The 144,179-nt window shown below is 38.0% G+C and overlaps 7 protein-coding genes and 1 pseudogene across 7 annotated transcripts; 3 read left to right on the top strand and 5 right to left on the bottom strand.

The window, feature by feature from the left end:
* Positions 1-23,845: 23,845 nt before the first annotated feature.
* On the top strand, positions 23,846-26,140 carry LOC136229687 (cytochrome P450 71B36-like). The gene is made up of 3 exons (XM_066018596.1): positions 23,846-24,107; positions 24,801-25,423; positions 25,520-26,140. The coding sequence occupies exons 1-3, from the start codon at positions 23,846-23,848 to the stop codon at positions 26,138-26,140; spliced, it is 1,506 nt and encodes a 501-aa protein (XP_065874668.1).
* A 4,500-nt stretch (positions 26,141-30,640) lies between these two features.
* On the top strand, positions 30,641-37,690 carry LOC136229686 (cytochrome P450 71B10-like; annotated as a pseudogene).
* Positions 37,691-39,075: 1,385 nt separating this feature from the next.
* Positions 39,076-41,665, bottom strand: LOC136230780 (cytochrome P450 71B10-like). The gene is made up of 2 exons (XM_066019962.1): positions 40,127-41,665; positions 39,076-39,693 (listed from the first exon to the last, which is right to left on the bottom strand). The coding sequence occupies exons 1-2, from the start codon at positions 40,631-40,633 to the stop codon at positions 39,076-39,078; spliced, it is 1,125 nt and encodes a 374-aa protein (XP_065876034.1). The 5' UTR covers positions 40,634-41,665.
* A 9,276-nt stretch (positions 41,666-50,941) lies between these two features.
* Positions 50,942-54,694, top strand: LOC136230772 (uncharacterized). Its single transcript, XM_066019949.1, has 4 exons — positions 50,942-52,551; positions 52,697-52,840; positions 52,991-53,104; positions 54,248-54,694. The coding sequence occupies exons 1-4, from the start codon at positions 52,534-52,536 to the stop codon at positions 54,254-54,256; spliced, it is 285 nt and encodes a 94-aa protein (XP_065876021.1). The 5' UTR covers positions 50,942-52,533; the 3' UTR covers positions 54,257-54,694.
* Positions 54,695-64,486: 9,792 nt separating this feature from the next.
* Positions 64,487-66,517, bottom strand: LOC136228907 (cytochrome P450 71B34-like). Its single transcript, XM_066017406.1, has 2 exons — positions 65,581-66,517; positions 64,487-65,281 (listed from the first exon to the last, which is right to left on the bottom strand). Exons 1-2 carry the CDS (start codon positions 66,463-66,465, stop codon positions 64,664-64,666), a joined length of 1,503 nt encoding a protein of 500 aa, XP_065873478.1. The 5' UTR covers positions 66,466-66,517; the 3' UTR covers positions 64,487-64,663.
* Positions 66,518-76,357: 9,840 nt separating this feature from the next.
* Positions 76,358-78,687, bottom strand: LOC136228875 (cytochrome P450 71B37-like). Its single transcript, XM_066017365.1, has 2 exons — positions 77,798-78,687; positions 76,358-77,585 (listed from the first exon to the last, which is right to left on the bottom strand). The coding sequence occupies exons 1-2, from the start codon at positions 78,680-78,682 to the stop codon at positions 76,968-76,970; spliced, it is 1,503 nt and encodes a 500-aa protein (XP_065873437.1). The 5' UTR covers positions 78,683-78,687; the 3' UTR covers positions 76,358-76,967.
* A 17,073-nt stretch (positions 78,688-95,760) lies between these two features.
* On the bottom strand, positions 95,761-97,719 carry LOC136230658 (cytochrome P450 71B37-like). Its single transcript, XM_066019802.1, has 2 exons — positions 96,756-97,719; positions 95,761-96,667 (listed from the first exon to the last, which is right to left on the bottom strand). Exons 1-2 carry the CDS (start codon positions 97,626-97,628, stop codon positions 96,050-96,052), a joined length of 1,491 nt encoding a protein of 496 aa, XP_065875874.1. The 5' UTR covers positions 97,629-97,719; the 3' UTR covers positions 95,761-96,049.
* Positions 97,720-106,525: 8,806 nt separating this feature from the next.
* Positions 106,526-108,324, bottom strand: LOC136230619 (cytochrome P450 71B34-like). The gene is made up of 2 exons (XM_066019747.1): positions 107,410-108,324; positions 106,526-107,324 (listed from the first exon to the last, which is right to left on the bottom strand). The coding sequence occupies exons 1-2, from the start codon at positions 108,292-108,294 to the stop codon at positions 106,707-106,709; spliced, it is 1,503 nt and encodes a 500-aa protein (XP_065875819.1). The 5' UTR covers positions 108,295-108,324; the 3' UTR covers positions 106,526-106,706.
* Positions 108,325-144,179: the final 35,855 nt, after the last annotated feature.

Raw genomic sequence — 144,179 nt, 5'->3', positions numbered from 1 at the left:
AATATGCATGGCCACTCATATACGTGGGAAGTGGGGAGAAACACGAATCACTGGATTAAGGAGCGACTTGATCAGGCTTTAGTTAATCCGGCTTGGAAGGAACGATTTGCAGATTCAAAATTACACAATCTGAGAACAGTAGCATTAGATCATTCAGCTCTATTTATTGAAATACGAACATGGATACCAATCAAAGGAACTAAACGTTTTCGTTTTGAAAACAGTTGGTTACGTGAGCAGCATTGTGGCGAGGTAATTAAATCGACATGGGAAAGACTGGGAACTGCTGAATTACAGACCAAAATCAATGCCTGTCAGGAAGCGCTACAAACATGGAGTCAAAAACTGGCATTGAATTTTCGAACTGAGATTGACAGATGGCGACGTCAAATGGAATGGTATCGGGGAAGCAGGGATCGATATGGGGTTGAACAATACAGAATTGCATCAAAGGAATATGATAGAGTGATTCAACAACAGGCTGACTTCTGGCAACAGAGAGAAAAGTTATTTTGGTTACAGGGAGGAGATACAAATTCCAAATATTTTCATTTATATTCTTCATCAAGACAGAAACAAAATAACTTCACTCAACTACGTGATGATAATGGTGAATGGCGAGGATGGAACACCGGAATGCCGCAAATGCTCATCGATTATTACAGTGATATTTTCACCTCTCGGGCCTATTCAGACACCTCAATTCTTCCGTTAATTTCGTGTAAGGTTACTCGAATGGATAATAAAGCTCTTACTACAATAATTACTGAAAAGGAGATTAAAGCAGCATGTTTTTCCATGCATCCAGACAAAAGTCCAGGGCCCGATGGGTTGAATCCGGCCTTCTACCAACACTTTTGGGGGATAATTGGAAATGATGTAGTCAAAACTTGCCGGCTGATACTACAAGATACACACATGCCAATGTCGATGAATGATACGTTAATTGTTCTAATACCAAAAAAAGTGGCAATTGACAAGGTAACTGATTTACGCCCTATTGCTCTCTGTAATGTTGCTGTTCGGATTCTTTCTAAAGTTCTTGCAAATCGTTTCAAACAAGTTTTGCCTAATCTAATTTTAGAATTTCAAAGCGCTTTTTTATCTAATCGGTTGATTACTGATAATGTCATTGTGGCATATGAAATAATACATAAGTTGAAAGGCATGAGACAAGGAAAGAATGGTATTGATGCCCTTAAATTAGATATGAGTAAGGCTTATGACAGGATTGAATGGCAATTCTTACAGAATATGTTGGAAAAAATGGGTTTTTGTACGAAGTGGATTATGATGTGTGTCAGCTCAGTTAGATATACCATTACTCATAGTGGTAATGAGATTGGGCCAATTATTCCTTCAAAAGGTATACGCCAAGGGGACCCTTTATCTCATTTTCTATTCTTGGTTTGCACTGAGGGTTGATCCGCACTTATCCAGGAAAAAGAAAACCTAGGCAAGCTTCATGGATGTCGAATTGCTTGCAATGCACCGTCAATATCTCACTTATTCTTTGGTGATGATAGTTATTTTTTCTTCCGTGCAAATTCTCAGGAAGCCTCTGTTATACAAGAAATTCTCCAAGTCTATGAATCTGCATCGGGTCAAAAGATTAATTTTGATAAATCTACACTCTTTTTTAGTCAGAATTCGAGTTCTGCAGATAGAGGAATAGTATCTTCAATTCTTGGAGTATAGGAAGTAACAGATATGGGTTGCTACCTGGGTGCACCAATATCTGTTGGCAAAGGCAAACTACGAGTCTTTAAATACTTGACAGAACGGATATGGAACATAATCAATGGATGGAAAGAAAAATTTCTTTCTCGTGCAGGCAAAGAAGTCTTAATTAAATCCGTCCTGCAATCTATTCCTGCAATCTATTCGAAAACTTAATATCCTCTCTCCCGAGCCAAAAAGTGGATTTATGAAAAATGAACCCGACAACATCAATTTTTGGCTCGGGAGAGAGGATATTAAGTTTTCGAATGGAAAAATGAAAAGGACAAAAATGTCCAAGAGGGGGTGGTGATAAGTAATTTGAGAGTGGTGAATAATCAAACCTAAGAAATTCACTTTGTGATGTGAAAGTGGATTAATGGCTCAACAAAGTCTAAAAACATCACTATAATTTCAAAAAATGCAAGGTATCTTCTTCTTCTATATCCAAGACCGTCTCCAGCATTTTGGAGGCCCTAGGCGTATTGTGCATTTTTTTTCATATCTAAATCTAATACTATTTTAGAAATAATAAATAATAAATATTAAATTGTAAAATCAATAAATTATTAACTACAATTCAAGTCATATAATATAATAACATAAAGTTAAGAAATTATTATTCTTCTTGCTTTTGTATATGTAAAATCGAGTTTTCTTTTATATATTTAAAATCAAGTTTCTTCTCACTAGTCATGCGAGAAGCAAGCAGACGATAAAATATTAATTTCTGTAAATTAATCTTGGACGGCTGAACTCGAACCTAATCGCAAGATTCTATGGAAAGAAAGAGAATAATTTATCTTTGAGATTAAAAATTGGTTGAGTCGCGTATTTATTATGAATTACAGGCTTAAATCACTATTTGGACATCGATTGATCCAAGGAATCTTGTCATTTGGCGCTTGATCTATCCAAAATTTTATCATTTGACCACTGAACTATCCCAATTGGTGAAATTTCAATCCAATTTGGATGGAAACTTAATAGAATTATTGACATATGATGATATTTTGATAACTAGACTTGATACATTTTAGTTTAGAGATTTGTTTTTTGTTTTTGTTTTAATCTCATTAATTATTTGGGTAAATCAACTTTAAAACGTACGACATGTCAAGCCCATATGTCAAAATATCACCACATATCATAAGGAAACAATTTTATCAAGACTTCATTAAAATTAAATAGAATTTCATCAATTTGAATAGTTTATGGTCCAAATGTGACCAAATAATAAATTAGTGGCCAAATATTAAAATTTTAAATAAATCAGAGTCTAAATAATATTTTATACCAAATTACAAATTATAATTTATAAGTGCATTTCGTCTTGTAATTATAAATACAAGCTAGTTAAATTTTAAAATTTGAAATTTAATATATCAAGGTTGATAAACCTTATCATCAGATGTAGCCTAAACCTAGCAGCACCTTCTTCTCCTTTCTCCTCTGCTATTCCCTTTCATTCTTCGATCTTTTTTTCCTTTCTCCTCTGCGTCATATAAAAGTTTTTTTGTCTCTCCTTCATGGGGTGGGTATTGTCTTCTCTATGTGAGATGTAGCCTAAACCTAGAATTAATTCATAATCACAATTTATCCCTAAATTTCCTGTTTCAATCGCCATAGCCGCACATCATCTATCGATCTGATCTGAACCTTATTCCTTCTTTATCGCCGCTTACCACCCATCGCCGCATATCACCTATCACTGACATCAACCGTCGCCGCTTATCCCTAAATACTCCTGCTTCAGTCACCGTTTATCATCCATCGCCGTACATCTTCCGTCGCTGCACCATCTCATCGATTATATAGAAAAAATCGAAACGTATCCCTTTGATTGAAACTTATCCCTTTGATCAAAACTTAAATATTCTGATTATACCGACAAAATCGAAACCTAATATTCTGATTATACAGATAAATTCAAAATCCATCCTTTTGATTGCCGCACATCAGTCCATTGAAACCACATTCAGATTTATAGTAAACCCAAAACACATATTGAAAATTTGTTATGGAGACAGCCAAGGAACTCACAGCCACGTATGCCAGATTACAAATTAATCTGTCTGAAACCGATGAATTGGAGGTTGGGGATGACGATGTAATTAATGAGGAAAGATAATCCTGGTTTGTGGTGGGAAGGTTTCTGACTGCACGAACAATTCACTTTGAATCTATGAAAAATACATTGGCTTCAATCTGGAGACCAGTAAAAGGAGTTACCATTACTGAAACTGATGAGGAATGACGATATCTTTTTCAGTTCTATCATGAACGTGATGTTGCCAGGGTGTTGAATGATGGACCATGGACTTTTAACCAAAATGTACTGATCATCATCAGAGCCTTGGACATACATGAACAAGCAACACAAGTGGATCTATCAGAATTGATAATATGGGTGCAAGTATCAGACTTGCCTATTGGCTTCCAAACTCCGATGATATGTACTATACTGGGGAATAAGTTAGGTACTTTTATAGAAGCAGACCCAAGAAACTTCACAGGCCAGCGGAGAAGCTATCTTCGAATCAAAGTAGCTATTGATATTACTTTGCCTATCCGTATAAGTCAGAAGATGAAGAGAAGTGGAGGAACCTGTTTTTGGGTGGACTTTTGATATGAAAGATTACCACAGTTCTGTTTTTACTGTGGAGTTATTGGACATACTGACAAATTTTGTAGCTTGTTGTTCGATAACCCTGACAATGCTACAGAAAGAATGTATGGCACTCACTTACGAGCACAATTGAGGAAAACAGGAATGCAAGTGGGTCGGGAATGGTTGAGAGAGCAACCTTTAGATGGAGACATGCACTCTGAAACTGATGGAGAGACACGAAGTCGGCACCAAAGTGATAAAGAGATGGAGGAGGCTATAGCTATTGATCCTAAATGAATTAGAAGAGATGGAAATACAAGTAACAACAACACAAACTGTACCGTACAGTTAAAACACAGTCAAGTAGCGGGTTCTGGTGATCAGACCCGTGAAACCTCACGAGTTGTTTAAGCTGGAACTGTCATGGAGTGGGCAATCCATGAACAGTAAATGTCCTCCGGGACTTGGTTCGAGCCCACAAACTGTTGATTCTATTTCTTATAGAAACAAAGGTTAAATCGGAAAAAATAAAAAGAGTATGCACTCAATTGGGATTTCAACAATATTTCAGTGTAGATAGTCAAGGAATTGGAGGGGGTTTAGCTCTGATATGGAAAGATTCAGTTTCAGTACAGATTTTATCCTTTACACAGAATTATATTGATACATTGGTCTCCACACCTCAATTGCAATCATGGAGGTTGACTGGTTTTTATGGTTTCCCTGAAAGAAACAGAAGGCGAGAATCATGGGATTTATTGAGATCTTTAAATTCCAATCCGAATCAAGCATGGTGCTGTATTGGAGATTTTAACGATCTTCTCTCATTTGATGACAAACGTGGAGGTAATCGGCATCCGAATTGGTTATTTGAAGGATTTCGCAATGCTGTTGCGGATTGTCAGCTATCAAGTTTGAATATGCATGGCCACTCATATACATGGGAAGTGGGGAGAAACACGAATCGCTGGATTGAGGAGCGACTTGATCGGGCTTTAGTTAATCCGGCTTGGAAGGAACGATTTGCAGATTCAAAATTACACAATCTGATAACAGTAGCATCAGATCATTCAGCTCTATTTATTGAAATACGAATATGGATACCAATCAAAGGAACTAAACATTTTCATTTTGAAAACGGTTGGTTACGTGAGCAGCATTGTGGCGAGGTAATTAAATCGACATGGGAAAGACTGGGAACTGCTGAATTACAGACCAAAATCAACGTCTGTCAGGAAGCGCTACAAACATGGAGTCGAAAACTGGCATTGAATTTTCGAACTGAGATTGACAAATGGCGACGTCAAATGGAATGGTATTGGGGCAGCAGGGATCGGTATAGGGTTGAACAATACAGAATCGCATCAAAGGAATATGATAGAGTGATTCAACAACAGGCGACTTTTGGGAACAGAGAGCAAAGTTATTTTGGTTACAGGGAGGAGATACAAATTCCAAATATTTTCATTTATATGCTTCATCAAGACAGAAACAAAATAACTTCACTCAACTACGCGATGATAATGGTGAATGGCGAGGATGGAACACCGAAATGCCGCAAATGCTCAGCGATTATTACAGTGATATTTTCACCTCTCGGGCCTATTCAGACACCTCAATTCTGCCGTTAATTTTGTGTAAGGTTACTCGAATGGGTAATGAAGCTCTTACTACAATAATTACTGAGGAGGAGATTAAAGCAGCATGTTTTTTCATGCATCCAGACAAAAGTCCAGGGCCCGATGGGTTGAATCCGGCCTTCTACCAACACTTTTGGGGGATAATTGGAAATGATGTAGTCAAAACTTGCCGGCTGATACTACAAGATACACACATGCCAATGTCGATGAATGATATGTTAATTGTTCTAATACCAAAAAAAGCGACAATTGACAAGGTAACTGATTTACGCCCTATTGCTCTCTGTAATGTTGTTGTTCGGATTCTTTCTAAGGTTCTTGCAAATCGTTTTAAACAAGTTTTGCCTAATCTAATTTTAGAATTTCAAAGCGTTTTTTTATTTAATCGGTTGATTACTGATAATGTCATTGTGGCATATGAAGTAATACATAAGTTGAAAGGCATGAGACGAGGAAAGAATGGTATTGCTGCCCTTAAATTAGATATGAGTAAGGCTTATGACAGGATTGAATGGCAATTCTTACAGAATATGTTGGAAAAAATGGGTTTTTGTACGAAGTGGATTAGTTGGATAATGATGTGTGTCAGCTCAGTTAGATATACCATTACTCATAGTGGTAATGAGATTGGGCCAATTATTCCTTCAAGAGGTATACGCCAAGGGGACCCTTTATCTCCTTTTCTATTCTTGGTTTGCACTAAGGGTTTATCCGCACTTATCCAGGCAAAAGAAAACCTAGGCGAGCTTTATGGATGTCAAATTGCTTGCAATGCACCGTCAATATCTCACTTATTCTTTGCTGATGATAGTTATTTGTTCTTCTATGCAAATTCTCAGGAAGCCTCTGTTATACAAGAAATTCTCCAAGTCTATGAATCTGCATCGGGTCAAAAGATTAATTTTGATAAATCTACACTCTGTTTTAGTCAGAATTCGAGTTCTGCAGACAGAGGAATAGTATCTTCAATTCTTGGAGTACAGGAAGTAACAAATATGGGTTGCTACCTGGGTGCACCAATATCTGTTGGCAAAGGCAAACTACGAGTCTTTAAATACTTGACAGAACGGATATGGAACAGAATCAATGGATGGAAAGAAAAATTTCTTTCTCGGGCAGGCAAATAAGTCTTAATTAAATCCGTCCTACAATCTATTCCGGCTTATATTATGAGTGTCTTCTTAATGCCAATAACAATATGCTCAGACATTAACCGTATGCTCAACAAATTCTGGTGGCAATCGTCGGGCACAACACAAGCTGGTATTCACTGGCAGCAGTGGGAAGTACTTTGTCGGCCTAAATGCAATGGTGGAATGGGTTTCAGGAATTTACACACGTTTAATCTAGCCTTGTTAGCCAAACAGGGTTGGCGAATATTACAGTACCCACATTCCTTGGCTGCACGACTATTACAGGCTAGGTATTACCCTAACGCTTCATTTTTATCTGCAGACTATGGTCATAATCCATCATATATATGGCGAAGCATCATCACAGGCCGCGAATTGCTCCGTAAGGGAATCCAATATAAGGTCGGGAATGGTAGATCAATAAATGTATGGATGGACCCATGGTTACTGGATCCAACGCACCCAACTCCAACAAGTTTAATCCCCATTTCCGATCCACCAGAAACGGTACATAGTTTATTGCTCAATTCTGGACATTGGAATCAAATGCTTCTTAATCGGCATTTTAATAAATGCGACAGGCAATTGATTAAATCTATTCCGCAAAGAAGTATGGCCCATTTAGATGGTTGGTACTGGATGTTTAATAAAAACGAAATGTACATGGTTAGTAGTGGTTATCATATCAGTAATCCTTCACTCACTACTACCCCACAGCCAGTAGATTGGAATGTATGTTGGGCATTGACAGTACCTCCACGGGTAAGAAACTGTATATGGCGTTTTTTCACTAATAAGCTTCCTACGGTTTCTAATCTGAATCGCAGGCATTGTGCAATTGATAACATCTGTAATCGATGTCAATCAATTGGTGAAGACGACGAACATGTATTCCTCCATTGTCCAATTGCATCGGATACATGGAGGTTATTCTTTGGTGATGATCGTATGAACAGAGTGGGATCAATACGGATCTGGCTGGCCACAGAAGTGAATAGATCACAGCCCCAAGTCGTATCATAAACGAAGCTCGACAGGAATTGGAAAGTTGGCGGAATGCGCAAACCAATCGAACAGTATCAGTGAGTTGTCCAACTGTAGCAAATACGTCCTGGCAACGACCACCTGAGAATCAATGGTACTGTAATGTCGATGCAGGTGTCAGTAAAGAGAGGGATTTTTGTTCATTTGGTTTCTTAATCAGAAATCATCAGGGGCAATGTGAATATGCAACACATGGTGCAATTGAGGGGCATTTTGAACCAATTTTAGCCGAGGCTATGGCAGTACGTGAAGCATTGTCTTGGTTGAAATCAAATCCGCAGAGATAAGTTACAATACAAACTGACTGTTTATCAATTGTTTTGGCAATCACACAACCATCGGTCCAATTTTCTTATTTATCTGATATTATTCATGATTGTCTTTCTATTATGCAAGATTTAGATTTTTATAGCTATCTCTTTTGTTAGACGTTCAGCGAACCAGGCCGCTCATACATTAGCTAGGGCAGTCAGGTCTAAGTCTGTACGTAGTGTTGAAACACATTTCCACAAGATTTTGATTTGACAAAATCATCCATGATTAAGAGGCAATTAAATTTAAATGCTTTGATTTAATTGTACTAATGTCTTTGTTCAATATTGAGTGCAAGAATATATATATAAAGTAAGACAGGACAGAAGTCAGCATAAGCAAAGCTGAGTGGAACAGAACTCAGCATGACAGAATGGAAGCCGAATGGAGTAGAACTCCGTATCAGAAGTTTTAGTCTAAGATGCCAGAACGAAGCTGACTAAAACAAAAGACTTCTTCAGCTGCGTATAAACAGAACGAAGCTAACCACGAAGCAACTCAGTATAGAAGTTGAACATTCGAGGATAACGAATGAAGCTGAGTCACAGTCAGGACAACATGAAGGATCCGTTCACTAAAGGACAAAGTCTGCCAATCTTCTGCACCAATAATTGGAACCTCGAAGACACACAAAAGACTAATTCCAAGAGACATGGGTCATTGGATTATTGGTAAAAGACAACTGGCACAAAAAGATAAGCCAGACGCAAGAAGACAAACCTGACGCCTGAAGAAAACAGAGAAAGGGAATGGCGGAACAGTCTGAAGCTGACCAGAAATTGTTCCCCAAAAGAGCCGTTTTGGTATTAACGGTAACAACAATTCAAATGATCCAAATCTGCAATTTCCTTCTATAAAAGGACAATGAAGAACCTTGGATCATTACTGAAGCATCAAGAGAAAAATACAAAGAGAGAAAATCTTGAAAACACTCAAATACAAAAAGATCTTACACCAATTTTTTCTATTCTCTGTGTAAATGCTAGATTGATTGCTGTGTAATCATCTAAAGTGTTCTTTAGTTTAAAAAGAACAAGTTCGTGATCAATAGGAATATTGAGAGTGTTAAGCTGAGTGACTTGGTTGTAAGCATTCAGTAATAGAGAAATCTAGGTGCTGGGTTGTAGCACTTAGTAGGAGTTGAGTAGACGAATAGAGGAAGGTACTCTTGCATATTCAACTGCCTTGTAATTGGTTTGTGCTCTACCGTTAAAGAGCTCAATATTGGATTCAAAAAGCCCGGAGGACTCTGGGGACTGGACGTAGGCAGAGAGGCCGAACCAGGATAAGTGATACTGAGTAATCTCTAAACTCTCTCTCATATTGTATGTGTTGTTTGCTTTATTTACTCAGCATATAAATTGCCAAAGCTGACCTTGAGTAAATAAGTGGTGCTGAGTTAGAAGCTGACCTCCAAGAGTGTCAATTACTAACTTACAAGAAGATACCTTTAGTCAACATCTGACTAAAGCTGTCTTAAAACATATCTCACCAAGCTGACCAAAAGCTGAGATTAACAAACTCTCAAAATAACTTCCAGTCAGCTTAATTAAAACGCGAAAAAGTTATATTAGTTCCTAACCCCCCCTTTGAACTAATTACTAGGGACCAACAAGTGGTATCAGAGCCTAAGTTCACTACTCAAAGATTTAACAATTTTGAGCTGATCCCTAAAAATGGGTGAGAATAGCACTCGGTTTCTTCCAGGAAACCAAACAACACAAATACTCCCTGAGGGATTATCAATCACTAGACCTCCCCTATTCTTTGGGTCAAATTATACATTCTGGAAAAATAGGATGCAGAACTTTATTAAAGCCACAAACATGAGTGCATGGCTTGCAATTGTTCAAGGTCCACATGTGCCATACAAAACTGTTAACAATGAGAAAGTTGTTAAAAGTGAGGCTGAGTGGACAGAGGATGACCTCAGAAAATTACAAAATAATGCTTCGGCTATAAATATGCTTCACTGTGCGTTAGATGCTGCAGAATACAATAAGATTTCAGGTTGTGAGTCAGCACAGGAGATTTGGAAGAAGCTTGAAGTAACCTATGAAGGCACAAGCAAAGTTAAAGAGTCTAAAGTCAATCAACATATGAGACTCTACGAGATGTTTGAGATGAATGAGAATGAAGACATCTCAGAAATGAATGCAAGATTCACAAACATTATAAATGAGCTAAAAAGGCTTGGAAAGAACTTCACTGAAGAAGAACAGGTGAAGAAAATTCTGAGAAGTCTGCCCTGTTGGTCCCTTGTAAGGTTGCAAATATAGTTCCAAGGGGGGGTTAGGAACTATTTTACCTTTTTAAAATAATTTGGGCAGATTTCTTTTCTTTAAGAAAAGTTTATAAAACAGCGGCACTTAACACTCAGCAAGACACTGGCTTAGTCAACTAGTGACTAGGACAGCTTCGTTGCTTAGGTCAGGAAATAGCACTTAGAGTCTGTTCCTGAACCTGCTCGTTTGTAGCGCACAACTCAGCTTGACCTCTTTTACTTGGTCAGTTTTAGTTTGTTTTAAGCAAGCAATATAAATAAGGAGTTAAGGTTTAAGAAAACTTCACTCAGCAGATTTATCCAGGTTCGGCTTCTTCTAAGCCTACGTCCTGTCCCCGGAACACTTCTGAGATTTCAAATCCTCTACTGAGCTCTTTAAAGGTAGAGCCTCAAACCTTTTACAATATCAGCAATTGAGTATGACAAGAGTACCTTCCTCTATACTTCTACTCAATCCTAATCTCTCCGCTGAGTACTTAAAACCGAGTACTCAGCCTCTCCTTTCTACTTCTAGAAATGATAAAGATTTTTGTCCTAAACAACAATTGCTAGAACACCTTAGATGATTGAAAAACAACCACTCTAGACTTTTACACAGATATGAAAATGTAGTGTAAGAATTTTGCTTTGCTTCTTGCTTGCAGAACTTGTAGAGATTTGGACAGCGTAATGGCTTGATCAAGTTCTGTGCAGAATGTGGATTCTGAATGGACTATTTATAGAGAGCTGTGAGAGCTTCTGGTTATTTCGAATTTCGAAATAACCGTTGGAGACAAACGGCTACAGGTCGCTTTCACTGAGTCTGCCAGCAGTTCTCGTTAGCCAATCAGATTCCAGCGTCTTCTGTTCTTCGGTCAGTGAGTCAGTATGTTCCACCATTTTGGGTAATGTCAACCAGACAGCTTGTTGTGTCTTCTGACCTTTACCTAATGAGGAAATACTTTGTCTGGAAGCTGTCTTATGGTCAGTAGCTGTCCTGCACGTTTTGTCGAGACAGCTCAGCAGCTTCATACCGAAGTTGTCTACTTGGATCTTCTCGATCCTTCTTTACTCAGCATGCGTTTCATCACTTCAACGGCGACGTTTTGGAGATACGTGGGCTGAGTGGTCTTTGGCTTGTTTGACTTGGGCCTTGATTTCCATATAGGGCTTGAGCCTTATGATCTTTATGTCTTATGATAAATTATAAACTCAACATTGAACAAACACATTAGTAACACTAAATCAAAGAATTTAAACTTAGTGTGTTGTAGAATATTTACTTTCACTTAATTAATTTTGTCAAATCAAAATCTTGTGGAAAGGTGTTTCAACATGCCCAAGAGCTGGCAAGCAAAGAAAACAGCTGTAGAAGAAGCTCAAGACTTGACTACCTATAAATATGATGAGCTGATCAGATCCCTGCTGACCCATGAAATATCTATGAAAAACTTTGAAGCCAAAGAGAAAGAAAAATCAGAAGATAAGAAACAAAAGTCGCTTGTCATGAAAGCTGACTCAACTGAAGCAAAGTCAACTGACGATGAGGAACTGGCCATGTTCACCAGAAAGATGAAGAAGCTGTTCAGGAGAAATGATAGAAACGGCAAAAGGTCATTTAGAAGAAAGGATAAATACAAAGCTGAGTCAAGTGACAAGTACAAAAAGGACAGCTCGAAGTCTGTCACATGTTTTGAGTGTCATCAAACTGGGCACATCAAATCAAGCTGTCCCAACCTCAAGAAAGAAAAGATGGGAAGCAAAAAGGCTATGGTAGCCACATGGAGTGACAGTGATGAGTCAACATTATCTGAAGCTGAGCAAAATGAAACAACCAATATATGTTTCATGGCAGATGATGGAGCTGACCAATCCCAATCTGAGCAGGCTGACCTTTCTGATGAAACTGACCAGGAGGATCACAACAACGAGGTAACATCCTTACTTTTGCTTAGAAACGAAATGATAAATGCCCTGAGTGACTTATATACACTAACTAAGAAGTGTAACAAAAAGATTAAATCACTCAGCAGGCGCTGTGATGAGATTGAAGAGGTCAAGCTGAGTGACCTCCGATATCTTCTCCAGGACAACTCTGACTTGCATACCAACATGCAAATCTTACATAAGTTTGTCACGGAGGTTCAATCTGAGTCAAAGAAACTTAGAAAGGATATCACAACGTTACAGAGTCAAGGGAAGGGCTCAAATAGAAATAAACCCCATGCTGAGTACGCAAATACTAGTCAGCATAAGCAATTCACTCAATGTGAGTGTTGTGGAAAAAGGGGGCACACAAAGGATGTGTGTTGGCATAACAAGCGGGTTGTCCAATGTGACTTCTGCGGAAGAAAAGGGCATACCACAAAAGTATGTTGGCATGCCCAACACAATAATGCTGACCATACTCAGTTCAACCCACAAAGGGTACCTTTTTGTGATTTCTGTGGTAAGCCAGGCCACACCATAAAAGTATGCTGTCACAAGTTAAAATATGATTTTGCACCTGTTTATACTAACAAGAAAGGACCCAAAAGGAATTGGGTACCTAAAAATGAATAGTTTAAACTGCAGGCCAGCTTGACATGCGTGGAGAAGTCAAAACTATGGTATATAGACAGTGCATGCTCAAGGCATATGACAGGTGATGAAACTCAGTTCATCACACTAGAGCTTAAACGAGGTGGAAGTGTAAGCTTTGGAGACAACAAGAAGGGTAAGATAGTCGGCTCAGGTACTATCAGAGGTAACCCAACCATTGAGTCTGTCTCCTTAGTTAAAGGTCTCAAATACAATCTGCTGAGTGTAGCCCAGCTTTGCAAGAGCGGCAGAAAGGTTGTATTTGATGATACTAAGTGTCAAATACTCGAGGGGAATACAAATGAATTGATTTTAACTGCCCCTCGTATAGAAAATGTATACATGTTAAACTTAGAAAAACAGTTTTCTAAAAACATATGCTTGGTATCTAAAGAGGACAACTCCTGGCTATGGCATAGAAGACTTGGGCATGTCAGCATGGACCTTCTTGCCAAATTAGCTAGAAAGCAATTAGTTGAGGGATTACCCAAATTAAAGTTTGAAAAAGATCAACTGTGTAAAGCTTGTCAGCAAGGCAAACAAACTAAAAAGTCATTTCATAGCAAAAATATTGTCTCAACCAAAAGACCGTTGGAATTTCTACACTTGGATCTTTTCGGACCTATCCAGCCACTCAGCTTGGGAGGTAAGAAATTTTCCTTGGTTATTGTAGATGATTTCTCTCGGTTCACTTGGATCATCTTGCTGAGTAGCAAGGATGAAACTTTTGAGATGTTTACCACACTGATTAAAAAGCTTGAAAATGACAAAGACCTAAGAGTAGCTCACATTAGAAGCGACAATGGTGGAGAATTAAAAAACCAACAGTTTGATGAATTCTGTGAAACCAGTGGTATTGACCACAATTTCTCCGCTCCTAGAACACCTCAACAAAATGGGGTTGTTGAAAGGAAAAATAGAACTATTGTCGAAATAGCTAGGACAATGCTGAGTGAAAATAGGCTTCCAAAGTACTTCTGGGGTGAAGCTGTTCACACGGCATGTTACATACTGAATAGGGCTCTAGTTAGACCTATACTTAAGAAAACCCCATATGAGCTTTGGAAAGGACGAAAGCCCAACATTGGATACTTTCGTGCCTTTGGGTGTAAATGCTTTATACTAAATACAAAAGACAACCTTGCTAAATTTGATGCTAAAGCTGACGAAGCGATCTTTTTGGGGTACTCAACAAACAGTAAAGCATATAGAGTATTTAATAAAAGAACTCAAATTATAGAAGAGTCTGCACATGTTGAGTTCGATGAAACTGACCCCACAGGTAAGTCAGCTCAGCTTGAAGAAGATGAACCAAGCTTAGTTTCCGCTGATCAACCAGAAGCCTCTGTGTCATCTACACAGAAGCTGACCTCAGGTAAGCAAGAAATTGAAATATCATTTGCTGACCAATCTGTTCCTGTAGAGATCGTAGAAACACCTCTTCCAAACAACTCAACATTGCCCAAGGAAATAAAGATCCCAAGAGGACATACAGAACATGCCATTCTTGATGCTGCCAACAACAAATTGATGACCAGAGATCAGCTTAGAAAATACCTTAGCAATGTTGCCTTCGTCTCAATGCTTGAGCCAAAGAATTTTGCTGATGCTGAGCAAGATGAATATTGGATAAATGCCATGCAAGAAGAACTTGACCAATTCACCAGAAATGAGGTATGGGATCTAGTACCTAAACCTAGGAATCAAAAGCCCATAGGAACCAAGTGGGTTTTTAGAAATAAACTAGATGAGCATGGAAATGTGATTAGAAACAAAGCTCGACTCGTAGCCCAAGGCTATAGTCAGCAAGAAGGTATAGACTATGGAGAAACATTTGCACCTGTTGCTAGGCTAGAAGCTATACGTATATTGTGTGCCTATGCTAGTTTCATGAATTTTAAGCTATACCAAATGGATGTAAAAAGTGCATTTCTTAATGGCCTTATAAACGAAGAGGTATATGTTAATCAACCTCCTGGGTTTGAAGATTCAAAATTTCCAAACCACGTTTATAAACTCAAAAAGGCCTTGTACGGTCTAAAGCAAGCTCCAAGAGCTTGGTATGAGAGGTTGACCAATTTCCTGCTGACCAGGAACTATGTCAGGGGAAAAGCTGACACAACCTTGTTCATTAAGAAAAAGGGTAAGCATACCCTACTTGCACAGATATATGTAGATGATATAATATTTGGTGCTACTGACGAATCTTTCTGCAAAGAATTTAGCCAACAGATGCAAACTGAGTTTGAGATGTCTATGATGGGTGAACTCAACTTCTTCCTTGGACTTCAAATCAAGCAAGGTAAGAATGGCATCTTTATAAGTCAGTCTAAGTACACCAAGGAAATGTTAAAGAAATTCAGCATGGTAGATTGCAAACCAATATCAACCCCCATGGGTACTGATACTGTCCTATGCAAGGATGAGAAGAGTAAGTCAGTTGATAGTAAACTCTATCGAGGTATGATAGGTTCTTTACTCTATCTCACTGCTAGTCGACCTGATATTCAGTACTCAGTATGCTATTGTGCTAGATATCAAGCTGACCCCAGGGAATCTCATCTAACTGCTGTAAAAAGAATTTTTCGATACTTGCAAAGCTCAGTTGATGCAGGTCTATGGTATCCAACTTCAAATGACTTCACACTCATTGGATATACTGATGCTGACTATGGACGAGATAAGCTAGAACGGAAGAGTACTTCGGGAGGATGTCATTTCCTTGGAAGCTGTCTAGTATCTTGGTTCAGCAAAAAGCAATCATCCGTAGCCCTGTCTATAACAGAAGCTGAGTACGTGGCTGCTGGAAGCTGTGTTGCACAAGTCCTATGGATAAATCAACAACTCGAGGATTATGGAGTCAAAACAAAGACAATAGAGATCAAATGTGACAACAAAAGTGCCATTGATCTATCTAAGAATCTAGTCCAACACAGCAGGATGAAGCATGTTAGCATAAGGCATCACTTCATCAGAGACCATGTACTAAAAGATGAGATCAAGCTGACCTATGTGCCAACAAATGATCAGCTTGCAGATATCTTCACTAAGCCATTGGCACGAGAACAATTCAATATACTAAGGGAAGCCATTGGTATGTCAAATCCACTCTAAATAAATCTGTATAATTGAATGTTGAGTGATTGCAAATTTGAATGATTGTGCAAATGCCATAAATATCTACTCTTTATTAAGCTTAAAAATAGAAAAATAACCTCATGCTAAATTGACATAAACATTGAGTGGTTATACTGAGTAGATACAAATGTTGAGTAAATATCCTATGCTGAGTAGATAAACATATTGAGTAATCACCCTATGCTGAGTTGATGAACATGCTGAGTAATTGACGTATGTTGAGTTATTTAGAGATAGGAAATTCATGAAAGCCAGGCACTCAACATTGCGAATGTTTCGAATTCTAGCGAAATCCTGCAGAAACCCACTCGCGTAAAATAAATACCTACACGTGTAACCTCTGGCACCTTGGAAAGACGCACATTAATGACAAATCCCATGCGCCGAAGATGTCATAAATGACAGTATCTTTGTCGGTTGAACGTCCCTAGGCAAAACGGCTAGTTAAATGAATAGGGCCGCCATAAATCTACATAAAAAGTGGAAGGGTCCCCACTCATTACTCTTTACGCCTACGATTTTTTGAAATCAGACTCTTCTCTCCCTAAAACCTCAAAACCTTCAACAATGGCTTCCGGCAAAGACAAAACCCCTAAACTCACAACCCAAACCTCTGGCAAACCCACTCAGACTGACCCCGCGGGTCCTTCAACGCAAATAGAAAGAAAGATGATCAAAGTACACAAAAAGGTCAACAATCTAGAGGTTCTAAAATGCAGATGTTTCTCTCCAGGATTCGTCACCTCTGAGAAACCATTTTGTGACTGGATCGAGCAGAACAAGTGGACTGGTCTCTTCTCTCTCCCAAGAAAAATCTATCCTAGGTTAGTACGGGAATTCTATTCGAATCTACATGTTGATGAAGATGACTCTGATTATCTGGAGACCACAGTTAAAGGTCAGAAAATCATCGTAACCCCTGCTTATCTAGCAACCTTACTAGATTTACCAGACGAAGGAATTGAGTTTAGAACAAAAAAGGAGAAAGTGCCAAAAGACACGGCTGAGAAGATCAAGGGGTTCTGTAAACCCAAGGACCATAAAGGTGAAATACCCAGCACCTGTATGGGGAAAGAACAAAAAATGGTCCATTACATGCTGACCAACTTTATCTTTCCCAAACTCAGCTCAGCTTCATCCGCCTCTAACTTTGAGCAGTGCTTCATATGGCACATGCTGTCCTACACTCCGCTCAATCTCCCCGTCTTCCTAGTTGGAGCTCTTCAACGAGGTGGTAAGAAACTCCGCTTGGGGTCTCTAATCACAAAAATTCTCGAAGACAAGCAGATCGAGACGATAAATGAAACAAGTAGCTTGGGGAGTGAAATCACTGCAGTTTTGCTGGATGGATTGTTGTATAATCAACCTTTGAAAGGGTATGAAGATGTTAGAGATGGTGAAGAAGATGAAGAAGCTGAGCAACTAGAAGTTGAGCTTGAACTTGAGCCTGAAAAGGAAGTAGTGGCTCATGATGAGTCCCCTAAGATAGCATAGCCTGAGCAGAAGAAGAAGAAGAGGAAGGCTCTTGAAACCTGCTCTAAAGACATCCATACTGTCCCCAAAAAGGTGAGACTTGTGTCTCAGGAAAAAGCTAAAGTTGACAAGGCTAAAGAGCAAGCTGAGTTAGCAGAAAAGAGAAAAAGGCAAGAAGAGCCTAAGGATGAAAAGGAAACCCCTGAATCCCCTTTGATAAAAAGGAAGAAGGTTAACACCTTACAAATGGTTAAAACGGAACCCCTAGATGGGGCTATCTCTACAGGTCATGGAACTGACCTAGACAGAGCAGCTGAGAAAGGAACTGAGCAACAAGCTGCAGATGAAACTCATGCTGAGGAAGAATTTAATACTGAGCAGGAAGACCCTACCAATGTTGAGCAACCTCAGGATGAGGCTGAACAAAGAGTTGAAGGAGATGAAAATGTTGCTGTTGAGGATCATGCTGAGCAACTTGAAAATCCATATGTAGAAGAGGAGACAGGTGCTACTGAGTCCAGTGAAGGTATTCCAGCTGACCCCTCATCCCCAAAAGCTCCGACACGACGAAGACTTAAAAAAAAGGCGCAAAAGCAAATTGATCTTATGGACGACTTTCCTATTGATGAGCTTGAGACTGACCTCTCCAAAATCCAGTTCCAATACTTCTCGAATGATGTTGAGACTGAGTCACCACCAGAAAATCTTGTAGAAAAACAAGCCTCTATTACTCAGGATGAGGAACAGGCCAAAAACCCTGCAGATCCAATCAAGCTGCTCAAGGTGGCACACTTCCTGTCTCCACTTCACCTATTCAAGCTGAGTAGATTAACTTGTCTAATCAAACTCCACCTCCAACTCAACATGTTGATGACTCAGCTCATGAAATCAATCAAAGTCCAGGTACCAATCCAGGTACTCAATCTGGCAGAGAGCCAACTCCTCCACCACCATCAAACTCAATACCAGCCTCTGAGCCTAATGCTGCTCAATTCGCATACTTGAATGCTACTGAGTCAGGACGCCACGTCATTGCTTCTGCTCAGTCCTTGCTTCAAGATTTAAACACTCCTCAAGCTAATGCACACCAATCCACTCAAGCTGAGTCCTCTCAACTATCAGGTATTACTCAGCTTCTAAATAAACTCCGAGGCCTTAAGGATCTGGTCAGTATTATTACTACGGTTCAAACTCAGCAACCCAATCAAGGCCAGATAGCCAAACTGACTGAACTGATGCTGACAATGGCAACCCATATGAATTCACTTGAAGGCAAAATTCACCAACTGTCAGAAGTCAATCCAGGGTATGCCACTTCCACTGAGCTTCAAAGCTATTTTGCTAAGCTAACTGCGGAACTGACCACATCAAGTGCACCCGGCAATGCTGAGTTTGCCACCTCTGCCGAACTTCAACAATGCTTTACCAAGCTTCATGCTGAGCTGACCAGTACACGTGACCTAGTATCCTCCTCTTCTCAGTGTACTATAGACCAGCTGAGTGAAGCCGTAAGCATACTCAACATCAACAAGGCACAGATGGATGTTGATCCAGTTTCCAACAATGAACTCCTGAGCTTTTCCCAGGCCATTATGAAAGCCATGCGCATCAACAATGCCCAGCGGATGTTCTATGATTCTGCCTTGCTCAAAATGTACCATCAATCGTTTGGTCAGATCACCGCCTCGCTCACCTGGCTAAGCAAATCCCATTAATGCCTACTAAGCATGATCAGCAGCTCCCTCAGGGTTCCTCGGCATGTCCAGGATGACAGTGTTCCTGTTATTGATGGTTTGGGTGAAAGCACTAAGCGACTTCAGCGCTACTCCCATTACCTTTCCAATGCCGCACGAAATGAAACCTTCCTCTACAAACCCGATGATGGCAAAACGGGGGAGACAAGTCAAGGAGGAACTCAGCCTGCTGGTAATGTTTCTGGAAGTAAAGAGAAAGGCAAAGGAATTGCTCTTGCTGACCATCAAGCTCAGGTCAACTTGAAGAAAAAGAAGTAGAACTAGCTTAGTCAATATCTAGGACTTAGCTTTATATCCTGTCTTTGAATGTATGTGTTTTAAAAGGTCAATATATGATAAGTATTAATTTTCTTCCTGACCTGACTAATAAAATTTGAACAAACAAATCAAGAAGTTAAACACACTCAGTATGCATTAACACCAAAACAACTTATGCAATAAACTGAGAGACAACATACTTCTAATATTTTTGAAAAACTGACTTAAACCCAAACAAGCTCAAATCTAAAACTAAGTCAGTATACACAAATGTCTTAAGTCTAATTCAATTAGATCTTGGAAGGTTTAGAATTAAGTTAAGACAATATGTGCAACCCTTACGGGGGAGTAATTTTAAAAATAAATCAATCATGGGGCAACTTATAACTGAGTTCCGTAATTATGTATTTTGCCAACATCAAAATGGGGGAGTTTGTTGAAACACCTTTCCACAAGATTTTGATTTGACAAAATCATCCATGATTAAGAGGCAATTAAATTTAAATGCTTTGATTTAATTGTACTAATGTGTTTGTTCAATATTGAGTGCAAGAATATATATATAAAGTAAGACAGGACAGAAGTCAGCATAAGCAAAGCTGAGTGGAACGGAACTCAGCATGACAGAATGGAAGCCGAATGGAGTAGAACTCCGTATCAGAAGTTTTAGTCTAAGATGCCAGAACGAAGCTGACTAAAACAAAAGACTTCTTCAGCTGCGTATAAACAGAATGGAGCTAACCACGAAGCAACTCAGTATAGAAGTTGAACATTCGAGGATAACGAATGAAGCTGAGTCATAGTCAGGACAGCATGAAGGATCCGTTCACTAAAGGACAAAGCCTGCCAATCTTCTGCACCAATAATTGGAACCTCGAAGACACACAAAAGACTAATTCCAAGAGACATGGGTCATTGGATTATTGGTAAAAGACAACTGGCACAAAAAGACAAGCCAGACGCAAGAAGACAAACCTGACGCCTGAAGAAAACAGAGAAAGGGAATGGCGGAACAGTCTGAAGCTGACCAGAAATTGTTCTCCAAAAGAGCCGTTTTGGTATTAACGGTAACAACAATTCAAATGATCCAAATCTGCAATTTCCTTCTATAAAAGGACAATGAAGAACCTTGGATCATTACTGAAGCAAAGAGAGAAAATCTTGAAAGCACTCAAATACAAAAAGATCTTACACCAATTTTTTTCTATTCTCTGTGTAAATGCTAGATTGATTGCTGTGTAATCATCTAAAGTGTTCTTTAGTTTAAAAAGAACAAGTTCATGATCAATAGGAATATTGAGAGTGTTAAGCTGAGTGACTTGGTTGTAAGCATTCAGTAATAGAGAAATCTAGGTGCTGGGTTGTAGCACTTAGTAGGAGTTGAGTAGACGAATAGAGGAAGGTACTCTTGTATATTAAACTGCCTTGTAATTGGTTTGTGCTCTACCGTTAAAGAGCTCAGTGTTGGATTCAAAAAGCCCGGAGGACTCTGGGGACTGGACGTAGGCAGAGAGGCCGAACCAGGATAAGTGATACTGAGTAATCTCTAAACTCTCTCTCATATTGTATGTGTTGTTTGCTTTATTTACTCAGCATATAAATTGCCAAAGCTGACCTTGAGTAAATAAGTGGTGCTGAGTTAGAAGCTGACCTCCAAGAGTGTCAATTCCTAACTTACAAGAAGATACCTTTAGTCAACATCTGACTAAAGCTGTCTTAAAACATATCTCACCAAGCTGACCAAAAGCTGAGATTAACAAACTCTCAAAATAACTTCCAGTCAGCTTAATTAAAACGCGAAAAAGTTATATTAGTTCCTAACCCCCCCTTTGAACTAATTACTAGGGACCAACACGTAGTGAGTGGGACAGTCCTCCCGCTTTTCTGCCTGATGTTCTTTGTTCTGATTTAAGTTGATATAAAGTTCTTTAGTTTAAAAAAAAACAAAAAAACAAAAAACAAAATAATAGTTTATACATTGTTTCCAAATATGAAAAAAAGTTCAGAAAAAATCAGTACAGGTGTTGTCAAAAGAAAGAAAGAAAAAATAAGAGAAAAAATGAACCAACAAATGTTGATCCAATGAATCATCAAAATTGAGTGAAATTTCATCGATTTAAATAGTTTATGGTCTAAATGTGACCAAATAATAAATTAGTGGCTAAATATTAAAATTTTAAATAAATCAGGGTCTAAATAACATTTTGCACCAAATTACAAATTGTAATTCTTAAGTGAATTTCATCTTGTAATTTATAAAAAAATAAAAAATTTAAAAATAACTACAATGACAAAGTAATAATTTATACATTCGTGTTGTCAGATAAAGAAAGAAAAAATAAGAGAAAATGTGACAAAAAAATGCTAATCCAAGAAATTGAACTCTCTCCCTTATAAACATATTGAATATGTCTTTACCATTCAACCTAACAGTATTTTTTGTTATATATTTAAATCTATATACCTTTTAACCATAATTTTTTTAATAATTATCAAATTTTAAAAAAATTCCGATCGGAGACCGCCTGGACGGCCTCCCCCTAGAGCCGGCCCAGTCTATATCCAGCCACATTAGTCCATTCTGATGTCTTTCTTTCGGATACAAATGAAGAACTCATTTTACAAACTTAGCCTATGTTGCCAACTGAATCATAATCCGTAAGTGTTTTTTCAAATAAAAAGGTAATCATTTTTATTACCAAAATATGATAATCATAAGAAGTGTCCAAGTACAAGCATGCACAAAAGTGGTAGAGTTTCTTCCAAGATATATCTTTTAAGAGTATTTTAAATGAAATAATTTGCAAGAAAATAATATAAATACTAAGTGGATTACTAAACCTAGCCACAAATTCCTACACTTAGCCTCGTAAAAAGACGAAACTGCCCTTTTAACAAATTCACTAATCCTCTCAAATTCTCAAATCCTCTAAAAAACCCATAACTCTCTAAAATCTAATCCGGACTAATTTAGTAAAGAAAAAACATGGGAAAGGACTAATGATACGTAATTATGTTCGAAAATATGTTTTATTTACGGTTGTTTATAGTAAAATCGAATGATTTTTAAAAAATCAATTTTTCGACGTCGGGGCATATGAACAATATGCCTCACCACGTGGTGAGGCGTGTTGCTTATATGCCTCACCCTCACCATATGGTGAGGCATATCAGCCATACGCCTCACCACATGGTGAGGAATATAAGCCATACGCCTCACCACGTGGTGAGGCATGATGTTTACACGCCCGCGTTCCGTAGAGAAAAAAAAAAAAAGAATTTTGGTTCCCCAAAGTAAGAAAAGGCAGTTTTGTCATTTCTCTAGGCTAAATGTGGAAAATATAGGCTAAGTATAACAACACCCAATACTAATTAGGGTAATTAATTTATTAGTCCCTATATTTTGACAAAACGTGCTGTTTAGTCCTTGTATTTTAAAAAACACATGGTAAGGTCCCTAACATTTTTCTCAATGAACTGTTTAGTCATTCCGTCAGTTTGTTAGATTTTTTTACCGTTTATGACTTCAGAAATGACTAAATTACCCTTTACTATTTACCTTCAAACTTTAGAAGAGGAAATCCAATTTAGAAGAAGAAGCTATTTGTATGGAGAACAAGAAAAAAAGACCTACAACAACAACAACAACAACAACAAAGCCTTAGTCCCGAAATGATTCGGGGTCGGCTAACATGAACCATCATATAAAACCGTGAAAATCAAGTCGTGTCAGCGACACAGATTCGCTCCCTCCACTCCGTCCTATCCACTACCATATTTTCCTCAATTCCCAATAAACTCATATCACTCTCGATCACCCTCCTCCAAGTTTGCTTAGGTCTTCCCCTACCCCTCACCACTACATCCCTTTGCCACTCTTCGGTTCTCCTAACCGGCGCATCAAGCGCTCTACGTCTCACATGGCCAAACCACCTTATGCTCCGTTTATCTGGCTTTCTCTTCTTTTAATCCCGCCTCTATATCTCACCTTTAAAAAGAAAAAACAGAATAAGCAACTACCTCCAACCCCTTCCACGCTTCCAATCTTAGGAAATTGGCACCAACTTGGCCAATTGATTCACCAATCTTATTGTCAGCTTTCCAAGAAATATGGCCCTGTCATGCTCCTTCGACTAGGTCAAATCCCAGTTCTTGTTGTCTCCTCTGCTGAGGCTGCAAGCAGTGGCGGAGCTAGAGCTCAAGGTCCGGAGGGGCTCAATTGCATAAAGATTTTTTTTTTTAATAATGACTTAAGGCTTTGATTCATAGTAGTCAAATCGAAATTTTCAAATTTTTGATAATATAAGGGTAAATTTGATCATAATTGGAAAAATTAAGGTACAAAACAACTGAGATTCAATATGAAGTAAGAATAATTTTACCTCTAACGTATAAAATGGTGCAATTTTACCCTTAATATTGGCAGCCAAGAGCAATTTTATCCCTAACGTTGACAAGTTTGGTCAATTGGAGAAATTATTCATCAAATTGTTTTCTCGGTCATGAATTTTGTAACTAAAAAATATAATTAAAAATAATAAAGGAGAATGAGATTAATAATGATTAAAAATGATATTTAATATTTTTAAAGGAGAATGAGGTTTAAGGGAAAAAATTAAAATGAGATAAAAAGTGAAGAGAGAGATTTGAACACAAGACCACTTGGATATAGAGATACCTTTAATTATCACTACAACCAACTATGCAAACTTAGTTTCATGTTATATAATTACATTCTACATTACAAGTATTAATTTTAACTATTTTGGGGGGGCTTCTCGGGACTGGACCACTATTCGTCAAGGGTGTTCCGGAGGGTCGGAGGGTCGGGAGACCCTCCCTTACCCCCCCTAGATCCGCCCCTGGCTGCAAGAGATGTCTTAAAAGTTAATGATCTTTCTTGTTGCAGCAGACCTTATTTAGCCGGAGCTGACAGACTTTCTTACAATTTCTTGGATGTGGCTTTAGCGCCATACGGTGATCATTGGAGACACATGAAGAAACTGATTGTTTTAAACCTCTTTAGTCTTAAGAGGGTCCAATCTTTTCAGTTTCTTAGAGAAGAAGAAGTTGAATTGCTTGTCAATTCAATCTCCGCGACTGAAACTCCTATTGATCTTACTGAAAAGTTGTTTGCTCTTGTGGCGAATATCACATATAGGATGTCTTTCGGGGTCGATCGGGGGACTAACTTGGACAGAGACAAATTTCATCAAGTGGTTCACGAAACTCATGCTGTGGCAGGAAGCTTTTCCATGGCTGAATTATTCCCATTTGCAGGATGGATCATAGACCGGATAACCGGTAATCATGCCGAGACCATAAGAGCATTTCATGAATTAGACAGTTTCTTCGAACATGCAATAAATGATCACCTTAAACCTGGAAGGAAAAAGGAGCGCGATGACATAATCGATGTTCTACTACGAGTAAAGGAAGAGCAAGCTCAACTCGGAACTGCTGACTTTACTAAAAATAACATTAAAGCAGTCCTCATGGTATGCTACTAACTATCTTTCCACTTATGGTCACAGTTTTCATTCTGAAATGACTCTTAATTTGCTTCATTCATTCTGCAAATATTTTTCCATCAGAATTTACTTTCACCTGGCACAGATACTGCTGCAATTACTTTGAATTGGGCAATGGCAGAGCTTGTCAGGAATCCAAGAGTGTTGGGGAAAGTTCAAGATGAAGTTAGAAAGCACGTTGGAAACAAAGGAAAAGTAAGCGAAAGTGACCTTGACAAGCTTCAATATCTGAAAATGGTAATAAAAGAAACTTTCAGAATGCACCCTGTTGGCCCTCTTCTGCTGCCTAGAGAAACCATTTCTCATTGCAAAATCAATGGTTATGATGTTGATCCTAAGACAATGATCCAAGTCAATGTCTGGGCAATCGGACGAGATCCGACATACTGGAAGGAGCCGGAGAAGTTATATCCTGAAAGATTTGCTGATAGCTCTATTGACTATAGAGGACAGAATTTTGAGTTGTTGCCATTTGGGGCAGGCAGAAGAATGTGTCCGGGGATACATATGGCAACCATAACAATAGAATACGTACTCGCAAACCTTTTATACTTGTTTGATTGGAAATTTCCAGAGGGAATGAGGAAAGAAGACATGAACATGGAAGAGAAAGTTGGTGTTAGTCTTGCTATTATTGATAAAAAGACACCTCTCATCCTTGTTCCGATAAAGCATCTTCAGTAATTAAGGGAATAAGGTGTACATTTAGTCTTGTGGTTATTTGTAGAGAACATATTTGACCTCTACATAAAAAACAATGCAATCTTAAACCAACCTTTTATCAAACGCTGCAATTTCAAAGCTCACTAATGGAAGATGAGTTTTTTTCATTAACATAAGAATTGCAATTTCAAGTCTTATTGAGTGGCCATAACACTAGAGGAAGGTGACCAGAACATGAAATTGCAAATGAAAAAAACCTATCTTTCGTTAATAATTCTTTAAATTGTACCATCTAGTACAATATATTGCAGTGCTTTGTACGTGGAAGCTAAATCTTCTCTCCTCCACTAACCACATGGCTAACTTTGTACCTTATACAGTAATTAATTATGCCACCTTAATTTCTTTGGGGTTATGATCTTTAATAAATTTGAGATGAATTCTGTTAGCAGATTTCCAAAGGATCTTGTTCGTTTTCCAAGCTTATGATGCTTTAATCACATGTCATTACATAATATTAATAATGATAAGTTTTTTTCTTTGTAGTTTCCATATATGTAGATCTGGATAAGCTCCGAATTTGTTCCTAACATTTTTGGGAAGATAAAAAATTTGTCCTCAACGTTTCCAAAGTAGAGCAGTTTTATGCATAGGCAGTGGCAGAGCCTTTGAATGCTCGGAGAGTAAAAAATAAACCCAACCCATGGCTTAATTTTTTCCCCCTACCCAGGTAAAAAAGACGTCTTAGCCTGAACTGGGATAAAACAAAGCACAATCTTATCCCATTGGCAGGGGCGAAACGATGCCTATAAGAGGCGGAAACCGACGACCTTAGGTGCGGCGGCACCTGTGCCCCTACCTTCACCTCTAGACTTAGGTAAAAGTCCGAGTTGTGTTAAGTGGGTCAAATTTGAACCTTATCCCATGTGGGTCAATCATTGTCTGCTTGTAGTGTTATTGAGTTTTGAGCAATGGAACAATGTTTTTTTTCGACATTATGTAAGTTAGAAGACTGGAAATCTACAATTCCATCGATTATTCTTTCCGATTTTTATATTATCATGCATTTATTCATACATAACATTTGAGAATTCAGGAGCCTGGTGTAAATGTGCACATGCCTCATCTTTATCAACTCATACTAAGTTGTAACCACAAAATTGTGCTGTTAGCAGTTATCAATGACGTAGCAAGAAGTAATCCTAAGCCAAAAACATAAAACTAGAAGCAATTTATAGGTAAATTTGTTGGATGCCTAACTTGCAGAAACCTGATGCCTTACAATGCTTACTGGATCCCGAGTAGCACCATTTTCACCAGTTGGCTGCAAGACAGAAAATAGAAATAAAAAAGAGAAGAAATGGAATTATGTTTAATGGTAAACAGTTCACTTTCAGAGCTATTAAGACTAAATTAGATGTTGAATCCAACAGATTGTGGTCCTAATCCAACTCAACTTAACCTAACCTTGACAAAGCAACCCATTTAAAACTAATTACATGCATTGATTAATGCTGAATAAATTTGAGTTGAGTAGATTTCCGAGAACTCAAACAATTGAAGAAAACAAAGAAAAATGGAAGTAAAAACTGGAGTAGATAAAAACACCAGATTAGAGAAGAGATAAAGGAGGAGGCACATAGAAAATACCTAAGGAAGTGGAGCAGATTGGAGGAGGGACTTTGAAAATTCAATTCGATTTGGAAGAAATTGGGGAATTAGGAACAAACTTACTAGTGTGTTCATTCAGGGTTCAGCTTTCAAGTATTCTTTTTCGAAAATCCCCTCATCAAAATGACATGTTATTTGGGTTACTGCATATTCACATGTTATTGGCTTAAACTTGCCTATTGAACTTTTAAAATAACCTGCCAAATCCCCTCATTCACAATGAAGACCTCTTTTTACAAATTGAGCTTACCCTTGCCAACTGAATCATAACCCTTAGATACTGTGTTTGATACCCTGTAATGAACGTTGTAATGGAATGTTCATTACTATGTTTGCATTAGTATATTGTTTTTGTCGTAATGGAATTACAATTACATCACTCAATTTTTCTTTACACTTTATTATCTACAATTCTTATTAAACGGTAAAACATAAAATGAGAAAACATGAAAAATGCAAAGAACGGGGAAAATGTGAAAACGGAAAAACACCAAAATAGGACAAATAGAAAAAATGGAAAAATGTGAAAAAACATGAAACACATCAAACCAAAAAATTAGAAAAAACATGAAAGATGAGGAAAACGTGAAAAACACAAAAAAATGCAAAAAACAGAAAAATGTGAAAATGGAAAAACCAACAAAAAAAACTAACAAGTTTTTAATCGATCATATATGGGTGATGTTCCCATACATATGAAAATTTGAAAATAATTGAAGTTTCTAACTACATTTGGCACAACAAACATAAGTAATATAATAATAATTACATTCACTATTTTTTTTTAATTTGTTAACCAAACATTATAATGATAATATAAATACTAATTATCAGTTTAAACATTTTAACTCAATTGGTTTTTTTTGACAAAATAAAGTTGCCAATTATCCCAGAGAAAGGAGACGATGAAAACTGTTGAGAAAATTAGGCCTCACCCTATTCCAAGCTGTAGCTCAAAGAAAAAGGGGTGTGTGTCATAACAGAAACAAAATAAGCATATGCTTGCTATTGTTTTTTCATAGGCTGATCCAAGTTTTAGGCTTAGGCTGTCACACCCGACCCTAAACGACCTCAATCGGCATCGGACGTGAAATAGAAAGATCATAATATTTACCAAGGACCTCAACATATATTTACCAATTCCAATATATTACAATTGAAATACCAAAGTTCTAACCATAATTCTAACAATAAGCATCAAACTTCCAAACTTCGCCTAATCGGTCGGTAACCTTCTCTATATCCTATACTTTATCACCTAAAAACATTAAAAAATTTTAAAAAAACGTGAGACAAAAATCTCAATAAGAAACTATCAACTATAAAAACCAACTTTACTTAAAATAGCTACATATATACCTTTAGAAAGAGATTTAATTAAAACCTTATAAAATATACTCAAAACCAAAGTTCATATAATTTTATATATATAACGCATCTTGTCAAAATGAATCAAAACAAATAAACGTTTCATCAAACCAACTTGTAGTCAAATAAATATTTTGTAAATCATAACCGAAAACATAATCCAAATGAACTTAAAACATTGTATCCATCCTCGAATTTCTCCCCTTAAGTATCAATCCATAACCACATATATAGTCGAGACGTCTCTTAACATTGCCTATCTCATATGGTCTTCAGACTGTGTACACAGGCCATGTCCCTCACTGAACATGGTCTTCAAATATAAAACCACCGATCCGGATAACTCTCGATGGATATAAAATCATAAAATCATAACATGCTCAAATATCCTTTCACAATCAAATTCCAAACTATTTCATAACCAAAAATCATTTGGCTTCAATTAGCCATTTTGTATCATAAAAATCATATTTGGACTTCAATCTAAAATAATAACAACAATAACCGCAACAGATTTCTCAATCCAAAACAATTAGTAAGAAATCATCAAATTCATTTTATTCAATATATATATATATATATATATTTTGAAACCAAAAACATATATGTATATATGTAAATCAATCAAATTAAGCCTTAAATTAACATAATCAAGTAAAATCTGAAATTCACATAGAAGCATAATCAATAGCTTCATTTGAACCGTAATTTCACAATAAAAAGCAAAATCAGGAAAAACCTCAATTTTACAAAGTTCCTGCATAACTCTAAAATATCAATTTCTGAAACTTCTTTGATTATATATATATATATATATATATATATATATATATATATATATATATATAAAACTCAAAATATAGTTGATAGTTACTTACCTTGGCTATAAATTGAACAAAATACACCCGATCGATAAGCCGCTAAATTCTGTCTAAAACGTTTCCTTCCAAACACCACCGAAACTCAAAAATCCTTCAATTAGGACTTAGATCTATACATAAGGATGCTATGTTTTGAATTTCAAGTGATTCGGACGGTCGAATCTCCGTGAATCAAAGAAACGGTGGAGAAACGGCCGAAAAACGACGAAGAGGCAAATCAAAATCAGAAAAGAAAAAGAAAGAAGATGGTGGAAGTTGGCAGGAATTTGGGATTTATATTCCAAATTCGATAAATATCAGATTTGATCCTTCATCTTTCTATAATCTTTTAAAAATTACCCTAAACTTTTAATTTACATATAAAACCATCAAATTAACTTCAAACTTTTCCTATAACACCAAATTAACTTCACACATCCAATAATATATAATATCTACTAATATCAAAATATAAATTCTAGAAATTTAGACACGGATGTGACATAGGCTTTTTTATTTTTGGCTTTGAGTGAATAAGATTGAATTTATCATCACAACTTACTAATCAAAAGTAACACTATAAATCCAAACATCAATCAGAATATGCAAAGCAAACAATCAAATGGCTGCTTATGCTCCATTTATATGGCTTTCTCTTCTTTTACTCCTGCCTTTATATCTCATCTTTAAAAACAATAAACAGAATAAGAAACTCCCTCCAAGCCCTTCCACGCTTCCAATCTTAGGCAATTGGCACCAACTTAGCCAATTGCTTCACCAATCTTATTCTCATCTTTCCAAGAAATATGGTCCTGTTATGCTCGTTCGACTCGGTCAAATCCCGGTTCTTGTTGTCTTGATGCGGACATCCTAACTGATAGTACTGATCACGCGCGCTCTGGCGGATCCTTAAACACTAAACCCACGAAGGTTGTACCGAAGAGGGCGGATCCCCAGGACACACGAACATGGCGGATCTAGGCGTACGCCAGGAGGCGTATCAACAACTACCCTGGACGGATCTCTAGGTTACTTCCTCCCGAAGGAATTCCCCAACAACCCTGACGCTCCGTACCTGTACCTGTGTACCGCTTGTCGGGGCGTATTCCCCATTTTACCCTTTAGTTGTTAACCATATTATAACCCTAGTAAGGGTAGTCCTTGTCATTTACTTATCTTTAAGGGGAAGTATTTAAACCCTCATTTTGTAAGGATGAGGCAACTTTTATCAATCAAACATTATTCTCTTTGAGAGCCGAGGTTTATGTCTTGTTATTGGGATTCACTCCTTCTAGTTTAGCTAGAGAAGAAACTCTTTGTTGGTTTTACGATTAAAACCTCCATTTATCGTTTTCAATCTGTATCAGTTGGTATCAGAGCCAATCGTTTCCTGACCCGAAACTTCTTTTGGCAATGGTTCAACCCCGACAACTGCAAGATTCCATGGAAACCAGTGACCGGAGGTATGAGGAGCTGAGGGAGCACCTCGTGGAGCAGATCCAATCCAGCCATGAGCGGTAGAGGCAAACCGACCAACGGTTCCTAGAGCTAGCCACCTCCCTAGAAAACTTCAAACTGGAGGTTCTGGCTCTAATTCGACCAACCGCGGGAGGATCAACCCAGAGAAAGGAAGGAGTCCCTGAACAACAGCTTCCACAAATGGGTCCTAGGGATCCTGAGGTAAGAAGACCCAACTTTGTCCTTGTGCATAACGCTGATAGTGATAGTGATGACTTTGAGGGTATCGGGAATGATGATACCGTTAGAACTACGAGGGATGTTGGGCCTGTTGACAACCGACGTGTGGAGGTTGCTAGGGGATACCCAGGTTTAGGGAACTTTGATAGAGATGATGCCTTTAAGCTAAAAATAGACTTACCGTCTTTTGGAGGCGAGCTGGATATAGAGGGGTTCTTAGACTGGCTATCGGAAGTTGAACGTTTCTTTGAGTATGCTGGGATTCCTGATGAGAGGAAAGTAAGGCTGGTGGCGTATCGCCTGAAGGGTGGCGCATCAGTTTGGTGGGATCAGATGAGGGAAGAGAGAAGAAGAGGGGGCAGAGATCCGATTCGATCTTGGCTACGGATGAAGGCAATGTTAAGGGAGCGGTTCTTACCGCCGGATTATGAGTAGTATATTTACAGCTCCTACAGGGGCTGCTCTCAAGGGACACGAAGTGTCCATGAGTATACTTCTGAGTTCTTAAGGCTTTCGGCGAGAGCCAACTTGTCTAAAACTGAAAACCAGAAGACCTCTAGGTACCTAGAAGGGTTGAGATACAACATCCAGGATCGTATTGGCACACAGATGGTGGTTCGAGTACAAGATGCTAGGAATTTAGCCCTCAAGGCTGAATCCCAACTGACCGGGAGATCCAGGAGATCCGCCACTACTGAGTATACGCCTGGAGGAAGAGATAACGTGAGGTCTTATGACAAAGGTAAGCAGGTGGCGAGTGCCAGTGGGACCAAGGTTAACAGTATGGGAAGAGGATCTGTTGGAGATACTAGGCCATATAAGGAAGCACCTATACCACCTAAAAGCAACAACCCGTATGCGAGGCCAGCACCTTTCAAATGTTTTCGGTGCAATGAGCCAGGCCATAGATCCAACGAATGTCCTAGGAGGAAGAGCGCCAACATGGTGGAGAGGTATGAAGATGACTATGACGAAGGGGATGAAGTATTCTGTGAACCCTTGGGAGACGATGATGATGAGGCGGATGAAGAGAGATACGCCGTTCATGTGGTACGACGTTTGTTAGTCTCCAGCCGGGTAGAGGGAGATCAGAGGCACCGTCTATTCAGGAGCCGCTGTCTTGTGAAAGGTGGGCGATGCAATGTGATAATAGATAGTGGGAGCCAAGAGAACATTGTGAGCAGCAGCGCCGTTCAGAAGTTTGGGTTGTTGGCGGAGGCGCATCCTGACCCTTATAGAGTGGGATGGATCAAAAACGTGGGCGAGCTTAGGGTGACCCAGAGATGCAGGGTACCTATTGTGATTGGTGATTACAGTGATGAAGTCTGTTGTGATGTGGTCGATATGGATGCCTGCCACCTATTGTTGGGCCGACCCTGGCAGTTTGATAATGATGCCATCCATGCAGGAAGAGAGAACACTTACAGATTTATGAAGAATGGGGTGAAGTTCGTCCTTACGCCAATGATGAGAGAGCCAAGGGCCGATGAGAAATCTACTTTGGTAGTCTGTCCTACACACAAATCGTTTGTCAGCGAATGTGAAGAGAGCCAAATGGTGTATGTGGTAATGGTTAAGGCGAATCACGAATCCGCCCAAAGGGACGAAAGGGAGATGCCGAATGAAGTGACCCGCCTACTTGGCGAATATCAGGATCTGTTCCCTAACGAACTGCCAAGTGGGTTACCACCTTTGAGGGACATCCAACATCATATCGATCTTGTGCCTGGGGCTAGTTTACCAAGCCTCCCACACTATCAAATGAGCCCAAAGGAGAATGACATCATGAGACAGAAAGTGGAGGAACTCATCGAGATGGGATACGTTAGGGAGAGTATGAGTCCTTGCGCCGTTCCAGCTTTACTTACACCGAAGAAGGATGGGTCTTGGCGGATGTGTGTTGACAGTAGGGCTATTAACAAGATCACCATCAAGTACAAGTTCCCAATTCCAAGGTTGGATGACATGTTGGACCAACTTGGCGGATCGCGGGTCTTCTCCAAGATTGATCTCAGGAGTGGTTATCATCAGATACGAATCCGATCTGGGGATGAGTGGAAGACCGCCTTCAAGACGAGAGATGGGTTGTATGAATGGTTAGTTATGCCATTTGGGATGACCAACGCCCCCAGTACTTTTATGAGGTTGATGAATTAGGTGCTTCGCCCCGTGATTGGAAAATTTGTAGTTGTGTATTTTGATGACATCCTGATTCATAGCGAGATCTTGGTGGAGCATGTGGAGCACTTACGGATAGTGTTTGACCTATTAAGGAAACACCAGCTATATGCCAACACTAAGAAGTGTGATTTCGTCATGGAAAGTCTGGTTTTCCTCGGGTTTGTGGTTAGTGGCGATGGGGTCCAAGTTGATGGGGAGAAGGTAAGAGCCATCCGAGAATGGCCCACTCCGAGGAACGTGGGTGATATCAGGAGTTTTCATAGGCTAGCAACGTTTTATCGCAGATTCATTAAGAACTTCAGTTCCATAGTGGCCCCGTTGACAGAATGTTTGAAGAAAGGAAGGGGGTTCGAGTGGGCGGACGCCCAAGAAGAGAGCTTCGCCTTGATCAAGGAAAAGCTGAGTACAGCGCCAGTGCTGGCGTATCCCAATTTTGATAAACTGTTCGAAGTTGAGTGTGATGCCAGTGGAGTTGGGATTGGTGGTGTCTTGATGCAAGAAAAGAGGCCCATTGCATACTTCAGTGAGAAGCTCTGTGAGGCATGGCAAAAGTGGGCAACCTATGATCAAGAGTTTTATGCTGTAGTGAGGGCGTTGAAAGTATGGGAGCATTACTTGTTGGGAAAAGAATTCATCCTCTACACTGACCATCAAGCTCTCAAGTACCTGGGAAGTCAGAAACAACTTCGAAGCTCCATGCATGCCCGGTGGTCCGCCTTTATAGATAAGTTCCCTTATAAGCTTATCCATAAGGCTGGAAAACAGAACAAGGTGGCGGACGCCTTGAGTCGAAGGGTGTCACTAATCAAGACGGTAAACCTGGAGACCGATTGTTTTGAACACATCCGAGGCGAATACTTGGCGGATCCCGATTTTGGTAGTATCTAGGAAAAATGTAAGAACCAGCATGGAGATGGAGCGTATCACCTGATGGATGAGTATCTCATGAGGGTCAACCAGCTTTGCCTACCTTGCACTTCCATTCGCAAGAAGGTTGTTCGGGATCTACATGGCGGATCCCTGGGAGGGAATTTTGGGCGAGATAAGACATATGGAGCAGTGAGTTCCCGCTATTTCTGGCCTAAGATGAGGAGAGATGTTGCCTACTTAGTAGAGCGATGTTATGTTTGCCAGACCGCTAAGGGGTGCACTACAAATGTAGGCTTGCAGTTACCTTTGCCTGTGCCAGGGACCATATGGGAGGATCTGTCCATGGACTTCGTCCTAGGATTACCCAGAACTCAGAGGGGCATGGATTCCATCTTTGTCGTGGTTGATCGGTTTTCAAAGATGGCTCACTTCATACCATGTCGCAAGACCAATGATGCCTCAGCGACTGCTAAGCTATTCTTCAAAGAGATTGTCAGGCTACATGGCGTACCTAAGAGCATTGTCTCGGATCGTGATACGAAGTTCCTCAGTCACTTCTGGCGGACATTGTGGGCTTTGTTCGATACGTCCCTGAAGTTTAGTACCACCGCCCACCCTCAAACAGACGGACAAACAGAAGTGGTCAATAGAACCTTGGGAAACTTACTGCGCAGCAAGTGTAAGGATAAACCCAGGATGTGGGATGTGGTTCTAGCCCAAGCTGAGTTCGCCTACAATGGCTCTGTACATTCGGGAACCGGGAGATCTCCATTTGAAGTAGTATACACAAAGACCCCTAATCACGTCCTCGATATAGCCCATCTTCCTAAGGGAAATGTGACTGCCAACCAGCTGGCCAAAGATTATGTACAGATGCACCAAGAGGTGAGAGGGACCCTTGAAGAGAGAAACCAGAAATTAAAGGCGAAGGCGGATGAGCATTGCAGGGACCTACAGTTTGAAGTTGGGGATGAGGTTATGGTATATTTGGGCAAAGAGAGACTCGCCAGTGCCACCAGCAGTAAGCTTCAGCCTAGGAAATATGGACCATATAAGATCATCAAGAAGATAAATGCCAATGCCTACCATATAGCATTGCCGAATTGGCTCGGAAAAATCTCCCCAGCGTTCAACATCCGTGATCTTAGCCCGTGGAAGCCCGATGGTCCGCTGGAGTTCAATAAATACGAATCAGCGCCGAGATCTTTTAAAGAAGGAGAGAATGATGCGGACATCCTAACTGATAGTACTGATCACGCGCGCTCTGGCGGATCCTTAAACACTAAACCCACTAAGGTTGTACCGAAGAGGGCGGATCCCCAGGACACACGAACAGGGCGGATCTAGGCGTACGCCAGGAGGCGTATCAACAACTACCCTGGGCGGATCTCTAGGTTACTTCCTCCCGAAGGAATTCCCTAACAACCCTGACGCTCCGTACCTGTAGTTGTTAACCATATTGTAACCCTAGTAAGGGTAGTCCTTGTCCTTTACTTATCTTTAAGGGGAAGTATTTAAACCCTCATTTTGTAAGGATGAGGCAACTTTTATCAATCAAACATTATTCTCTTTGAGAGCCGAGGTTTATGCCTTGTTATTGGGATTCACTCCTTCTAGTTTAGCTAGAGAAGAAACTATTTGTTGGTTTTACGATTAAAACCTCCATTTATCGTTTTCAATCTGTATCATGTCTCCTCTGTTGAGGCTGTAAGAGATGTCTTAAAAGTTCATGATCTTGCTTGTTGCAGCAGACCTTGTTTAGCTGGAGCTGCCAGGTTTTCTTACAATTTCTTGGATGTGGCTTTAACACCATACGGTGATCACTGGAGATACATGAAAAAACTGATTGTTTTAAACCTCTTTAGCGTTAAGAGGGTCCAATCTTTTCAGTTTGTTAGAGAAGAAGAAGTTGAATTGCTTGTCAATTCAATCTCTGCTACTGAAACTCCTATTGACCTTAGTGCTATGTTTTCAGCTCTTTCTGCGAGTATCACATATAGGATATCTTTTGGGATCAATTCTCGGGGGACTAGCTTCGAGAGAGATATATTTTATCAAGTGGTTCACGAGGCTATTGCTGTGACAGGAAGTTTCTCCAATGCTGAATTGTTCCCATTTGCAGGATGGATCATAGACTGGATAACTAGTCATCATGCCAGGACCGAAAGAGTGTTTCATGAATTAGATAGTTTCTTTGAATATGTAATTGATGATCACCTTAAACCTGGAAGGAAAAAGGAGCACGATGACATTATCGATGTTCTACTACGAGTAAAGGAAGAACAAGCTCAACTCGGAAATTCTGAATTCACCAAGAATAACATTAAAGGAGTCCTCCTGGTATGTTTACTAACTTAATTTCCATTTATGATCAACATTATCATTCTGAAATGACTCTTAATTTGCTTCATCCATCAGAATTTATTTCTAGCTGGCACAGATACTATTGCAATTACTTTGAATTGGGCAATGGCAGAGCTTGTAAGGAATCCAAGAGTCTTGCAGAAAGTGCAAGAAGAAGTTAGAAACCATGTCGGAAACAAAGGAAGAGTAAGCGAAAATGATCTTGACAAGCTTCAATATCTGAAAATGGTAATAAAAGAAACTTTCAGAATGCACCCTGCAGTCCCTCTTTTGGTGACAAGAGAAACCATTTCTCGCTGTAAAATCAATGGTTCCGATATCGATCCTAAGACAACGATCCAAGTAAATGTCTGGGTAATAGGACGAGATCCGAAATACTGGCAGGAACCGGAGCAGTTTTATCCTGAAAGATTTGATGGTAGCTCTATTGACTATAAAGGACGGGAATTTCGAGCTCTTGCCATTTGGGGCTGGCAGAAGAATCTGTCCAGCCATTAGTATCCCACAGAGAGGTGCACAGAGGCAGAACCATTATTCGTGTTTTCAGAGAACATATTAAGTAACATTAATGGAAATTCAAGGGATTATTGTAAATTATTATCCATGCGGCACTAGTAATTCCTCTCCCATTACTAGTCAGCCTTCCCCCATTCACCTTAGCAATTGATAATTGCCTTAGCAAATAAATTTAGCAAAGTTAAATGCACAAGAGTGAGGAATAATTATTGTATTACAAAGGAATGTGTTACAATACAATTACAAGAATGCTTTGAGAGAGTTTGAGTGGCTTGTGATGCCTCTCCAAATGATCTTAACCTCTGTTTATAGGCTTCCAACCAATCTAGAAAGCTTCTAGAAAAATCTAGGGCAACCTAAGTTAGAGCTGTTGGGGGCACTACTGGAACTTGTTGGGCAGTTTCTGGGCGCTCTGGGGCATTCTGGCACCGTTCGGCCCCAAACTTGATTTGAAGCTCAACCGTAAACCCTAAACCTCGAACTCTTTTTCTATCAAAATTGCACCCAACACGTTCTCCTTCATATTTTCTCTTATTGTTTCTCGATCACACATCTCTTATTCTGGCTCTCACCCAAGATGTTCACCTTCATCTTTATGCTATGAAAGTTAGCATTTCTCGATCACATTCTATGATTCTTGGATGTGCCGTCGCGGCTCACTTTTTCTAATTCAATACCTCGTAGGTTATGGATTCATTAAAATCTCTTATCTCAATTAGTATTCTTAAGGTTTTGCAATTTATTTTTCTGTTGGTTATGTGAAATATATGATTTCTGATGCAGGCATATGCTACAATTTCATGGAACTATGATGATATTGATGTGCTTATCTTGTATTACATTAGTTGCAATTCCTAACCCGTTTAGTTCCTCAAGTGTATCTATGATCTTCCAAATTTCAGTTTGATGGGTTGTTTCTCATTCTCATTCTCCATTGCTAATTCAACAAAAGAAGAAGTAGCTGTTGTTTTGAAAGTGCAAGTTTGTTTATCCAGTAAAATTTCAACATCAATTGTGGTTTAGTGCACATTGTACTAATTTAAGGTATTGTTTTCCTTTTCCTGCTAATTTTGTCGGTTTTCTTCATTTTTTCTCTTATTTTTATTTTGTGGTGTTTCTTATTTACCTTTTGTTGGTGTTTTTAGACCTCCTTATGTCCTATTTTTTCACTAATTCAATCCTACAACATTACATTCCTTTCTAATGGTTGCCTTTCCCAAACAAATACAAAAAAAAAAAAAAAAAAAAAGCAAAGCAACTCAAGATTGGGAAATTTTGATAAACAAATACAGTTCATAATTTTTCTTTGCTACAGTATTAACTATTATGCCAATGAAAGGATTAAATACATTGTTGTCAAAGGATACAACTTAGCTTATTTGCAAGGAAATGTGATTAAACATTCAATTTGGTTTATCAGTGACATTATTACTGAATATGCTTTACAGGAAAAAGGATAAGAGGTGTCTTTTTAGTGGTACTAATACTATTACCAGGTTTCTCTTCCATGTTCATGTCTTCTTTCCTCATTCCCTCTGGCAATTTCCAATCAAACAAATACAAAAGATTTGCGAGTACGTATTCTATTGTTACAGTTGCCATATGTATTCCCGGACAAATTCTTCTGCCAGCCCCAAATGGTAAGAACTCGAAATTCTGTCCTTTATAGTCAATAGAGCTATCAGCAAATCTTTCAGGATAAAACTGCTCCAGTTCATTCCAGTATTTCGGATCTCGTCCGATTGCCCACGCATTTACTTGAATCATTGTCTCAGGATCGATATCGTAACCGTTGATTTTACAGTGAGAAATGGTTTCTCTTGGCAACAGAAGAGGGGCAGCAGGGTGCATTCTGAAAGTTTCTTTTATCACCATTTTCACATATTGAAGCTTGTCAAGATCATTTTCACTTACTCTTCTTTTGTTTCCGACATGATTTCTAACTTCATCTTGTACTTTATGCAACACTCTTGGATTCCTGACAAGCTCGGCCATTGCCCAATTTAAAGTAATTGCAGAAGTATCTGTGCCAGCTAGAAATAAATCCTGATAGACAAATATTAAGAGTCATTTCTGTAATGATAACTGTGATCATAAATGGAAGGCTTAATACATCATTTTTTTTGTTCTGAACTTGTACAAACAGCTTGATTGGTCTCCTAAACTTTTAAAGTGTCACAGATAGTCTCTTGAACTTGCATAAAATGTTCAGATAGCGGCCTGAACTTACATAAAATGTAATTTAATATGTTTTAATCTATTTTATGAAATATGTAATAATATTCTAAGGAATGTGCAATATATTTTCTGTATTTAACTTATTATTTCACGACCGAATGATTAATTGATTACATTTTATGCAAGTTCAGGAACTATCGAAAGACTTTGAAAGTTAGGGGACCAATCAAGCTTTTTGAACAAGTTTACATAGCACAAATGATGTATTAAGACTAAATAGAAATTAAGTTAGTAAACATACCATGAGGACTCCTTTAATGTTATTCTTGGTGAATTCAGAATTTCCGAGTTGAGCTTGTTCTTCCTTTACTCGTAGTAGAACATCAATTATGTCATTGTGATCCTTTTTCCTTCCAGGTTTAAGGTGATCATCGATTGCATATTCGAAGAAACTATCTAATTCATGAAACACTCTTTCAGTCCTGGCATGATGACCAGTTATCCAGTCTATGATCCATCCTACAAATGGGAACAATTCAGCCATGGAGAAACTGCCTGCCACAGCCATAGCCTCGTCAACCACTTGATGAAATCTGTCTCTATCCAAGTTAGTCTCCTTATAATTGATCCCAAAAGACATCCTATATTGTATATTCGCAGTAAGAGCAAGAAATTTATCAGTAAGATCAATAGGAGTTTCAGCAGCGGAGATTGAATCCACGAGCAATTCAACTTCTTCTTCTCGGACAAACCGGAAAGATTGGACCCTCTTAAGACTAAAGAGCTCTAAAACAATCAGTTTCTTCATGTATCTCCAGTGATGACCATATGGAGCTGCTGCCACTTCCAAAAAATTGTAAGAAAGTCTAGCAGCTCCGGCAAAAGAGGGTTTGCTGTGTAGTAATTAACATTTAGGAGTTTGGAACCAACACTAAAGAGTTTGGAACCAACACTAAACTTCTATTGAACTTCAGGAAATTTATACAGAATTACAAACATCAGTTACAACTGACTTCCAGAACTTCTCCTGAACATAAGCATATTTCCAATAACTTCTCTTAAATTCAAATAATTAAATGAAACATTATCTGCTAATAAATTAACTAAGGCATATTTCCAACAAACTCCTCCTTGCCTTAGTATTTACAAACACCCAACTTGTATCAAAGTTTGTTTTGATGATGTACTTTCCTATCACCATTCTAGAATTGGACCTCTTGATTCAAAATTTGTTTTGATGATGTACTTCCCATCACCATTCTAGAATTGGAGCACTTCTCTCCAAATGCTTCATATTTGAATTGGAGCATTTTCTCTCTAAATGCTTCATATTGGTGCACGTCTCACCAATTTCAAAACAATGTTTCTTCTTCTTCTTCGGCAACATGTGTCAACTTGACACTTTCTTCAGACTTGGTTCTACAATTCCTTTGAATATGCCCAAACCTTTTATTTATCACCGTTTATCAGAAAACTCTTGTAGAGTCTCCTTTTCTTCTTGTTCTATCATTGCCATGATAGAGACCCTTCAAAGTATCCCAAGCTTGCTAACTCTGGCCATCAAAAACTGGTGCAGCAACCTGATTAAAAGATACTGCATCTGCTTCCATTCTCACAGATCCCTCAAGATAATTTGCTCTGATACCAATTTGTAGTAATTAACATTTAGGAGTTTGGAACCAACCCTAAAGAGTTTGGAACCAACACTAAACTTCTACTGAACTTCAGGAAATTTATACAGAATTACAAATATCAGTTACAACTGACTTCCAGAACTTCTTCTGAACATAAGCATATTTTCAATAACTTCTCTTAAATTCAAATAATTAAATGAAACATTATCTGCTAATAAATTAACTAAGGCATATTTCCAACATGCTGCAACAAGCAAGATCATAAACTTTTAGGACATCTCTTGCAGCTTCAGCAGAGGAGACAACAAGAACTGGGATCCGACCGAGTCGAATGAGCATGACATGTCCATGTTTTTTGGAAAGGTGAAAATAAGATTGGTGAAGTAATTGGCTAAGTTGATGCCAATTGGCTAAGATTTCAAGCCTGGAAGGTGTTGGAGGAAGTTGTTTATTATGTTTGTTCTTTTTAAAGATGAGATATAATAGAGGCAGGACTAAAAGAAGAGAGAGCCAGATAAATTGAGCCATTTGATTTTGCATCTTTCCATTAATTGAATGGATTGATTTATAGGTACTTCTGACTAGTAATTAAGTTGTGGTGAACTCTAAAACTCATTTTGTTTTTGTTAGGGTTAGTTAAGAAGGTAACGCGTCCTGCACGTTTTTTTAAGGTAAATAATTTATTAGTCCATAGGTTTTACCTAACACATTGTTTAGTCCATCTATTTTGAAAAACACATTTTAAGGTCCATATCTTTTGCTAATATTAACCCTTTGGTCCTTTTGTCTAGTTTTTTTAGACTTGTAACCGTTATATTTTAACATAAATAGACATATATAAAATAACAGAGTAATATAGTCAACTTGTATTGTATTGTGGTTGTCCTAAAAGCTAAAATATGTTCAGTTAAAAATATAAAAAAAATAGATAAAAGGGCCACAGGGTTAATATTGGTAAAAGATAGAGACCTTAAAATGTGTTTTTCAAAATAAGAGGACTAAACAGTGTGTTAAGTAAAAATTAGGGGACTAATAAATTATTTACTGTTTTTTTTACGACATAACCCTATTTCATTGAGGTACTTGTAGGATTAATATAGGTCTAACTTTCTCACCTGTTTTCATCATCTGATTTCTCTCGGTTAATTGACAACTTTATATCATACAAAAATGGTAATTAATTTATTAGTTACTATATTTTGACAAAACAGACTATTTATTCTTTATATTTTAAAAAACACACGGTAAGATCCCTAATCTTTTTCTCGATAAACTGTTTAGTCCCTAATATTTTTTGGGTGAACTGTTTAGTCTCTGCCGTTAGACTCTCATAAATAGTCTGTTAGTCAATTTGGATTAGCAGAAACATCTTTCGTCATCACTGAAGCAGTTGGCAGTAAACATGAGTTGAGAATATGGAGGAAATTAAACTCATCATTGAAAGTAAGAGGATTTCCACCAATTCTAATAGAAAGAGTAAGCGAGAGAGATTTGAGTCGATTTCTACCTTCAATTCAAACAGGAAGAGTGAACATGAGTGATTCCATTATGGGTTAGGGATTCAATCCTAACAAACAGACGGAAGGACTAAACAGTTCACTGAGAAAAAGATTAGAGACCTTACCATATGTTTTTGAAAATATAGGGACTAAACAGTGTGTTTTGTCAAAATATAGGGAGTAATAAACTAATTACTCTAAAAAAACAAATTGGATTAAAAAGATGGGTTAATTACATATATAGATGTGTTGTGTTTTTGCGGATTTGCAGATTAGTATATGTGGGTTTTTTTTCAAACATAACCATGCAGTTTGCAAAATTTTCCATTTATGTTCATTTTGTGAGAATTTGAGTGATAACGATTTGGAAATGAGAGAGAAAATTAATTTTTATGAGAGAGAAAATTAATGTTTAGAGAGAGAAAACTCAAAAAATAATAATGATTTTGAAAAATTAAAAATATGGTTCCATGGTAAATATGATACTAAAAAACTTTAATTCTTGAAATTTTTCATTTTGAGGTTGTTATCAATCAAATTTGGCAAAGTAAAAAAAATGCAAAATTTTACAATCAAATAATTGTGTTTGCAAAGAAAAATACCATCTGCTCGATGAAACCACAAACTATCTATATATGGAATTAACCCTTATAAAATAAAAAGAAAATTGAAAAAATAAGAGTAAATAATGATAAAGTTCTTATGTTTTTGCTTAACATACTAGTAGGTCCATCCTATTATTATAAGGTTCTTAAGTTTTATTTTAATCAACTCTTTAGTCCTTCCATGTGTTTTTGTAGATGAAAGTCCAAATTGCCTGTAGTTATTTACATAAAAAAACTTATTTTAATTTCAAATTTAAACGAAATAGTTTTAATAAAGTTTATGAAGTATATATATACCAAAATTTATGTAATTTTATATACTAATCATTAAAAATGTATTTTTATTCCCTTAAATTTTTATTTTTTTAATATAATATCTTTAAACTAGCATTAAATATTAATAAATTTTTTTAAAAATCATATTTTTTTCATTTATAAAATTTATTAGAGATAAATAAATATTACTTTTTACAATTTATATAGTTTTGCTCTTATTTTGGTAATTTTTGAAATATTTTTCATTCGTTTTTTAGTCAATAAAATTTAGGCTACTAAATTAAATTTCTATAATTATATAAAATTTAATAAATTAATTACTCAATATTGTAGAGATTATGCAGGAAAAAAAATATTGTAAAGACTATGTAGGAAAAAAGGAGAAAAAAACATAAAATAAGAAAAATAGATGTTTTATTATTAAAATATAAAATAAAGGGTAATTTTGGTATTTTAAAATTTATTTGGTATAGTTTGACCATTGACTATAACATAAGGACTAAGGAGTTGATGAAACTAAAAACTAAGGGACTATATAATTATTTCTAAAAACAGAGGGACTAACAGCGTATTAGGTAAAAACTCAGGGACTTTATAATTATTTACCTAAAAAAAAATCTTGTGGTTTAGACCATTTTCAAACATAAAGTACGTGATTTAAAAGTTGCAATCAAATGACTGTGTTTGTAAAGAAAAATACCATTAGCAAATCGATGAAATCACAAAGCATCTATATATGGAATTAACCCTTATAAAATAAAAGGAAAAGTAAAAAAAAATAAATCTTGTGGTTTAGACCATTTTCAAACATAAAGTATGTGATTTAAAAGTTGACAAACAGATACACTGTGGTTGATTTCGTTAGCAAACACATTTCAAACCGACTAAGGATGTTAAGTAAAGTCAAATGACAGTCAAAGTTAAAAGGGTAAAAAGTTATTTGGTTCTTAAATTTATTTATTTTATAAATTAACACTATTATTATCTAATTATTACATAACCCAAAAATAAGAACCAAAATTCAAACCGATCATCCTCTCCTCCTCTCACATCTCTCTTCAACTACGTAATCTCTCCATTTTGGAATCGACGATCTCTTCCTCCAGGTCTTACGCCATGACACCTCATCGGAAACATTCTTCAATTGGAAAAGAAATTGCATATCTCAATAGTTATTGTATAAAATAAATAAATCTAAGGATCAAAATAACTATTTGACTTTGACTTTTTTAATACCGTTAATCAGTTTGGACTGTATTTGACTTTGAGTTTTTTAATACCGTTAATCAGTTTGGACTGTGTTTACTAACAGAATCAACCACAAAATACATGTTTGTTAACTTTTAAACCACATAATTTATATTTGAGAATAACCCAAACCACGAGGTATATTTTAGTACTTTTCCCTAAAATAAAACAGATAGGCCCATGAAATAGTATTTATATTATTTGTGACATATATAATCTAATTATCTTCTAGCTTTATCATCCAATTTGAATTTACTTCATTTAAAATAGGGTAAAGTTCAAATAAAACTCCTGTGATTTCACTAATTTTCAGATAAAGGATTGTGGTTTACTTTTTATCAAAACGAGGACTGAGGCTTTCAACTTTAGCAAAATAAAGACTTTTTCGATTGATACTATTAAAATCACTCTTAACAACTTCAAAAATTACATATTTTAGGAACTACTAATGTTCTAAACAACTTTAATTCTTCAACTTTTTTATTTCGAGATTATTTAGATGATGTTTGGTAAATAGAGAGAAAGTTAATGTTTAGAGAGAGAAAGTTCCAAAAAAGATGATTTTCTAAAATCGAAAATGTAGTTCCATAGAAAATATAACATTGAACAACTTTAATTCTTGAAAATTTTTATTTTCAGGTCGTTAAAGATAGTTTTAATAGCATTATTAAAAGTGCGAAACCCCAATTCTCGTTTTGACAAAAAATAAACTACAGTCCCTTATCTGAAAATTAATGAAACCACAGGGGTTTTATTTGAACTTTCCCCTTTAAAATACTCTTAGAAGAAATATCTTTATAAGAGGAGAGTGAGCAACTATTAGTAACCTTCGAACAGAACACGTGATTCACACCATTAAAATTGCTTTAGTTTGTCAAAAAAAAAAAAAAAAAACTTCGTCTTTTATTCTTTCTTTGTGGGGTTCAACCATGAGCAATTAGAGTGGCTGATGTTCTTAGAGTTTGTTGAGTTGAGCCATTAATTTTTCAATTCCTTTCCGGACCACAAAAAAGACTATCAACTGGGAGAGTTAAACCCCAATTAATGCGGAGAGACTATTTTTTAACCTTAGGTTAAAAACAACATCATATAAAAATAAGAGTTAATTACTGAACTATCCCATTTTTGAGAGAGTCCGTTAATATATTTGGTACACTTTTCTTCCATTTTAGACACATTCATCCATTTTGGACAAGAATACTCTTACTTCAATTCGCGCTTCTTCCTCACACTCTCAAACTTCTTCTTTGCCCTTTCTTCGTTTCATCTTCTCTCTTTCATTCTCTTCTCCATCTTTAAGTACGCAGTTGGTTAGTTGAATACTTTCTCGTTGAACCCGTCATTTCAGATTTACTCCATTTTTATCGATATGTCGCGTACGGTTGTTGCATTTGTGACAGGAGCGATGTTGTTGCAATGCAACAAAAGTTGTCACAAATGCAGCAAAAATTGCCGCAAATTTTGTTGCAAAAGCAACATTGTTTGCAAATTCGACAATGTTGTCGCAAATGCAACAACTGTATGCGACATATCGATAGAAATTGAGGAAATCGGAAATGACGGGTTCAACGAGAAAGCATTCAACTAACCAACTGCATACTTAAATAATGTGTACGTAAAATGAAGAAATAATACTTATATGAACTTAGTGTATGAATATGCTTAGATCTTGGGTTGGATTGTTGAATTGTATTGTAAGAATTGGAAAGAAATGAAAAGGAGGAGGAGGTTAGATTATATAGAACTAAGGGTATTTTTGTCCAGAATGGATAAAAGTGAATAATTTGGTAAAATAGAAGAAAAGCGTATCAAATATGTTAATAGATCTCTCCAAATGGACTAGATTAGTAATTAGCACGAAAAATAATTCATAGGTAGAGATTAGTAAAAACTTTGGGGTGAATTTTCAAATGGGTTGATTGAATGAGTGTATGATGTCATTAAAATTAGGGTAAATTAAAAAAAAAACCCTGTGGTTTCATGGATTTCGAAAAAAACCACTGTGGTTTGTTTTACAAAAAAAAGGAGCGTGTTATACGCCGTTACCCGGAAAACGGAAAATGGCTTAACACCGTTAGAATTGATGACGTGGCAAAGGGTAAAATTATCCGAATATTTTGGGGACTAAAATGGTAATTCTTCTTCCTCTTTTTCTTCTTCTACCGATCTTCTTCTTCTCTTTTTCTCTTCTTCCTCCTCCTCTTCTTCTACAGATCTTCTACAGATCTTACTACACCATAGATTGCCTACTGCAACCATTTATTAGAAAGTGTTGTCTGAAGACGTTGCCTTAGCAAAATTTATTTAACTACTACTGTTCATATATGTCTAATGCAACCATTCTTTAGAAAATGTTGCTTTTAATATTTTTTTGAGCTGTTTTATTTAACCAATAGTAACATTTACAACTAAGTGTTGTGTTTTTAACTTTACAATTAGAAAAAGCAACATTTCAACATGTAAAAAAACAATTGAAGTGTTGCATTTAATAAAAATAAAATAGATATACCTAATTTTATAAATCTAATTATACCTCCATACTATTGGAAAAACAAATAATAATGAAAGAATAATAACACTATAGTTATAATGGGAGTAAATAGAAACTAGAAATAATGTACCAAAATAGGTCTATTGTTTTTGGGAAAGTATCAATTTAGGTTCCACGTACAAAATAACACCAATATAGGCTTAACGTTTTAAAAAGGTACTAATTTAGGCTTCAATAACGGAACGAGACAAGTCATAAATATTACTCCGTTAAGTTCTGTCAATTGTACGTGGATGGAGAAATCAGAACTTAACGAAGTAATAGGAATGACGTGTCTAATCCGTTATCAAAGCCTAAATTAATACCATTTTTTAAACGTTAAACCTATATTGGTGCTATTTTGTACGTGGAGCCTAAATCGATACTTCTCAAAAAAAACATAGACCTATTTTGATATCTTATCCCTAAAAACTATAGTTAAAAATCTATCAAATAGTGATGGATATTTATGATGCAAATAAGAGTTCTCCAAAATTGTTAGTAAATAATAAAAAATTATACGTTGAACACTAAATATATTTAACAACTAAGTATAATGATAGTAATAAAAAAATTTAAACAAAATTAAATAACTAAACAATTAATATTAATATTTCTCAATATTTTCATTCCAAATATTTTCACTAACATAAAAATAAAACAACTAAAAAAACAATTTTTTATTATTACTTCCCAAAATTTTTGACTTCCAATATTTCCACCAAATAGAAATAAAACAATTTTGATAAAAAAATAAAAATAAAACAACTAAAATTAATAATATTGTTATTAAAGTTATCCAAAGTTTTGGATTCAAAATTCCAACTAAAATAAATGATTTATCCATTGTTTTTGTAAAACATTAAAATTTCACTAAAAAGTGTCTCTTACTAATTTATTTTGGCTCCAACATTTCACGCCAATTAATTTTCATTTCCCACCAACTTTATAACTCTAAAATTCCAGTAACCTTTTTGGCTCTAAAATTTCCCTCCAATTGATTTTTTCTTTTAAAAAAAAGGCCTTATGGAAAAACTCTCTCCTCCGCACGTTTCTTTCTATCACTCACAGATATTACTACTCTCTTAGGTTTTCTGCCCAACCCAAATTGGACCTCCACCTTCCACTCATCCCTCGTTTGAACGTCGACCTCCACTAACTGTTGAGGCTTCTGATTTTGCTGGTTCAGATTTGATTGAAAATAACAATATGATGGACGATTGTCCTTTCACCCTCCAATGGTCGATTCACGATTGCGATTCACCATTTCCGTCTTTCCTCATCGATAAATTAGTTCAGGTTAGTTTAGTTTAAATTCCTTTGTATTTTGCCTTTTTGTTTAGTCTTTCTTGTTTGATTATCTTGTGTTTGATTGTTTCAAAGGTGTCTGTTAGTGTCTGTATTTGATTGAGTTGTTGGAACTAGGGTTACATTTTCACAACTTAGGAATTCTAGTTTTTATAAAAGTATCTTTAGCATTTGGGGTTTTAGGATGTTGCTACTGTCATCAGTGAAATGTCAGTGTTCTTTAGTTTTGTGTTTACATTCTTATTTCTTGTCTTTGAATTGCAATTCATCTCTATATGTTTGGGGATTCTTGCTAATGAATGTTTGGATTATGCCTCTTGTTAATTTATATTTAAAGTTGTTCATAGGAGTCGTTTATTTGATATGGAGAAATGGCTGGATGTCGTAAGGGGTGGGGCAATAGGTTCAATGACGCTGGAATTGTTTGAGGAGAGAATGATTGACAGAGGCTTTCGGCCTGGTGAGTTTGCTGAGTATATGGTGAAGGATATGTGTACGGGTGTGGATGTAGTGGGTAGAGAGTGAAGCTGGGAGAGTCCATGTGTTGCCTAGAGCTGCTTTTGGTAAGCAGTTCTTTGTTGGGATGGTGGAAAATCGAGATGGGCATTTAGGAACGTAAGGTCTTATTTCTGTCATAGGGAAACTCAATGGAAAGTGAGTCTGTTATCTCTTAATAGAAATTATCAAATTAGTGTTTGAGTCATGAAGTGAGGGAGTTACAACTGTTTGTCTGACTAGGTTATATGAAACCTAAATGAATGGGGGAAGCAAGAAACTTATGGCCATTGAAATTGTTTTGCTTTTACTCTGGAAATCACGTGCCTTTACATTTTTATTACACTTGTTTTGACATATTATTCTTATTAGTACAGTTTTGACATTTTCTTTATGGCTTTTGTGATATCAGGATTGCTTGTGCAGATATTTACCATCATCACCACAAACTTCTCTAATTGGTAATATGTCTCCACCCAAAAAGTCTTTTTAATGGTTTACTCTAATATCAAAATTAGTCCCCAATTTTAAAGCAATATGTTTGTCCTGCTTTATTGTTTCAAATTTTGTTTTATCCTCTTTTGTACATTGCAATTATATATTATATATTAGAATTGAAGAACTATGTGGTGTTTCCATTAGTGAAATTGGACATTATCCTTTCAAATCTCAACATAGAACATAGTCATTATAATGTAAGTATGATTTCTTTTTCTTCTACCTTTTTCCTCTAAAATATTATTAACAGAAAACATGAACTTATGTTGGTTATTATATATGTATCACTATAGAATTTTCCAAGTAGAATACATTTATATAAAAAACATAGCAATTGTTCTGCAATAATAGCTTTCACTCCGAGAATTAAAATCTCTACAATCTTTCGATTTTATAGAATCGGGCTGGTAAAATATAAATGAGACGATTGTTTAATGTTGATATATTTATCAGGAGTATTATATTGTCATAAGTTATGATGCTACTGCTAGCTTCTTTTTTCATTAGTGAACTGAAAGTTTTGATGAGAACTTAGTTTTAACATGAGATCATTTATCTTTGCAGAATTTGAGACCCATTATCCTTGGGGACTGCCCTCCTTCTATAAGAGCTTTAATTGAGCAATGTTGGTCATTGCATCCTGATAAGGGGCCCGAGTTTTGGCAAATCATACAGGTCTTAGAGCAATTCAACTCTTCTTTCGCCTGTGATGGGACTCTGAATTGGGTACACAGCCCAGCTTGCCAAGATCATAAGAAAGGCCTTCTTCATTGGATTCAAAAGCTCGATCATGCACATCCTAACAGCAATCCCGTACCTAGACTGAAATTCAGTTGAGTCTCTCTCTCTCATTTGTGGTATGCTAGGTGAGTTGTAATTAGAAAGATTTGTTTCCTAAGCCTCTCAATTTGTACTCTTCATCTATGTCCATTGAAGTGAGATTGAATTGATAGATTGGCAGTGTTTGTTGAGGAGGAAGTATTTTTAGGTAAAGAAAAAGAAGGGGAGGGGCATTGGCTCAACTTCACGTAGCTCCTTGTCAGGAAATTGGTCCCTGAATTCTAAAATTACCCAATGATCGGGAAGATTTCCTTTCCCTGACACAATGATCTACCCCCAGCCGGACGGAATGGCCTTATGCGGTCTTCAGTTTTGGGGTGGGGTTTCGCCCTCCTTTCATTGTTGTTCGTGAAATCCAGACTAGTTGCTCTCTTTCTTTTCTTAATGAACCCAGCGGCGCTCTAGATTGAATCTGTCTTGGCACTGTTGGGCTTGAAGTGAAGATAGATTGGGAGCTATCTCGCAGGAGGTAATATGATGGCCAGAAGATCTTTCTCTAGCTAAGTAGAGGATCTTTAGACGAACTTCTCGTTCTTTACCTGTGATCTAGTGTTCAATGCAGCAGGTAAAGCTCCTGATCATTGAAAATGGAAAGCAGCTGATTCCGTCGCATGTTGGAGATCGTTTTGACTGGAATTCAATCGTGCAAGTTGAATGAAACACCATATTGGCTGTTAAACTCCGATGTGATTCTATAAGTTGCTCAAGTCTAATGATAGACAGAGAGGCGAGAAAGGTAGAAAGATAGGGGATAATAAAGTGGCTTGATAGTTCGATTTCTATGAAGCGAAGCAACTAGTTTACGGAGCAAACCGATATAAGAAAGGTTAAAACCGTTAGGACATAATAGTTAGGAAGTGTCGTAACATAACAGATTTGAAGTGCAGAAAGAAGATCGTCTTCTTATCCTTGCTTTAGCTATTAGTGGACTCCCCTCGACTCTGACTGTTAAGTCGAGTTGCTTCGCTCCAGCCCGAAGAGGAATACATCTGTCACCCTAGCCCTATGCCTTTGCGCCATGCTCCTAAGCCATAACACTAGAGTATGTCCAGCCCGTAAAACCACTAGCCCGTGATGGCGTACTTCCTTCTTCCATACTGTTTTGTTTAAACCTTGTTTTTGTCACTTTCGGATCTGACCTTGAACTCGAACTGCTTTTCGAACTACCCTAAACTCAAACTGCTGAAAACTCGAACTCGTTAACTCGGAACTGCGAACTTAGGAGCTCTAAACTCCAAGAACAGCTTTGAACTGCCCTAACTCTGTAGAAAAAGCATTAAAGACAAGTTGTATTAGAGAGTTCTAAAGCCGAAACTATACATACACAAGAAAAATTCAAACTTTAGGGTGCTTTGAACAATATAAGCATTTTAAGATGATGAAGAGAAAAAGTCATTACTGTTCTTTAGAAGTCTATATAAGATTTGGAGTGGACTTATCATTTTCTGGTTTCTCAATTTGGTCTAGTAAATCTAAAATCACATTTTCGGTTCACTTTACATGTTCAATGCTTATAACTCATTAGAGAGGGAAAGAAGAAAATGGTGGAAAGAAGAATTATAGGCCAACTTGAGCTGAAGTTTATTATTTTTATAAGATACTGTTTGCTGCTTCATTGCGTATCATGATTACAAATAAAATTTTCTTTCAATCTTCATTTGTTTGCTTTGAGAATGTTATCTTGTGTTTCTAATATATTTTCTTTCATGTTATTTTTTATTTGACAGGGGACATCCAGCACTCAGATATTCTCCTTAGCTGTTCTTTTATCTAGTATGTTCATTTACAATCAGGTTAGGACAACTTATGCCTTATTATCATTCTAAATATACTTCAACTTATCTTAATTAATTTGCTGTGTTCACCATTGCCAATGTCTCAGTGGGACATTTTTATGGAATTTCTCATTCATTTACCTGTTCATTTTCCACTGCCTAGATGGGTGGTATAGATGAAGCTGCACTTGATCGTCTTTCTCTTGTCACTCAAATGACAAAGCATATTCGAGTAAGAGCTTTTGGGGGAAAAAGCACAGCTTCTGAGCTTGGTCAATTCTCGCCAATATTTGTTTGGCTTCTAAGGGTATTTAATTCTGAAATTGTTCTTCCTCTTTGGTGAAATATTTTCCTTTTATCTTGCTAAATCGGTTTTCTTTTTTTTTTTCATAACTTCACGTGATAATAAATAAAATACTGCTGTTTGTTGAGTTTTTTTCCTCTTCTATTCTTGCAGGACTTCTATCTAGATTTAGTGGAGGATAATAAGAGAATAACTCCTCGTGACTATCTTGAGATTGCTTTAAGACCAGTTCAGGGTTGTGTAAAAGATATAGCTGCCAAAAATGAGGTAATATCACTGACTTCAGTAATCTTTGATTTGTATAGACATATCTTTTGTCCAACTTGTTGGACTTTGTTAGAGTATAAGTCAATGTAACTAATGAATAAGGCTGCTGTAGGGCTGCTAGAGCTGCTGTTTGTCTCCTTGATCGAAGGAGAACCTTGTATATATATGCGTATTGCTCTTAAATAAAACATATTCACGTAGGCTCTTAATCTACATGGTATCCCATGTATTCTAGTGTATTACATGGTCTGTTACATACTTGATTGATTGATTCTACTTTCAATCTTCGTTGCTATATGTTTTATAATTGGGATATCTGTTTCATTCTCTATGTTAGTGTAATTGTATGTTTATTGGTAGATTCTATCACATGGCCATTAATTCGTGGTTTTTGAGCCTAGGGATAGAGTAGTTGCTTTCTTATGTTGTTGAACTTGGATTAAGTTGGTTTTTTTAGTGAATTTAGAGTTTTTGAAACTAATTTAACCGGGGGCTAAGATATCCAAGTGCCTGAAAATAAATGAAAACTTGTTTAGCTTTTTTGTGTTTGGAGATGGAGAAGCTTCATTCATGCATTGACAATATTTGTTGGATAAGTATTATTAATTTGTATTGTATATCATTTCTGGTAAATTTTCTTATGAGGTATGCTCATTTAATATTTCATAGGTTTCTTGATCAGAAGTTGCATACTTGCTATTTACTATGAAGAATATATTTCTACATTCTTACTTTAGGTTGTTTGATCAGAAGTTGCATCTTCGATATTTCCTTTTAACTATGAAGAATATATTTCTACATTCTTACTTGGAACCAGACGCACTTTTTTCATAGAGTTGATGGAAATTTTCCTGTCAATCAGAGAAGATAATGCAACGAAAAGAATCGATAAATGATGCAATAACATGTCTTTGTTCTACTTCTCATTATTGAAGAGTTGAGATCTTTATGTTAAAATAAAAATTAGTCAAAGATGATTTCCTTCTTTTTGTAATTCATGTTAAAAATTAGTCAACTGGTTGTTTGGAGTTCATAATTTAGCTATCAATTCAATTGTGGTTTTCAATGTCAATTATATGGCTTCTTTTCTTCTTCTCTCTCTATGTTTAGTATTTTTGCTGATATACAGAATCATGAATGTAGGTTAATTGAGCATTAGATGGTGAGGCTTCTCATCCATTCAACTAATATTCATGCCTTAGCTCATGGTCTAAAGAATGGTCAGTCTCAAGAATTGGAAACTTTAAAGAAAGACTGTTGCCAAAATGATGTGTAGATCGCATCCAACCACATTGACTAAGAGGGTTCTTAGGTCTACAAAGTGCAGACTATTTAGATTCACTGCTAAGGTTAGGGCAAGATTTCCATTCCAGGGTTGCATTCTTTATGTCACATAGGCAACAAAAGGCTAAGGGATTTGTACCTATGGCTTTGTTTGAAAGCTTCACAGAAAAGGCAATTAAGGTAATTATGCTTGCCCAAGAGGAAGCAAGGCTGCTTTGTCCTAATTTTATTTGCACATAGCAGATTTTGTTCTCTCTTATTGGAGAAGGCATTGGAATTGGTGCAAAGGTGCTTAAATCCACGGGAATCAATCTTAGGGATACTTATTGTATTGTTGAATTATAATATTAGGTATTTTTGATAGACAATTTCTTTTTTATGTAAACAGATGTTATTTTGCGTTTTATTTAAAAAGTTGCCTTTTGGATTAATAAGTGTTGTTTTACTGATTTGAAATCGTTGCTTTTGAAATCAAATAATGTTGCTTTACATTACAAAACATTGCATGTGTTAATAGAAAAGTGTTGCTTTAGTTTTACAAAGTTGCCTTACTGTAAAATATCATTGCATTTCTCAAATAAAAAAGGGTAAATTCCAAAAAAACCTTTGTGGTTTGTTATTACAAGAAAAAAGGACTGTGGTTTGCGCCGTTAACCAAAAAACAGAAAATGACTTAACGGTGTTAAAATGCTGACGTGGCACAGGGGTAAGGAGGAGAGAAGGAAGAAGAAGGGAGAAGGGAAGAAAAAGAAAAAGAAAAAGAAAAAGAAAAAGCAAAAGAAAAAGAAAAAAGAAAAAGAAAAAGAAAAAAGAAAAATAAAAAAAAAAAAATCGAATTTCCAACCTTACCCCTGTGCCACGTCAGCATTTTAACACCGTTAAGTCATTTTCCGTTTTTTGGTTAACGGCGCAAACCACAGTCCTTTTTTTTTTGTAATAACAAACCACAAGGGTTTTTTTGGAACAACATCAAACCACAGGGGTTGTTTTTGGAATTTACCCAATAAAAAATGTTGTTATAACTCATAATATGTTGCCTTTATTGCAAACAACTATTGCTTTTGTACAAAAATATTGTGTTGCTTTATGGTCACGGAGTATTGCATTTGTTTGAATGCAAGTGTTGCTATAAACTACATAATGTTGCCATTATTTAACAATGGCAACATATTATTAATATTATAATTGTTGCTTTTATGATAAAAAAATGTTGCCTTAATTATTTTATGATATAATGTTCCATTTGCTGTAAAAAATGGCAACACATTTCTTGATGTTGCATTCGAGAACATAATGTTGCTTTTAACATCAAAGGCAATGGTGAATATACCAACACTTTGAATATGACCTAATGTGTTGCCATATCTCTTTCTATAGCCTATTGTTACATTTTTAGGGTCTATTGCAACTCATTTACGATGTTGCAATTGGCCATCTATGGTGTAGTGCTTCTTCTTCTTTTTCTTCTTTGGATAATTCTTCTTCTTCTTCTTCTTCACGTGAAACTCAGTCCCTCCATATTCCCAGAAGAATTATCCAGAAGAAAAACCGATCAACCCTTTCTGGTTCTTTAATCCAAAGTTCATACTCAGCAAAACTATTATCTAATTCAAGTTAGAACTTGAATAAATCAATTAATCAAACAAATCCCACAAAACTCAGATCTCCTGAATCAATTATCAAATAAATCGATTAATGAACAGTAGTATTCAAATCCAATTAATCAAACAAAACTCACAAGATAGAAGAGCAGTGCCATTGACGATAATCATGGATGGCGGAGGCGATCTCGCCGGAGACCAAATCCATTTGAGTTTCTCCGATCAAACAATTATTGTTGACCGATTCTGATAAAAAGTTGTGCAGAGTATCATTCTGAAGCGGACGCTGGAGAGGTTGAGGGGTGGAAGCCGAGAGTCTGGGTAGTCCGACGGGATGGGATGCTCCAGGAAGAGGTTGCTAGAATCACCTAAATCGGACCATTGCGTTTTGCTTAATGGTTTTACCTTTTCTGGTGTAAGGAATTGCAATAGTAGAAGAAGAAGATCTGTAAAAGAAGAAGAAGAATTACACAGAGAAGAAGAAGAGAAGAAGAGAAGAATAAGATCGGTTGAAGAAGAAGAGGAAGAAGAATTACCATTTTATTCCCCCAACAAATTCGGACAATTTTACCCTTTTCCACGTCATCAATTCTAACGGTGTTAAGTCATTTTCTGCTTTTCGGGTAACGGCGTATAACACGCTTTTTTTTTGTAAAAACAAATCACAAGGGTTTTTTTCGAAATACATAAAACCACAAGTTTTTTTTTGGAATTTACCCTTAAAATGATTAGGTTAATGGTTTGAGATCATTTCCCTTTTTTCATTTTCTTACTTTTATACTATGCGTTCGAACGAAAAGGGAAACGGGAAAAAGGAATATTACGTTTAAGGATGCGAATGATATTTCTACCATTTGCATCTTTTTTTAATTAAAACTTTACAAAACGACATCGTTTCTTTAATTCAATTTTTTTTACATCTCCTGCATTCCGCCATAGCTGGAGAAGGGCTTTCAGCCATGGTGGCTCCTGACGTAGGTAGGGAGGAACCTCTCAACTGGGCCTGACAGTCGGTCGACTGTCTCCCATCCCAAACCTAATATATGGCAGCAAAAATAGCAATGCGTTCGACAACAAGCTTTTAAAGTTTTCCCTCTTGCATTTTCAACCACCAACTAACAATACGACGCCAACGAATAACATTCCTTGGGATATTACGCCTCTCCTTAGCATCAAACCAAACCTTTTTAGTCTGATCGCAGCTAAAGAATAAATGGTCCACAGTTTCTATGTATACATTACAAAGTCCACACTTAGCATCCAACTGAGGTTACTATTTTTTCAAATTGGATCTAATAGCAAATTCCCCTTTCAAAGCTAACCAAGCAATGAAGCTCTGTCTAGCAATAAATTTAGAATCCCAAACCATTCTCCGCCAACACACTTTAGAATTCTTAATTCTCAACTCATTATAAGCACTGCTAATAGAAAATTGCTCTTATCTTGTACCTTTTCAAAGAACCCTATCACAAGAGCCCCTATGAATTGGAATTGACTGGATCTTTTGCCAAACTGTAGCCATCAAAGAAGAATTAGGATCCGGAAGCCTCTAATTAGAATCCCTAACTAAGGCACGCCTAGGGATGTCACTGTCCTCAGTTAATAATTGAGGATGACAATCAGTTAAGCTTTTTCTTTTGAACCAAGAATCAAACCAGAAATATAAAGTAGTACAGTTCCCCCACGCTATATTCAATCAAAGGCTTCACATCTTGCTTGATTTTATTCAGCCATTGCCAACTCAAACTAGCGTCGGATAGCTTGATAATAGCCAAAAAAATCATCAATCGCAGCTTTTACTGAATTAGCCAACTAGCCTATAAAGTTTTCTTATTAGCAGTTAATTCCCAGATGTGACAATCCACCAATGGAGAAGAATGGGACGATTCTTATAGTTTAAAAGCATTTTTTAATATGCAATAGGATTATAGTAAAACTGTAAAACCCTTTTAAACTCTAAAAATTATAATTTCAAACAATAACGAAATGAATTATGTTCGTAAGTAACTAATTTGGTAAGCATGAGCTTAATGAAATGAAAAATAAATAATCAGATTTTAAAATATCAAAATAAAAGATTAAGGATAATAAACTTAAAAAATAAAAGATCAAGGATTAATAAGATGCTTTTTACCATGTATAATTTAGTGAGGTCCCCATCCCTCCAATAATATGCAGACTTTCAATTTGAAAGTGATTTTGTTTCTTCCAGGTGCTTCTATTTGAAAGTGATTTTGTTTCTTCCAGGTGCTTCTTTTTAACACTATTTTAAAATAACAACAATCGAATCATTTCTTTTTCTTTCTTCAAATTCATATATTAATGATGCGGACATCCTAACTGGCAGCACTGATCACGCATGCTCTGGCGGATCCTCAGACATCAAACCCACGGAGGTTATACCGAGGAGGGCGGATCCCCAGGATATACGAGCGGGGCGGATCTAGGAGTACACCAAGAGGCGTATCAACATCTACCCTGGGCGGATCTCTAGGTTTACTTCCTCCCGAAGTAATTCACCAACAACCCTGACAATCCGTACCTGTACCATTGTACTGATTGTCGGGGCGTATCACCTATTTTACCCTTTTACGGATAGCCTTATTGAAACCCTAGTAGGGGTAGTCCTTGTCTTTTGTTATCATTAAGGGGATGTATTTAAACCCTCATTTTGTAAGGATGAAGTAACTTTTTATCAATCAAAATCATTCTCTTTGAGAAACTAAGGTTTATACGTTGTTATTGGGATTCACTCCTTCTAGTTTAGCTAGAGAATAACATCTTTGTTGGTTTACGATTAAAACCTCCATTTATCGCTTTCAATCTGTATCAGTTGGTATCAGAGCCGATCGTTTCCTGACCCGAAACTTCTTTTGGCAATGGTTCAACCCCGACAACTGCAAGATTCCATGGAAACCAGTGACCGGAGGTATGAGGAGCTGAGGGAGCACCTCGCAGAGCAGATCCAAGCCAGCCATGAGCGGCAGAGGCAAACCGACCAACGGTTCCTGGAGCTAGCCACCTCCCTAGAAAACTTCAAACTAGAGGTTCTGGCTCTAATCCGACCAACCGCGGGAGGATCAACCCAGAGAAAGGAAGGAGTCTCTGAACAACAGCTTCCACAAATGGGTCCTAGGGATCCTGAGGTAAGAAGACCCAACTTTGTCCTTGTGCATAACACTGATTGTGATAGTGATGACTTTGAGGGTATCGGGAATGATGATATCGTTAGAACTACGAGGGATGTTGGGCCTATTGACAACCGACGTGTGGAGGTTGCTAGAGTATACCTAGGTCTAGGAAACTTTGATAGAGATGATGCCTTTAAGCTAAAAATAGACTTACCGTCTGTTGGAGGCGAATTGGATATAGAGGGATTCTTAGACTGGTTATCGGAAGTGGAACGTTTCTTTGAGTATGCTGGGATTCCTGATGAGAGGAAAGTAAGGCTAGTGGCGTATCGCTTGAAGGGTGGCACATCAGTTTGGTGGGATCAGATGAGGGAAGAGAGAAGAAGAGGGGGCAGAGATCCGATTCGATCTTGGCTACGGATGAAGGCGATGTTGAGGGAGCGGTTCTTACCGCCGGATTATGAGCAGTATATTTACAGCTCCTACAGGGGATGCTCTCAAGGGACCCGAAGTGTCCATGAGTATACCTCCGAGTTCTTGAGGCTTTCGGCAAGGGCCAACTTGTCAGAAACTGAAAGCCAAAAGAACTCTAGGTATCTAGAAGGGTTGAGATACAACATCTAGGATCGTATTGGCACACAGATGGTGGTTCGGGTACAAGATGCCAGGAATTTAGCCCTCAAGGCTGAGTCTCAACTAACCGGGAGATCCAAGAGATCCACCACTACTGAGTATATGCCTGGAGGAAGAGATAACGTGAAGTCCTATGACAAAGGCAAGCAAGTGGCGAGTACCAGTGGGGCCAATGTCAACAGTGTGGGAAGGGGATCTGTCGGAGATACTAGGCCATACAAAGAAGCACCTATACCACCTAAGAGAAACAATCCGTATGCGAGGCCAGTGCCTTTTAAATGTTTTTGGTGCAATGAGCCATGCCATAGATCCAACGAATGTCCTAGGAGGAAGAGCGCCAACATGGTAGAGAGGTATGAAGATGACTATGACGAAAGGGATGAAGTATTTTGTGAACCCTTGGGAGAAGATGATGATAAGTCGGATGAAGAGAGATACGCCATTCATGTGGTACGACGTTTGTTAGTCTCCAGCCGGATAGAGGGAGATCAGAGGCACCGACTATTCAGGACCCGCTGTCTTGTGAAAGGTGGGCGATGCAATGTGATAATAGATAGTGGGAGCCAAGAGAACATTGTGAGCAGCAGCGCCGTTCGGAAATTCGGGTTGTTGGCGGAGGCGCATCCCGACCCCTATAGGGTGGGATGGATAAAAAACGTGGGTGAGCTTAGGGTGACCCAGAGATTCAGGGTACCTATTGTGATTGGTGATTACAGTGATGAAGTCTGTTGTGATGTGGTCGATATGGATGCATGCCACCTATTGTTGGGCCGACCCTGGCAGTTTGATAACGACGCCATCCACGCAGGAAGAGAGAACACTTACAGATTTGTGAAGAATGGGGTGAAGTTCGTCCTTACGCCAATGATGAGAGAGCCAAAGACCGACGAAAAGTCTACCTTGGTAGTCTGTCCTACACACAAATCATTTGTCAGCGAATGTGAAGAGAGCCAGATGGTGTATGTGGTAATGGTTAAGGCGAATCACGAATCCGCCCAAAGGGGCGAAAGGGAGATGCCAACTGAGGTGACCCGCCTACTTGGCGAATATCAAGATCTGTTCCCTGAAGGGCTTCCGAGTGGGTTACCACCTTTGAGGGACATCCAACATCATATTGATCTTGTGCCCGGGGCTAGTTTACCAAGCCTTCCTCATTATCGGATAAGTCCAAAGGAAAATGACATCATGAGACAGAAAGTGGAAGAGCTCATTGAGATGGGATACGTTAGAGAAAGTATGAGTCCATGCGCCGTCCCAGCCCTACTTACACCCAAGAAGGACGAATCTTGGCGGATGTGTGTGGACAGCAGGGCCATTAACAAGATCACTATCAAGTATAAGTTCCCTATCCCAAAGCTGGATGATATGCTAGACCAACTTAGCGGATCCCGAGTTTTCTCCAAGGTTGATCTCAGGAGCGGTTATCATCAGATACGAATTCGATCTGGGGATGAGTGGAAGACCGCCTTCAAGACCAGAGATGGATTGTATGAGTGGTTAGTTATGCCATTCGGGATGACTAACGCCCCCAGTACTTTCATGAGGTTGATGAATCAGGTGCTTCGCCCGGTGATCGGAAAATTTGTAGTTGTGTATTTTGATGACATCCTGATTCATAGCGAGACCTTGGTGGAGCATTTACGGATAGTGTTTGACCTGTTGAGGAAACACAAGTTATACGCCAACACTAAGAAGTGTGATTTCGTCATGGAAAGCCTCGTTTTCCTTGGGTTCGTGGTTAGTGGCGATGGGGTCCAAGTTGATGGGGAAAAGGTAAGAGCCATCCGAGAATGGCCTACTCCAAGGAACGTAGGGGATATCAGGAGTTTTCATGGGCTAGCAACATTTTATCGCCGATTCATCAAGAACTTCAGTTCCATAGTGGCCCCGTTGACGGAATGTCTGAAGAAGGGAAGGGGGTTCAAGTGGGCGGATGCCCAAGAAAAGAGCTTCGCCCTGATCATGGAAAAGTTGAGTACATCGCCCGTGCTGGCGTATCCCAATTTTGATAAACTGTTCGAAGTTGAGTGTGATGCCAGTGGAGTTGGGATTGGTGGGGTCCTGATGCAAGAAAAGAGGCCCATTGCATATTTCAGTGAGAAGCTCTGTGAGGCACGGCAAAAGTGGGCCACGTATGATCAAGAGTTTTATGCTGTAGTGAGGGCGTTGAAAGTGTGGGAACATTACTTGGTGGGGAAAGAATTCATCCTCTACACTGACCACCAAGCTCTCAAGTACCTGGGAAGTCAGAAGTAACTTCGAAGCTCCATGCATGCCCGGTGGTCCGCCTTCATAAATAAGTTCCCCTATAAGCTTATCCATAAGGCTGGAAAAAAAAACAAGGTGGCGGACGCCTTGAGTCGAAGGGTGTCACTAATAAAAACAGTAAACCTGAAGACAGATTGTTTTGAACACGTCAGAGGAGAATACCTGGCAGATCCTGATTTTGGCAGTATCTGGGAGAAGTGTCAGCATCAGCATGGGGATGGGGCGTATCACCTGATGGATGAGTATCTTATGAGGGGCAACCAACTCTGCTTAGCCTGCACTTCCATCCGCGAGAAGGTTATTCGTGATCTACATGGCGGATCCCTTGGAGGACATTTTGGGCGAGACAAAATATATGAAGCAGTGAGTTCCCGTTATTTCTGGCCTAAGATGAGGAGAGATGTTGCCTACTTAGTATAACGATGCTACATTTGCCAGACCGCCAAGGGACGCACTACAAATACCGGATTGCAGTTACCTTTGCCTGTGCCAGAGACCATATGGGAGGATCTGTCCATGGACTTCGTCCTAGGGTTACCCAGAACTCAGAGGGGCATGGATTCCATCTTTGTCGTGGTTGATCGGTTTTCAAAGATGGCCCACTTCATACCATGTCGTAAAACTAATGATGCCTTAGCGACTGCTAAGCTATTCTTCAAAGAGATTGTCAGGCTACATGGCGTACCTAAGAGCATTGTCTCGGATCGTGATATGAAGTTCCTCAGTCACTTCTGGCGGACGTTGTGGGCTCTGTTTGATACGTCTCTCAAGTTTAGTACCACCGCCCACCCTCAAACAGACGGACAGACCGAGGTGGTCAATAGAACTTTGGGTAACCTACTGCGCAACAAATGTAAAGATAAGCCCAGGATGTGGGATGTGGTTTTAGCCCAAGCTGAGTTCGCCTACAACGGCTCTGTACATTCGGGAACCGGGAGATCCCCATTTGAGGTAGTATACACAAAGACCCCAAATCACGTCCTTGATATAGCCCATCTTCCTAAAGGAAACGTGACTGCCAACCAGCTGGCTAAGGATTATGTACAGATGCACCAAGAGGTGAGAGAAACTCTTGAGGAGAGAAATCAGAAACTGAAGGCTAAGGCGGATGAGCACCGCAGGGACTACAGTTTGAAGTTGGGGATGAGGTTATGGTATATTTGGGCAAAGAGAGACTCGCCAATGCCGCAAGCAGCAAGCTTCGACCTAGGAAATACGGGCCATATAAGGTCACCAAGAAGGTCAATGCCAATGCCTATCATATAGCATTGCCAAATTGGCTTGGTAAAATCTCACCGGCGTTCAACATCCGTGACCTTAGCCCGTGGAAGTCGGATGGTCCTTTGGAGTTCAACACAGACAAATCAGTGCCGAATTCTTTTAAAGAAGGAGATCCTAACTGGGATCACTGATCACAAGCGCTCTGGCGGATCCTCAGACATCAGACCCACAGAGGTTGTACCTAGAAGGGCGGATCCCCAGGACATACGAGTGGGGCGGATCTAGGAGTACACAAGGAGGCGTATCAACATCTACCCCTGGGCGGATCTCTAGGTTTACTTTCTCCCGAAGTAATTCACCAACAACCCTGACAATCCGTACCTGTACCATTGTACTGATTATCGGGGCGTATCACCTATTTTACCCTTTTACGGATAGCCTTATTGAAACCCTAGTAGGGGTAGTCCTTGTCTTTTATTATCATTAGGAGGATGTATTTAAACCCTCATTTTCTAAGGATGAACCAACTTTTATCAATCAAATATTATTCTCTTTGAGAACCTAAGGTTTATACCTTGTTATTGGGATTCACTCCTTCTAGTTTAGCTAGAGAAGAACCTCTTTGTTGGTTTACGATTAAAACCTTCATTTATCGCTTTCAATCTGTATCAGTGGGGATGTATTTAAACCCTCATTTTGTAAGGATGAAGTAACTTTTTATCAATCAAAATCATTCTCTTTGAGAAACTAAGGTTTATACCTTGTTATTGGGATTCACTCCTTCTAGTTTAGCTAGAGAATAACATCTTTGTTGGTTTACGATTAAAACCTCCATTTATCGCTTTCAATCTGTATCAATTAAATTCTAACCAAATCCATATTTATAAAAATATCACAATGTCTTTCTTGACTATGCAATGAACTGTTTGGTTAGTGAAAGGGATTATTCACAATCCAAAAATAAATTACGGCTATCGGATTACATCTCCTATTCCCGATCACATAATTCCTATGCTAGAACTGTTTAAAAGGAGAAACGATAATTCCACAAACTAATCAGAACACAATAGAGGGGCGGCGGCTCGGAAAAAGAGGCAACTCTTTTACTTCACATCTTATGTTATCTCTTGAATGGCTAACTATTTATAGCCTCCAATTAAAGTTGTAATCAAGTTGAACCTAGCCGAGCTCGAGTTGAGCTTTAAACTGCAAATTTAAAATCGCATTCAAGATCCTAAACCATAAGCTCTTATAAGAATAGAAGTTTATTAATCAATAAAAAAAGCAAATGAATTACAGATAGCGGAGCTGCTGTTTATATGGCAAGCTCAAGACAACAGCAAAACTAACTTCAACTACTGAGGAAGAAAGGATCTGCTCAAACATTTCTCCACTGATGGAAAATCAGGTGACATAATAAATTACTGAAGATGCTTTACAGGAACAAGGATGAGAGGTGTTTTTTTAGTGATAGTAAGACTAACACCAGGTAACTCTTCCATGTTCATGTCTTCTTTTCTCATCCCCTCCGGCAATTTCCAATCAAACAAGTACAAAAGATTTGCCAGAACGTATTCAATTGTTACGGTTGCCATATGTATCCCGGGACAGATTCTTCTGCCAGCCCCAAATGGCAAGAATTCGAAATTCTGTCCTTTATAATCAATAGAACTATCAGCAAATCTTTCAGGATAAAACTTTTCCGGTTCCTTCCAGTATTTCAGATCTCGCCCTATCGCCCACGCATTCACTTGGATCATTGTCTTCGGATCAATATCGTAGCCATTGATTTTACAGTGAGACATGGTTTCTCTTGCTAACAGAAGAGGGGCAGCAGGGTGCATTCTGAAAGTTTCTTTTATTATCATTTTCATATATTCAAGCTTGTCAAGGTCACTTTCGCTTACTTTTCGTTTGTTTCCGAGATGGTTTCTAACTTCATCTTGTGCTTTCTGCAACACTCTCGGATTCCTGACTAGCTCGGCCATTGCCCAATTCAAAGTAATTGCAGCAGTGTCTGTACCAGCTAGGAATAAATTCTGATGGACAAATATTTGCAAAATTATAAAAAGAGTCATTTCCGAATGATCATAAATAAAATTGTTTGTGCGGAATTAATGAAAGATAAATAAATAAACAATCGAAAACACAGGTTTACGTGGTTCACTAATGTTGTGTTGGCTAGTCCACGAGCAGAAGGAGAATAGTACATATTAGGAGGCAAAAATCAGATTAAAAATTAGGTTCACGAACGTTATGTTGGCTAGTCCGGTTGCTTCTTGTCGTAGTGTGTTATACTGATTAGGCATTACAACAGAAATTAAGTTAGCAAACATACCAGGAGGGCTCCTTTAATGTTAGTCTTGGTGAAGTGAGAAGTTCCAAGTTGAGCTTGCTCTTCCTTTACTCGTAGTAGAACGTCAATTATGTCATTATGATCCTTTTTCCTTCCAGGTTTAAGGTGATCATCGATCGCATATTCGAAGAAACTATCTAATTCATGAAACACTCTTTCAGTCCTGGCATGATGACCAGTTATCCAGTCTATGATCCATCCTACAAATGGGAACAATTCAGCCTTGGAAAAACTTCCTGCCACAGCCTCAGTTTCATGAACAACTTCATAAAATCTGTCTCTGTCGAAACTAGTCCCCCGATAATCAATCCCGAAAGACATCCTATACGTGATATTCGCAGTAAGAGCAAACAACTTATCAGTAAGATCAAACGGAGTTTCAGCAGTGGATGAGATTGAATTGATGAGCAATTCAACTTCTTCTTCTCTAATAAACTGAAAAGATCGGACCCTCTTAAGACTAAAGAGCTCTAAAACCATCAGTTTCTTCATGTGTCTCCAATGATCACCGTATGGTGTTAAAGCCACATCCAAGAAATTGTAAGAAAGTCTTGCACCTTCTGCTAAACAAGGTCTGCTGCAACAAGCAAGATCATGAACTTTTAGGACATCTCTAGCAGCCTCAGTAGAGGAGACAACAATGACCGGAATCTGACCGAGTCGAAGGAGTATGACAGGGCCATATTTCTTTGAAAGCTGAGAATAAGATTGGTGAACCAATTGGCTAAGTTGGTGCAAATTGCCTAAAATTGGAAGCCTGGAAGGGCCTGGAGGCAGTTTCTTATCCTGTTGATTTTTTTTAAAGATGAGATATAAAGGCAGGACTAAAAGAAGAGAAAGCCAGATAAATGGAGCATAAGGAGCCATCAAATTTTGTGCTTTGCATCTTTGGATTGATGTTTAGATTTATAGTGTTAATTATAGTGTTAGATTTATAACAATCAAAGGAAAAAATAGCACATTGCATAGATAAGGAAGTTGCCTAAAAAGAGTATTATATTGGAAGTGGTATACATCATTATATTGGAAGTGGTATACATTGATACTTTGAGTTTGGCGTCATATACAGCCACAAAATTCAATGACTTTGACCCTTTGGATTATATTGAAGATTTTCCTACATTTTTATCCAGAAAAACTATTATTATATTAGTCCATTCAACTTCAACAATAAAAATCTGACAATTATACAACTTTTTTCCTCGCTTGCACCAATCATTTCCCAGTAAAATTGTATATGTCTCGTTTTTTATTGATCAACTTTTTGCGTTTATCATATGTTTATTATCGATTTCAATGGTAAAAAGTGAAAAGAAGGTAAGTATCTTTGTAAAATGAGTTTGCTTCACATTTTGTGAAGCTTGCGAAGCAAAATTATCATCTAAGTAGTAGTTTTTCTAGAAAATGATTTCATAGAGTTTGCAATTTCGCAATATGAGAAGCAAATCATCATTTTTACTCTCTCTCTTCCTTTTTCAATCTTCTTCGTCTCTTATTTTTTTAATTCTGGAATTCTATCTTCTTCTTCTCTTATTTTTTTAAGGGTTAAGGTGCAAAAATACCCCTAACGTTTTGGGTCAGGAGCAATTTTACCCCTAACGTCTAAAATGATGAAATTTTACCCCTAACGTTTGTAACCAAGAGCAATTTTACCCTTAAAGTTGGTTATTTGGGTCAATTTCAGACACTATTATAAAACACAGATATTTTTTTTCATTATTTTGCACCAATTGCATATCAATTCATTCTAAAAAAAGATTTCATGTTTTTTGTAATTTAATAATAGAATTGGAGATTAATATTTATAAATTCGGTGAATTTTTTTGTCTAATTCATAGAAAAGACAGTATATTTTTTTATTATTATTTTTTATTTTTTCACATTCCAACATATGTTAATGATTTGTTACTGATAAAATGACGTACATGTGAAGTGTAGATGATAAGATTCATGACCGAGAAGACAGTTTGATGAATTATTTCTGAAATTGACCCAATTTATCAACGTTAGGGGTAAAATTGCTCTTGGCTACAAACGTTATGGGTAAAATTGCACTATTTTAGACGTTAAGGGTAAAATTGCTCCTGACCCAAAACGTTAGGGGTATTTTTACACCTTAACCCTTTTTTTAATTCTGGAATTTTAGATGTTGAATGTCTGAAAAATGCAGATATTCTGAAATTCTGGAAATTTCCATAATTTTAAAAAAATAAATATCTGGCGCTTGTGATTTGCAAAAGAGATGTGTTGCTTTTTTTTTAGGATAATATCTTATTTGGTTCAGTTTTGTTAATTCAAATTTCTTTTTGACCTCATTTGATTCAAAGTAGTGTTATACCAACTTTTGTCTTCTAATAAATTGTTACCTTTCATTGTTTTTTTTTTTTTTGTCTTAGGTGGCAACAAAGAGTTGTTGCCACCATTAGGGGTGCTCTTAGAGTTGTTTGGATAAGGTATTATTAAATTAAATAAAAGGTAAAGTGTAAAAATACGTCTAAAGTTTACAGACATTAGCAATTTTATCCCTAACGTCTAAAATGAGCAATTTTATCTCTAATATTGGCAACCAAGAGCAACCCGTTACGTTGTCAAGTTGGATCAAATTGAAAAATAATTCATCAAATTTTCTTTTCGAATCTTGTCATCTAAATTTCACAAATGAGTCATTTTATCACTCACAGTAGCGTTCACCTGGACCTGAATGACCAAATCAATTTGGTCATTCATCGATGGAATTATTAAAATCTTAAGGTGAAGATTCAAAGTATTCTAAAGCTTAGATTTGAAAAGCCTAGATCCAACAGCGTCAGAGTCCAAGTAAATACTACTGTTATCACTCATTAGTAACAGATCGTAAACATATAATTAGACGTGAAAAACAATAAAAAAGTTAAAAAATATACTGTCTTTTGTACGCGTTGGATAAAGAAAAAATATTTCGCCGAATTTATAAATATTAACCTTCAATTCTATTATTAAACCACAGAAAATATAATATTTTTTAAAAACAAATTGATTTGTAATTGGTATAGAATAAGGAACAAAATATATGTGTTTATAATAATGTCTGAAATTGATCCAACTTGCCAATGTTATGGGTAAAATTGTTATTGGCTGCTAATATTAAAGGTAAAATTGCACAATTTTAGACGTTATTGATAAAATTGCTCCTAAAATACCATAAAGTAGCATGAAGTGCCTTATTGTATTTAAAAGAAAAGTAAGATATGTTAAATGTTTAATAATGTTGTTGTGTTTGCTTGAATGTAAATAAATGCAATTTTTTCAAAAAAAAAGTACTATATCCTTAAAATAAGAAGAAATTAAGAGTAAAAATGATCCTAAAAAACGGAGTTAAGATCAATTTAATCCAAATTGAAATTTATGTATCAATTCAATTTTCAAGTTGACAAATTGACTCAAATTTTATAAATTTTGGGAATTAAAACTGACATATTCTGGTAAATAAATTGCCAACTTAATTTCAGAGTTGATATCCAAATTTCGATTTGGGTTAAATTAATCCTGACACGCAATACTGAGAACCATCTTGACCTTTAATTCAAATGAAATGAATACATAATTAGTTTTAGTTTAAGGCACAAAGAGCATTTTTGTAACAAAATTTTGAGTTTCCATGAAAATACTCTTATTTGAAATATTAGAAAACATACCCTTCTTTCCAGTCTTTATCCCACCAAAGTTGAGTTGCTTGGAAATGCAGCCCAATCGGTTAGTATATTCCGTATAGAGACCGATAATGAACAGGTACAACAAGCACTACAAAATAAAAAGATTTATCGTGGAGAAAATATTCGTCACCTTAGGGATTTCTTCTGAAGCTATGTCCGCTGACGAAGTTGGGGAGCTTGGCCAGTATATCTGTCGCCTTGACCTTCGAAAGATGATCCTTTCAATCAATTTTCCTAAATATTGTGCCACAACTTTCATTGCAATAAACTCATTTCGATAAGTATCTTGCGACAAAATTATTATTTGTCTTCATTGACTACAAAAATATCACTTTTAGTGATGAAATTTATCATGTGTAGAGGCGGTTAAAACCGCTCCTATAAAGTCTAGGATCAACCGCCTCAAATTCGTCGCCAAAGGGGAACAGAACTACATATTAGCGACGGAAATCATTACCAACGAGGTAGATTGACAATTAGCAACAGACTTCTAGGGGGAGGTTTAAACCGCCCCTGTTATGAATTAAAAGCTAGCAATTTTCTCTAACCTTCTGCTTTAAAACTTCATCAAACTAAAAAGCCATTTGTCACTTATCAGAGTAAGAGCAAAAAACTTATCGGTAAGATCTGTTGAGATTTTGATTCTCTGATTCAAAGTTTGTTTTTTACTAAGTTTAGTTTTACTAGATCTTTAGTTTGTTAGTGAGATAAGTAGTGAGATTTCAGGGGCGGAGCTAGGGGTTAGGACAGGGTCTCCCGACCCTCCGGAACACCCTTGACGAACAGTGGTTCAGTCCCGAGCAGCCACCAAAATAGTTAAAATTAGTACTTATAATGTAGAATGTGATTATATGACATAAAACTAAGTTTGCATAGTTGGTTGTAGTGATAATTAAAGGAATCTCTACATCCAATTGCTCTTAGGTGTAAACATTAGAGTATTTTTGTACCTTATCCTTACTTTATATTGAATCTCAGTTGTTTTGTACCTTAATGTTTCCAATTATGATCAAATTTACCCTTATATTATCAAAATTTGAAAACTTTGATTTGACTACTATGAATCAAAGCTTAAGTCGTTATTAAGAAAAAAAATCTTCATGCGATGGAGCCCCTCCGGACCTTGAGCTCTGGCTCCGCCACTGTGAGATTTTATTGTTTCCTTTAAAATCTCCAATTTTGTTGCATTATAAGCCTATAAAAAAAGTCATAAATTTGTATCTTTCAATTGTGCAGAACATTGATAAATTGAATAAAATTGTTAGCACCATGTTTAGTTATTAATTTCTTTTATAGGCTTTCTTAAAAAATCCCAACAAGATCAACAGCAGTTTCAGAAGCAGAGATTGAATTGATGAGCAATTCAACTTCTTCTTCTCTAACAAACCGAAAAGATGGACCCTCTAACAAACCGAAAAGTCTGGCAGCTGCAGCTAAACAAGGCCTGCTGCAACAAGCAAGATCATGAACTTTTAAGACATCTCAGAGGAGACAACAATAACCAGGATCTGACCAAGTCGAAGGAGCATGACAGGGCCATATTTCTTTGAAAGCTGCCAATAAGATTGATGAACCCATTGGCTAAGTTGGTGCAAATTGCCTAAAATCGGAAACTTGTGTTGGGCTTATGGAGACTAAAATATATAGGCCCAGCTGAAGCGATGGGCCCAACTGCAGCGATTAGGATTTCAGACGGTTAGGGTTTCAGGAGTATAAATGTAACCTCTTTCTCTGTAATCCGTATCTCATTCATTATAGTGAAATATCATGGCTTAGTAGTACCCCCAGACGTAGTCATTCTAATCGAGTGGCGAACTGGGTTAACAATTCTTGTGTGTTTACTTATTTTTCGTTTATCGTAATTTCAATTATTCCTAACAACCTGGAAGGGTCTCGAGGTGGTTTCTTATTCTGTTTATTGTTCTTAAAGATGAGATATAAAGGCAGGAGAACAAGAAGAAATAGCCAGATAAATGGAACATAATTGGGTTGATTTGTGCTTTGCCTCTTCTGATTAATGTTTAGATTTATAGTGTTAATTGGGTTTATAAGTTGTGGTCATAAATGTAACATATATATAAATGGAAGACACTATAGCAAGAGAAACACATTTTTGTTTCTATTAAGGCTAGTTAAGGAGGTATGTCTTGAGGATAAGGATAAAGGTTGACATAGGGCTAAGGATAAATGAGATAAGGATAAAAATGTGATAGTCGGGATAAAGTAATATATTTTACTATTTTAACCTTATTTAAACTACATAACTTTAATTTGAGGGATAAGATAGACTTTTCCATCCTATTAAAATCGCAGGAGGTATAGGATTTGAGGGATAAAACTCATATCTCTCTCTTATCTCCCTAACCTATCTCTAAAACAAATATAAGATAACTCATCTCCATTTTTTTATCTCTATCCCCATGTTTTTATTCCCTCTAACAAGTACCCTATAAGTTTCTCTATCTGATTTCTCTCGGATAATTCATTATATCGTCAAGAAACCAATTGGATTCTTGTTGGATAATTCATTCCTATCTTTTAGCGTGATTTACGGTTTAATTTTAGATGAAATAAATAAGTTTAATTGCAAAAATGGAATGTTTTAATAAAATAATGAAATAAAAATAAATTCCGTACTTTCGGTTAATTTTCCTTATTTTTGATTAAATTAGAAAATAAAACGTCAAGCTAACTCGGCTATCGAGAATTGTATTTCAGGTATGAGCAAGGAGCAAAAATCCCCCGACATACGCGGGGCGTATCACCCTCCACGCGGGGCGTGGAACACATTGTCAGAAATAATTGCTCAATCTGCAGGCACCACGTGGAACTTACCCACTGCCACGCGGGGCGTCCTACCTTCCACGTAGGGCGTATGAGCAATGATAAGAAATAATGTCTCAATCATGAATATCAGACTGCAAGATCTTCTAAGTCAACTGATAATACGCGGGGCGTACAACCATACACGCGGGGCGTGTATGGGAAGTTCTTCAGTCTAAAAAACCAGAGACTTACTTACGCGAGGCGTGCTTCAGCTACGCGTGGCGTAAAAGACCCAATTCAAGCAATAAAATCTCAGAAACTCAACCACGCGAGGCGTACCCCAGTCTACGTGGGGCGTGGTTGAGACAACAAGATCTGGATTTGGTCCACATGCAGGGGATTTCTGACGGAATGGGCAAATACGCGGGGCGTCGCCCACCATACGCGAGGCGTGTCATGGGAAATCTGCAGAAAATCATGTTCCTCCATGCTTGTATCTTGTGAAATTACAATTCTACCCCTAGCTTGATGTGTATAAATAGGAGTGACTAGCACTCATTTAGTATGTTTTTGGAGATACAAACTCTTGTTATAGATTAAGCTTTTGTTATATAGTTTTAGATTTTATTTTACATAGCAAAACTCTATCATCTTGAGAGCTTGTTCGTTGATTCCGGTATTCCGTCAAAGTTTCATTCCATCTCCGTTCACCAAGCTCGAAAGCTCCACCTCCAAGTTCTAAGAGACGGCCTTGAGTCCGGTTAGCTAGTTCCGAAGGTGGATTCTTCCCTTTTCACTTGCTAATTAGCTTGTACTCTTCCTATGTACTAGGCTTGGTTGTATTTCATATTTACATTCTCCATATTTATAATTTATGATTCATAATCTCTTTTTCTATATATGTGTTGATGTTGGTTTCCTGTTTTGATACTCGTAATTGATTATTATGTAGGGGAACGCGATTTTCGACGCTATTCGGGCTATCTTTAGGGATTCATATAGGTGTTGCCTTACCGGAAGTGACGCTCCGGAAACCGTAGGAATTGACAAGCCACGAAACTTACGGGCCCTAATTTCTGATCCCAAGCATTAGACACGCTTTGACTAGGAACCACGTAGTCTAAGTACTTCACGGGTCAGTCACACTACACGTAGTCGTCATTGCAAGAGTAAATCATTAACCGTATATATATTGGGAGTCATTGTTTGTCATATTTATAACTTATCGCCATCCGTATCATTTCGTAGAGTTTTTGTTATATAAATTTATCTCACCCGTAGTTAGGAGTAGTTTGTAGTTGTTCCCCGAATCAACTCAAACTATTCACCGCTTAGATAACGTATAAAACCGAGGCGTTTAATACTTGTAGTTATAAATCCCGTGGATTCGATACCCGGTCTTAACCGGATTATTACTTGATACGACAGGGTACACTTGCCCCTAAGTAGTAGCGTCTAGTAGAGATAGAGAATTTAGGAAGATCACATCCATAGTCGTAACGCACTTATCATAATATACATTTCGTAAGCTCTACCTAGCCGTCCACGTCCCATCACTCGGCCCGAGTTTGGCAGCATATTATTCCCATATATGATCATAATGTGTTTTTTCACTATGATGATGATAATTGGTTTAGTTGTTTTTTATTTGATGGCTTTTCTAATATTCCTAATTGGAAAATCTTATTTTTAGTTGGCTGTTGGCTTTGCTGGAAATGGCGGAACATAGAATTATTTGATAATAAACATGATATCCCGGAGGACCGTGTGTTTTGTATCCGAAGGACTACCGAATCCTTTCTGTCTGATTGGGATGTTGCGGACTATAGGTTAGTAGTAGTCGGAAACAGGAGAGGCTTGTTGACTGGGTCTTTCCAAAACCATGATGGTTTAAGCTAAATACAGATGGCTCTAGGAGCGATTGTGGAAAAATTTCAGCAGGAGTTGTTATTCGGGATCATAATGGTTGCTGGTTTGGAGGTTTTTTTGGGTAATATGGGTTATGGTAATTCCTTTCAAGCTGAGGTTTTGGGGATTTTTTATGGATTGCATGTGGCTATTTTGAAGGGTATTAAATGTCTTGAAGTGGAGTCGGATAACTACGAACTTATTCATTACATTCAGTCTTCGTCTTCCATTTTGGGTACTGCTCGGAATGTTATGATTGAGATTCGAAAGCTGAGTCGGGGTTTTGATAATATTCAGTTCCATGTTTTTCGGGAGCAAAATCGTGTGGCAGATCACCTTGCATTAAAAGCACATTCAAGTGACCCGGGGTTTACTGTTCTGGAATCTATTCCTTCTTGTATTGTGTCGTTGTGGCGGGATGATTTGGCTGGTGTTAGTTTTCCGAGACTAGTGCCTGGCTAGTCTTTGTTTCTCTGTGTGTTACTGTGTATAAAAAAAAAACTATTTATAGCCTCCAATTAGAGCTGTAATGAAGTTGAGCCTAGCCGAGCTTTGATCTGTATATGTTTATGTTCACCTCGACAGAAAATTAATGAACTCCAGTCCAGCTTTGAACTGGGTTCGAGTTTAAAGAATTTATGTATCGTATTTCTAAATAAAATAAAAATAAATATAACTAAATGAATAATTAACGACTACTGAAGTAAACCACAATTCAAATAAATAAATACACTAAACTAAATTAAATTATAATTCAAATAAATAAATAAACTAATAAAAAGAGTAATGAATAAAATTAATAAACTAAATAAAAATCAATGAAATAAAAAACGAATAAAGTAAATAAAAAACTAATGAAGCAAATTATAGTTTAAGTCAATATCCTAATTACTTTTTTACTTAATTAACCAATAAATTAGAAATCTTAAATTAGATCTTAAATTAGAAATTTCTAAATTAGAAACTTCTAACTAAAGAATAAATTAAAAATCCCTAAATTCTAAGTTAGAAGTCCCTAACTAAACAACAAATTAAAAATCCCTAAATTCTAAATCCTTAACTTAGAAATCCCTAAAAAATAATCTAAATTAGAAATCATAAAAAAGAACTTAAAAAATAAAAATTACTTGAGAATTGAGAAATAATAAAATAAAAAAGTAAAAACTTTGGGATGAATTTTTAAATGGGTTGATTGAATGGGTGTATGATACCATTAAAATTATTAGGTTAATGGTTTGAGAGCATTTCCCTTTTCTCATTTTCTTACTCAAATCAGTAACTAAGGCACGCCTAGGGATGCCACTGTACTCAGTTAATAATTGAGGGTGACAATCAGCCAAGCTTTTTTCTTTGAACCAAGGATCAAATCAGAAATATAAAGTAGTACAATCCCCCACACTATAATCAATCAAGGGCTTCACATCTTGCTTGATTTTATTCAGCCATCGCCAACTCAAACTAGCATCAGACGGCTTGATAATACCTAATTTTTTTACCAATCGCAACTTTTGCTAAATCAACCAACTAGCCTATAAAGTTTCCTTATTAACAATTAATTCCCAGACGTGACAATCCACCAATGGAGAAGAACGAGATGATTTTTATAGTTTAAAAGCATTTTTTGATGTATAATAGGATTATAGTAAAACTGTAAAAACCTTTTAAACTCTAAAATTTATAATTTCAAACAGAATTATGTTCGTAAGTAACTAATTTGGTAAGCATAGCTTAATGAAATGAAAAATAAATAATCAGATCTTAAAATATGAAAATAAAAGATCAAGGATAATAAACTTAAAAAATAAAAGATCAAGGATTAATAAGATGCTTTTTATCATGTATAATTTAGTAGGTGCCCATCCCTCCAATAAGATGCAGACTTTCAATTTGAAAGTGATTTTGTTTCTTCCAGATGCTTCTTTTTAACACTATTATAAAATATCAACAATCAAATCATTTTTATTTATTTTTTTCTTCAAATTCATGTATTAAATTCTAACCAAATCCATATTTATAAATATAACACAATGTCTTTCTGGCTATGCAATGAACTGTTTGGTTAGCGAAGGGATTACTCACAATCCGAATATAAATTGCGGTTATCGGATTACCTTGTATTCCGGGTCACATAATAATTCCCATGCTAAAACTGTTTAAAAGGAGAAACAATAATCTATGTTGCACGGAAACGGATACGGCTGAAAAACATAGGAAACGGAAACGTGGGGGAAACGTGTAAATATTAAAAATATAGGACATATTTATAAATATTAAAAATATAATAGTACATGAAAAAACAAGATTGAAGAACAAGAAGAAGAAAAGTCCAAACTCGGTGGTGATTCAAGAAACAAAGATTATAGGAGAAACAAATATGGGTAAGTTCTTTAAATTGAAGGATACGGGGAAGGAATTATCTCTCAAATATGAAGTTTCAATTTTTCTAATCTTAGATTAAATATAAATTACAAAATAGAAAGTTTAAATTTCCATAATTACAGAAACGTGCCCGAAAACGTTTCGTATCAGTTTCCGAGAGTTTCCGTTTTCCACATCTGCCGGAAACGGGGAAACACATGTCACGAAGAGTTTCCGTGCTTCATAGACGATAATTCTACAAACTAATTAGAGTACATGAGAGTAAAAATGGCCGCGGCTCGGAGAGAGAGGCAACTCTTTTACTTCACATCTTATGTTATCTCTTCGAATGGCTAACTATTTATAGCCTCCAATTAAAACTGTAATCAAGTTGAGCCTAGCCGAGCTTTGATCGAGTTGAGCTTTAAACTGGGTTGGAGTTTAAAATCGTATTCAAGCTTTTAAACCATAAGCTCTTACAAGAATGGAAGTTTATTGATCAACAAAAGCAAATGAATTACGGATAGCGGAGCTGCTGTTTATATGGCAAGCTCAAGACAACAGCAAAACTAACTTCAACTACTGAGGAAGAAAGGATCTGCTCAAACATTTCTCCACTGATGGAAAATCAGGTGACATAATAAATTACTGAAGATGCTTTACAGGAACAAGGATGAGAGGTGTTTTTTTAGTGATAGTAAGACTAACACCAGGTAACTCTTCCATGTTCATGTCTTCTTTCCTCATACCCTCTGGCAATTTCCAATCAAACAAGTACAAAAGGTTTGCGAGAACGTATTCTATTGTTACAGTTGCCATATGTATCCCCGGACAGATTCTTCTGCCAGCCCCAAATGGCAAGAACTCGAAATTCTGTCCTTTATAGTCAATAGAACTATCAGCAAATCTTTCAGGATAAAACTTCTCCGGTTCCTTCCAGTATTTTGGATCTCGTCCTATTGCCCATGCATTCACTTGGATCATTGTCTTCGGATTGATATCGTAGCCATTGATTTTACAGTGAGACATGGTTTCTCTTGCTAACAGAAGAGGGGCAGCAGGGTGCATTCTGAAAGTTTCTTTTATTATCATTTTCATATATTCAAGCCTGTCAAGGTCACTTTCGCTTACTTTTCCTTTGTTTCCGAGATGGTTTCTAACTTCATCTTGTGCTTTCTGCAACATTCTTGGATTCCTGACTAGCTCGGCCATTGCCCAATTCAAAGTAATTGCAGAAGTATCTGTGCCGGCTACAAACAAATTCTGATGGACAAATATTTGCAAAATTATAAAGAGTCATTTCCGCATGATCATAAATGGAAATTATTGTGCTGGATTAATGAAAGATAAATAAATAAACAATCGAAAACACAGATTTACGTGGTTCACCAACGTTGGCTAGTCTTCTTGCTTCCTGTGGTAGTGTATTATACTGATTCAAGGCATTACCACATAAATTAAGTTAGTAAACATACCAGGAGGGCTCCTTTAATGTTAGTCCTGGTGAAGGCAGAACTTCCAAGTTGAACTTGCTCTTCCTTTACTCGTAGTAGAACATCAATTATGTCATTGTGATCCTTTTTCCTTCCAGGTTTAAGGTGATCATCGATTGCATATTCGAAGAAACTATCTAATTCATGAAACACTCTTTCAGTCCTGGCATGATGACCAGTTATCCAGTCTATGATCCATCCTACAAATGGGAACAATTCAGCCTTGGAAAAACTTCCTGCCACAACCTCAGTTTCATGAACAACTTCATAAAACCTGTCTCTATCGAAACTAGTCCCCCGATAATCAATCCCGAAAGACATCCTATACGTGATATTTGCAGTAAGAGCAAACAACTTATCAGTAAGATCGACAGGAGTTTCAGCAGCCGATGAGATTGAATTGAGGAGCAATTCAACTTCTTCTTCTCTGATAAACCGAAAAGATTGGACCCTCTTAAGGCTAAAAAGCTCTAAAACAATCAGTTTCTTCAAGTATCTCCAGTGATCACCATATGGTGCTAAAGCCACATCCAAGAAATTGTAAGAAAGTCTTGCACCTCCAGCTAAACAAGGTCTGCTGCAACAAGCAAGATCATGAACTTTTAGGACATCTCTAGCAGCCTCAGCAGAGGAGACAACAATGACCGGGATCTGACCGAGTCGAAGGAGCATGACAGGGCCATATTTCTTTGAAAGTTGAGAATAAGATTGGTGAACCAATTGGCTAAGTTGGTGCAAATTGCCTAAAATTGGAAGCCTGGAAGGGCCTGGAGGCAGTTTCTTGTTCTGCTTATTGTTTTTAAAGATGAGATATAGAGGCAGGAGTAAAAGAAGAGAAAGCAAGATTAATGGAGCATAAGCAGCCATTTGATTTTGTGCTTTGCATCTTTGGATTGAGGTTTATATTTATAGTGTTAATTTGTGGTCATAAATTCAATAACAATCAGAGGAAAAAATAGCACATTGCATAGATAAGGAAGTTGCCTAAAAAGAGTATTATATTGGAAGTGGTAAACATCATTTTGATTGATACTTTGAGTTTGGAGTCATATACAGCCACAAAATTCAATGAATTTGACCCTTTGGACTATATTGAAGATTTTTCCTACATTTTTATCCAGAAAAACTATTATTATATCAGTCCATTCAACTTTAACAATAAAAATTTGATTTTTTGGTAGGAAGGGAAAGAAAAAAAACAAAACAAACCAGCCTAACCCGGGATTAGTCTGGGAAAACTGACCCCACCAAATCATCCAAAATCAGGGATGAAATGAAGCACGGAGGAGTAGAAAATGTAGAGAGTCCCAATATGCTAGTATGACCTTCAAGCGCGAGACGGTCAGCAACCTGGTTTTGCTCCCTATAAATATGACTGAAGCTAAGACAATCAAAGGAAGAGCACATCCTTCTAATTCCTTTGATCAAATTTTGGCTACTAAGACAGATAGCATTATTCCCCGAGATCAACTTTACCGCTTCAATGTTATCTGATTCTACCAGAAGCTTCTTCACCCCTAGGTTTTTAGCTAACCTAAGGCCAGACAAAATACCCCAAAGCTCTGCCACAAAGGACGAGCCCATACCCAAATTCTGAGTGAAACCAGAAATCCAGCCATCAGCGTCATCTCTCAGGATCCCACCTGCGGCAATTCTCCCGTCCATAAGACGAGAGCCATTAGTATTCAGCTTAACCATGTTGGTCCCTTATAACGTTGCAAGTATAGTTCCAAGGGGGGGGGGGGTTAGGAACTATTTAAACTTTTTCCAAGTTTGGGCAAACTTCTTTTCTTAAGAGAAAATGATTTAACAGTGGCGCTGAGTGATCAGTAAGATACTGGCTTAGTCAACTGGTGACTAGGTCAGTTTCTTGACTTGAGTCAGGAGATAGCACTTAAAGTCTATTCTTGAGCTCAGATGTTTGATGCGCACAACTTAGCTTGACCTCTTTACTTGATCAGTTTTTTGTTATTTAAGCAAGCAATATATATAAGGAGTTTAAGGTAAGAAATACGTTACTCAGCAGATTTATCCAGGTTCGGCTTCTTCTAAGCCTACGTCCTGTCCCCGGAACAAGTTCTGAGATTTCGAATCCTCTACTGAGCTCTTTAAAGGTAGAGCCTCAAACCTTTTACAATCTTAGCAACTGAGTATAACAAGAGTACCTTCCTCTATACCTCTACTCAATCCTAATCTCACGCTGAGTACTATAACCGAGTACTCAGCCTCTCCTTTCTACTTTCTAGAAATGATAAGTGTTTGTCCTAAACAATGATTTGCTAAGACACCTTAGATGATTGAATAATCACTCTAGACTTTTACACAAATATATGAAATGTAGTGTAAGATTTGCTTTGCTTCTTGCTTGCAGAACTTGTGTAGAAATTTGGTCAGCGTAATGGCTTGATCAAGTTCTGTAACGAATGAAGCTTCTGATGGCACTATTTATAGAGACGTCTGGGCATCGGTCATTTCGAATTTCGAAATAACCGTTGGAGGGAAACGGCTTCCTGTCGTTGTCATCCTGACTTGCTCAGAGCTCTTGGCCAATCAGATTTGTGTATCTTCTGTCCTCGGTCAGCTCAGCAGAATGTCTCTCCTTTTTATGGTAAAGTCAATTGGACAGCATACTGTGTCGTCTGAACTTTACCCAAAGTAGAAATACTTTGTCTGGAAGTTTTCCTTAGCCAGCTGCTGTCTTGTACGCTTTGTCGAGTCTACTCAGCAGCTTCATCTTGAAGTTGTTCCCGAAGGTCTTCTAGATCCTTCTTTCGCTGAGTTGCGTTTTGTCCAAAGTGACAACGTTTCGACAAACGCGGACCGAGTTGTACTGAGTTGTTTGACTTGGGCTTTGACACTTGTATTGGGCTTGGGCCTTTTAATTCTTGTGTCTTATAAATAATTTAACTCAACATTGAACAAACACATTAGTATAATAAATCAAAGCATTTAAACTTAGTGTGTTTAGAATATGTATTTCAATTATACTTAAACAATTTTGTCAAATCAAAATTATGTGGAAAGGTGTTTCAACAAACTCTCCCATTTTGATGTTGGCAAAACTATTCAGCGAGGAACTCAGTATTGAGCTCCCCCATGATAGTTGACCTATTATAACTTAGCAAACTCCCCCGTAAGGGTTGAGCTACTCACTTAGTTTTACTCTAAACATTTAAAGGTTTAGTCGAGTAAGTCTAAGGTCAGTTTTCAGATAAAGGTCAGCTTATTCAACATATTCTATTTACTCAGTATTAAGCGGAAGGTTTAATCATTTAGAGTGCGCTGAGTAATTTGTTGTTCAATGAGTTCTGTAAGACATTGTTATATAGGCATATAAGTCAATGTCAAACATGTTATCAGTATTGAGTTTAATTTTATAAGTCTTAAACATAGCTGATTTAATTGAAGATACAGAATAACATCATACACAGCATTGTATACAAATAATTCATAACTCAGTGTTTTGAACGGAAGATGCAAGTATTGATATTAGATAGTCAGTGTTTACAATCAACAGTTCAAGGATAGGCAAAAAGAAATACAGACTACATACTTAGTTAGCCTATATATCTATTTCTTTTTCTTCTGTTGGGACTGACTTGACCCATGCTGTGTTCTTGCTGGTGTTCTCGCTTGATCTTTCTCCCCCGTTTTGTTAGCATTGGGAGGAGGTGGAATCCTAAAGCTGTCGGTTAAGACGGCTCTGGTCAGTTCATTGGACAGTGCTTTAAGCCTGTCAGTGCTTTCATTAATGCCATAAAAAATGGCAACTCCCTGTCCTGAGACTTCAGCGGGTATTTTGAGCTCGGCAGCACTGATCATACTGACGATGAAAGCTTCAGACTTACCAATCCATATAAGTGCATCAGTCAGTCCACCAATGACTTGATGAAAGGTTTTGAGTAGGTAAGTGTCAAAGTACTGACGCTGAATATTTATGTGACGGATGTGATTGAAGGTTTGTCTTGTGATAGACAGCATCTCATTCTGTTTCATTTGGTCAGTGTCCATCTCTTGCTTGTTCAGATTGAGCAATCGAACAGCTTCACCAATTTGCTCCACTGAGCACTGAGAGTAAGAGACCATTTGCTCATTGGTCTTTAGTTGCTCGGTGTGAAGCTGAGCAAAAAGCATCTTTACCTCATCAGAGGTTGCATATCCAGGTTGCACAGCTGACAAGTTCTGTACTTGCTGATGTAAAGCATTTAAGTGTTGCACAGTTGTCAGCTGGATCTCGGCCAGCTTGGCGATAGAATCCTGCTTAGCTTGCTGTCCTTGATAGGAAATGAGGATATTCAGCAAGTCCTTGAGTCCCTTAACTTCGTTGAGAAGCTGAGTGACCTGGGAAAGCTGAGTAGTCTCAATAGATGAAGACCCAGCAGCAGGAGGAGTGGACTGTTGAAGGTCTCTGATCAACGCTTGCACTGAGTCAATTATCCTTTTACTGGACTCAGTGGCATTCAGATAGCTTTAAGAGCCTTCAGGGACATCAGTGTGACCGGAAGGAAGAGGAGTGAAAGGAGTGACATGGTCAGTGACTGGAATAGTGTTTTCAATCTGCACTTGAGTTTCTGGTATGGTTGATTGATCAGCAGAGAGGTGAGTTGGAGAAGTAGTAACTCGAATATTGTCTGTGCTGACGGGTGCATATGTATTTGGAGCCAGCACAATGCTGGGATGGACAGCATTAACAGTACTCATCTCAACTTGACTTGTTGAGGTAGCGGAGGTATTTTGGTCGGCATGTTCCTGTTGGAAAGAAACAGAGGCTTGTTTTTCGATGGATGCCGCAGGTTTTCTACCAAAAAATTTGAGTTTTAGGGCAGAGGGGTCTTTGGTTGGTTGTTGAACGACAAAGGTAGGAAAAGTTGTTAGTTCAACAGGAGTCTCACTGACTTCTTTCTGACTTGCCTTAACCAACCTTCGTTTTCTAGGAGGATTGTCGGTCGGTATAGATTCTCCTGAGTGAGATGGAGAAGAAGCTTGTTGCTGATGAGTAGGCTGATCATCCTGTACTTGGACTTGATCAACATTGTGTTGGTCAAGTACTTGCTCTTCTCCAGCGGCCAACCCAGTATTGGCTTGCTCAGCTTCAGTTTCACTGGCTGTAGCCTCACTGTCCTCAGTGTCATCCTGACTACTGGCCTCTTCTTCTTCTTTTTCTGAACTAACTCCATCTAGTTCTTCCTCAACTTGTGCAATGAACTGATCGTCCAAATGCACCTCATCTTCTTCATACTCAGCTACATTACCTTGACATTGGGTGAAGTGAGAGTCACCAGGCACAACAATGTCAGTAGGTATGGCGTCTAAGGGAGTCAGTGTAGAAGACTTCTGCTTCTTCTGAGGTTGCTCATTAGTGTCCTCAGTTTCAGGCTCATCTTGCCTGCTCCTTTTCTCAGCTGACTTCTGCCTCTTAGCTGGAGACTCAACATCTTTGGAAGGAGTCTCAGCAGTTTTTCTTTTCCGGGAAGCTGGGGCCTTAGTCCTTCTTCCTTTCTTTGGGACAGCAGTTCCCTCAGCTTGTTGTTCAGCACCCGTAGCAGCAGCAGCAGCTTTACCTTTCTTCAAAGGCTGTCCGAACTTTAATGCTCTCAGCGAAGCCGCTGTGATATCAGATCCTCGAGTCATCTCCTCATCGACAAGATCAACTTTGTGGTCAATTAGGATTCTGGTGATGAGTGATCCTAGCCTCAGTGTGCCAGTGCTGCGTTGGAAGCCAGCGATAAGAAATACTGGCATGTTGATCGGTTTGTACGTCAGCATATGCCAGATAAAGCATTGTTCGAAGTTCGTTGCTGAGGTTGTGCAGTTGATCTTCGGATAGATAAAATAGCTCAGTAGATAATGAGCCATCTTCTGGTGCTGACCCATAGATGAAGCTGAGACTTCTCCTGAGTGGCCCTCAGGTTTGCAGAAGTTGACCTCGTACCCAGTACCATCCTGATCTCCTGATCTCCTTAGCCTTACTCCCTCAGTCTTTAACTGGAGCAAATTTCCTAGGTAGAGAGGGTTTATGAAGATGGTTTTCTCTTTCACTACAGTTACCAGATAGTCCTGGTTGTCGTCAGCAACGCGAATTTCGAAATAACCGTTCGAGGGAAACGGCTTCCTGTCGTTGTCATCCTGACTTGCTCAGAGCTCTTGGCCAATCAGATTTGTGTATCTTCTGTCCTCGGTCAGCTCAGCAGAATGTCTCTCCTTTTATGGTAAAGTCAACTGGACAGCATACTGTGTCGTCTGAACTTTACCCAAAGTAGAAATACTTTGTCTTGAAGTTTTCCTTAGCCAGCTGCTGTCTTGTACGCTTTGTCGAGTCTACTCAGCAGCTTCATCTTGAAGTTGTTCCCGAAGGTCTTCTAGATCCTTCTTTCGCTGAGTTGCGTTTTGTCCAAAGTGACAATGTTTCGACAAACGCGGGCCTAGTTGTACTGAGTTGTTTGACTTGGGCTTTGACACTTGTATTGGGCTTGGGCCTTTTAATTCTTGTGTCTTATAAACAATTTAACTCAACATTGAACAAACACATTAGTATAATAAATCAAAGCATTTAAACTTAGTGTGTTTAGAATATGTATTTCAATTATACTTAAACAATTTTGTCAAATCAAAATTATGTGGAAAGGTGTTTCAACAAACCACACCTTCGCTAGGTCTACGCCAGCCTAAGAGATAGACCTCTTTCTTCTGGACCGCCCTAGCCAAAGGATCCTCATTGAAGCTATCAACCAAGGTACAGATTTTTCTAGAAAAGAACTCGAACACATTAGGCACAATAACCGTTTCACCTCCAAACAACTCCTCATTTCTCCACTTCCAAACCTGATGGCACACCACCACAAACAAGAGAACACCATGCTTCAATTCAGCCAACAGTTTACCATTAATCCCATCCACAAACCAATCAAGCTCCGAGTGAGAAAAAAAATGAAGACCACACCTTTAAAGGAAGCACTTTCCTCCAAACCTCTTTGCTTTTCTCACAATCTCTAAGAGCATGGCATAAAGTTTCTTCATGACCTCTGCATCTGCCACAGGCTCCGGACTCCACTAAGTGCCTCCTTTTCCTATCAGAATTAGTAAGCAATCTGTTTTTAGCTCCCAACCATAGGAAGCTTCTAATACGATAAGGCACTTTCAAAGCCCAAATCGTCTTCCACACCACAGGATGCGAAGTTCCCAAATCCTGGTAGAAAGCTTGAAAAGCTGATTTACAAGAGAAAGCCCCGTTGTTCGTCAAAGACCAACAATAACTATCTTTGTCTTCCTCCTTGCTACTAATCTGAACTCCTCTAATTCTCAGGAGAGACTCCAGACTGAGAAAAGAATCAAACTTTGACCAAATCCATTCCCCCTCAGAGTCCACCACATCAGCAATCTTCCAGTTCTGAATCTCAAGAGGCGGTAAAGTCTCACAAACTTCTAATAAAGGTTTATTGCCTATCCAAGTATCCTTCCAGAACTTAACAGAATTCCCATTTCCCACATTCCACCCAATCCCTGAGCAAAATTCAGCAAAAACAACATTAAGGCCTTTCCAAAGAAAGGAGCAATTAACCACTCTATCCTTAGGACCCCCAAAAACCTTATCCTCTCTATATTTGCCGCATAATAATTGAACCCAAAGAGCAGAAGGAAGCTGCCACATTCGCCATAGAAGCTTCATTAATAACACTTTATTGTTATCTCTGGCTTTCCTGACACATAGACATCCCAACTCTTTAGGCTGACAAACGTCATTCCAAGGCACTAGGTGAATCTTTCTCCCCTCATCAGCTTCCCCCCACAGGAACCGACGATTGATTTTGTTAAGATATTTGAGCACAGGCTCAGGAAGGAGACAAGCCTGCATAATGTGATTAGGAGCCGCACAATTGACAGACTGAACCAGAGTAAGGCGACCCACAAGAGAAAGAGTCTTAGCTTTCCAAACGGCACAATTCTTATTAGTCTTATCCAAAGTATCCTTGAAAGAAGCTTTAGAAACTCTTTCACTATGGGGGGGAATACCAAGATAGAGAGTTAGTCAAGGGAATACCAAGATAGAGAGTTAGTCAATGGAATACCAGACAAAGCACTCAGCCTTTTGCAGGCTCCCTGATTCATATTCCTAGAGCACAACATCATGGACTTCTGGATATTCAGCTTTTGCCCAGAGGCAGTGCAGAAACAGTCCAGAATATCCATAATCACACTTAACTGCTCCTTATTACCTTCCACAGAGATCAAAACATCATCAGCAAAAAACAAGTGGGTAACTTGGGGACAGAATTTATTGATGGAAATCGGATGGAATCTCCCATTCTCAACAGCATCTTGGATCAGGTGAGTTAATCTTTCCATTACAATAACAAATAAGAAAGGGCTCATAGGATCCCCTTAACAGATACCCCGGGAGGGAGAGAAACCCTCCGACATATCCCCATTGATCAAAACTTGAAAAACAGGAGAAGAGATGCAACTCTTAATAAAACTTCTCCAATTATCCGGGATCCTTGCCCTCTCCAGACTCTCAAGAAGGAAACTCCAGTTAATATGATCATAAGCTTTTTCCAGATCCAACTTAAGAGCCACAATACCCCTCTTACCCTTTTTAATTTTCATAGAATGGACCATCTCTTGAGCAATGACAACATTATCCATCATTTGTCTACCAGGAACAAAGCTTCCCTGATTCTGGCTAATGATATCAGGAAGGATACAACGAATTCTATTGGCCACAATCTTTGTAATAGTTTTATAGAGAATATTACAAAGGCTAATAGGCCTCATTTGCAAGAAGGAAGAAGGCTTCTCCACTTTCGGAATTAGAACAAGAAGAGTGCTATTAATGAGCCCAATATCCTGAGAGCCGTTAAAAACCCCATTAATAAAGCTATAAAAGCCTTCCTTCACAACCTCCCAGTGTTTATGATAAAAACCATTAGGTACGCCATCAACTCCAGGCGCTTTAGTAGCCCCAATGCTAAAAATAGCTTGATCAATTTCTTTCTGGGAAATAGGATGGAAAGCTTCCTGAATTTTCTCCTCACACACCATGGGAAAGGTAGCGACAGTCTGATCCCTAACCAGATCAACCGGGTCCTCCTTAAAAAGGTCTTTATAGAAGTTGAGGGCCAATTGACGAATATCTTCATCCTCATACACCTAATCTCCATTAGAGTCTTTAATAGCATCAATCCTATTTTTCTGTCTCCTAATAACAGTAGAGAGATGAAAATACCTAGTATTCCGATCCCCATCTTTGATCCAGGCTTTCCTAGATTTCTGAAACCAAAGAAGCTCTTCCTGTCTTAAAATAGCTTCCAACTCCTTTTGAAGGGTTCTGAGAAGGCCATTCAGACTGTGGTCGAAACTAGCCTCCAACTTGCGATGTAAGCCCTCAATTCTACTCAATAATTTATTCTTCCTCCTAATGATATGACCAAAAACGTTTTTATTCCACCCTTGAATGTTCTTTCTGAAACCCTCAGCAGCTTGCAAGACATTAGAGTGTGGCTTCCAGTTGTCACGAACGAAATTCACAAACTCATGATGAGATTCCCAAGCAACCTGATACCTAAACGGTCTCTCCCCCCTAGGACGATTATCTCTCACCAGCCTGACTAAAATAGGACAGTGGTCTGAATGCCTGAAAGGCAGATTTAACACAGACACTTCAGGAAATCTAGTTTGAGCTGAAACATTAGCGTAAACTTTATCCAAGTGAACAAAGGTACTGTTCCGCTTCCACGTAAACTTATGACCAGCGGCACCCAGGTCAGAAAGCCCACAAAGGTCCATACTATGCATATGATTGAGGCAACGGTTAACATAGTGATTCGCACCCCCCTATGATCACTCATCAAGGCAATATCATTAAAATCACCAGCCACAAACCAAGACTCAGACATACTAACACTCATAGAGAAAAGGATCTCCCAAAGCCGCTTCCGATTATCCTGAACAGGATCAGCATACACCCAGGTAATAAAGAAAGGTCTAATGCCAGAGAAACTAACTTTACTATGAATAAACTGTTTGTCCATGTGAACAATATCAAAATGAACACGATCTGGCTTCCAGAAAAGCCAAATCCCCCCAGCCCGGCCAGTCGCCTCCGATCTAACACACTTCCAATTCCTAAACTTCTTAACCACCTCGTCAGCTTTAACTCCACTAATCTTAGTTTCCATTAAAATGAAACAAGAAGGATTAAACTGTTTAATTAAATCTTTAACATGGATACGGGTAGCCTTGCTAGCCTCCCCTCTAACATTCCAAACCAACAAATCCATAGAAAGGAGGACAACGGACCCCACCCAAAACCCTATACCAGGTATTTATTAGGGGCTCCTGAGAGCCTCGCCGAGGTACCAGCAGGTCCTCTCTTATCTGACAAAACCATAGAGCTATGGGAAATTTTCTATTTGCCTTTAGGTTTTTTCATACTAGTTTTGTTAACACCCATAGCCTTCCCTAAACTAGGTTCACCACAGTAAATAGGAATACTAACCTCATTTGGCCTCACTTTCCCTTGAGAAGCCTGAGCTTGGGACGCAAACTGGGCTTCTCCTTTAGAACTAAAAAGGGGGTTAACCGTCTCAACCACTTTAGTTAATATTTCAGCCGATTCTAATCCTGGCATACTTTGCTCAATGTGTTCCTCGGCCTTGCCAGAATCTTGAATGTCCTCAATAGAAAGAGCCCCAAATCTGGACCCTGAAGTGATGACCGAAGTCGCCACAGAAGCCACCCTAATTCTTGGGCTAGGCTTCTCTTTGAGAAACGGTTTAGCAATAGGATGGGCCAGAGGAGCCTCAATATTTATATTAGGGGGACGATTTTGAACAACATATGGTTTCGTCCTTTGTCTAGCCGTCCTCTTAGCTACCATCCATGGGCCAAAATTTCTCCCATCCCCTTGGATCCCTTCAGCTCTAGCATCAACCCCATCAATAACCTCTTCTAACACCTTTTCCCTCTTAGGGAATCCCTCATAAGTGTGACCATACATACCACATTCAAAACAAATATTATGTAGGCCTTCATACTCAATAAAGTAAACCTTATTGTGAACACAGAATTTTGACAAAAGAGGTTTGGCCAGATCAATATCAATACACACTCTTGCAAACTTACCTCTAATAGCCCCAATGGTAGTTTTGTCCACATGGTGGACCTTTCCAACAAAACCGCCTATTTTATTAAGGAAACTTTCACTATAATATTCGATAGGTAGGCCCGGGAACCTAACCCATGTCAAAATTCTGTTAACCGAACAATCGTGAGGATTAAAATTAGGGACCCATGGCCTTAAGGCCAGAACATGATTGGAAATAATGTATGGTCCTCCATTGATCACAGAGTTATAATCCTCAACCCGAGTAAATTTAATGACATAGTAGTCATTTTCCAAGTCAGTAATGCTGAGTTTACCTTTCTTAGCCCACTGAGCTTGGATCCGCTGGGCAAAATAGTTAAAGCTGATCCTTTTCCCAAGGACCGTTACAATTAAAGAGATTCTCCACTTATCCCTAAGCTCCCACTTATCAGCTGATGAGAGCCTGATTACAGGACATAACGGATCATCCTGATCCTCATCATCTTCATCAGACTCCGAATAAATATCTTCTGCAATTCCCTCCATAATAACATCATCTGAAACAGGCTCCTCCTCAACTACCCCCATAACTGTATCCTTCCACGATCCTCGCCCAATACCAGCGACTGATTTACTTTTATTTTCCAAATCTCCAACATGCCTAGGAGAAACACTTGAGCAGTCCGGGATGACAGAGGAATTTGCGCTCCCAAAACTCTGGCCAGCCCTAACATCCACTGCCCTACCCGAGGCCACACTGCTCGGAAGCGCACGGCCAGTGCCCCCAGCATCCCTACCTCTAGCCTGAGCAGTAGTGCCACCCATCCTCTCCACAGATCCATCCGCCTGGCACCGGCCGGCACCAAGGGCACCTTCAGCACCATCCGCGCTCCCCAGCACTGCCGGAGGCGCCTGCCCATTGCCCTCCTTCCCAACCGCGCATCGTCTAGGGCCATTGCCCCCAGATCTACCGGTAAAACTCCCCACGAGACCGTCCCCAAAGCCGCCCCCACTCCAGGCACCTGCCCCTTACCGTCCTGCACTGCCGCGGGGTCGCAGGCACCATCACCCCCCAGATCTGCCGGAACACACTCCCATATCCCGCCAACCGACCAGCTCCACACCCAGGCGCTTGCCCCATGCCCATCTGCCCCGCCATCAAACCCCCCACGCCCAATTCCGCCTCCGATCTACCTCCTCTTCCATCCTCCTCCTCATCCGACGCACCACCCCCCATCTCTACCACCCGATCTCCATTGCAACGACCCCCAACCTCACCGGCCGCCCCTCTCTCCGACGATCTCTCCCTTACACGGTAGCCCTTCACCATAAACCCTAGCAGAGCAAAAGAGAGAGAGAAAAATCAACAATAAAAATTTGATAATTATACAACTTTTTTCTTCACTTGCACCAATCATTTCCCAATAAAATTGTACGTGTCTCTTTTTTTTATTGATTAAGTCCATTCACTCGGTTCACTATAGAACTTCCGTGCATAAAAATACTTTTGGTTTTCCCTCAAAAACAACATATATATGCAGTGGCGGAACTTGGACCCCAGATGACCCGAGCTCAAACATATCAGTAAAAAAAATTTCAAAACGTCAAAAAAAAATCGAAATTAACCGTGCGGTTGACGATAAATTTTCAAAGTCGGCAAAATTTTTTTAGCTTCCAACGCGTTAAAACTGTAAAAATGTTATTATTTACCATGAAAATGAAAATATTTAAAAATTAAAGTTGTTGAGAACAATATTTACCATGAAACCGCATTTTTTATTTTCCAAAATCAGCTTTTTGGAGCGTTCTCTCTCTAAAAAATGACTCTCTATTTCTCCTAATCAAACAACGTTTAAATAACCTCAAAAGAAAAAAATTATGTGGTCATACCGTTAAAAAGTGTAAAATTCAGTGGCCACCGGTGTTAAAAAGTGTAAAATTCAGTGGTCATACTGTTAAAAATTGAAGTTCAGTCACCACAATGTTAAAATTAGTAAAGTTCAATGGCCATGTGTGTAATTTACTCCTAATAGAATTGACCAGAGTTGTATCCTTTCTTTAGGCGTTGTTTGGATAAGGTATTACTAAATTAAAATAAGAGGTAAAGTGCAAAAATACCTCTAATGTTTATAGATATGAGCAATTTTACCCTTAATGTCTAAAATGATGCAATTTTACTCCTAATTTTGTCAAGTTGGGTGAATATGAAAAACAATTTATCAAATTTTCTTCTCTTTCATTTCATGATCATCTTGTCATCTACCCTTCACATGTGACCCATTTTATCACTCACAGTCATGGTTGTAAAAACTGAACCGGTCAAAGAACCAAAAAAGACAAAGAGTTAAAGGTTTGAGGTTTAACTGGGGTCCCATCGGGATTCAACCGATATTAAAAAATCATATGAAAATTATAATTTTATTCATATTTAATCTTATAACATAGTATAATATTAACTGTATTCATAAAAGGTATACTAATAACATTTATTTAATATTAAAACATGATATCAAATTAATAAATTTAATATGTGGTGAACTCTTAGTCTGTTGGTTGAGAGCTTATCTATGACTGTAAAAGTTATGTGTTCGAATCACATGGGGTGGGATGGGTTGTGGGTTTTACTTTGTCTTTAATGTAATTTTCTTTTGTTTAATGTAAGTACATTACGCACAATTTTTTCAAAAATTAAAAAATTTAATATGACAAATAAATATAAAAATAAAAAAATATACTTTTAAAATTAATAGTGATTATTTTTATTAATAACTAACGTGTAAATATGCTAATAGGATATGTATTTTATAATTCAACTTCAATCTAAAGGTCCAAGGTTTGAATCCATTAAAATTTATGTTTTTTTTAAAGTAAACATGTCCAAAAGCAAACCGGACCAAATCGTTTAACCAATACTGGGTCAAACTGGTTCGCAGTTGAACCAGCTGATTTGAGCGGTTGAGTACGATTTTCAAAGATTTAAAAATCGGACCACTTTCGGCCTGAAACTGTGACCAATTTTGGTCGAACCGATCGGTTTTGTTCGGATTTGATAACCTTGCTCAGAGTAGTATTCACCTGGACCATAACAGATTATAACATATGATTAGACATTAAAAACAATATATATATATATATATATATATATATATATATATATATATATATAGAGGTGAGATCCAGCGTGACAATGGCTTAACTTGTGACAATGAGCTTATTGTGTGACATAACAAAACTACGTAGTTTTGATGATAATTAAAAAGGGCAATGTGGCAAATTGGTAAATAAAATTAAAGAGAGTATAGAGAAAATTGTTTTATTTCTTTTCTTTAAAATACATTTTCCCGACATCTCTAACATCGTTTTTCGAAAATTTTTATACTATTAGACTCGTCTAAATTAGACGGTCATTTTAAGATCCCTGAAGCTCAAGTAAAAAAAATTCTGGTGAACGGAATCCGGGAGGGCGTTTTCCGGCAAGAAAAAAAGTACCCAGAAAATTCTCAAACAATTCCAAAAAATGTAAAACATTATTCTAAGAAACTTTAATTCTTGGGTCGAAACAGGATTTCTTACGGTTTAGTCCCAATAAAACGTTTTCTTTGATTTTATCCATTTTACATGCTTCAACAATATTAGGGGTAAAATTACATCATTTTAGACATTAAAAATAAAATTACTCCTAGTTATAAACGTTAAGAGTATTTTTACCCTTTATCCCTTAAAATAAGTTAAAATAAATGAGGTGAAACACCATAAAGTAGCATGAAGTACGTTATTGTATTTAAAAAAAAAGGCACCTTATTGTATTTAAAAGCAAAGTAAGATATGGAAAATGTTTAATAATGTTGTTGTGTTTTCTTGAATGTAAATAAATGTATTTTTCAGAAAATTACTATATCCTTAAAATAAGAAGGAATTCAGAGTAAAAATATCGTCACCATTGGTAGTTAAGATCAATTGTTGGTAGTTAAGATCAATTTAATCCAAATTGAAATTTATGTATTAATTCAATCCTTAAATTGACGAATTTTGATAAATTGGTTCAAATTTTATACATTTTGGGAATTAAAACTAACCATATCTAAGTATATTTGACAAAATTGCCAACTTAATACCAGAGTTGATATTTAAATTTCGATTTGGGTTAAATTAATCCTGACCGACAACACTAGAACCATCTTGACCCTTCATTCAAATAAAATGAATACATAATAATTAGTTTTAGTTTAAGGCATAAAGAGCATTTTTGTAACAAAATTTTAAGTTACCATAAAAATACTCTTATTAGAAATTATTAGAAAACATACCCTTTTCAGATTTTATTGCACCAAAGTTGAAAGTTGAGTTGTTTGAAAATGCAGCCCAATCGGTCAGTATATTCTCATAAGACTCGAACCCGTGACCTCTCAATCACACGATAACAACGTTTACTGTTGCGCCAAGTAGGGGCGAATCCAGGATTTCTCCTCCATGGGAGCAAACAATACGACTAAAATAATTTTTATCCAAAAAATAATAATTATAGAAAACCAGAGATCAAAGCTCAAGTTCAAGTAAAATAGTAGCAGAAATATCAAATTAAAATTCAAGTAGGAGCAAAAAAAATACCAAAGCAGAGAGACAAAGATCGAAGATGGAGTGTTGGACCAACGATCCAATTACGGAGGGATTGACTGCCGATTTTGGTTTAATCTTACTTAGGATTAGGGATTTCAATTTAGGCTTAAGAAGAACGTGGAATTGAGGAAGAAGAACTAAAGAGATTAAAGAGAGTAAGAGAGACTGATGGTTTGTTTTAAGACCTATTTAGTTTTACATTTAAATATTTACTTTTTATTTTTGTTGTAAATAAAATGACATAGTTCTAATTAAATAAAACGACGTTGTTTTGCTTTAAAACAGAATTAAAAAAAAATAAAAATAAAATATTAAATTTAAAATCATTCTTCATCCGAACCAGTAAACCCTAAGCCCCCATTGATGAATGGGGGCAAAGCTCTAAAACTTCAAAATTAATACATGGGTTTAAAAAAAATACAAATGTCAGTGGGGGCAACTGCCCCCAGTGCCCCCATGCTCGATTCCCCCCTAGCGCCAAGGCTCGCCCTCCGTCTTTATAAGTATCTTGTGAAAAAATTATTATTTGTCTTCATTCACTACAAAAAAAAAAAAAAAATCACTTTCACGATGGAATGTTTTTCACGTGCAGGGGTGGTTAAACCCGCCTCTATAAGAGCCTCTATAAGAGAATCAACCGCCCCAAATCCGTCGCCAAAGGGAAACAGAACTACATATTAGCGACGCAAATCCTTACCGAGGTAGAATTCATTAGCGACGGACATCTAAGGAAGGTTTAAACCGCCCCTATTATGAATTAAAAGCCACAATGCTTCCTATGCTTGTGCTTTAAAACTTCATCAAAATGAAAAGCCATTTGTCACTTCTACAATTCAATCAAATCAACTATAAGATCAACATAACTTAATTGAATAAAGAAGACAAACAAGTGAGGCTAGGAAATTAGATAGTATGAACCAAAAATAAAACGAATCATCAACAATTGTCAACATATATCTATATCCGGATAAGTCCCTTCTACATTCTTCTTAGGAACAACTACCTGATGAGTCTGTAGAGCTGATTCAGATTTGAATTTTCGCAACAGATCTCGATGGAAAGATGATGGTTTTAGCTTGTAGAGCCCGTCTTGTAACAGTTTGCTAACTGACAACACATTAAAATGGCATAAATAACCAAGCTATCTGTTTCCTTTCATTGTTCATACTCCAAAGAATTCACATTTTCAGGTTTTGTTTCTTTCAAAAACGAAATTTGTTTTTCTTTCAGCGTTTAAGGCAATGATCATAAAGAGGTTGTGAAAGTTTATTTTTCCATTCAATGGTGAAAGAATAAATAGGAAATACAAGATCAAAAGAAGGAATTTTAAGCCTATACAAAGACTAGCAGATAAACATTTACGGTGAATTGGTTAACAATAAAAGGATAAATATTAATAAATAAATAACAATAGTTATCAAGAGGTTAGGATTGTGAAGTGGGAGAATCATTGGTTATATGAGGATAACGTCTATCCGTAACACGCCCCCACAAGTCGGACGTTTGAAGAGTAAGACCGATCTTGGAAACAAGCTGATAAAACCGACTTTTAGACAATGGTTTTGTCAGAACATCGGCTAGCTGATCATGACCGGAGATCTGAGCAACATGAAGTTTCCCAAGTTGAACTTGCTCATGCACGAAATAAAAAGCAATTGACAGATGCTTCATTCGAGAGTGAAAGACTGGATTGGCAGAGTAGTGAGTAGCTCCCAAATTGTCAAGTAATTCATGCTTGGACGTCCAGCAGAGGAATGCCTAGTTCAGTCAATAGGGAATGCAACCATAATACCTCAGCAGTGGTGTCAGCAACTGCCCGAAATTCTGCTTCGGTGGATGAGAGAGATAAAGCTCTTTGCTTCTTAGAACTCCATGAAATGTGGTTGCAACCAAGATAAACGATGTAACCAGATGTAGAGACATAGTCATCGTGATCATCACCAGCCCAATCAGCATCGGTAAAGCCATGGAGTTGAGATGGAAAGTTCTGTTTATCCTTGACAGATCATAGATCTAAGGCATGACATGTAATTATTTTCATACAATGGATTAATTAAAAGAATCTAACCTTGATTATCATTAAATGAATTCATTTGGAAAGATATTGCATCTCTTATGTTTCCATTCTTGAGATGTTGAACATTTGTTCGATTCTGATCTGGCAACTGCATTTCTTGCTGCAATGCTTCTACGTAGCTTCTTCTTGGCATATTTGAAGAAGGAGAATAGGAAACTAAGACTGTGGTACCATGACAAGAATGAAAGTTTATTGAACAGAAACATATGAATTACAGATAGCGGAGCAGCTGTTTATATGGCAAGCTCAAGGTTACAGCAAAACTATAACAGAACACTAAAAATTTATGAAATGCTGCAACAGCGTATAGAGATGAACATTTCTTCAATAAAGGGCCGCCCGGTACAATATGCATCCCCGCTAAGCGAGGGTCTAGGGAGGGGTCCCACCATAAGGGTGTATTTCTTCAATGTTCCAACAAAAACCATATCCGAATGAAATCAGGTGACATAATAAATTACTGAAGATGCTTTACCGCAACAAGGACGAGAGGTGTCTTTTTAGTGAGAGTAAGACTAGCACCAGGTTTCTCTTCCATGTTCATGTCTTCTTTCCTCATTCCCTCTGGAAATTTCCAATCAAACAAGCACAAAAGGTTTGCGAGAATGTATTCTATTGTTACAGTTGCCATATTTATAGCTGGACAGATTCTCCTGCCAGCCCCAAATGGCAAGAATTCGAAATTCTGTCCTTTATAGTCAATAGAACTATCAGCAAACCTTTCAGGATAAAACTTCTCCGGTTCATTCCAGTATTTCGGATCTCGTCCTATTGCCCACGCATTCACTTGGATCATTGTCTTCGGATCAATATTGTAGCCATTGATTTTACAGTGAGACATGGTTTCTCTTGGTAACAGAAGAGGAGCAGCAGGGTGCATTCTGAAAGTTTCTTTTATTACCATTTTCAGATATTGAAGCTTGTCAAGATCATTTTCGCTTACTCTTCCTTTGTTTCCGACATGGTTTCTAACTTCATCTTGCACTTTCTGCAACACTCTTGGATTCCTGACTAGCTCGGCCATTGCCCAATTCAAAGTAATTGCAGCAGTATCTGTACCAGCTAGGAATAAATTCTGATGGACAAATAATTGCAGAATGAATGAAGAAAATTAAGAGTTATTTCTGAATGATCATAAATGGAAATTAAGTTAGTAAACGTACCAGGAGGACTCCTTTAATGTTATTGTTAGTGAACTCAGCAGTTCCAAGTTCAGCTTGCTCTTCCTTTGCTCGTAGTAGAACATCGATAATGTCATCGTGATCCTTTTTCCTTCCAGGTTTAAGGTGATCATCTATTACATATTCGAAGAAACTATCTATTTCATGAAACACTCTTTCGGTTCTGGCATGATGACCAGTTATCCAGTCTATGATCCATCCTACAAATGGGAACAATTCAGCCTTGGAGAAACCTGCTAACACAGAGTGAGCTTCGTCAACCACTTGATAAAATCTGTCTCTCCCGAAGTTAGTCCCTTGATAATCGATCCCAAAAGCCATCCTATATGTGATATTGGAAGTAAGAGAAAAAAACTTATCAGTAAGATCAACAGGAGTTTCAGAAGCAGAGATTGAATTGATGAGCAATTCAACTTCTTCTTCTCTAACAAACCGAAAAGATTGGACCCTCTTAAGACTAAAGAGCTCTAAAACAATCAGTTTCTTCGTGTATCTCCAGTGATCACCATATGGCGTAAAACCCACATCCAAGAAATTGTAAGAAAGTCTGGCAGCTGCGGCTAAACAAGGTCTGCTGCAACAAGCAAGATCATGAACTTTTAAGACATCTCTTGCAGCCTCAGCAGAGGAGACAACAATAACCCGGATCTTACCGAGTCGAAGGAGCATGACAGGGCCATATTTCTTTGAAAGCTGAGAATAAGATTGGTGAACCAATTGGCTAAGTTGGTGCAAATTGCCTAAAATTGGAAGCCTGGAAGGGCCTGGAGGTAGTTTCTTGTTCTGCTTATTGTTTTTAAAGATGAGATATAAAGGCAAGAGTAAAAGAAGAGAAAGCCAGATAAATGGAGCCATTTGATTTTGTGTTTTGCATCTTTTGATTGATTGATGTTTAGATTTATTGTAAGGTGTGGTGATAAATTGAATAACCACTCTATTGACTCAAAGACAAAAAGAGCAGATTGCATAGATAAGGAAGTTGCCTAAAAATAATATTATATTGGAAGTGGTAAACATCATTTTGGTTGCCTGATTGTTACTTTGATTTTTTATTCATATACAGCCACCAAATTCAATGACTTTTATCATGTACTTTTATCCAGAAGATCTATTATTATATATAGAAATAAGGGAAAATTACAATTTTGGTAAAATGAGAGATCTATTTACATATTTAGCCCATCTACTCAATCTATTACTTATCTAGATTATATTTTTTATGACTTTCCAAAAATACCTTTAGAAGTTTCTTAGTCTTTTTCTAATAACTTTTATTTCGCAAATTCGCAATATGCTAATTCGCATACTGCACAATATGCGAAGTGAGATGTAACGAGTGGAGAATCGAACCTCAAATCTGTCAAGCAAAGGTTCAACGCCTTACCACTCGGACCAACCCTCATTAGCATTTTGTAATCTTTATTATACTATATAAATATGTTATGTAATTAAAAATAGAATTTTAATAATAAAGGGATCTATCAACTGTATTTTTCTTAAGTATTATATTATATTACAGTATATTATTATTATTATTATTATTATTATTATGCTACTGTAATGATTAGGTGGAGTTTGGAAAAGAACAAAACTGGACACATACACCATCGTTTTCGCTAACCTCTACAAACTTTGAATTTCTTTTTCCTTTTATCCTAATTTCCTCCTTAACTTTTTATTCCGGCCATTTCTTTAAACGAAAATTATACTATTATACTATTAAATTTCTTATTTTATAAGGAAGATTTTAAGATTACTATTACTATTTTTCCGATCGAAAAGTGTGGTGACCAACGAAAAAGTGTTAGATCCTGACCTTGTAGACCAAATGATACGCAGACAATGGTATTAGGCTTTTACTTCTTTACATGATTTGGGTTCACACAAGCAAATTGATGAGGTTAAATCAGCTTTGCATAAAGCATTTAGCATTAAAGATCTTGGTAATACTAAAAAATTTCTTGGTGTAGAACTGCACAAGTCTGCTAATGGTATTTTGTTGTCCCAGAGCGAATAAACGCATTTTTGTTCTACGTCTCCAAACTATATATCCTCGTCTAATTCTGGTCATTGAATACACGAAACTTTGATGAATAACTAATTGATTTCTTTTCTTTCAGTTATTCTTTTCCCCCTTTATCTATAATAACAAAACGGATTTTTCCAGTGTATAAAATAAAAATTCCAACGGCTTTTGCTACTATAACCTTCCCAACCACGATTTTTTTTTTGAGCCATTTCATCTTGAAATAAGAAACTTTATTGATATTAGGTCTCAAACACAAACAAAAATAGAATAAAAAAAAACAGTAAATAGAAATAGATAAATAGTGAGTTCCATCGTTTTTAGGGTTACTTCTTAAATGGTGAGGTCTTCTCTATACACTGGAGTCCCCCTCCTGAATTTAATCATTTAATCAATGCTATTGTTAACGTGTACAGTTCACATTCTTTTGCTCTATCCATGAATTATCCAGTAATAGGTCTTTCACAAGGAGATCTATCTATCATAGTAACGGTATTTAATTATGACGATTAGCTAATTCATTGATCCTGTTAGTCTGCTCTTGCAAAAGTAGGGGCATAAACTTTCGGCCTTTTAACTTTTAATTTAATAAGATTTTCCCTGCTTAATGGATAATCAATTGTTACCAATGGGAAATTCTTTCGTGTTTTAAATTGAAAATTGAGGTGATTGAATTTGCACCAATGAAACCATAAATTTGATACACAATAGACGAATATGATAGATCTTTTTTTAGATAATGAGGGGGACTCTTCTATTCTATCCTATTCATCCGTGCTGACACAGATAGTGGAAAAAAATTTCCTTTCTTTTGTCCAAGTTCATGATCTAAACAAGTCGCGCATACACCCTAGTACATGTTCCTCGGCGCTGAGGACATCCCCCAAAAGCGGGAGATTTGGTAACATAATAGTTGGCATCTTGAATCGTATGCATAATGGGCTGGTTTAGATTGATCGTAACCGTATGGTTATGAATTTTTTCTATATTCATATTCTATTACTATTAATTAGATAAATAATAGAATATAAATAATAAAATATGGAATATTTGAAACAAATAAATAATAGAATATTAAATTGAAATTTCGATAATAAAAAGATATCAAATCGCGATTTGCATGAAATTCCTTCTATTTCTTATGCAACTGCTACAAGATCAACAATTCCATGAGCTTGGGCTTCTGTTGCTGACATAAAAACATCTCTTTCCATGTCTTCGGATACAACCCATAAGGGTTTTCCCGTTCTTTGTGCATAAATCCTTGTGAGGATTTCACGCAGTTTCAGCAGTACATCATTGACTTATTGGTTGATGCTGGTTTAGAAAATGCAACCGTCCATGTCCAAGTGGAGTTCAATTGGATAAACGAGATATTGATTCATCATTGTCAGATGAAATTGATAAATGCAGAAGAATCATTGGCAGGCTTTTGTATTTGGGCTTCACTCGTCCTGACACACAAATGCATTGAAATGTAGCAGTTCATGTTCTAAAGTAAGGGTACTAAGCAGTTGGGATTATTTTATCCAATTGAGAATGATATTTCTCTCACTGCTTATTGTGACTCAGATTGAGGTCGTTGTGAGATCATAAGACGCCCAGTTACTGGTTATTGCATTTTGATTAGCAGAAGTCTAATTTCGTGGAAGTCTAAGAAGCAATCAACAGCAAGTAAGTCATCACCCTCTGCTGAATAACGAGCCATGACTACTACAACATGTGAACTCAAATGGTTAAGTTACTTGTTACATGAGTTCTAGATTAAAGTTTCACTGCCTATTTCAGTTTTCATGAAAAGGTGAAGCATATTGACATTGACTGCCATATTGTGAGAGAGCATCTACAGCAAGGATTTAAATCTACTCCTTTTGTTCCAACACATAAAGAACTAGCAGATTTATTAACCAAGAATGTTTCGGGTGCTCAAATGCATTAAGCTTTATCCAAGTTAGGTTTGTTGAATTATGCACACCCAACTTGAGGGGCGGGTGTTGAGATAGGTTAAAGATTAGTTACTGTCCTTGTAACAGTTGCCAGCTAAACAACTATTAGTAACTTTAACTTTACTATTTTACTGATGTGTAATTCTTTTTCTTCCCTAATTACTATATATGTAGCAGCCTTTCATCTTTAATAAAACTAATTCAGTTTCATATCATTTTTCCTACTCTCTAAATTAGTTTATAAAATCATCATTTTTTACAAAGGAAAACGTATGACGAAGTTTAGATTGTGATGTGTATGACCGAAACGTTTATGCCAAAACAGCATTATTCTTAGGAACATCTATATGATGAGTCTGTAAAGCTGATTCAGATTTGAATTTTCGCAACAGATCTCGATGAAAAGATGATGCTGTTGGCTTGTAGAGCCCGTCTTGTAACAGTTTGCTAACTGATAACAACTTAAACTGGCACAAATAACAAAGCTGTCTGTTCCCTTTCAGGGGCGGAGCCAGGACCTATTGGTCGGGAGGCTAGACCGTGGACGAAAAAAAAAATTAAAGGCTACTTCAACATATTCATAAAAAAACGAACAATATAATAAACAAATTATATCATAAAATGAGAGTAAAAAGTATTTGTGTACTTACCGTACGAAGAATTCGCACTTTCAGGTTATGTTTCTTTCAAAACGAAATTTTCCTTTCTTTTAGCGTTTAAGGTACTGATCTGTTAAAAAAATAAACTTAATTTTGATCAAAATAAAATAAAACAAAAAATTAATCAAAAATAAAATAAAACAAAGACATATGAAAAGAATAATTAATTGGGTTGTTCAAAGTCATTGTATGGGTAAATGATATCATTGGTGTAATTGTCAAAGTCATTGTATGGGTTTTGTATGGGGTTTTTTTGTATTTGTCCAAGATATGGACATTGGAATTCTTATTTAAGTAGATGTTATTTTGAGATGTAAGGTATGAGTGAAATAATAGAAGAGTTGAGTGCTCAATTGGAGAGTTTTTTGTGCATAATTATTATCATCCAAATTACAAAAATATTTCTTCAAAATTACAATTTCATCCTTCATAAATTATAATTTTAGTCCCTCTACTTCAACAAAGTGGTATCAGAGCCATATTACGAAAGTCAGTCTTCTGCCAAATAGACCCTATAAAAAATGTCAGACGGTCTCAAACTTCCTTATCAATACCCTCGGCTCACAAAAACCAATTATTCAAATTGGTGTATTCGAATGAAGGCGTTACTCGGATGTCAAGATGTCTGGGATATTGTTGAAAAAGGCTATGTAGTCCCAGGCAACGAGGCAGCGTTGTCACAGACAGAAAAAGATACTCTGCAGAAAAATCGCAAAAGCGATCAAAAGGCGCTTACTCTCATCCATCAAGGTTTGGATGAATTAATGTTCGAGAAAGTAGCCGAAGCTACCACCGCCAAACAAGCATGGGAAATCCTACGAGTCTCTCTTCAAGGGGAGGAAAAAGTTAAAAAAGTTCGTTTACAGATGCTGAGAGGAGAATTTGAGATGATGAGGATGAAAGAGACGGAGGCCATTAGTGATTACTCATCCCGAGTAAAATCTGTCGTAAATCAGATGCGGCAGTATGGAGAAAAAATTGAAGAGTCCAGAATTATTGAAAAAATTCTGCGATCACTACTACCAAAATTTGATTACGTAGTGGTGGCTATGGAGGAGTCTAGAGACATCAGTGAAATTTCAGTTGACGAAGTTGTAGGGTCATTACAAGCACGCGAGGAGCGGTTTGAGAAACGAAGAGAAGATTCCGCAGAACAAGTCTTAGCAACGAAGACTGTGTTTAAAAATTGCGAAAGTAGTCAGTCCGGCAGAGGACACGGAAGAGGTCGAGGAGGAAATGGTAGAGGACGAGGACGTGGCAGAAGTCAAGGCAGAAATGAAAACGGCAATAACAACAATGACAGAAGCACTCAATTCTCTAGAGGAAGAGGAAGGGGCCGAGGACGTGGTCAAGGAAGAGGAAACTGGAGGCCGAATGAAGGATGTGACAAGTCCAACATTCAATGTTACAATTGGTCTAAGTACGGTCACTATGCGGTGGAATGTTAGAGTCCGCCTAAGGAGGTAGAGGAGACTGCCAATAATATTCAAGATGAGGAAGTAACTGGCACAGTGTTACTTACCTACGAAGGTGAAGAAAATCGCGAAAATAATATATGGTATCTTGACAATGCGGCAAGTAACCATATGTGTGGTGACAAAAAGATGTTCGTGGAGCTCTATGAATCCGTTCGTGGTAAGTTGTATTTGGAGATTCCTCTAAGGTTCCTATTACAGGCAAAGGAACCATTCTTATTCGGCTCAAAAATGGCGCTCACCAGTTTATTGATAATGTTTATTATGTTCCCAACATGAAAAGCAATATTTTGAGTTTGGGACAATTACTGGAGAAAAATTATGAAGTTCACATGGTGGATCGAAAACTACTCCTGTTGAATGAGAAAAAGGAGTTGATTGCACGAGTACCAATGGCGAAAAACAGAATGTTCACAATTAACATTCAGACAGACATGGCTAAATGTTTGAAAGCTTGTGTGCAAAGTCCCCTCTGGCTTTGGCATCTACGGTATGGACATCTCAATTTTGGAGGACTGAAGCTGTTGGGACAGAAGCAGATGGTAAACGGATTGCCTCAAATTGACCAGCCTCATCAACTGTGTGAAGGATGTCTTGTTGGAAAACAATTCAGAACCAGTTTTCCAAAGGAGTCCATGTCAAGAGCAAATGCGCCACTTGATCTAGTTCACACAGACGTGTGTGGACCGATCACTCCACAGTCTCTTGGTAAAAATAAATATTTTCTACTTTTCATTGATGATTATAGTAGAAAAACTTGGGTGTATTTTTTGAAGGAAAAAACAGAAGTTTTTGAGACATTTAAAAAATTCAAAGTCCAAGTGGAGAAAGAAAGTGGTCATTTTATTAAGGCACTGAGATCAGATAGAGGCGGTGAATACATGTCCATCTCTTTCAAGCAATTTTGTGAACAACATGGAATCCGTCATTTCCTTTCAGTCCCCAGATCACCTCAACAAAATGGCGTAGTAGAAAGAAAGAACAGAACGGTGCTCAACATGGTGAGGAGCATGTTAAAAAGCAAAAATTTACCGAAGGAGTTATGGGCCGAAGCAGTGGACTGTACTGTCTACCTGTTGAACAGATCGCCAACTGTCAGTGTTTGGGATCAAACTCCACAAGAAGCATGGAGCGGAATAAAACCCAGTATTTCTCATTTGCGTGTTTTTGGCAGTGTTGCTCATGTCCATGTACCTGATGAAGAACGCAAGAAGCTAGATGATAAAAGTAAGAAATATTTGTTTGTGGGTTATTCAGAACATTCCAAAGGGTACAAAATGTTCGATCCTCAGACACAGAAAATCGTCATCAGTAGAGATGTCACTATTGATGAAGAAGCAGTTTGGGACTGGACCAGTGAAAAAGAAAACAGCTACAGTTTTTATCCTTTCATGGATGAAGACAATGATAAAAAAGAACCAACCACAGTCGCAGCCACAACACCAGCAACCAGTTCGACATCAGCAAGCTCATCCAGTTCGAGTTCGTCCTTGAGTGATGAAAACAGTTCAGATGAACATCCGCCTGGAAAGCCTAAAAAATTCATACCTATTAAAGATCTCTATGATGTAACAAGAAACCTCGATGATGAATTAACTCTTTATTGTCATTTTGTTAATGATGAACCAACAGATCCAGAAGAAGCAATGAAAGATGAAAAATGGAGACAAGCCATGGAAGAGGAGATTCATTCGATCGAGAAAAATAAAACATGGGAGCTGACATCACTTCCGGCCGGTCAAAAACCCATTGGAGTTAAATGGGTGTTCAAAGCAAAGAAAGATGCAAACGGTGAAATTGTCCGGCATAAAGCAAGATTGGTGGCGAAAGGGTTCAGTCAACGACCCGGAATTGACTATAATGAAGTTTTTGCTCCTGTTGCCAGAATGGAGAGTATCAGACTGGTAATTTCTGTAGCTGCTCAACACGGGTGGAGAATCCATCAAATGGATGTGAAATCCGCATTTCTCAATGGATATCTGGAAGAGGAAATTTATATCCAGCAACCACCTGGGTATGTTGTGAAAGGTCAAGAAAATAAAGTGCTAAAATTGAAAAAGGCACTTTATGGTCTTAAGCAAGCACCACGAGCCTGGAATAGTCGCATTGACAAATATTTTCAAGAAAATGGATTTGTCAAATGCCCACATGAATATGCCCTGTATGCAAAGGTGAAAAATGGAGATATGTTACTTGTTTGTTTGTATGTGGATGATCTCATTTTTACAGGGAACAATCCTAAGATGTTTGAAGAGTTCAAGAAGACAATGGCTCGTGAGTTCGAGATGACTGACATTGGTCTAATGTCATAGTATCTTGGCATTGAAGTGAAGCAGAATGACGATGGAATTTTTATTTCTCAAAGTGGTTTTGCAAAGGAGATCTTACAGAAGTTCAAGATGGAAAATTGTAATTCCGTCAGCACGCCAGTCGAATGTGGAATCAAGTTGACAAAAGATGAAGGTGGAGACAGAGTCAACCTGACATTATTCCGAAGCTTGGTCGGAAGTCTCAGATACTTGACATGTACGAGACCTGATATTCTCTATGCAGTCGGCTTAGTAAGTCGATACATGGAAGCACCAACGGTGTCACATTGGAATGCAGCAAAAAGAATTCTCCGTTACGTGAAAGGTACAACTAATTTGGGATTACTTTATTCAAAAACTGACGATTTCAAATTAGTTGGATACTGTGATAGTGATTGGGCCGGTGACAAGGATGGCCGAAAAAGTACAACTGGTTTTGTATTTTTTCTGGGTAATACTGCATTTACATGGAGTTCGAAGAAACAGGCGATTGTGACGTTGTCCACCTGCGAAGCTGAATATGTTGGTGCAACATCATGTGTGTGTCATGCGATTTGGCTTCGGAAATTGCTAGAAGAATTTCAGATGACTGAAAATGATCCGACGGAGATTTTTATTGATAATAAATCTGCATTGGCATTAGCGAAAAATCCAGTGTTTCATGATCGAAGTAAGCACATTGATACGAGATATCATTTTATTCGGGAGTGCATTGAGCAAAAGGAGGTGAAGCTGAAGTACGTGAAAACTCAAGATCAAATTGCAGATATTTTCACGAAGCCGCTAAAGCACGACGTGTTCAGTCAGTTGAGAGCCTGGTTGGGAGTCACAGAAAATTAAGTTTAAAGGGGCATGTTAAAAAAATAAACTTAATTTTGATCAAAATAAAATAAAACAAAAAATTAATCAAAAATAAAATAAAACAAAGACATATGAAAAGAATAATTAATTGGGTTGTTCAAAGTCATTGTATGGGTAAATGATATCATTGGTGTAATTGTCAAAGTCATTGTATGGGTTTTGTATGGGGTTTTTTTGTATTTGTCCAAGATATGGACATTGGAATTCTTATTTAAGTAGATGTTATTTTGAGATGTAAGGTATGAGTGAAATAATAGAAGAGTTGAGTGCTCAATTGGAGAGTTTTTTGTGCATAATTATTATCATCCAAATTACAAAAATATTTCTTCAAAATTACAATTTCATCCTTCATAAATTATAATTTTAGTCCCTCTACTTCAACATGATCATATATCTACGCCATGACATGAATTAGAGAAAGCACAAAAATTGCAGAAGAAGAAGAAGAGAAAAGAATGAAGTTCATTGATCAGCAAAAACATATGAATTACAACAAAAGTAAAACAGAAAACTAAAAAATTTCCACATCATCAAAACCAACATCAACTAAATATGTTCCTGTCAATGTTGATGAGGAGGAAATGATCTGCTGCAACAGTGTGTAGAGATGAACATTTCTACACTTTTCCAGCAAAAATCATTTCTCCACATCATTAATTACTGAAGATGCTTTACAGGAACAAGGATGAGAGGTGTCTTTTTAGTGGTAGTAAGACTAACACCAGGTTTCTCTTCCATGTTGATGTCTTCTTTCCTCATTCCCTCCGGCAATTTCCAATCAAACAAGTATAAAATGTTTGCAAGCACGTATTCAATTGTTATTTTCGCCATATTTATCGCTGGACAGATTCTTCTGCCAGCCCCAAATGGCAAGAGCTCGAAATTCTGTCCTTTATAATCAATAGAACTATCAGCAAATCTTTCAGGATAAAACTTCTCCGGTTCCTTCCAGTATTTCGGATCTCGTCCGATTGCCCAGGCATTCACTTGGATCATTGTCTTCGGATCGATATCGTAGCCATTGATTTTACAGTGAGAAATGGTTTCTCTTGGCAACAGAAGAGGGGCAGCAGGGTGCATTCTATAAGTTTCTTTTATTACCATTTTCATATATTCAAGCTTGTCAAGGTCACTTTCGCTTACTTTTCCTTTATTTCCGACATGGTTTCTAACTTCATCTTGTGCTTTCTCTAACACTCTTGGATTCCTGACAAGCTCGGCCACTGCCCAATTCAAAGTAATTGCAGCAGTATCTGTGCCAGCTAGGAATAAATTCTGATGGACAAATATTTGGAGAATGAATGAAGAAAATTAAGAGTTATTTCTGAGTGATAAATGGAAATTAAGTTAGTAAACATACCATGAGGACTCCTTTAAAGTGATTGTTAGTGAAGTCAGCAGTTCCAAGTTGAGCTTGCTCTTCCTTTACTCGTAGTAGAACATCGATAATGTCATCATGCTCCTTTTGCCATCCAGGTTTAAGGTGATCATCAATTGCATATTCCAAGAAACTATCTAATTCATGAAACACTCTTTCGGTCCTGGCATGATGACCGGTTATCCAGTCTATGATACATCCAGCAAATGGGAACAATTCAGCCTTGGAGAAACTTCCTGCCACAGCCATAGCCTCGTCAACCACATGATGGAATCTGTCTCTGTCCAAGTTAGTCTCTCGATAATCAATCCCCAAAGACATCCTATACGTGATCTTCGCAGTAAGAGCAAACAACTTATCAGTAAGATCAACCGGAGTTTCAGCAGTGGATGAGATTGAATTGATGAGCAATTCAACTTCTTCTTCTCTAATAAACCGAAAAGATTGGACCCTCTTAAGACTAAAGAGCTCTAAAACCATCAGTTTCTTCATGTGTCTCCAATGATCACCGTATGGTGTTAAAGCCACATCAAAGAAATTGTAAGAAAGTCTGGCAGCCCCGGTTAAACAAGGTCTGCTGCAACAAGCAAGATCATGAACTTTTAAGACATCTCTTGCAGCCTCAGCAGAGGAGACAACAATAACCGGGATCTGACTGAGTCGAAGGAGCATGACAGGGCCATATTTCTTAGAAAGCTGCCAATAAGATTGATGAACCAATTGGCTAAGTTGGTGCAAATTGCCTAAAATTGGAAGCCTGGAAGGGCCTGGAGGTAGTTTCTTGTTGTGTTTATTCTTTTTAAAGATGAGATATAGAGGCAGGAGTAGAAGAAGAGAAAGCCAGACAAATGTAGTATAAGGATCCATTTGATTTTGTGGTTTGCATCTTTGGATTGATGTTTAGGTTTATAGGTTTATGATTTTGTGGTAATAAATTCAATAGATTGATACTTTGATTATATTGGATTTGGTTTATAGGTTCATAGGTAAGGAAGTTGCCAAAAAAGAGTATTATATTGGATTTGGTTGCCTGATTGATACTTTGAAGATTTCTACACACAGGACTTAGATTTTCCTGCATTTTCTTCTAGAAAATCTATTATGATATCAGTCCATTCCACTTTATAACAACGAGATAATCTTCTTTATTTATGTTTGAGGTTCCTTGACCAGCTGCTGATTGGTTAAATATTCAAAACAGCTGCTGATTGCTGTTTGATTACTTTTTGAATCAGCAGCAAAACACTGCTTTTCTATAATGCATTTGCCGTTGGTTTCTTTTTTTTCCCTTAAATACCCTTTCAAATTCAAGGTAAACATCCTCTGTGCATCACTAACATTGATGTTCTATTTCATTTTTTATTATTTCTTTGTTGTATTTGATTTGAGTTTTTTTTTTTTACTTTTTGGTATATATTTTGTGTTTCTGTTGTAAGTATCATTCAACCAAGGGATAAACTTTTCCTTCTTTTCTTGTAATTGTTAATTTCTGTTTTTTTTTTTAATTTAAGCAAAAAAAAAACATAATTAAATCCCTGAACTTTGATTGTTTTAAGGATTAAGTCTCTCATCATTTATTTTTCCATATTAAGCCATTGATCATTGATTTTATTATGAATTAGATCCTTATTTAACTTTTTTGTCAAGTTTGGACTGTATAAATCGTTAGGACGGTTCAGCTTGTATAAGAATTCCTTGACCGTGAGAGATAAAAAATTAAAAACTAAAACGAAATTATAGAAATTAATTTCCAGTATATTTTTCCAAACTCGATTTTCTCCTCTCCCATTTTGTGATTTTCAACATTAGATGTACCAAATCGATCTTTTCATCTCTCAATTCGACGGAAAAGTTAAATAATGGTCAAATCCATAACAAATAAATGATCAATAGCTCAATGTGGAAAAATAATTAATCAGGAGTTTGATTCTTAAAACATGTAAATCTTCGGGGGCTAAATTATGTTTATTTTGCTTTTATTTGCTTTCCAAAAGGTAAAACAATTTATGAGCACTCTATTAAGATGTTTTGGCCACCCAATTTGGGTTGAGAATGATTAATGTTTCTCCAAAAACATCAGTAGTAAGCAGTAAGCGTAGATTCGTTATTCGATTCGCGAGTGTTTATGAATAAGAAATAAATGTAATTTAAATTATTTGTTTATTAATTTTAGAATTAGATTTAATATATTGATTTGAAATATCTCTATGTTAGTCATTTTATATACTAACAGTAACTGTTGATTATAATTTTACAAAACACTAATAATCAAATAGCAAACAGTAACTATAACCAGCAAACAGCAATAGTAATAGTAAACAGTAATCAGCAACAGCTAAACCAAACAGACCCTAAGTGTTAAAGCGCATAAAGTTTAATACTTTTTTTATCAGAATTTCATTTTTAATGTCTTTTAATCTATTATGTAAATTATATATGTAACATCCTTGAAAAATAAATAAATAAATAAATAAAAAGTGAAGTGGGGCTAGGATGTTGAAAATAATAAAAATAATATATAGAAACTTGAATGATAGTAAAAAACGTAGAAAAATGGGATGTTAAATTGGAGGCTGGTTAGAGGCTTGTTTGCTACTAAAAAAATATTTAATAAAAAATAATAATAATATAATAATAAATAAACAAATATATATATATATATATATATATATATATATATATATATGGGGTTGGTTTTAATGGTGAGCACTAAATTATCTCTATGGGTGGTGAGCGATTAATATCCATTGGATCAAGATCTAATGGTCCATAATTTAAGTTGGCATTTAATATTAAAAAGGTTTTACCTACTGACATGTCGGTTGTAATTTAAAACCTTGTGCATTTTAAAAACCGAATTCTCTCTCATCAATTAATATCATCTTCTCTTTCTCTTTCCAAATCAATGCATAACGTTGAATTGTGCAACCAAAGGAATACGATTTCTCTCTCATGGCAGCCATTGACGACGCTAAATCAACCTCAGGCAGACTTTTTTCGACCGGAATCAATCTCAGGCAGTGTCAAAATGATCGGAATTAATCTCAGGCAGTCTCAAAGTGATCAGAATTAATCTCAGGCAGCCTCTATTCGATCAGAACTAATCTTAGTTTTAGATTAACCGTTTACCACTCTATTTCAATCCTCATTGATAAATAAATGGATTGAAAATGCAATGTAAAAAAATATTGTTTCGATATCATATTAGAGAATATACATAAGAGGTTGTCTTATTATCAATCAAATATGAAGCATAGCCGAAATTCCAGTCATCTGTGTCATTTAGATATGAGTAAATATTTGTGATAAGTAAACAATGTAAAACAAAAAAAAATGATGTATTATAATTTGGTGTTACCTTTTAGCGTATAGAATATATTGTCAAACGAAGATGTCTTCTTATGTGTTAAATACTACAAAGAAGATGTCTTCTATGGAATAATTCATATATACAAACTGTTATAAATTTGTGTTTAACACAGCCTGTCGAAATTGACACAACCAAATGATAATTAAACAAACATAAATTTGTAACACAGATTGATCGCCGAAACAATTGTTTTCACACAGTATGCCAAAAATATCTATTTACTGTTTGTCAAAATATATATTTACATTTGACAAAGTATTTTTTGCCATCTTCCATATGCCATAACATAATCTATAGCTTGTTGCAGTTTAGCCATCCGCCCATCATCCTCTCGAATGGGATCTTGACCGATTCGTTCCCTCTGGATGAATTCTACAACGTGTTGTGCGCGTGATAGTCTTTCCAAATAGGTTACAAAACCTCCATTTGGCTCTGCAAATTGCATTATTTTAGTTAGATGAATATTTTGGTAAATAAAGTACATAGATATTGACAGGAAGCTTTACCTAGATAATTGTCCAATCTGTTCTTTGAATCAAATGTTGTGGGGTAGATGAAATTGTTTGGCTACAGAATCTAACAAATGAAATTATAATGCATCATAATACATGGTAATTGTAATAAAGATGGTACACTTACAGAATTCAGTAATGACTTGTATGGTGAATCATCTATCAACACAGTATTTGAAGCATTGAATTGTGGATAGCTATCCCAAACATGCTTCAAATCTTTAAACATTATACATTTTTTATTAAGGGGGCCAAATGTGACATTTGTTACAACACAATGCTCTTGACCCTGAAAATCAAACAGTGTAGTAAACTATTATATAGGAAAACTGAATATTTCAATAGTTGATATTGGAACGGAAAAGAATCCTAAAAGTTGGAAACAATTGTCTAACCCAAACAAACAACATTTGAACTTCATCAGCCAATGACATTCTAATTTTTGGAAGAATCTTGTCAATGTTTTTCCTGGAAAACACATAAGAAGACACTATAATTATAAAGTATTCAATGAACTTAAGAAGAATGTAAAAAGAGGATCAAATGTTTAGAATTCAATGAACCTTATAAGAATGTGAAAAATACCTCATCTTTGATGACCAAATTGCAACCGTAAAATTATCAAAACAGAATTTCATGAATGGAGTGATATGTGGGCGATGGCGACCGGTTCGCGAGCATATAAGTACCCCATTCAAGTCTAAAATCAGAAGCTTCTTCATTGGACAAGAGGGTGTCGGTAGTTCAGCTTCAACGTAAGTTAACAACTCCAGAACATTGCTGTCATCATCAACTTTTTCCTCCATTGTTTTCTCCTTTTCTGGCTGCTCCACCGTCCGGAATACAATCTCATACTCATCCTCCTCTTCTTCGTCAGACTCTTCGGGTCTTGGCTCATCAGTCTCTAACGTATCCTCTGAACCCTCCATCTCCACACCACCCATCCCAACATCTTCATCTTCAAAATCAAAACGATGTTGTTAACATAATTAAATCCCTGAACTTTGATTGTTTTAAGGATTAAGTCTCTCATCATTTATTTTTCCATATTAAGCCATTGATCATTGATTTTATTATGAATTAGATCCTTATTTAACTTTTTTGTCAAGTTTGGACTGTATAAATCGTTAGGACGGTTCAGCTTGTATAAGAATTCCTTGACCGTGAGAGATAAAAAATTAAAAACTAAAACGAAATTATAGAAATTAATTTCCAGTATATTTTTCCAAACTCGATTTTCTCCTCTCCCATTTTGTGATTTTCAACATTAGATGTACCAAATCGATCTTTTCATCTCTCAATTCGACGGAAAAGTTAAATAATGGTCAAATCCATAACAAATAAATGATCAATAGCTCAATGTGGAAAAATAATTAATCAGGAGTTTGATTCTTAAAACATGTAAATCTTCGGGGGCTAAATTATGTTTATTTTGCTTTTATTTGCTTTCCAAAAGGTAAAACAATTTATGAGCACTCTATTAAGATGTTTTGGCCACCCAATTTGGGTTGAGAATGATTAATGTTTCTCCAAAAACATCAGTAGTAAGCAGTAAGCGTAGATTCGTTATTCGATTCGCGAGTGTTTATGAATAAGAAATAAATGTAATTTAAATTATTTGTTTATTAATTTTAGAATTAGATTTAATATATTGATTTGAAATATCTCTATGTTAGTCATTTTATATACTAACAGTAACTGTTGATTATAATTTTACAAAACACTAATAATCAAATAGCAAACAGTAACTATAACCAGCAAACAGCAATAGTAATAGTAAACAGTAATCAGCAACAGCTAAACCAAACAGACCCTAAGTGTTAAAGCGCATAAAGTTTAATACTTTTTTTATCAGAATTTCATTTTTAATGTCTTTTAATCTATTATGTAAATTATATATGTAACATCCTTGAAAAATAAATAAATAAATAAATAAAAAGTGAAGTGGGGCTAGGATGTTGAAAATAATAAAAATAATATATAGAAACTTGAATGATAGTAAAAAACGTGAAAAATGGGATGTTAAATTGGAGGCTAGTTAGAGGCTTGTTTGCTACTAAAAAAATATTTAATAAAAAATAATAATAATATAATAATAAATAAACAAATATATATATATATATATATATATATATATATATGGGGTTGGTTTTAATGGTGAGCACTAAATTATCTCTATGGGTGGTGAGCGATTAATATCCATTGGATCAAGATCTAATGGTCCATAATTTAAGTTGGCATTTAATATTAAAAAGGTTTTACCTACTGACATGTCGGTTGTAATTTAAAACCTTGTGCATTTTAAAAACCGAATTCTCTCTCATCAATTAATATCATCTTCTCTTTCTCTTTCCAAATCAATGCATAACGTTGAATTGTGCAACCAAAGGAATACGATTTCTCTCTCATGGCAGCCATTGACGACGCTAAATCAACCTCAGGCAGACTTTTTTCGACCGGAATCAATCTCAGGCAGTGTCAAAATGATCGGAATTAATCTCAGGCAGTCTCAAAGTGATCAGAATTAATCTCAGGCAGCCTCTATTCGATCAGAACTAATCTTAGTTTTAGATTAACCGTTTACCACTCTATTTCAATCCTCATTGATAAATAAATGGATTGAAAATGCAATGTAAAAAAATATTGTTTCGATATCATATTAGAGAATATACATAAGAGGTTGTCTTATTATCAATCAAATATGAAGCATAGCCGAAATTCCAGTCATCTGTGTCATTTAGATATGAGTAAATATTTGTGATAAGTAAACAATGTAAAACAAAAAAAAATGATGTATTATAATTTGGTGTTACCTTTTAGCGTATAGAATATATTGTCAAACGAAGATGTCTTCTTATGTGTTAAATACTACAAAGAAGATGTCTTCTATGGAATAATTCATATATACAAACTGTTATAAATTTGTGTTTAACACAGCCTGTCGAAATTGACACAACCAAATGATAATTAAACAAACATAAATTTGTAACACAGATTGATCGCCGAAACAATTGTTTTCACACAGTATGCCAAAAATATCTATTTACTGTTTGTCAAAATATATATTTACATTTGACAAAGTATTTTTTGCCATCTTCCATATGCCATAACATAATCTATAGCTTGTTGCAGTTTAGCCATCCGCCCATCATCCTCTTGAATGGGATCTTGACCGATTCGTTCCCTCTGGATGAATTCTACAACGTGTTGTGCGCGTGATAGTCTTTCCAAATAGGTTACAAAACCTCCATTTGGCTCTGCAAATTGCATTATTTTAGTTAGATGAATATTTTGGTAAATAAAGTACATAGATATTGACAGGAAGCTTTACCTAGATAATTGTCCAATCTGTTCTTTGAATCAAATGTTGTGGGGTAGATGAAATTGTTTGGCTACAGAATCTAACAAATGAAATTATAATGCATCATAATACATGGTAATTGTAATAAAGATGGTACACTTACAGAATTCAGTAATGACTTGTATGGTGAATCATCTATCAACACAGTATTTGAAGCATTGAATTGTGGATAGCTATCCCAAACATGCTTCAAATCTTTAAACATTATACATTTTTTATTAAGGGGGCCAAATGTGACATTTGTTACAACACAATGCTCTTGACCCTGAAAATCAAACAGTGTAGTAAACTATTATATAGGAAAACTGAATATTTCAATAGTTGATATTGGAACGGAAAAGAATCCTAAAAGTTGGAAACAATTGTCTAACCCAAACAAACAACATTTGAACTTCATCAGCCAATGACATTCTAATTTTTGGAAGAATCTTGTCAATGTTTTTCCTGGAAAACACATAAGAAGACACTATAATTATAAAGTATTCAATGAACTTAAGAAGAATGTAAAAAGAGGATCAAATGTTTAGAATTCAATGAACCTTATAAGAATGTGAAAAATACCTCATCTTTGATGACCAAATTGCAACCGTAAAATTATCAAAACAGAATTTCATGAATGGAGTGATATGTGGGCGATGGCGACCGGTTCGCGAGCATATAAGTACCCCATTCAAGTCTAAAATCAGAAGCTTCTTCATTGGACAAGAGGGTGTCGGTAGTTCAGCTTCAACGTAAGTTAACAACTCCAGAACATTGCTGTCATCATCAACTTTTTCCTCCATTGTTTTCTCCTTTTCTGGCTGCTCCACCGTCCGGAATACAATCTCATACTCATCCTCCTCTTCTTCGTCAGACTCTTCGGGTCTTGGCTCATCAGTCTCTAACGTATCCTCTGAACCCTCCATCTCCACACCACCCATCCCAACATCTTCATCTTCAAAATCAAAACGATCCATCCCAACATCTAGACTTTCTATGTCATCATCCACAGGCCCATCACCTTCCAGCTCAACCTCAACATCCTCTCCGTCATTCCCCACGTTCCTTAAATATGTTTTTTTTATCAAACACAATTTCATCTTCAGCTCTGACAAATTTGGAAAGGATCCAACCTCTATTACTCGTCATAGTTGCCATACTTAACAAGTATAGAGCATCCATGAGATTTGTATTGACTGACCGGTTATCCCTCACAGTCACAGGAACATTGTAATGTTCAAAGACTACCGTCAAAAGATTACCATAAGGTAGATGGATTTTCCTTTGACGGTCTTTCTTAACCGCTCTGAACCTGTTCAGTATGTGATAGATAATCTGTTGAGCAAAATTCATCTGTTTCCCCTTTAACAGATGCCACAAAATAATCCTTTCGGCTAATGAGCATTTTTCCCTGCTACCATACTTAGGTAGCAGTGTCTTTATAACCACTTGATGTAAAAATCGGGCACGAGCCGTCATGTTTGTCGTGGCAAGGGGTAAACCAGACTCGTGTAAGACTTCGTTTATGAAATGGGTATCATTATACCCCTCCCATTCTATTTTTTTATCAGCTGGGTTTTTAATTCAAAACCCATCCTCAACCAAAGGCATATCAAAAAGTTCATTTAACAAAGCAATGTCTATTTTGATCTTAACATTTTTGACACTTGAAGATATCTCTGTGCCCTTATTATTCCTATGAAGGTTTTTATAGAATTCCTTAACTAATTCATCATATGTATTGACTTTAAGAGTCAACAGTTTCCTCAATTTTAAATCCTCAATGTAAGGAGAAACATCAAAATCGATTTTTTTTTTACGGATTCAATATCAACGGGCATACCTTTGAGCATAGGCATACTATCCAGCTTCGCCACTCTATCCCTGGTACTAGATGTTCCGGCATTGCAAGTTCTACGCCTTTTTACAGCCTTCTTCTTCCTCTTAGGTTGCAATGTCTGCTTCCCCTTGCTTTCTGAACCAGTTGTACTCTGTCTTTTCTTAGCCATTGGAGCTTGAAATTGGAGCTTGAAATTTGAAGCTTTAGAAAGTAAGGATGAAAAGAAAATCTGTGTAGTGGAAAGGAAAAATCGATGCCGTCGGTGATGAAGTTAGGTTTCGGTCTTGGGAATTTCTCGAGGATTTTGATCGGAAAGAATGGCGTTCCTATTTCTCCAGGATTAAACCAACCCCATATAACACGTGTTATCATTTAATTCGAGAGAAGTATCACTAAGACGGTCTACTGTAGTGGTAAGTTTGGTGCTCTAAACAAGCCAACCCGTGTTCGACCCTAATGTCGCGCTCTTTTTTTTTATTTTTCGCAGATTATTCTATAAACACGTTAAAAGATATTAATTATCAATCACATCAGTAATTGTTCATAGATCAACTGGTTAGCAACTATCGTAAGAGTGTCATTTGGTCCTGTGTTCGAAACTGGCCAGTGGTATTTTTTTTAATTGGTTTTAAAAATTATTTTAAATGCATTTTTAAAAAAAAATAACAATCAGAAGACGTCTTCTTATATGTACTTATTTAGAATGCATCCAAATTAGCTACTACTTGAAAATTATCACTTTTAATCGTTCAAATTGGGTATTTATATTCAAATTATTTTGTTAATTAATTAAACATCTTGTTTATATATAGTTTATTTTAATGCATTAATTTATAATTCATTCAACTCAGGTATTACTTGCAAATTATAGTTTGATATTAAATGTATTTTTTTTTATGAATTAATATTCGGTATTATATGAATGGTTAATTTTTTGTAAAAATTAGCAACTGTAGACACCGAGTCGGAGGACCTGTGACGAAAACCCACTATAAACGGCCAAGTCGGTTGATTCCATTACTTAGAAAACTTAAAAATACACAAAAAGCCCGGAGAGCCGTCACTTGAAAGTCCCGCTAACAAATTCGGCGTCTCCTGAGTAAGGTCGGGCATGTTCACTGTTACGATAGTGAGCGATAAGGCCCCGGAGGCCGAGCGTCGGCCGGTGAGCGACGAATGATGCTCCCAGCAGCGATCGTCGCTCCGTGAACCGCGGTGTGCGGCATGTCGGGCGTCCGTCTGGCGTGCCGAGCGTCGGACGTCGCCCGTCGGAGAGGGGGCGTCACCCGTCGAGCGTCGGGCATGGTCCGACGCACTGTCAGCGTCGCTCGGCCGTTCGGCGACCGCCCGGCCGTGTCGGGCATCGCCTGGCAGTCGTCGGATGATGTCCGACGACGTCGGGCGGACGCCCAACGGTCGTCGGGCGAACGCCCAACGGTCGTCGGGCGAACGCCCAACGTGAGTTGGGTGATCGCCCAACTCAAGTTGGGCGTTCGCCCAACCTGTTTTGGGCGTCGCCCAACTCCCGTCGGGCGATGCCCAAAACCTTTTTGGGATCTGTGCCTATAAAAGGCATGGATCCCCATGCATTTGAGGAAAAAGAAGGGAGGGATTTTTGGAGAGCTTCTCACTCTAAACATTTTTAGAGAGAGACAGTTAATTTTTTTTGGAGAAAACATTTTTTTTCCTAAAAAAAATTCAAATTTCCTAAAAGTTAAATATTTTACCAAAACACCAAAAACACCGAAAAATCACGATTCGTGGAATCAACCGACTTCAGCTGTCGATACCGATCTTGAGGTATTATCCGAGGACTAGACTAGTTTTATTTATTTCCTTTATTTATTTATTTTATTTACTTATTTTATTTATTTAGGTGATAGTTTTATTTATTTAGTTAGTTATTTATTTATCACGTTTTATTTAACATTCCGTATTTATTTAATTTTCATCTCGTATTAAATAAACGTTTGGATTTGTTTTGAAATAAAAACCTCGTTTAACATCCCAATACGAATCGTGATCCGATTCAAAGGTGGTTCAGGATTAAAAAAGTTGTAATTATAAGTTTTGAAAATATTTCTAAATAACGTTTTAAAATAAAACATCGTTTTAGGAGTCTCCGTTTTAGAATATGATCCAATTTGGGTAGTTCGAAAGTCCAAAACGATAGAATAGATCTAATCTAAAGGGTTTTAACAAATCTGGAAAGTATAGGGACTGCTGTTGATATTCTGCCAATTCTGTCAGTAACAGCAGATTAGCGACGGATTTTCCGTCAGTAATCTTCTGGAATCCGAAAATTGCACTTTTTACTCCCTTTTCTTATTTCTTTTTGATATTTAAGCTTATATATATATATATAGTAAATTGACTAAACTCATTTGGAGAATACGTAGCTATTAATTAGGTGTTATATATTTATTCATCTTGCATTTAAACTTAGTGTATATTAACTTAGTTTTGAAAAGTAGGATATGTGTATATAAGTATATATTTTGGTCTATTTAAGTGGTTTTAGCTATTATTTAGGGTGGGATATTCTCTATATATTCATTAAACTATTTTGAGATTAGAATTATTTTCTTTTTCTTACAAATTTATATAGTGTTCATTATTTTTACATAGTTGTAATTAGGATAAAAATATATTATATTTATTACTTCTCATTTTTATTATTATATATATATACTTAAAAATGTAATATAGTATCTTTTATCCATTTTTCTTTAAATCTATAAGTATATCCTTATTTTAGCTAAAAATGTATATATATATGTACAGTTGCGTTCACATGGACCCTGATGATCACGTAAATTTGGTCATTCACCGTTAGATCTAGATGGATTAAAATTCTAAGGTGGAGATTCAAAACATTCTAAGGCTTATATTTAATCCGTCTAGATCTAACGGTGAATGACCAAATTTACGTGGTCATCAGGGTCCATGTGAACGCAACTGTATATATGTATATGTTCTTTTTTGTTCTTACTCTTTTGACATTTAGGTGTTTATGTTTCAAATTGGTTTCATTTGGTGGATTTTGGTTCATTATTGAGATTATGCTTAAGTAAGTCATAAATTGAGTGAAGAAGGGAAAATAATCCATAAAAATGAGTTTCCAACTTGATTATTTAAACTAACGGTTTTTAGAGGTTCCAAATGTAAATAAAAGGTTTTTGATTCTTTACCACTTTCAATGGATTTCCAAAATATCACGTTTTAAAACCTTAATTCGTTCCAACGGCGGATTAAGCGAACCTTGTAATTAAAACCGTCTTTTAATTGTAAATAATAGAGTTTTGAATCGTTTTCCTTTCCGAAATGATTTTGTACAAAAATAAATAGACTTGTATGCTTAATCATGTTTTTTGTTAAAGCTTCTCATCTCACGTTTTCAAACGTTCGAGTCGTTCCAACGGCGATTCGAGTCGATATCATGAAAATTAATAGGATTTTGAAACGTACCTAAATCGTTCCAACGACGATTAAGGTACGAACCATGTAAATAAACTCGTTTTTTGGGGGAATGAGATTAGCTTCGAGTTAGTGTATAGTTTAAAGCATAAAATCACACTGTGAATAAATCAATTCTTTCTTCTCCCTCTCTCTCCTATGTACTTTAAATTTATGCAAAATGGGTGATTCTTTACTAAAATGGCTCTCAAATAACATGCTCAAAACGGTTTTCAAAGCGAGAAAGAAAAGGTTTCAAATGAATTTTAAACTTAAAGAAATATGCGATTAGTCCGTTATCGCCTAACACGCTAAGTAGAAGGCCGGTGGTTCATAATCGGGCGATGTCGGGGTGCCTAGTAGCCTTTCTCTGGAAAGGAGCTAGCCTTCTCGGCTCGTACCTAAGTTTCCCGAACCCACACCGGTCTCCCGCAAGGGATCGGTGTTCATTTTCCCATTCGTGGGTGGCGACTCTTCCATACTCCGAGCTCTGGCCCTGCCGAGCAGCTTGATTCCGCGATTGGTTGCTTTCGGCGCCAATCACAACATCTGTCGTCAACGGTGTCCACCCCCCGGTCCGTCCGGGCGAGGCCGCGGCACCTACAAGTGGCGACTCTGTTGGGGAAGCGAGAAATTTGATTCCGGAAGGTGTGTATTAAGCCCTTAACGGGGACGGATTGTATTATTTCTTTTCGTATGAATTCATAAGCATTATTGCAAACCTTTTGGGTAATTTCTGCGAAACCTCTAACGAGAGTCGATTCGTCGCTCGAAAGAGGCTAGTGTAAGTTCCCCCTTACAGTAAAGCGCCAAAGGGTCCCCATCCATTCGTTAGGGGCGAATTTGTGCAGTCCTGTGAGGTCCCGCGATCAGCCGTGTCAGCATATAGTAGCTTTAGAAGTTGCCATAGGATTACCTATTACCATTTTTTATGTGATGAATGAATCAGTTCGTGTTTTCAAATTGCCATGATACGTGTCTAAATCCTAAAATATGTAAAGGAAATGAAACGATGCGTTAATATATACTCTTAAACCGATATATAAACTACCCCAAAGCATCGAAACGATTCGAACTAAAGACGACTTAGTCATCTCATATGAATGAACTTGTGCGACCCGTCTGGTCCCTTTCCGTGTCCCAAAGAAGGCACATGTTCAGGAAATATGTTGTGATGTAAGCACGTATTAGTACAAATCGGCTTGGTATTAAGGATAGTTATATCTCGATTCAAAAGACTATATTAACGATAGCCGTTACTCACATTCTTTAAATACGTTGGGATAAAGCGAGATTATGACAAAACGAAAACGAAGAACATTTCTGCTTTGAACGACCCCGTTGTAACGTAAAGAGTTTCATAAATGTGGCCCGTCCCTTCTGAATAAAAAAAGAACTCTTACATTACACCTTGTGTTGTTCTTAAGAGAAATGGATGTATCCGCAAAAGTGACTAAAGAAAATAAAAAAAAATGAAACCGACCAAGATCATTCCGTATCTACGATATATGTCAATCCCGAGAGTAGTTAAAGAAAATGAACCAATGCTGTTGAATACGTGCCTCGAACGAGTATATATGCCGCTTAACATCACGAAGCCGAACTAAGAAACTGCATGATTGCACCATATGGACGAGACTGTGGGTTTGACTAATGGCTCGATCATTTCGACCGTTACCAAAACTACAAGAAATATGGCCCGACATGCGGTTTGCTTAACTCGTGCCTAAATGAAAAAGAACGGTAATATCCCTGCTTCGAATAAGCATGCGATTCAACGAAACGTTGATTTTCTATAACCACGCTAGGATGATATATCCCGTAAATTGGAAGAAATAAAAAACTTGTTGCTGGCCAAAAGATTACCGTGCGCTCAAATAAGACTCGCCGTCTTCTCACGTAGCCAAAATGAGCAAACGGATTCTTGACGCTAAAAACAAACACGTTACGCGATGAGTCCGTTCCCTAAAATAAATCCAAAAAAAGTGATTTCATCACTAAACGAACACGTGGTTACGTCTCTCGATAGATCCAAAAGATCCTGTCATAATCCAAAAATTAAGACACGAACCCACGCGAATAAAAGGGAACGAGTCATTGTCAATAACGAACGATTGAACCAGAAGAATAACTCGTACCGCGTCTAAATCCGAGATACGCTCAAAAGGGAATCAAAACCCGAACTAATGCGTCTCGCGACATAACAAAAGACGAGCTATTCGAAAGGACAATCCATTTGGTCGATATCTTAGTCACTGAACGTTGATATGTCAAAACGAACTGTATTGTCTGATGGATGATTTACTTTTCCGCAATAATCGACGGCATCACGTGTCCCTTGGACTGCAATGTGAGCCCCAAACCAAAATCCTAGGAAAGAGACTTGGACCATCGAGTGTGTGGAGGAATAAGGGGGAAGAGAGATGTTGTGATACATGTATTTAGACTAACGTTTGTTCTTCTTATCTTATATATCCGTAAGTAAATAAATGCACACACCACGAATCATGCATATAAAATCATGCATACATACTAATGGATGCCGTTCACGCAGACTTCATCATTAAGCGGTTGTGGTTTCGCGAGAGTAACCGGCTAGTCAGGCAGTTTGATCAGCTACAGATTGACAGTTCTGAATCGACAGTTGTGGCTTCTAAATCATCTTCGTCCGAGTATACTCAGTCTTCACCCAGTATGTCTGCGATCGACGAAAAGGTGGCCGAATTGGAGAACTCTGTGAACAACATTAATGATCAGTTAGCCACAATTTTGGCCCAGCTAGCTGAGCTGGCGTTGAAGGATAACAAGAGTGGTAGTAAGCGCGCTGAGAATGAGGTGAACACTGGTCCCCGCTTCGGGAATGAGGATGACTATCAGGATTACATCCAGAAACAGCTTGAGAAGGAAAAAGCTAAGGAAGAGGAATGGAAGCAGCACATCACTCAGGAGGTGCAGGATCTGCGTGGGGGAAGCTCCGGGAGTCAGGACTTTTATAACTTGAAGAACTGTTTATCGGAAACTGCTTTGCCTTTGAAATTCTGACTCCCTGACATGAAGAAGTTCGATGGAACTGGGGATCCTACCGCTCACATGAATCAGTATGTTGCTGTGATGAAACATATGATCTTGACTGAGGAACAAGTTCTTGGACTGTTCAATACTTACCTGGAGGGGGCTGCCCTCGTGTGGTTTCATGCGTTGCCGTTGGTGACAAAGAGAGATTGGAAGGAGTTGGCGAAGTCATTCATCGCTCAATATAGTTTCAACACTATGCTTGAGGTTACGCTGAAAGAGCTGGAGAGCACTAAGCAGCAAACTGGTGAGTCTTTGTCCGATTTTGTAAGGAGGTGGAGAGCCAAGGCGGAAGTTATGAAGCAGAAGCCGCTTGAGCAGGATCAGATCCGAATGGTAATTGGCAACACTTTGCCGTACATTAAGAATGAGCTGCGGTATATGCCTTTTACCGATTTCAATAAGATTTATAGTTGTGCCTTGACAGTAGAGGGGGATGGTGAGCCGAAGAAAGCTTATACCAAGTGGACGAAGTCTGGATATAGTGCCGGAGGGCCAAGCGCGAGTACAGAATCTACTGCGGTGAAAGTGCTTGAACTTAATGCTATCGAGAAAAGGCAGTTTGCCAAGTTTGATCAGACCTACGCAAAAGTTTTTGAACGGTTGCAGAAAAAGGGATTGTTGAAAGCCCTCACTCCTTATAATAAAGCACCACCTACTCCGCAGATACAAGCTAGGGGGTACTGCGAGTTCCACAGTAATTATGGGCACAATATTGAGAACTGTGAGAGGTTGAAGCATGAGATCCAAGATTTGATTGAGGAGAAGAAGATAGCTGATCCTTCATCGGCGAACCCTTCCACTAGGCGTAATCCGTTGCCTAACCATAGGGTGAGCATGATTGGGTCTGGGCTCGAAGAGAGTTTGGTGATGGAATCCTTCAGGGCGAACGAAGAGGAGTTGTTGGACTCCGATGAGCAGAGTAATGTGGGAAATGGTTTATATGTATCCTTTTTGGGCGAGGAGCAGGAGGATGAACCGATGGATGAAGGAATAGACGGCGGAGCACCGTATGATGAAGATAGTGTCGAAGAGACCGGGGAAGGGTCGTCTCGAACCATTGTGCCAGAGTTGAGTTTATTCAGTGGAGTGGAGAATCCCGATGTGCACCTGCGCGAGTATATGCATGATATGTTTGTTGAATCCTTTGGAGTGGACGAGGTTGCTCAGTGGTTCCACCATTCGTTAATAGACGAGCCTTTGAGGTGGTTCCACTCATTGCCCGACTCCTGCAAGCACGATTGGGAACAGTTGTCCGATCTATTCCTAGAGAAGTACCAGAAAGCTAAGGATAGGACCGCAGAGTGTTTTGCGCTCCAAATTGGGCCTATTAAACGTCCTCGAGCAGTTGAAGAAAACACAAGCCAAGTCTACCGTGTGGGAAGTCTTGTGCCATTCCAAGTACCACCGTGAGAATTTGATGAAAGAGCTGAAGAATTTGGTCATCGCTAACGATACTGAGCCGACAGCGCTAGTAGGGGCAATCATGGCCCGAAAGAGAACTGAAATAGCCTTCACCGACGAAGATCTCCCGGAAGAGGGGAAAGCTCACAACAAGCCCTTATACATCCGAGCTGAAATTAATGGAAAGAAAACTAGCTGTGTGATGGTTGATGATGGATCGGCCATTAATGTTTGCCCGCTGAAACTCTTGTCCAAATTGGGAGTAGAAAGAGGGGATTTCACTGCCTCAGAAACCGTGATCAAGGCCTATGATGATAGTCGTAGGCACATTGAAGGAGTCTTTAAGGCCAAGCTGAAAGTAGGGCCGCATGAAGAAGAAACTGAGTTCACTGTGCTGGATATACCAGTGACCTTTGCTGTGTTGTTGGGACGCCCATGGTTCCATAAACTAGGAGGTGTGCCCTCCACGCTCCACCAAATGATCAAATTCCCCTTCGGGGAGGAGATAGTGACTATCCGAGCCGAGAAGCTAAGTTCAGTGGCTGCATTGGGAATTGAGCCTCAACTTTTCTCTGGATTCCAGGTTTCTGGGATCTACGAGTCCAGTATGACCACCGATGTGGTGAAGATGATGAAAGGGGGTTTTATCCCCGGTATGGGCTTGGGAGCACACCATCAAGGGTTGCCAGAATCTCCGAACTTCAAGAGTCAGAAAACCCGGAGGGGTTTGGGATATGAGCTGGGAGGTTCGTCCAACACGGGCACTGAAGGGAAAGTAGGCCTAAAGAAGTATTTTATGAATGAGGGTCACGGGAGGGTTTATTCTGGGACTCCCGAATCATGGACTAGCACCGAAGGAAAGATTCTGTCGGGCTTCGAGATTTTCAACGATGTCACCAGCTGGGGCAAAGGAGAAGCAAGCTGCTTCGTCGAAGAGATCATGATGTTAGATCTGAATGCCGAGGAGATGCTCGTCACAATGGAAGCCACTGTGGGAGCAGTGGACGAGCCCGGTACCTCCAAGTCTTATGAGAAACCCGAGAACCCCGATGATGATAATTGTATTACTGCTTTATTCGAATTTGATGATGTACTCGCCAATACTATCAATAAAATGAATTCTGATTTTGCTTACTTGCTTGATGTTGATTCTGATCATTCCATGCATCCTCATTCATATAACATGCCTACATTTGAAATCAATACAATAGAAATGTCAACTTTCAATCTTGGCACGGATGAAAATCCTAAACTTATACAAATTGCTCAAGAATTAACTACTGGAGAGAGGAAAGAATTTGAGAGAATAATTAAAAAATACGAAATAGTGTTTGCTTGGACATACGAAGACATGCCGGGAATCGACCAATCAATCGTAACTCATCGTATTCCGACATACCCCGATGCTAAGCCTGTGAAACAGAAACTCCGACGCATGAGGCCGGAATGGGCAGATAAGATCAGAGAAGAAGTGAAGAAATAGTTAGAAGCAGGTTTCATCGAAGTAATCGACTATCCCACTTGGGTCGCAAATGTAGTGCCAATCGCGAAGAAGGACGGCAAAGTGAGAATGTGCGTCGATTATAGAGATCTCAACAAGGCGTGCCCCAAAGATGAGTTTGCATTGCCTCACATCGATGTACTAATCGACAGTGCAGTGTCGAGCGTCTTGCACACGAATATGGACGGCTTCATGGGCTACATGCAAGTTCAGATGGCCGAAAAGCACAAAGCAAAGACCTCGTTCACAACTGAGTGGGGAACGTACTGTTATAGAGTAATGCCATTTGGATTGAAAAATGCTGGGGCAACTTATCAACGGATGGCTACAGCACTGTTCCACGATATGATACACAAAGAGGTGGAAGTCTATGTGGACGACATGATGCTCAAGTCGGAGACAAAAGAGGGGCATTTCGCTGCACTTGAGAAGTTTTTGGCCCGAATTGCAGAATTCAAGCTAAGGTTGAACCCGAAGAAGTGCTTCTTTGGCATTTTATCGGGGAAAGTCTTAGGCTACGTGATTGGTAACAAGGGGATCGAGGTGGATCCCGACAAGGTAAAGGCCATACAGGAAATGCCGGCACCAAAAAATGAGAAAGAAGTGAGAGGATTTCTGGGGCAGGTTCAGTATATCAGTCGGTTCATAGCACGACTCACTGCGATCTGCGAGCCGATCTTTAAGCTGCTACGGAAAGATCAACCCACGGTTTGGAATGATAAGTGCCAGCTGTTAGACAAGGTGTCGCGGCCTAATCTCCCGGGAGGACCGGGGGGTGGACAACCTCATGGCGACGTAAGCGGTGATTGGCGCCGAAAGCAACCAATCGTGGAATCAAGCTGCTCGACAGGACCGGAGCTCGGAGATATGGAAGAGTCGCCACCCACGAATGGGAAAATGAACACCGATCCCTTGCGGGAGACCGGTGTGGGTTCGGGAAACTTAGGTACGAGCCGAGAAGGCTAGCTCCTTTCCGGAGAAAGGCTACTAGGCACCCCAACATCGCCCGGTTATGAACCACCGGCCTCCTACTCAGCATGTTAGGTGATAACGGACTAATCGTATACTTCCTTAAGTTTAAAATTCATTTGAAACCCTTTTCTTTCTCTTTTTAGAAACCGTTTTGAGCATATGATATTGAAACGCCACATCAGTAAAGAATCACCCATTTATGTTTATACATACACAGAGAGGGGAGGAAAAGAAGTGATTTATTTACAACCGTATTTAAATGTTATGTTATGTGTTTATTCTATACTAACTTATTTCCCCAAAACGAGTTTATTTACATGGTTCGCACCTTAATCGTCGTTGGAATGATTTAGGTGCGTTTTAAAACCCCGTTTGATGAAGTTTACCCGAATCGTCGTTGGAACGACTCGAGTATTTGAAAACGTTAAAGTAAAAGCCTTTTAATAAGAAAACGTGGTTAAACATACAAGTCAATTTTATTTTGTACAAATTCATTAAGAAAGCGATTCAAAATCTCCATTATTAACAAAGAAAACGATTTTGATTACAATGTTCGCTTAATCCGTCGTTGGAACGGACTAAGGTTTTAAAACGTGGTGTTTTGAAGACGATTTGAAATATCAACAAAAATGACTCTATTTATCTACATTAGAGATCTAAGAAAGCTCATTAGCTTAAATAATTTAATTGAAAACTCTCTTTTTTTGATTTATTTTCCCCACTTATTTAATGGACTCTCTAACTATTATAATTACAATAAGACACTAATTTAAAGTAAGACTTATAATCAAACAAGGCCTATTTGAGACATGGACCCATGAATGGGCCAAAAGAATAGAGAAAATAATTTAGACATATATATATATACAAGCAAATCAAAAAGGAGGATATGAAAACCCCAAAAATTGATATAAGGGGAACTTTATGTATATGGAAATAATAGGTACTATACACTTATACTTTAAAAATGCTAAAACAATAAGTAAATCTTATGGACAAGAAAATAATATTTACCCAAAAATAACTTCCTTCAATAATCAACAAAATAACCCAAATGTTCCCAAAACTATACATATATGTACATAATTAATATAGTTTAAATACCAAAAATGACATATACTAATATCCATCCATTATTTCTCAAAATATCAAATAACTAATATTTAAACATAGCCTAAGTTAATAGAAAGGAAATACATATATATATATATATATATATATATTTATACTTATATTGTAAAATAGAATAAAAATGATATATAAACATTCTAAAATAAATATATATACTAAAGTTTTAAAATAATTTGAAAAACATGTATTACTTAACTATATGTATATATACTAAGGATTAAAAGTCTAAACGTTAAGAAAAGGGGACCGAAATGGCATTTTTTACATTTTGGCAGATTTACCGACGGAAAATCCGTCGGTAAACAGCCTTTAGTGACGGAATTGGCAAATTACAGCAGCACTCCAACATTTTCCAGATTTGTTCAAAAGCATTAAATTAAATCTAATTCAATCGTTTTGGACTTCCGAACTACCAAAGATGGATCATAGTCGAAAACGGAAGTTCCTAAAACGATGTTTTTATTTTAAAACGTTATTTGGAAACCTCTTTTAAATAAAAAACTTATAATTACAACATTTTCGATACCCGAACTACCTTTTTATCTGATCACGGTTCGTATTGGGATATCCAAAACGAGGTTTTTATTTTAAAACAAAACCGAATTTTATTTAACACGAAACGAAAATGAAATAAATACGTTAACTAAATAAAGCGTGACAAAATAAATAAATAACTAAAGGAATAAAAACTATAGCATAAAAAAATAAATAGAAGGAGAGAAATAAATTAAATAAAATAAAGAGTCTAGTCCTCGGATAATACCTTTGATTCGGTATCTGACAGTCGAAGCCGATTGATTCCACGAACCGCGAGCTCCCGATTTTAATAAAAATTTAGTAAAAATTGAACTCAGGAAATTTGGAATTTTTGAGAAAAAAAATATTTTTCTCAAAAAAATCCACTCGCTCTCACTCTAAAAATGTTTAGAGTGAGAAAGTTTTTCCTCTCAAAAAAAGGCCCCTTTTCACCTTGGGATCCGTGCCCTTATATAGGGAAACGGATCCCGGAACAATGGGCGACGCCCAAAAAAAAATTGGGCGTCGCCCATTGTGGTTGGGCGGCCGCCCAACCTAGTGTTGGGCTACCGCCCAACCTTGTTGGGCGGCCGCCCAACAATAGTTGGGCGGCCGCCCAACAATGTTGGGCGATCGCCCAACTTTCGTTGGGCGAGCGCCCAACGCGAGGTTGGGCGCCCGCGCCCAATCCTCGTCGGGCATCCTCCCGACGCGTTGGGCGTTCGCCCGACGTGGTCGGGTGCCCGCCCGGCGACCCTCGGGGCGTCCCCCGCGCCGTCGGACGCGTGCACTCCATGGCTGTCGTGCGCGCGTTCTACGCAGCCAGAAGCTCGCACGTCGCGGTCGCCGAACGCGCGCCTCACGCTGCCAGGCACGTGCGCTCAACGGCCCACGAGGGCGCGCACCGTCAGCGGTCCCAGGCATTGCTCGGACATCGAGAGCGTGCCACTCGCGGTGCGTCCGACGGACGCCGCGCGCACGTCTCGAGCCGTCAAGCGGGCGTTCGACCATCGTCGTCCGCGTGCGGGATGCCGTTGCGTGCCCGCGCCGTGCCGTTAATTTTCCTCCGCTTATTATTCTTTATATATTTTTCAAAACTTCCGGAATCAATCGCTTCGACCGTCTTGTTTTCAGGTTTTCGTCACAGGTCCTCCGACTCGGTGTCTACACCAGCAAGCATTGGAGAGTGTCCGGAACTATTTGTCTAATCCACCGGTTTTGAGACCGCCTAAACTTGGAAAACCACTTCTCCTATACGTAGCAATCGAGGAGCGATCAATTGGGGCAATGCTGGCCCAGGAAGGGGACACCGGTGTGGATCATGCGGTGTATTATCTAAGTAAGAAGTTCCTGGAATATGAGCTTAAGTATAGCATGATCGAAAAGACGTGCGTGGTAGTAGTATGGATATCAAAGAAACTGTGGCACTATTTTCAATCTTACAAAGTCATCATCATTTCCCGGATGGACCCCGTGAAGTATCTCTATCAAACTCCGATGGTTGTTGCTCTTGTCCGAATTCGACATCGAATATGTAACGAAAAAGGTTATTAAGGGGAGAGCCGTAGCGGAATTTCTGGCCAATCAGCCTCTAAATACGGAAAAGGAGGAGATAAACTATGATTTCCCAGATGAGCACTTGAACGCAATAGAAGTTATACCATGGAAAATGTTTTTCGATGGAGCAATTAACTCGAATGGAGCCGGGGTAGGAGTGCTACTTATCTCACCGGAAGGAGAAAGGATCCCTATGGCGAAGAAGTTATCCTTCCCTCTCACCAATAATATGGCCGAGTATGAAGCATGCATCTACGGGTTAGAGTCGTTAGCAGCGCTAGGAGCATCATATGTTGAAATATGGGGTGACTCAAAACTAATTATCGAGCAGGCACAGGGAAACTGGGAAGTAAGGGAAGAAAGGTTGCGTCCATACCTAGACCAGCTGGAGGGGTTAGCGCAGAGATTCAGCGAGTGCCGCTTTTATCACATTCCTCGAGCACAGAACCAAGCAGCGGATGCTTTGGCCACATTAGTGTCGGTGTGGGATAATCCGCGAAACCTTGCCTCGAAGCCTTTGGTGTTGAGGAGGTCCCACAAACCGTGCTATGAAGACGTAATGTTGTTGGGAGCGGATGAGAAACCTTGGTATTTCGATATCGTAAACTTCATGAAAAGTGGAACATACACGGCAGAATCAGAACTTAGGGATCAGGTTGTGATCAGAAGGTTAGCTCAGCAGTTCGCCATCCACAATGACTTGCTTTACAAAAGACATGCCGATGGATTACAATTGAGGTGCCTGGATGAGGGAGAAGCCAGTGAGGCAATGGAGTCAGTACACTCGGGAATTTGTGGAGCCCATATGGGAGGAACAGCGCTAGCAAAGAAAATCGTAAGGCAAGGTTTCTATTGGCTCACCATGGAAAGAGATTGTAACGAATATGCAAAGAAATGCCATGATTGTCAAATCCACGGAGATTATAATCCCTTGCCGGCTACGGAACTGCACGTGTTGGCACCCGTTTGGCCGTTCCCAGCTTGGGGCATTGATATCATCGGAGAAGTGAGACCTAATGCATCGAATGGACATAAATTCATTGTCGTTGCCATTGATTACTTCACCAAGTGGGTAGAGGCGGAGTCGTTTAGCAGGTTAGGATCTAAGCAGATGAGGAAGTTCATTGAAAAGCATCTAATCACCAGGTTCAGAGTGCCTCATCACATGATCACGGATAATGGGGTCCAGTTTCAAGGAGAGGTGAGAAGTCTCTTCCAGGAGTACGGAATTGAGCATCATAGGTCTTCTCCATATCGTCCGCAAGCTAACGGGGCAGTGGAAGCCGCAAATAAGAACCTTAAGAGGATCCTCGTAAAGGCAGTGGAGTCGCATCGGAATTGGCACGAGCAGCTTCCGCTCGTTTTATGGGCTTATCGCACGACGGTTAGAACATCAACTGGGGCAACGCTGTTCTCCTTAGTATATGGTGCAGAAGTCGTTCTCCCAATTGAAATTGAAAAGCGATCGTTGAGAATCGCAGTAGAAGCAGAGATTCCCGAGACGGAATGGGTGAAGAAGCAATGTGAACAGTTAGCATTGGTGGACGAGAAAAGGATGGAGGCTCTTTACCATGTGCAGTTATATCAGAGAAGGATGGCCCGAGCCTTCAACAAAAAGGTCAAGGCCATCCCTATCAAAGAAGGGGACATGGTGCTGAAACAGATCCGAATGACGCACACCGACCCTAGGGGCAAGTTTAGGCCAAACTGGGAAGGACCGTTTTTTCGTGAAGAAGATCCTAAGTAAAGGGGCGGTAAGCTAACTACTATGGACGGCATGGAGTTCTCCGAACCTACCAATCTGGATAGGCTTAAGAAATACTTTTCGTAAAAAAAAAGAAAGAAATGAAAATTCTCGATAGGTTGAAAACCCGCAAAGGGCGACCTATGCAGCAATAAGGGACATCCCAATGGGTGAAAACCCGAAAGGGCACTCATTTGAAAATTCCGGGATAATAAAAGGACAGTTGAAAAATCGCTGGGATCTGAAAACCGAAAAAAGACGGGTCCTGGTAACAATTGTTATATCTTCAGCAATTATGAAAATAATGTATAAGCGGCTAAGTATTTCTGTTGGTTGTAAATAAATAAAGGCTTGAATATATTTGAAGAGGATGATTGGAATCATTATAATCTACTGAATGCATTGTATTATGAATCATGAGTTATACATTTCCTACCTCTTTCACATAAAAAGCCTACGTCCTATCCACCCCTCTCCCTATATACAAGCTATACATTGGGGTAATACTAATGAGAAAACTACAAATAATGAGCCTAATAAGGAGGAAAATCCCAGAAGTCCTCAAAGTCCCTCAGACGAGAAGCCCGCTCCGCAGATAAGGCCTCCTCGGCAACCCGACGACCCTCCTCCGTGGAAAGGCTCCCCTCGGTCTCCAGTCGCATCATCTCTGACCAATAAGCATCTCTCTCTCAGTAGACATGTCCGACCCTAGCATCGGCATCCCGCTGCGGCTCGCTGAACCGCTGATCGTTTGCATGAAGATCGCTCTGCAAATAAAAAAAAACCAAAACAGACAACAACAGAGGTCATACATACATATGTCCATCACACGCATACATTTCACTACACTAAAACAGAATAAGAATACTCACTAGGTGGCTGGCGCAACGCAGGTTGAGCCGCTCTCTCAAATAATCAGACAATCCCACGAGGTCGGTGCACGTCTCCCTCGAGGTATGGAGGGCATCAGGGGGATCGAACAACACCATTGAGGTGAAAACTGGAGGGGCTGTCTCAACGCCGGAGTATGCCACGCCCGCCTCGCCATAATGAACCGTCGAATACTCTCTCCCTGGAATCGGGAAAGGTGCGCCAAGGTGGAGCCGCTCTAGTCGGGCAGCGCCTAAGGACTCACTGGCATAATAAGAAGGCTCACCCGCGGATGTCCGGGCTTGGGTACCATCGAAAAAGTCCGACGTCCGAGCGCTTCTCAAGGAACCCTCCTGCAAGCAAAGACAAAATGAATACACCTAACTGTCTCACAAATAAAAGAATAAATAAGTCAAGCACTTACCGGAACCTCCTCTAAGCCAAAGACCCCAGCCACGGCCGCCAATGAAAACACGTCATCCGCAGGATCCACGTCCATCACAACCTCGGGAGGGTCCAATGGAGTCAATAGTGTTGATAAATAATGGGCGCGACCCCCCGTGTTGTCCCACATGTCCCGAGGCGCGAATCGACGAGTCAGCTCACCGCGTATCTCCTCCAAGGGCATGACCCTCACCGCGAACATAGACACAAGGATCTCGCCTGGTGTCCAATGTATGGCGCTAACCTCGGTAAAGCTCCGGTCGCCCAAATACCATGCTCGTATGCACGGGCCGGTGAGCACACACTGCTGCCCCTGAATGCGGGTGACATAAGCGTAATCGGGACCGAAGTCGAGGTCGTCCCATCTGAAAGAAATCTGAAAAACAAAAGAAAATTCAGACAAGATCAAACGAAAATCCAGCATAGTTAAGAGACGTTCACTTGTCCCAAGCTCCACGTGTCAATCCATAATAGGAGTCTTGCCAACATCCGCCTCCTCTCAGTGCGCAAATCAAAGTCACTTCGCCTCGCCATGAGTGGAAGCGTGACCACGCGCGGCCTACTCCTGCGGGCGCTCAGAAGAATCCGCCTCTCATAGGCCCAAACCTGCTCGTAGAAACCGACGTCAGAAGCAGAAATCGTGAAAAGAATAAAAAGACAAGCCAATGATAGAGGACGTACCAGGAGGGCGAAGGTGTAACCGCCGAAATCCTTGCGCTTCCGGCAAGTCAAGTCCAAGAACTTGTATAGAAAGGCCAAGCGAGCTCTAGCCCAATCGTAGGACAACACTGCATCCAAATCACGGAAAGCCTGGATGAGACCTGCGTGTATGGTTCCGCTCTTGGTGCGGAAGATCATCTCGCCTAAAGCGTATAGGAGGAAGCTGCGAGTGGCCCGATCCGTGTCATCTCGGTCGCAGAAGTCCCTGCAGCTCAGTAGCCCGAATGTAGTAACAAACTTCACCGGAGTGGCCTTGACTCCCGTATAGACTCTGGGTCCGATCAGATCAGATATCTCAGCAAAGTCGACCCGAGGACGCACCATGTCAAAGAAAAGGGGGACTGGAGTGCCGCTACCCCGCAATCCGGTCAATAGCGAGAAGTCGCGAGGTGAGATCGTCATCTCCCCAAATGGAAGGTGAAAGGTGTGAGTCGAGTCTACCCACCTCTCACATAAAGCGCGCAAGCTGTGTCAATCACACACACCATTAGCACGAGGCAGCGCCAGAATAAAGGGCTCGAAGCCCAACTCTCGAACGCGGGCTTTAGCCGCTAGGCTAAGCATGGCATACCAGGCATGGATGTCCTCGGTGGTCCCTGTAATACCAATGACCTGGAGGGAACAATACGGATAAGGCAAGAGGCTAAACTAAAATCATTATTCCTCGAGAGCCTCACTTCTATACGTACATTTAACAAGAATTCCGTTAAGCTAGTTATTCTTTCGGTTGTGTTTAATCTAACATAGAAATCCCTTTCAGTTAGGATCGTTACTCTTTGAGATTTCATTCGTAGGATCATTTGTATAGGATTTGATTAATTCATTATTCTTTGGTGTTCCACTCTCCCGCGTGCTTGCAAGGAGCTTAATCCAATTCAAGCATGGGTTAAGAGCATTTAGTTTAATTGTTTATGTTTTTACTATTCACGTGCACTATTCACGTTCACTATTCACGTTTTTATTATTCACGTGTACTATTCACGCTTTTACTATTCACGTTTTTACTGTTGGCATGTATTGTTCGTATTTTTACTATTCACGTACATTCTTATGTTTTACTATTCACGTACATTCTTACGTTTACTATTCACGTGCACTATTCACGTTTTTTTTACTATTGGCATGCATTGTTCGTATTTTTACTATTCACATGCACTATTCACGTTTTTACTATTCACGTGCACTATTCACGTTTTTCACTATTGGCATGTATTTTTACTATTCACATGTATATAGTTCACATTCCTTCAACAAACAAATAAAAAACATAAAGCATTGCCCACGTGCATGAAAATTCGCGTTTTCTAACTAAAAGGCTTCTAAGCAGATTAAAGGTTAGCATGCAAATGACGTTCAAAATGAGGCTGCTAAAGCCTAGAAGTCTTGGCAAAGGATAAAGAATAAGGGGGTACTTACCGGATTGACGTTGGTCCGGCTCAGATGAGAATCAGGATTTTGGAAAGGAGCCACTCTAGTCAAGTCCTCGAAACCCGCCTCCATACCCTTTGTGCCATCGTATCTATCCAAACCCATCACGAGAATGCTCTAAGTTTAGTGCTAGAGAGAGAGAGAAGAGAGAGAAGGTGTGGGGTTGGAAATGAACCCCACCACCCTTTTATAATGAAAGGGAATGGCATTTTCGTAATAAGCAAAAAAGGTACGACGTGACATAAAGGTAAAAAGTAAATAATTAATTACCAGGTGCACAGACCTCCGATTTGCAGTCCGTTTTAGCCTGCGTTTCTGTCCGGCGGTGACCAATACTCTAAGGATATGACTCCAGACAATAGCTAAAATTTTACAGAACAGTGGCGCCAGTCAAAATACAGACAACAGTCAACGAAAAAATAATTTTTAGCCTAAAGTGTTCCCGACGAAAGGATAAGGACGTTCCTATCAAATACCCGAGACGATAGCTCCAGTAAAAAATACAGACAACAGTGTTTTAAAGTTCAGAATTGCTAAAGAGTGAAGGAAATTAGGGCTAAGGTATAGCAGCGGAAATATAAAAATTTTAGCCTATTTCCTTTTAACCATAGGATTCGTTAATCGTTATTTCATATAAAGAGGGATAAGAAGGAATACCTTTCGATGAACAATCTACCGTTGTTAAAGAAGCGCCCACAATTCTTCTCCGAGGTTGCAACCGCAAAGTAGAATACGGTGAGGTTAAGATAAAATCAACCCTTATGAGATGCAACCAAATTAGATTGCCTCTAATTAACCAACACAAGATCAAAGAGAAAGAGGGATGAATAAGATTAATCAATCGATGGAATGCCGTATGAATTCTTGCCCACGAACTAGGGGATGGGAATTCTTTTTCTCTCTCTAATTAGCAATTTCAAAAAACACTATAAGGGGGAGGGATAGGCTTAGTCGAAATTCCTATAGGGAGGGGGTATATATAGTTGCTTGTATCTAAACCCTAGTTAGATAGGAATAGGTGAATCCAATTCAGAATAGGATTCCTAATTATTATCTCACTATATATCTAATATATTTAGGATAATAATAAATAACCTAATTGGATAATAATAGGAGTATATTAATCTAATTAAAACTCCTAATTTAATTATCTCTTAATTAATTTAATTCATAATCCTAATCAAATTAGGATTAATGGAATAAAATTAATTTCTTATTTCTATATATAAATTTCGGCCCCCTCCATATATTTGGGCCTTACTGGGCTCAATTGGGCTTCCATCTATTAATCATATCCATCTCTCTTTTGGTTCCAAGTCTTATGTGTGATCCATTAGGTCCTTACTACTTCTGGCCGTATGCAACTATTAAATTAATTTCTTCAAGAATTATATTTAATCCTTGCATAATGGAATGATGTACTGAGTATGTTATAGGCAAGTCTGTAATCATTCCTCCAGAGTCCGTTAAGAAGACAGGTTGATTCTGTCGTTAACCCTTCCGTATTAGTTACGGTATAATACGATCCTTTATCAACTACATCCTTGAACTGAATCTTATGACTATGGGTAATGTCAAGTCATATATAGCGAGACGTTCGTTTTACTTGTTCTTAGCCGAGTCAACTCAAAAAGATAGGTTAAGTGAAATCTGTATTTCTACTCTTAAGCTATCACCTTGCAAGGGTTTAGAGTCGAGTCTTCCACAAGCGATCCTTGGATGTATCTCCCATTAATCGGGAGTGATAAATGCTCAATCCAATGTATAACTACCCTGAAATTACTTCCTGTGACACCCAACCTTTGCAGTTCACACCCCAGAGTCATCTCTGTTAAGGATCGTGGGACCGCAAGATCAAAGTCTCACATTCAGTAATTCAGGATGACCAATTAACATTCTTTTGAGTCTGAGGATTAGTTGTACCTAGTAATACCAATGAGATGAACAGTTGACAAGGATGAATCTACCCATCCTGTTATCTCAAGTCGGATCCCCAATCCTAATGAACAACGTTTCACCGGATCTATGTAACTGTCCAGATATCTATATATATGAAGCTTGTGAGATCAGCTTTCTGTCGGACAGAAGACATTGTTACATACAAGTCTCAACTGTGATATATCAATCCTAAACATATCACTTGACTTGGGGTGGTTTTAGTTTATTATAAAGTTTTGTCTCACTTCATGCTTGTATGAACACTTTATAATCACTTTAAACAAACTTACGGATTTCCTTTTATTAGACTTTATTTAGTGCTTAAAAGGGATTGCCTTTATATAGTTATAAAACATATATCTCATTAAAACAAATGATATAAAGAACAATTCATTTATAATAAGTTTGTATCCTGCAACAATTGACTATAGGACACTAAACCCCAACATACTCCCACTTGGACTAAAGCCAATTGTTTCTGAAACTTATCCCAGTAGAAGTTAAATGACGATCATGTACTTTCTGGGTTAAAGGCTTTGTCAACGGATCTGCAACGTTGTCCTCTGTAGGTACTCTTTCTATTCTCATATCTCCTCTAGCCACAATCTCTCTAATGATGTGGTATCGCTTTAGGTGGTGCTTGGATGCATTATGAGACCGTGGTTCCTTTGCTTGTGCAATGGCTCCATTGTTATCACAGTACAGAGTAATGGGATTGACAATGTCAGGCACCACACCTAGTTCTGTAATGAACTTTCTAATCCAAACTGCTTCCTTTGCCGCTTCCGCAGCAGCGATGTACTCTGACTCGGTCGTAGAGAAAGCTACGCTTCCCTGCTTGAAACTTTTCCAACTGACCGCGCCCCCATTTAGGATAAACAGGTATCCTGATTGGGATTTAAAATCATTCTCATCTGTGAGATGACTAGCGTCTGAAAATCCTTGTATTTTCAGATCTCCTTCTCCGTACACTAGGAACATATCTTTAGTCCTTCTCAAGTACTTAAGAATGTTCTTGACGGCAATCCAATGCTCGTCTCCCGGATTCCCTTGGTAACGACTCGTTACAGATAACGCGAACGCTACGTCAGGTCTAGTGCATAGCATAGCATACATAATCGAACCGATCGCGCTGACGTACGGGACTACAGCCATGCGTCGTTTGTCATCATCAGTTTTAGGACATTGATGATTGTTTAACTTTACTCCATGTACCATGGGTGAGTTACCTCGTTTCGATTCAAGCATGCTAAACCGATTTAGCACCTTTTCAATGTATGTAGCCTGTGAAAGACCAAGCAGTCTACGTGATCTATCTCTGTAGATCTTTATACCAAGTATATAGGCTGTTTCACCAAGGTCTTTCGTTGAGAAGTTACCGGATAACCATATTTTCACCGATTGTAATAGAGAAATGTCATTTCCCATTAACAGTATATCATCCACATATAGTATGAGAAATGCTATAGAGCTCCCACTTGCTTTCTTATAAATGCAAGCTTCTTCGCAATTTTGTTCGAAACCAAATTGTTTTATGGTTTCGTCAAAACGCTTGTTCCAGCTTCTAGATGCTTGCTTGAGTCCATAAATGGATCTCTGAAGTTTGCAAACTTTATTTGCATCCTTTGATATGAAACCTTCAAGCTGCATCATGTATACATCCTCAAGCAGATTTCCATTTAGGAAAGCTGTTTTCACATGCATTTGCCAAATCTCATAATCAAAATGAGCGGCAATTGCAAGCATGATTCTGATTGATTTGGACATAGCAACAGGAGAGAATGTTTCGTCATAATCAACACCTTGTTTCTGACGATATCCCTTCGCTACTAACCTAGCCTTGTAGGTGCTAACCTTTCCATCCATGTCAGTCTTCTTTTTGAAGATCCACCTGCACCCAATGGGTTTTATCCCTTCGGGTGGATCAACCAAAGTCCAAACTTGGTTAGTATACATGGAATCCATTTCAGAATCCATGGCCTCAAGCCATGCTTTAGAATCTGGACTAGTAAGAGCCTCTTCGTAGTTTTCGGGTTCGTCGTCTAACACGGGTGTAGACACCGAGTCGGAGGACCTGTGATGAAAACCTGAAAACAAGACGGTCGAAGCGATTGATTCTGGAAGTTTTGAAAAATATATAAAGAACAATAAGCGGAGGAAAATTAACGGCACGGCGCGGGCACTCAACGGCATCCCGCACGCGGACGACGATGGTCGAACGCCCGCTTGACGGCTCGAGACGTGCGCGCGGCGTCCGTCGGACACACCGCGAGTGGCACGCTCTCGACGTCCGAGCAATGCCTGGGACCGCTCACGGTGCGCGCCCTCGTGGGCCGTTGAGCGCACGTGCCTGGCAGCGTGAGGCGCGCGTTCGGCGGCCGCGACGTGCGAGCTTCTGGCTGCGCAGAACGCGCGCACGGCGGCCACGGAGTGGACGCGTCCGACGGCGCGGGGGACGCCCCGAGGGTCGCCGGGCGGGTACCCGACCACGTCGGGCGAATGCCCAACGCGTTGGGCGGACGCCCGACGAGGATTGGGCGCGGGCGCCCAACCTCGCGTTGGGCGATCGCCCAACAAGGTTGGGCGGTAGCCCAACACTAGGTTGGGCGGCCGCCCAACCACAATGGGCGACGCCCAATTTTTTTTGGGCGTCACCCATTGTTCCGGGATCCGTTTCCCTATATAAGGGCACGGATCCCAAGGTGAAAAGGGGCCTTTTTTTAGAGAGGAAAAACTTTCTCACTCTAAACATATTTAGAGAGAGAGAGAGTGGATTTTTTTTAGAAAAATATTTTTTTTTCTCAAAAATTCCAAATTTCCTAAGTTCAATTTTTACTAAATTTTTATTAAAATCGGGAGCTCGCGGTTCGTGGAATCAATCGGCTTTGACTGTCAGATACCGAATCAAAGGTATTATCCGAGGACTAGACTCTTTATTTTATTTAATTTATTTCTCTCCTTCTATTTATTTTTTTATGCTATAGTTTTTATTCCTTTAGTCATTTATTTATTTTGTCACGTTTTATTTAGTTAGCGTATTTATTTAATTTTCGTTTCGTATTAAATAAAATTCGGTTTTGTTTTAAAATAAAAACCTCGTTTTGGATATCCCAATACGAACCGTGATCCGATAAAAAGGTAGTTCGGGTATCGAAAAGGTTGTAATTATAAGTTTTTTAATTTAAAAGAGGTTTCCAAATAACGTTTTAAAATAAAAACATCGTTGTAGGAACTTCCGTTTTCGACTATGATCCATCTTTGGTAGTTCGGAAGTCCAAAACGATTGAATTAGATTTAATTTAAAGCTTTTGAATAAATCTGGAAAATATTGGAGTGCTGCTGTAATTTGTCAATTCTGTCACTAAATACTGTTTACCGACGGATTTTCCGTCGGTAAATCTGCCAAAATGTAAAAAATGTCATTTCGGTCCCTTTTTCTTAACTTTTAGACTTTTAATCCTTATTATATATATATATATATATATATATAATTATGTAATACATGTTTTTCAAATTATTTTAGTATATACATTTATTTTAGAATATTGGTATATCATTTTTATTTTATTTTATAATATAAGTATAAATATATATATAAGTATTTCCTTTTTATTAACTTAGGCTATGTTTAAATATTAGTTATTTGATATTTTGAGAAACAATGGATGGATATTAGTATATGTCATTTTTGGTATTTAAACTATATTAATTATGTATATATATGTATAGTTTTAGGAACATTTGGGTTATTTTGTTGATTATTACATGAAGTTATTTCGGATAAAGGTTATTTTCTTATTTAGGAGATTTATTTACTATTTTCACATCTTTAAAATATAAATGTATTTTATCTAGCATTTTCATATATGTATTATATAGTTTCCTTTTATTAACTCTTATTTTCTTATCTTCTCTTTTTTTAAATGTATATATATATATATGTGTCTAAACTATTTTCTTTATTCTTTTGGCCCATTCATGGGTCCATGTTCCAAGAAGGCTTTATTTGAGTGTGAATATTAGTTTAAATAAGTTTATTGTTGTAAGTATAACAATTAGAGAGTCCATTAAATAAGTGGGGAAAATAAATCACAAAAAAAGAGAGTTTTTCAATTGAACTATTTAAATTAATGAGTTTTTTTTTAGATTTCTAATATAAATAAATAGAGTCATTCTTGTTAATATTTCAAATCATCTTCAAAACACCACGTTTTAAAACCTTAATCCGTTCCAAAGGCGGATTAAAGGATCATTGTAATTAAAATCGTTTTCGTTGTGAATAATAGAGTTTTCGAATCACTTTCTTAAAGAATTTGTACCAAATAAAATTGACTTGCATGTTTAACCATGTTTTCTCATTAAAAGGTTTTCATCTCAAACGTTTTCAAATACTCGAGTCGTTCCAACGGCGATTCGGGTAAACTTCATCAAACGGGGTTTTAAAACGCACCTAAATCGTTCCAACGACGATTGAGGTGCGAACCATGTAATAAACATCGTTTTGGGAAAATAAGTTAATGTAGAATAGACACACAACATAACATTTAAATACGGTTGTAAATAAATCACTTCTTTCTTCCCCCTCTCTGTGTATGTATAAACATAAATGGGTGATTCTTTACTGATGTGGCTTTTCAATATCATATGCTCAAAACGGTTTCCAAAAAGAGAAAGAAAAGGGTTTCAAATGAATTTTAAACTTAAAGAAGTATACGATTAGTCCGTTATCGCCTAACATGCTGAGTAGGAGGCCGGTGGTTCATAACCGGGCGATGTCGGGGTGCCTAGTAGCCTTTCTCCGGAAAGGAGCTAGCCTTCTCGGCTCGTACCTAAGTTTCCCGAACCCACACCGGTCTCCCGCAAGGGATCGGTGTTCATTTTCCCATTCGTGGGTGGCGACTCTTCCATATCTCCGAGCTCCGGTCCTGTCGAGCAGCTTGATTCCGCGATTGGTTGCTTTCGGCGCCAATCACCGCTTATGTCGCCATGAGGTTGTCCACCCCCCGGTCCGCCCGGGAGATTAGGCCGCGGCACCTCGTCTAACAAGTGGCGACTCTGCTGGGGAAGCGAGAAATTTGATTCCGGAAGGCATGCACTAAGCCCTTAACGGGGACGGATCGTTTTACTTCTTTTCGTATGCATTCACGAGCATTATTGCAAACCCTTTGGGTAATTTCCGCGAAACCTCTAGCGAGAGTCCATTCGTCGCTCGAAAGAGGCTAGCGTAAGTTCCCCCTTACAGTAAGGCGCCAGAGGGTCCCCATCCATTCGTTAGGGGCGAATCTGTGCGGTCCTGTGAGGTCCCGCGGTCAGCCGTGTCAGCATATAGTAGCCTTAGAAGTTTCCATAGGATTACCCGTTACTATTTTTGATGTGATAAATGAATCAGTTCGTGTTTTCAAACCGCCATGATACGTGTCTAATCCTAAATTATGTAAAGAAAATGAGACGATGCGCTAATATGTACTCATGAATCGACGTACTAATTACCCTAAAACATCGAAACGATTTGAACTAAAGACGACTTAGTCATCTCATATGAATGAACATGTGCGACCCGCCTTGTCCCTTTCGGTGTCCCGACGAAGGCACGTGTTCAGGAAATACGTTATGACGTAAGCACGTATTAGTATGAATCGGTTCGGTGTTAAGGATAGTTACATTTCGATACAAAAGACTATATTAACGATAGTCGTTATTCACATTCTTTAAATAAGTTAGGATAAAACGAGATCATGACGAAACGAAAACGAAGAACATTTCTGTTTCGAACGACCATGTCGTAACGTGAAAAGTTTCGTACAAGTAGCCTGTCCCTTCCGAATGAAAGACGAGCTTTTACGTTATGCCTCGTGTCGTTCTTAAGAGAAATGGATGTGCCCGTACAGATGACTAAGAAAAATAAAGAAAAGAAAAATGAACTAATCGACCAAAATCATTCTGAATCTACAATATATGTTAATCCCGCGAGTAGTTAAAGAAAATAAACCAATGTCGTTGAATACGTGCCTCAGACGAGAGTATACCCCGTTTAAAACTTCGAAGCCGAATTAAGCCAAACCATATAATTGCGCCATATGGACGAGACTGCGGGTTTTGACTAACGACTCGATCATTTCGACCGTTACCAAAACTGCAAGAAATATGGCCCGATATACGTGTTTGCTTAAATTCGCGCCTAAAGGAAGGAAAACGGTGATATCCTCGCTTCGAATAAACATGCGATTCAACGAAACGTTGATTTTCTATAACCACACTGAGATGATATATCCCATGGATTGGGAGAAACAAAGAGTTGTAATTAGCCGAAAGATTATCGTGCGCTCAAAATAAGACTCGCCGTCTTTTCACGTAGCAAAATGAGCAAACGGATCCTCGACGATAAGAACAAACGCGTTACGCGATGAGTCCGTTCCCTAAAATAAAATCCAAAAGTAATTCCATCACTAAATAAACACGTGGTTACGTCTCTCGATAGATCCAAAAGATCTCGTTGTAATCCAAAAATCGAGACACGAACCCACGCGAACAAAAGGGAACGAGTCATTGACAATAACGAACGATTGGACTAGAATAATAACTCGAACCACGTCTAAAAACTGAGATGCGCTCAAAGGGAGTCAAAACCCGAATTAATGCGTCTCACGAAAGGACGAAAGACGAGTTATTCCGAAAGGACAATCCAACTTGGTCGATTTCTGAGTCACTGAACGTTGATACGTCAAAACGAACTGTATTGTCTGATGAATGATTTATTTTTCCGCAATAATCGACGGCATCACGCGTCCCCGGGAACGCAATGTGAGCCAAAAGACCAAAATCCTAGGAAAGAGACCTGGACCAACGAGTGTGTGGAGGAATAAGGGTGGAAGAGAGATGTTGTGATACATGTAAATAGAACTAACGTTTGTTCTTCTTATCTTATAATCGTAAATAA

Source organism: Euphorbia lathyris, chromosome 5 (assembly GCF_963576675.1).
Source record: "Euphorbia lathyris chromosome 5, ddEupLath1.1, whole genome shotgun sequence".
Lineage (NCBI taxonomy): Eukaryota > Viridiplantae > Streptophyta > Magnoliopsida > Malpighiales > Euphorbiaceae > Euphorbia > Euphorbia lathyris.
The sequence above is the reverse complement of the archived record's forward strand: the minus strand, read 5'-3'. Positions and strand labels throughout refer to the sequence as shown.

Coding starts and splice junctions, on each gene's coding strand:
- LOC136229687 (XM_066018596.1), top strand. CDS start 23,846: ATGGCCAAACCACCTTATGCTCCGTTTATCTGGCTTTCTCTTCTTTTA. Junction 24,108..24,800: donor CTCTGCTGAGGCTGCAAGCA/GTGGCGGAGCTA, acceptor TGGCTGCAAGAG/ATGTCTTAAAAGTTAATGAT. Junction 25,424..25,519: donor ACATTAAAGCAGTCCTCATG/GTATGCTACTAA, acceptor TTTTTCCATCAG/AATTTACTTTCACCTGGCAC.
- LOC136230780 (XM_066019962.1), bottom strand. CDS start 40,633: ATGAAGAAACTGATTGTTTTAGAGCTCTTTAGTCTTAAGAGGGTCCAA. Junction 39,694..40,126: donor ACATTAAAGGAGTCCTCATG/GTATGTTTACTA, acceptor TTTGTCTATCAG/GATTTATTTCTAGCTGGCAC.
- LOC136230772 (XM_066019949.1), top strand. Junction 52,841..52,990: donor TATTTGTTTGGCTTCTAAGG/GTATTTAATTCT, acceptor CTATTCTTGCAG/GACTTCTATCTAGATTTAGT.
- LOC136228907 (XM_066017406.1), bottom strand. CDS start 66,465: ATGGCTCCTTATGCTCCATTTATCTGGCTTTCTCTTCTTTTAGTCCTG. Junction 65,282..65,580: donor ACATTAAAGGAGCCCTCCTG/GTATGTTTGCTA, acceptor TTTGTCCATCAG/AATTTATTCCTAGCTGGTAC.
- LOC136228875 (XM_066017365.1), bottom strand. CDS start 78,682: ATGGCTGCTTATGCTCCATTAATCTTGCTTTCTCTTCTTTTACTCCTG. Junction 77,586..77,797: donor ACATTAAAGGAGCCCTCCTG/GTATGTTTACTA, acceptor TTTGTCCATCAG/AATTTGTTTGTAGCCGGCAC.
- LOC136230658 (XM_066019802.1), bottom strand. CDS start 97,628: ATGGCTCCATTTATCTGGCTTTCTCTTCTTTTACTCTTGCCTTTATAT. Junction 96,668..96,755: donor ACATTAAAGGAGTCCTCCTG/GTACGTTTACTA, acceptor TTTGTCCATCAG/AATTTATTCCTAGCTGGTAC.
- LOC136230619 (XM_066019747.1), bottom strand. CDS start 108,294: ATGGATCCTTATACTACATTTGTCTGGCTTTCTCTTCTTCTACTCCTG. Junction 107,325..107,409: donor ACTTTAAAGGAGTCCTCATG/GTATGTTTACTA, acceptor TTTGTCCATCAG/AATTTATTCCTAGCTGGCAC.